The 144,179-nt window shown below is 40.3% G+C and overlaps 4 protein-coding genes, 1 long non-coding RNA gene and 1 pseudogene across 8 annotated transcripts; 2 read left to right on the top strand and 4 right to left on the bottom strand.

Moving 5' to 3' along the window:
- Positions 1-2,796: 2,796 nt before the first annotated feature.
- LOC131821011 (tRNA wybutosine-synthesizing protein 2 homolog) lies at positions 2,797-5,822 on the bottom strand (annotated as a pseudogene).
- A 44-nt stretch (positions 5,823-5,866) lies between these two features.
- Positions 5,867-7,984, top strand: LOC131820810 (coiled-coil domain-containing protein 62-like). The gene is given in 4 exon segments (XM_059156570.1): positions 5,867-6,266; positions 6,397-6,808; positions 6,811-7,132; positions 7,134-7,984. Coding segments are annotated over 4 exon segments (1,587 nt in total). The 5' UTR covers positions 5,867-5,975; the 3' UTR covers positions 7,696-7,984.
- Positions 7,985-9,103: 1,119 nt separating this feature from the next.
- Positions 9,104-20,714, bottom strand: LOC131820811 (uncharacterized). The gene is made up of 4 exons (XR_009349792.1): positions 20,401-20,714; positions 16,242-16,366; positions 10,155-10,276; positions 9,104-9,207 (listed from the first exon to the last, which is right to left on the bottom strand). It is a non-coding gene; the product is annotated as an uncharacterized LOC131820811 (long non-coding RNA).
- Positions 20,715-20,753: 39 nt separating this feature from the next.
- CSTF2 (cleavage stimulation factor subunit 2) lies at positions 20,754-44,186 on the top strand. 2 transcript variants are annotated; one of them, XM_059156566.1, is made up of 15 exons: positions 20,754-20,910; positions 22,211-22,289; positions 22,832-23,001; positions 23,712-23,848; positions 24,320-24,439; positions 24,551-24,688; positions 26,230-26,353; positions 30,975-31,037; positions 33,361-33,420; positions 34,064-34,205; positions 35,021-35,196; positions 35,765-36,072; positions 39,546-39,656; positions 40,577-40,702; positions 43,976-44,186. In XM_059156566.1, exons 1-14 carry the CDS (start codon positions 20,853-20,855, stop codon positions 40,697-40,699), a joined length of 1,809 nt encoding a protein of 602 aa, XP_059012549.1. In that variant the 5' UTR covers positions 20,754-20,852; the 3' UTR covers positions 40,700-40,702; positions 43,976-44,186. The 2 variants fall into 2 exon arrangements, with proteins under 2 accessions (XP_059012549.1, XP_059012550.1); XM_059156567.1 differs by lacking the exon at positions 33,361-33,420.
- NOX1 (NADPH oxidase 1) lies at positions 43,994-72,881 on the bottom strand. Its single transcript, XM_059156569.1, has 13 exons — positions 72,749-72,881; positions 67,262-67,357; positions 62,247-62,357; positions 61,922-62,006; positions 61,125-61,276; positions 60,839-61,020; positions 60,618-60,750; positions 54,098-54,190; positions 52,766-53,001; positions 52,386-52,548; positions 51,846-51,992; positions 51,525-51,649; positions 43,994-47,276 (listed from the first exon to the last, which is right to left on the bottom strand). The coding sequence occupies exons 1-13, from the start codon at positions 72,791-72,793 to the stop codon at positions 47,150-47,152; spliced, it is 1,695 nt and encodes a 564-aa protein (XP_059012552.1). The 5' UTR covers positions 72,794-72,881; the 3' UTR covers positions 43,994-47,149.
- A 29,685-nt stretch (positions 72,882-102,566) lies between these two features.
- Positions 102,567-121,059, bottom strand: XKRX (XK related X-linked). Of its 3 annotated transcripts, none has more exons than XR_009349790.1 (4): positions 119,452-121,059; positions 115,168-115,436; positions 108,203-109,031; positions 102,567-105,153 (listed from the first exon to the last, which is right to left on the bottom strand). XR_009349790.1 is itself a non-coding variant. In XM_059156568.1 (3 exons), exons 1-3 carry the CDS (start codon positions 119,784-119,786, stop codon positions 108,286-108,288), a joined length of 1,350 nt encoding a protein of 449 aa, XP_059012551.1. In that variant the 5' UTR covers positions 119,787-121,059; the 3' UTR covers positions 102,567-108,285. The 3 variants fall into 3 exon arrangements, 1 of the variants encoding a protein (XP_059012551.1); XR_009349791.1 differs by having other exon boundaries at positions 102,567-104,967; positions 105,056-109,031; XM_059156568.1 differs by having other exon boundaries at positions 102,567-109,031.
- Positions 121,060-144,179: the final 23,120 nt, after the last annotated feature.

A 144,179-nucleotide genomic window follows, 5' to 3' on the forward strand; every position in this document is an offset into this window, starting at 1 on the left:
TGATCTCACTTACATGTTGAATCTGGGGGGGAGGGGGTGGAAACAAACTCACAGAGAACAGATTGGTGGTTGTCAGAGGTGGAGGTGGGCAGCGGGCTAAATGGGTGAAGGGGGTCAAAAGGTACAAACTTTCAGTTTTAAAATAAATAAGTCATTGGATATAATGTATAGCATGGTGACTACAGCTAATAATACTGTACCGTATATTTGAGAATTGCTAAGAGAGTAGATCTTAAAAATTCTCACAAGAAAAAAATATAATTATATGTAGTGATAGACATTAATTAGATTTAGTGCGGTGGTCATTCTGCAACTTATACAATTTAAGTGCTTATGTTGTACATTTGAAACTAGTAATATGTCAGTTACACCTCAATAAAGAAAAAAGAAATGGGTAGAAGTAGCCAAAGGCCACCAAAAATACTTAGAAAAGAAACATTTGATAAGGATTTTAACCCTGATCAAACGACAGGACAGAGACCTAAGAGACAGACACCTCACCAAAGACACACATACAGCACATGAGCATATGAAAGAAGGTCCACATCATATGTCGCCAGGGAATTGCAAATTAAACCAACAAATATATACCACTTCATAACTATTAGAATGGCCAAATTCTAGAGCAGTGAGTGACAACACCAAATGGTGGTGAGAATGTGGAGCAGCAAGAACTCTCTCATTTACTGCCAATGAGAATGTAAAATGGTATTTAGCCTCTTAGAAACAGTTTAGTGGTTTCTTACAAAACCATATATGTTTTTAACCATACAATCTAGCAATCACATTCCTTGGTATTTACCTAAAGATGAAAACTTACGTTCATGCAAAAACCCGCACACAGATATTCTAGGAGCTTTATTCATAACTGCCGAAACTTTGGAAGCAATAAAATGTCCTTCAGTAAGTGAATGGATAAACAAACTGTGGTACATCTAAATAACATAGTATTATTCATTGCTAAAAAGAAATGGGCTATCAAGCCATGAAGAGACATGGACATGGAGGAACTTTAAATGCTTATTACTGAGCAAAAGAAGTTAATCTGAAAAGGCTACATGTTGTGTGACTCCAACTAGATGACATTCTAGAGAAGGCAAAACTATGAAAACAATTAAAAAAGAGATCAGTTAGGGGTTGCAAGCAGGGGTACTGAGCAGACATTATTTTTAAGGCAGCAGAAATACTCTGTATGATACTATAATGATGGACATGTATAATTCCATATGTTTCCAAACCCAAAGAATTTACACAAGAATGAACTCTAAGGACACCTGGGAGGCTCAGTGGGTTAAGCCTCTGCCTTCATGACCTCAGGGTCCTGGGATCTAGCCCCGAATGGGGCTCGCTGCTCAGCAGGAAGCCTGCTTCCCCCTCTCTCTGCCTGCCTCTCTGCCTACTTGTGATTTCTCTCCCCATCAAATAAATACATAAAACCTTAAAAAAAAAGAATGACCTCTAAGGTAGACTATGAGGTTTGGGTGATTATAGTGTGTCAATGTAGATACATCAGTTGCAACCGAAGTACCACTACGGCAGGAGATGTTGAAAATGCAGGAGGCTTTTTAAGGGTGGAGGCAAGGTGTATATAAGAAATCTCTGCACCTTTCTCTCAATTTTGCTGTGAAGCTACAACTACTCTAAAAAATCTAAGTCTTGGGGTGCCTGGATGGCTCAGTGGGTTAAAGCCTCTGCCTTCAGCTTGGATCATGATCCTAGGATCCTGGGATCGAGCCCTGCATCAGGCTCTCTACTCAGCGGGGAGCCTGCTTCTCTCTCTCTCTCAGCCTGCTTTTCTACCTACTTGTGACCTCTGTCAAATAAATAAATAAAATAAAATAAAGTATTTTAAAAAACCCACAGGATAGAAGAAAATAATAGCAAATAAGGGTCAAAAAACCCACAGGATAGAAGACAATAATAGCAAATAAGAGTCTAATATCTAGAATATATAAAGAATTCTTATAATTCAACAACAAAATGACAACCCAGGGGCACCTGAGTGGCTCTATCAGTTAAGTGTCTGACTCCTGATTTCAGCTCAGGTTGTGAGCCATTTGGTGTTGTCACTCACTGCTCACAACCTCAGGGTTGTGAGATCAAGCCCCATATCAGGCTCCACACCAAGCCTGCTTAAGATTCTCTCCCTCTTCTTCTATCCCTCCCACCCAGATCACACTCTCTCAGAAAAAAAAAAAAAAATGACAACCCAATTAACAAATGGACAAAGGACTTACATATTTTTCAGTGAAGAATTACATTATCTCCAGTAAGCACATGAAAAGGTGCTCAACAGCATTATTAGAGAAATGCAAAATAAAATCACAAGATATCACTTTACAGCCACTAAGCTGCCAAAAATTAAAAAAAAAACAAACCCAGAAATGAGTATTGGTGAAGATGTAGAGAAAATGGAACCTTTGTATACTGTTTGTGGGAATGTAAAATGGTGCAGCCACTTTTGAAAGTTTGAGACTTTGTTAAAAATTGAAACACAGAATTACCATATCACCCAGCAATTTCACCCCTAGGTATATACATAAAAGAACTGAAAACAGGAGTTCTAAAATGATCTAAAATGACTAAAAATTGCATGTGTCTGTGATTATAGTAAATATTATTGAGTAGTTTACTATTTTTTTTAAAGATTTACTTCTTTCTTTTGGAGAGACAGAGCCACTCAGGCACCCCTGAATTATTTTGTGTGAATTATACAGGGATAATATCTGAAGATAGCTGCTATACTCACACACACACTCTCACACATAAATACAGAATGAAATACTGACATATGCTACATCAATGAACCTTGAAATCATTATGTTCATTCAGTTAAAGAAGCCAGTCACAAAAGACCACATTACATGATTCAATTTATATAAAAATTCCTTAATAGTCAAATATACAGAAATGAAATATACATTATTGGTTACCCAGGTCATGACAGAATGGGGAATTGGGGTGATTAGAGCTAAAAATTACAGTTTCCTTGTGATGTGATAAAAATACTTTAAAACTGATGGTGGTGATAGTTCCAGAGTTCTGTGAATATACCAAAAACAACTGAATTATATACTTCAAATGGGAATTATATGATAATAAATGGGTTTTTCTGTAAAAGAGAAAAAAAGAACTGAAGCAGATTACTGAGATAAGGGGCTCAGAACTTACACTGAGATAACAAGTTAAAGGCATCAACTACGGAAGCTCATTCACACATGGAACCCTTGTGCACAGATTTACCTCCTCTAGTCAACTAATGGACAGGGATAATCTGCTCATACAGTTCGGATCCAGGACTATGTGATCTTACATGGATAGCACAGGATTTTACCACCTGAATATGCAGGATCTGCATCTTCCATAGTTTAGTGTGCACTCGGATGAAGAATGGCAAAGTGAGTTTCTTCAGATCAAACCCACCTTTGCCACTGTAGCTTGGCTACTGCCAGATTTCCTCACAGAAACGCTGGTAGGCTTGTATTTCCGGTGGTCATTAATAATTTGCTAAGGATAATGACAGTGTTTCTCCATCTCTATTTCCCTGCTTCCATGAAGATGGAGATCCTTCCTCAGGAAAGATCCCACAATTTGGTGGACATGCAAAATGCCCCCACTTCTGATACAACCTTTAACAGGCAATGAACCAACCTTCTTCAAAGTGAAGGACCAGCCCCAGAATTACCCTATCAGTGATGTGCAACAGTTTCAGCTACAAGAGGCATAAAGAAATGAAATGAGGAACAACAGCTGTACTATCAAGTGGGACAACAGCCATAGCAAAGCAAAAGAAAACAATGACTACCTAGATTTTCCCAATTCTCTTTATCAGTTGTGTATACTGAAGAAGAAAAATAAATTCCTCCACATTTTATTCTGTAGGAAATGATGACTCATCCTTTTTAAAAGATTTTATTTATTTATTTGACAAGAGAGAGAGAGATCACAAGTAGGCAGAGAGAGAGAGGAGAAAGCAGGCTCCCTGCTGAGCAGAGAGCCCAATGCAGGGTTCGATCCCAGGACCCCAAGATCATGACCTGCGCCAAAGGCAGAGGCTTAACCCACTGAGCCACCCAGGTGCCCCAATGGTGACTCATCTTTCATGAGTTTTCACTTCGACTTATTACATTTCCCACATAATTTTCCTCTCTCATTTAAGGTAAGCAATACAAATCTTTAAACAGTTTTAAATTCCTAAAGTCCCATACTTTTATTTCTACCACTTTATTATCTTTCTGTATTGCTTCCAGACCTTGGCTTCCTACCACATCCCCTTCCCCCATCCAATTACATGCAAATAACTTCCTACGTTGTTATCACTGAAATTCTGAGTAAAATCACTCAATATAAGAGCAGTACTTTGTACAGTGAGATGATAAAGGCAAACAATAGAGGTGGTCTGGTTTTATTTTTGGAGAGAAGGATATTTTCTGACTTTACTGTAAAAAGTCACTCCTAATTATCAAAAGATGTATTTCCCCAGCACTCACCTGTTATTCTCAAAGTATATTTAGCACCAGTCTGCTACTCCATCTACCTCTAGATTTTTCTTCTCAGCATAGCTATGAGGATTCCAATCACAGCCATAAAAGGCAGCACAGCATGAACTGGGAATGGCAATGTAAAATAGTCAATCTCCACAGAAATATTAGACACTGCTTGGTATTATGGACCCCAAGTGGCCAACCATTAAAAAGGTTCCAAGTTCTAAGACACAAATAGCAATCTCCTTGAGGGAACACCTAGCTCTGGACTGAGTTGGAAGTTAATTTCCTATAATCACAGCCAAGGGATTAAAGAAGGCATAATGAAACCGACTACCTCAGATTTAAGTAGTTCCTTTATTCATATTTGTAGATGACTATATTTGAGAGCTACTAGAAAATGTTTATCTTCCTCCTGATTATCAATAAGCAGATACTTAGTACTATCTTGACTGGGGTATTTACGCACATGTTCTTTAGGAAGATGACAGCGTTAATACAAATATTTAGAAGATATGCAGGAACATAACCAAATGTTCAACACTTTGAGTATTTATACCATATACATATCAAGGGCCAGTACATTCTAGAGGATAAACAGCAGTGTTCAAAAGGCAGTAAACAGGGAGGTATTAGCACTCCTTTTATTACTATAGGTGGTGTTTGAAGTTATTTAAATCATAGTCTAATGAAGAAAATGATGAGAAAAGAACATGTCATGCACGAAAATCATGGGAGAAGGTTCACAGGTATAAAAAATATGGCAATCTTATGGGGATGCGAACACTCAGGAGGAAGATTTTGAACACTGCCCATAGTGAAAGAGGAAGGCTCTTTAGGAGAAGAATCACATGATCAAAAGGAAGATAATTTCTTCTTTAAGGACTGACTTAAAGAGCTCCCCTAACAAGAGTACACTAAATTTGCTAGGAAGATAATAAAAAAATTAATTCTATTAACAAAAAGAGATTGGGGGGGGTGCCTGCATAGCTCAGTCAGTTAAGCATCTGCCTTCAGCTCAGGTCACACTTCCGGGGTCCTGGAATCAAGCTCTGCATTGGGCTCCCTGCTCAGCAAGGGAGTCTGCTTCTCCCTCTCCTTTTCCTCCTCTCCCCACTTAAGTTTGCACTCTCTCTCTCTAATAAATAAATAAAATCTTTTTTAAAAGGAGATCTGAGGTTCCTCTGGGCGGGCGGTTTGGGTGCTTACTCGGACTGGCCGAGGGCGTGGGGCTCCGGGGTTCGGGACTTGCCCCCCGCTCCAGGCAGGAGCACCTATGGCGTTTGTAAGGTGACCTGCGCTCACCGACTTTCTCTGGGGGGCGGAGGAGGCACCCATGAACCCTTCAGCGACCTTCCTCGCCGGGCGACAGGTGAACTACATAAAAGAACTGAAATAATCAGGTCACTCACAAAGAAGGTAAAAACCCTTGAATCTAATCAAACTGAATGCCAGGCAGTTCTTCAGAAGACTCAGCTACAGCTTCAGGAAATGGCTCAAAAGGCAACCCATTCCTCTCCCCTCTCTGAGGACCTCGAGGCTAAAAATGAAAATCTCAGCAACACATTAGTGGCACTTTCTGCCCAGGCAGGACAATTACAAGCTCGAAAACAGGCTCTCACTACAATGATAAAGCTAAAGGACAAAGATATTATCGAGGCCGTCAACCACATTGCAGACTGCTCGGGAAAATTTAAACTGTTAGAGCATACCTTGCATGATGCGAAGATGGTGGAGACATGTATCGTGAAAGAAAAGCAAGATTACAAGCAGAAAAGGTATGTGCTATGGTGAGTGCTGTGAAATGTGTAAACCTGGTGATTCACATACCTGTACCCCGGGGGATAAAAATATATTATATGTTTATAAAAAAATAAAAAATCATTAAAAATTTTAAAAAATTAAAAAAAAGAAATTGAAGACACTTGAAGTTGAAGTCAATAAACTGAAAGCAGAGAGAGAAAAAAGGAAAGATGAGTTACTTGATATTGCAAAGTCAAAGCAAGAGCACACAAACACAGAACTCCATAATCTGAGACAGATTTATGTAAAACAACAGAGTGATCTGCAGTTTCTTAATTTTAATGTGGAAAATTATCAGGAATTAATACAGATTTATGACTCAAAGATGGAGGAATCAAAGGTTCTGGAGTCCAGCAGAGACATGTGTTTGTCAGACCTTGAGAATCACTGCCTGAAAGTCGACATCAAGAAGGAGAAAAATCAGAGGTCATCGGTTAAAGATGCAAAATTTGAGACCATGTTCCCACAAAATTAGTCAGACAGGAGCCCCTGTGATGTGTGCAAAGAGAAGAAGCGACAGGTAATCCTTCATTTGGGGAAAAAAGTGTATTTGCTATCTCATCTCTGTTTACAAAAGACTTACTAGAGAAGCAAAAGTCTTGGTCTCTGGGAGGGAAAATGCAGATCGAACTGGAAAACCAAAGTAGATTGTGCAAGATCCATGCAAAGTCACCAAAAGGTAATGGGATTGGGATTCAGAATGAAGAGAAACAACTCTCTGAAACATCCACATCATCTGATAAGAGACAGTGGCATGATGTCAACGTGTACCTGGGCCTGGCCAGCTGTTCTGGTTCCAGACAACCAGAAAAGCCAGATGTTGAAAGTCAAGATGACATAGAAAGGTATGTGCTGTTGCCATAAAAATGAGACCTGTCTAGGGGAGAGTGATATGTATGAATCCAAGTGCTGCCACACGAGTAATTTCATCATTGAAGCCCCAAGCCCCATGTCTGACATGGAGTGGATGAGCATTTTCAAGCCTTCTAAAGTGCAAAGGACTGTTCGCCACAAATCTGTGTGTACTTTTTCGGAAAGTGCCAGTGGGAGGAACCACAACTCCGCCATGAGTGAGCTAATTGCCATCCAGCATTCCCACTGTTCGGGTTCTTCAAAATCTGCCCCTAGAGAGGATGAGAAATTGATAGAGACAGAGCCCTCTTCAGATGCAAAGAACTCACCTAAGATTTTCTTATTCAACAAAGAGGCACCATCGTCCAGTGACAAGGATGACTTTTTGCCCACAAGCAAGCTTCAGCGTTTGCTGGCAGAGTCTCGCCAGATGGTTACGGACCTGGAGCTGAGTACTCTGCTCCCCATCAGCTCTGAGAATCTCAGCAGCAGTGCCAGAAACAACTTAGAAGTCGCACAAGAGTCAGCTCAGAAAAATACCTTTCTTAGTAACTGAAGAACACAAAAGTCAACTTCACTGTTCATTGTGGTCGTAGAAGCCAATTTCTCATCTTTGGAAGGCAGAAAGCAGACATCAATACCTAATACTTAACCTTGAAAACAAAAAGGGGATTGTAGTCCTTTGTAAGCAACATTTAATACCAAAGGGAAGCAGAAACTGAAAGTTAATTTTTTAACATCTATAGTTTGTTTGTTTTCAAGTTGACTGTTTTCATGTTGAGGACTTTTTTTTTAATGTGTAAGAAATTAGACCTTACTGTGTATTCTCTATATACAAACTTGGAATTCTGCTCAGAGAGAAGAGGACTTCTCTGTAAAGATGCAGACTACAGTTAAATACCAGAGAAGCTCTTTAAAATTGTGGACATCAAATAGAGAACCCCTGCATGTAAAATGCTGTTTTAGGGTGCCTGGGTGGCTCAGTGGGTTAAGCCGCTGCCTTCGGCTCAGGTCAAGATCTCAGAGTCCTGGGATCGAGTCCCGCATCGGGCTCTCTGCTCAGCAGAGAGCCTGCTTCCCTCTCTCTCTCTGCCTGCCTCTCCATCTACTTGTGATTTCTCTCTGTCAAATAAATAAATAAAATCTTTAAAAATAAAATAAAATAAAATAAAATGCTGTTTTAACTATCTGCTTTTTAAAAAAACCTGTGCAGTGGGAATATGGACATTTGGGAGGGTATGTGCTTTGGTGAGTGCTGTGAAGTGTGTAAACGTGGTGATTCACAGACCTGTACCCCTGGGGATAAAAATATATGTTTATAAAAAATTAAAAAAATTAAATTAAATTTTAAAAAAAACCTGTGCATACATTTAAATTATAACCAACAGCTTATCAGAGTCAGCTGCAAATCTATGAGAAGTAGTATTCTCTTCACTGGTGGCTTTACCCCTGGATTTTGCTGTGTAGAATAGACATAAAATGATAATATGATACAAAATATTTTTAACTGGAAAGTATCTCCTCAGTTACTGACAATTGAGGTCCTTCTGTCAAAGCTGAACAGAGCCCCATCTCATCTGGGTCTGTAGTGGTCCCATCTACTTACACAAACAAAAGCTTGTTGGAAGATCAGGTTTTATATGCATTTTTTTTTTTATCATTAGAGACTAAAACACTTCCATTTTAACTTATAATTTAATTTTTTAAAGAATATACTGTGTGCATTTCTGTCCCTTATAAGAGAATTGATCAGCTTCATTCAATAAAAAATATTTTTAATAATAAAAAAAGAGATCTGATGTTCAGTTCACATTAATATGAATATTTTATATCCGAACAACACAATTTTGTACGGTCTTGAAGAAAAACATTGATAAAAACTCAAGAGTGAACTGAACCTGAATATGGATCTGAGGAAGAGATAACTAGTTAAAGTAAAAGGTCCCTAGAACTGTTATCTACATACAGACCCACACGTGCTTCTCCAGTACGAGGCAGTGATGCCACTTGCAACTTCTCTGCGGTGATCTCAAAGGAAAACACACACTGGGTCACATCAAAAGTATTCCTAGGGAAAGAAATAAAACAAGAGGGAGCAGAGTAACAGAGGCATCAAACAAAAATGGTGAGGGTTCATAGTTGTTCATGACATTAAAATCGCTAGTTCAGAGGAGTAAAGAAATGAGACTAGTAACAATAACTAACATATGAATGCTTACTGCATGCCAGGCACAGCAAAGCATGTGCTTTATATTATTTAATCAAATTACAGATGAGGAAATTGAGGTTCACAGACACACAATTAAAAATGTCAGAATTGGCATTTAAACCTAAGGCTTCTGACTCTTAGTTTATGCTGTTAAATTACCTCCAATTGTAAACTATCATTCAGGAGAAAATTAGATTATGACCCTTCTGGCTTTCTCTTCTTCTTTGGTCTTGTTAACCACCTCCTATACATATATACCCTTCCAAATGAGTTTTCATTGGCTACTACAATCTATTAGACCTTTCACATATTCTGGAAGACATCTTGATTTACTAAAAGGAACTACAGCTCTTTGGAGAAATGACTGATTCTCCAGTGGCTGAGGCAAGGAATATACAAAATAGGCATCCTGTAGTATAAGAAAGTAAGGAAAGTGCACAAAAAACACAACAGTGAGGGCATGCCAAAGGAACATAGGGACCAACATGAAAGAGCTTCCAATGGACAAAGCTGAAACAATTGGAGAAACAAAATAAATAACCTACAGAAGAATGCTAAATAATTTATGTAGTCTCTCCCCCTCCAAGAAGTCGAGCTTAATTTTCCCCAATCCTTCTTAATTATGGTATATGAAGTAGAAAAAGTAATTTTACGGAGCAGAAACCTGTCCAACACTACCTTGGCCTGCTGATCAAGGCCTTGACATGACACAATAAGAATGGTCTTCCTCCCAAACACCCATAATGCAGTCTAATCATGAGAAAAGCCATCAGACAAATTCAAATGAAGCATAATCTACAAAATACCTGAGTAGTATTCCTCAATACTGTCAAGGTCATCGAAACAAAGAAATTCTGTGAAACTACCACAGTCAACAGAAGCCAAAGGATCCATAACAAGAACGTAACATGGTATCCTAGACTGGGTCCTATAATGGAAAAAAAAAATAGATTAAAAGTAAGAAAATCTGAATAAAGTATGGACTTTAATTAACAATAACATACCAGTATTGGTTGATTAATTGTAACAAACAGAGCATACTAAACAAACATGTTGATAAAAGGAACAACTGTGGAGGTCAGAGGGTGGGTGGATATGGGAACTCTGTACTATCTTTGCAACTTTCTGGAAAATCTAAAATTATTCTAAAATACAAAGTTTATTTTTCAAAAAAAATCAAAAAGCCTGGAAAAAGAAATATAGTCAAATCCCAGCCTTTATCCTTATTAACTGCATAACCCTGTTCAAGTCATTATCTGAGCTTTGGTATCCCTATTTATAAAATAGATACTCTTTTTAGGGGACATCTGCAAGTTAGCAGACTAGGAAGGTCTGTCCAGGCCTTCCAGCCCCCACCCACACTGACATTTAAAAAATAAACAACTAGAGGAGACAAGGAAGATGACAGAGTTGGAGGATCCTGGGCTCACCTCCTCCCACAGACACACTAAGGCAATAACTTCATGTAGTGCAGTGCACTCTGAAAACTACCTGAACACAGGCAGAAAAGACCCTCTCAAAGCCAATGACATTTAAAAAAAAGGGGGAGAGGCTATATTGAGAAGAGTAGAAGGGGCAGAGACATAGCCAGCAATCAAATGCCTGACACTGTGACCCACAAGCAGAAGGTGTATTACAGGCATGGAGGGATCTACTGGAACTTTTTCCAGGAAAGGGAATGCTAGTGGGCAGCACCATTTTTCTTGCCCTCCTTTAGTCTAGCTGGCCCAGCACTGGCAGACACCAGTTCTGATACTCTCCATCTACCTTGCTAGCACTCTCTGCCCTGCCTCAGTGTTCCCCTGCAAACCCACCCCTGTGGGAGCCCCTCCAAAGCAACTACTGCCTCATCATGCCTGGCAGGCAGCCCAGCCCAGGACAGGCACCCCTATAAAATGACTCCTGCCCTGGGGAGGGAGGTAAAATTCCTGCCCCATTTACAGCATACCCATAGCCATTGTGGCCAGCCAACTCAACCAGCTGTACCAAGAGATGGTTGCACCCACTAGCAAGCCACCAGCATCTATAGCCCTGCTTCTCAGCCAGCTACAATGGGAACTAATTCCACCTACCAGCACACCAAACAGCAGCTATAGATGGGACTCTCAACCAGCTGTGTTAGGAGCTACCCCACCCACCAGAAAGCCAGCAACAGCTATATCTGCACCACTCACCAAGGTGCACCAGGGTCCAGCTCAGCCTACCAGCATGCTCACAGCAGTCACACCTGGGTCACTGCTGACAACAGGGCTGATGGCCAGCCAGGCCAACAAGTGTACCAGCAGCAGTCATGGCCAAGTCACAAGAAGACATATGTCCCACAGAGTGGACACTCCCACAGTGGCTTGTTCTGTTGACCATGAAGACTGTACTACTGAACACCACAAGGTGCCTTTTCATAAGGCCACTACTTTCAGGACAAGAAAACATAGATGATCTACCTAATTCAAAGAAACAAACACAGAGACTCGGACAAAATGAGACAAATATATTCTAAACAAAAGAACAATAAAAAGCTTAAGAAAAAGAACTAAATGAAATGGAGATGAGCAATCTATCTGATAAGGACTTCAGAGTAATGGTCATAAAGATATTCATCAGACTTGACAAAAGAGTGGATGAACTAAGTGAAAACAGCAACAAAGAGACAGAAAAATATGAAAAAGAACCAAATAGAACAGAAGGATAAAATAACTGAAGTGAAAAATATGCTAGAGAGAATCAGGAGCAGATTTTTAAAAATGTAGAAAAACAATGAAGCAATCTGGAAGACAGGGTAGCGGAAAGCATCCAAGCTGAAGAACAAAAAGGAAAAACACTTTTTTTTTAAAGATTTATTTATTTATTTGACAGACAGAGAACACAAGTAGGCAGAGAGGCAGACAGAGAGAGAGGAGGAAGCAGGCTCCCTGCTGAGCAGAGAGCCCGATGTGGGGCTCGATCCCAGGACCCTGGGATCATGACCTGAACCGAAAGCAGAGGCTTTAACCCACTGAGCCACCCAGGCGCCCCGGAAAATCACTTTTTAAAAATGGGGATAGGTTAAGGGACCTCTGAGACAATATCAAGCATACTAACATTCACATTAGAGAGGTCCCAGAAAGAGAAGACAGAGGGAAGGGGGCAGAAAACTTATTTGAAAAAATAATAGCTAAAATTTCCCTAACATGGGGAAAGAAAAAGACATCCAGGTCCAGCAAGCTCAGAGAGCCCCGAACAAGATGAACCCAAGGAGGTCCACATCAAGACATACATTAATTAAAATATCCAAAAAAATTAAAAATAAAAGGAGAATCCTTAGAGGCACTTGGGTGGCTGAGTCAGTTGGGTATCCACCTCTCTATCTCAGCTCAGGTCATGATCTCAAGGTTGTAAGATCAAGCCCTGTGTCAGGCTCTGTGCTCAGGTGGAGTCTGCTCAGGATTCTCCCTCTCCCTTTCCCTCAAATAAGTAAATAAAGAGAATCTTTTAAAAACAAGAAAAAAGCAAATAGTACAAAGGAAATACCATAACCTATAAGCTGATACATTAGTAGAAAATCTGCAGGCCAGAAAAGAGTGGCATGTTATATTCAAAGTACTGAAAGGAAAATACCTGCCACCAAGAATATTCAACCCACAAGGTTATCATTCAGAATTAAGGGAGAGATAGTTTCCCAGAAACAAAAGATACTAGTACATCACCACTAAAACTGCCTTACAAGAAGTGTCAAAGGGAATTCTGAAGTGGAAGAGAGAAAGCCACAACTAGAAGAAAATTATGAAAGGAAAAAATTTCACTGGTAAAAGCAAACCAAATAAAGGTAGTAAATCAGCCACTTATAAAGCTAATATGAGGGTTAAAAGACAAAAGCAGTAAAACAATTATATCTACAAAAGTTGGCTAAGAGATGCACAAAATAGACATAAAATATGACATATAATACATACAATGTGGAGTGCGGGAAGTAAAAATGTAGTGTCTTTAGAATGTATTTGAACTTAAGTGACCATCAACAAGACAGATTGCTATATATATGCCACATATACATATATATGTATATATATATGATGTTACATGTGAACCCCATGATAACCACAAAAAAAAACCTGTAATAGATACACAAAAAGTAGAGAGAGGAATCCAAGCATAATACTAAAATCATCAAATCACAAGTGAACAGAACAAGATGAAAGGAAAAGAACTATAAACACAACCAGAAAACAAAAATGGCAATAAGTACACACCTGTCAATAATTACTTTGAGTGTTAATGGTCTAAATGCTCCAACCAAAGAAACAGGGTGAATTAATAGATTTTAAAAAGCCCATCTATATGCTGCCTATAAGAGATTCACTTCAAACCTAAAGATACATAAAGACTAAAAGTGAAGAATAGAAAAAGATCCTCCACGTAAACGGAGACGAAAAAAATAAAAAATAAAAAAGCTAGGGTAGCAATACTGAGATCAGACAAAACAGACTTCAAAGACCATGACCATGACGAGAGACAAAAAAGAGCATTACACAATAAAGGATCAATCCGACAACAGGATATAACAATTGGGTACAGGATATATGTACCCAATAGAGGGGCACCTAAACATATAAAGCAAGTATTAACAGACCTAAAGGGAAGGATTAACAGTAATTCAATAAGAGCAGGGGTCACCCACATACATCAGTGGATCACCCAGAGAGAAAATCAATAAGGAAACCATGGTTTTGAACAACCCACCAGACCAGCTGTACTTAACAGATATATACATAACATTCCACCCAAAAATAGCAAAATACACATTCATGTGCCCACGGAAAATTCCCCAGCATAAATAACATGTTAGGCAACAAAAAAAGTCTCAATAAATTTATGAAGGCTGAAATCATATCAAGTATCTTTTCAGACCACAGTGGTATGAAACTAGAAAACAATTACCAAAAAAAAAAAAAAAAAAAGAATGGGAAAAACACAAACACGTGGAGGCTACACATGCTACTAACCAACCAACAGGTCAACTACAAAATCAAAGAGGAAATCAAACATACATGGAGACAAATGAAAATGGAAACACAGCTGTTCAAAATCTTTGGTACACAGCCCAAGCAGCTTTAAAAGGGTCGTTTACAGGGTACCTTGGTGGCTCAGTCATTAAGTGTCTGGCTTTGGCTCAGGTCATGATCCCAGGGTCCTAGGATTGAGCCCTGCATCCAGCTCCCTGCTCAGCAGGGAGCCTGCTTCTCCCTCTCCCTGTGCCCCTGCTTGTGTTCCCTCTGTCACTGTTTCTCTGTCAAATAAATAAATAAAATCTTTTTTAAAAAAGAGAGAGGGAGAGACGTTTACAGCAATACAGGACTACCTCAGTATGAAAAATCTCCAACAATCTAACTTTACACCTAACAGAACTATAAAAAGAACAAAAAAAAGTCCAAAGTTAGTAGAAAGGAGGGGGGAAAAAAAGATCAGAGCAAAAAATAGAGTTGATCCTTCAACAGCATGGATTTGAACTATGCAGGGCCACCTACACACTGTGTTTTGTATGTGTGTGTGTGTATGTTTTAAGATTTTTTATTTATTTGACAGGGAAAGAGAGAGAGAGAACAAGCTGGGGGAGCAGCAGGCAGAGGGAGAGAGAGAAGCAGGCTCCACACTGAGCAGGGAGCTCAATGTGGGGTTTGACACCAGGACCCTGAGATCATGACCTGAGCTGAAGGCAGACAATTGACAGACTAAGTCACCCAGGTGCCCCCAGATTTTGTTTTATAAAGTATAGTACTGTAAATGTCTTTTCTCTTCCTCACAATCATCTTTTTTTTTAAGATTTTATTTATTCATTTGAAAGGGACAGAGACAGAGGGAAAGGCAGAGGCAGAGGGAGAAGCAGGCTCCCCGCTGACCTCAGCCGAAGTCAGATGACTAACCATCTGAGCCACCCAGGCGCCCCTTCCTTACAATTTTCTTAATAACATTTTCTCTTTAGCACACCTAATTATAAGACTAGAATACATACATATTAAATATGCGTCAATCAATTGTTTATATTCTCAGTAAGGCTTCCAGTCAAGAATAGGCTATCAGTAAAGCTATGCAGGAGTAAAAGTTGTATGCAGATTTTCGACTCTGCAGGAGTTGGGGCTCCTAGCCCCCACAATGGTCAAGACTCAACTGTAAATGATAGGGTGCCTGGGTGGCCCAGTGGGTTAATGCCTCTGCCTTTGGCTCAGGTGGTGATCCCAGGCTCCTGGGATGGAGCCCCGGGTCCCCCCCACCCCCGCTCAGCAGGGAGCCTGCTTCCCCCTCTCTGCCTGCTGCTCTGCCTACTTGTGATCTCTCTTCTGCATTAAATAAATAAAATCTTTGAAAAAATAAATAAAATTTAAAAATTTTTTTAAAAATAATCAACTGTAAATGAAATAGAGCCCCCAAAACAATCAAAAATATAATGAAACCCAATGCTGGTTTTTGCATTTTTTTTAATTTAATTTAATTTTTTTAAATATTTTTATTTTTATTTTTTAAGATATTTTTTATTTATTTGACAGAGAGAGAGAGAGAGAGAGAGAAGTCACAAGTAGGCAGAGAGGCAGGCAGAGAGAGAGGGGGAAGCAGGCTCCCCGCTGAGCAGAGAGAGAGAGATGCGGGGCCTGATCCCAGGACCCGGGGATCATGACCTGAGCCGAAGGCAGAGGCTTTAACCCACTGAGCCACCCAGGTGCCCCAATTTAATTTTATTTTTTTTCAGTGTTCCAAAATTCATTGTTTATGCACCACACCCAGTGCTCCATGCAATATGTGCCCTCCTTAATACCCACCACCAGGTTCACCCAGACCCCTACTCCCATCCCCTCCAAGTTTGTTTCTCAGAGTCCACAATCTTTCATGGTTTGTCTCCCCCCCTCTGATTTCCCCCAACTCACTTCTCCTCTCCATCTCTCAATGTCCTCCGTGTTACTCCTTTTGCTCCACAAATAAGTGAAACCATATGATACTTGACTCTCTCTGCTTGACTTACTTCACTCAGCATAATCTCAGCACTGGTTTTCTGAAGAGATAAGTGATAAACCTTTAGCCAGACTCATCAAGAAAAAGATAAAGAAAACTCAAATAAAATCAGAAATTAAAGTTACAACCAACACCAAAGAAATACAAATGATTTTAAGAGGCTACTACAAAAAATTATATGCCAATAACTGGACAACCACAAGAAATAGAAAAGTTCTTAGAAATATACAATCTTCCAAAACTGAATCAAGAAATGGTAGAAAATGTGAACAAACCAATTACTAATAACAATATTCAATCAATAATCAAATCCCAGCAAAAAAAGTCTACAACCACATGCTTCACAGGTGAATTCTACCAAACATTTACAGGAGAGTTAATCACTATCCTTTTCAGGGGCACTTGGGTGGCTCGGTCAGTTAAGCATCTGCCTTTGGCTCAGGTCATGATCCCAGGGTCCTGTGATCGAGCCCCATGTCAGGCTCCCTGCTCAGTGTTCTCTGGCCCTCTCAAATAAGTAAATAACATCTTTTTTTAAAAAAACACAATGGAATACCACTTCACACCCATTAACGTGGCTATTACTCCAAAAATAAAAATGTAAATAACAAATGCTGGTAAAGATGAAATGAGAATTCCCAAGCACTACTGATGGGAATGTAAAATGATGCAGCCACTGTGGAAAATGGTATGGCAGTTTCTCAAAAAATTATACACAGAATTACCACATGATCTAGCAATTACACTTTTGGATACATACACAAAAGAATTCAAAGCAGGAACTCAAACAGGTATTTGTACTCCTATGTTCATCACATTATTCACAATAGCCAAAAGGTAGAAGTAACGTAATTGTCCTTTAATGGATGAGTGGCTAAACAAATTTTCATGTGTACCTACAATGGAATATTATTCAACCTTAGAAAAGCAGGAAATTCTAACACATGCTACAACACAGATGAGCCTTGAAGGCACTACACTAAGTGAAATACACCAGTTACAAAGTAAAAACAGTGTTAAGATTCCACTTATATGAGGTACCTAAAGTAGTCAAATTCATAGACAGAGAGAGTAGCATGGTGGTTGCCAGGGGCTGGTGGGAGGGGATAATGGGGGATTAATATTTAATGGATATGGAGTTTCCGTTTGGGGAAATAAAGAAGTTCTGCAGATGGATAGTGATGATGGTTGCACAATGTGAATACACTTAATGCCACTGAACTATACACTTGAAAATGGTTAAAATGGTAAATTTGGGGGCATCTGGGTGGCTCAGAGGGTTAAAGCCTCTACCTTCAGCTCAGGTCATGATCCCAGGGTCCTGGGATGGAGCTACACATTGGGCTCTCTGCTCAGGGGGAGCCTGCTTCCTCCTCTCTCTCTCTGCCTGCCTCTCTGCCTATTTGAGATCTCTGTCAAATAAATAAATAAATAAAATCTTTTAAAGAAATGGTAAATTTTGTCATGCATACTTTGCTATAATAAAAGAATACATACAGCACACTAAAACAATCCCCCAGGTTTTGTGAGACTGAAGATCTATGTAGAAAAGTTTTGTAATCTATATAGCCCTTCACAAATACCAGCTCTTTTTGATCATTATCACCCTGTTTACTCCAACCTGATACCATTACCCGCATGATCTGTCCAGCCCTGTTCACCCAGCAGCACACTGTTGGAGTTTTAGTGTGGTACAAGTGATATCCACCCTTGTTTTGCTAAACCCTGCATTCCACACATCACTGCAATAGTCTCCCAGAGTTCTGGTTCTGAAACAGAACAAGGCCCCCCAAAAGATATAAGTTTTAGACAAGCCTGATCAGATTCTAGGGGGAAAAAAAACTCAGAGACTTCCTCCTCTTACCCAGTTCTCCCCAATACTTGGTTTGGAAGCAGTCCTCATTTAGCAGCAAGAGGTCACCATGCCATTGCCAAGAACAAGGAAAATCTTCCTCCAATTCAGCTAACCAGCTAACTCCCTGGCCTACTACCAAACAATGTATCTCATAAGGCAGCCCTTGAGCAGGTGAACAATCAGGAAACTTCAGGGTTCTAGGAAACGAATATAGGAAATGTATTCATTGAGTTTGAACTAAGAATGAAAGTAGTTAGATAAGAAATAAAAAAATAAGTTTGCCTGGGTGGCTCAGTTGGTTAGTGTCTGCCTTTGGCTCAGGTCATGATTCCAGGATCCTGGGATGGAGCCCCTTGTCAGTCTCCTTGCTCAGAGGGGAGTCTGCTTGTCCCTCTTCATCTGCCCCTGCTCTCTCTCTCGCTCACTTTCTCTCAAATAAATAAAATCTTTTTTTAAAAGAAATTAAAAATGAAAATGCTAAAATCAAAAGACCAGAACAACCACCTTTGATGGACTGCACAATTCTCTATACTGTAGCCTCAGAGCTGAACCCTCAAAAACTCACAGAAAGTATAAATATTACTGCAGAACAGGTGTGATAATACAGTAGTGCAAAACGTAGGAATAATGTTTCTTTCTAGAAAGCAAGCCAATTGGAACCTACACCCAGATACTGACCAGAATCTGTGTGACCCTTCAGGTGCTCTCTGAGCGCCCCAAGTTTCCTTAGCTATTACAGGTGCTGGTCCTTGAGAATTTCTCCTAACATAAGTAATGCTACAGTGCCATCTGGAATCTTTTTCATGTAATGATGTTTATCCAGGAGTTCCTGCCTTTGCAGATATTCCCGGGAGACCAAAGAGGGATTTTATTCCATGGCTCCGAGGAACTTAAATGTCAGTCAAACACGAAGTAGTACTTATCACAGCCTTTTAAGTTTTACTTCTATGGCCAAGTGTGCCCTCACAATCTTGAATGTCTTCACTTGCTTCACTTTTACGTTGGCCAAGATTCTTGGTATCGTCAACAAGACTAAATATGAACTTGGGACTTTTCCATGAAACTTTCTGCCAATGCCCCACAAATCTTGAATTTGGTTTTCCAAATTCAAATCCCCAAAATAACACTTATTCTAAGTATAGTCCCACTTTTGTAGAAATGCATTTTTCCTAGATCCCCCTCACACACCTCTTCATACTGCATCGATATTGTTAACTGAGGTTCAGTCATGACACCTACAAAAGCACCATGAGACCCCCTACCTTCTGCCTTCATTTTGTTATAACCTATAGGCTAAAGATATGTATCGCTCTGAGAGTGTTGCAGTCAAGGAAAACAACTCTGAGGGACAACAGGCACTGAGGCAAGAATCACTAGCACAGGGCCTATAAATTAAACCCAAATATACAAAAGCAAAAGCTTAGGAACCATCCCCTGCACACACCTCCTCTTTTATAACCAGTGGATTAAGGTTGATGAAGAGAGACCAACAATCCATTCTCTACAAATGACTGATGACAGCTCAAGTCCCTGGTTATAGGTGCCTCAACCTATTCTTGAATGGTTCGTTGTTATGAGCCACCAACCCAGTATCACCAAGTCAAATGCTCTAAGTTCTCTTCCAAAAATGGTAATAAAATATGCTGAGTCGCTCATATTCCCGCAGTTATACTGGGAGACAACAGCTACAGGGGTTAAACATTCAGTCCCCGAACCAAAGCAATCTGAGTCCAAATCCTACTTTAGCCGCTTGCTGCGTACCCCAATCAATGATCTTTTCTGATACCCCGCCGGCCTATGCCCTCCGCCAGCTCGCTCCTTCACCACCACCAAACATATGGAGCCGAGGGGGGGGGCTACACAAGAGCAGACAGAAGTCTGTTCTCCCTTTACCACACCATCTCCTTGGCTATGGTGACGCCTTGAATTTGAGCGCTCCTCATTCTCTCATTCACTAGACTGCCGCGACTCTTTCCTCATATTGCTTGGTACACTCCAGCATTTTTTTTTAATATTTTATTTATTTATTTGACAGACAGAGATCATAGATAGGCAGAGAGACAGGCATAGAGAGAAGGGGGAAACAGGCTCCCTGCTGAGCAGAGAGCCTGACGTGAGGCTTGATCCCAGGACCCTGAGATCATGACCTGAGTGAAGGCAGAGGCTTAACCCACTGAGCCACCCAGGATCCCGGTACACTCCAGCTTTTACAAACTCACCGGCACGCTGCTGGGGCGGGACCAAGCACTTCCCTTCCCTCATAGGGAGGAACTAAAATATAAGAGTCAAGGTTTTTAGCAAATGACTTCCCCGTTACCACGGTAAAGCGGCTACCGCCATCTTTAGTGTGGCCGATGATTCTTCGTGTTGGTCTAAGAAAAAATGAATAATAAGGAACTCTACAGACTAAAATCCTGCAGGTTAGTCTAGGACCGCACAAGCCTAAATCGGAACCGAGTTATATTCCGGTCGCAACCCAGCCCTGAGTCGTTAGCTCTTGGGGATGGAGGGCGCGCCAGCTGCTGACGCAATGACGCCAGGGGAGGGGCCATGTGCGCGCCCTGCCCAGGTGCTTCCGGGTAACGCGCCCGTACTGAAGCGTGTTTAGCGCAGAGCTCAGGCGCCGTAAGGAAGTGTGCTCTGGCGCACCGGAAGCTGCCGGAAGAGAGCGATGGCGGGTTTGACTGTGAGAGACCCTGCGGTGGATCGTTCTCTGCGTTCGGTGTTCGGTAAGAGGAATTCGTGGAGCCAAGCGTGGGGGAGGGATAGAAAGAGACAAGGAGCAGCAAGGAATACCCCCTGCACCTAATGAATTCCTGCAGGAGCTGGTGATGGGTCGGGCTTGCAGCTCTACCTGCCCGTCTTGTGGAACGGCCGCTCTAGTGGACTCGCGAGCAAAGTGATGCTCCCTTCCCCTGAGGTCTCACAGCCTTTTCAAGATGTGGCTGAGGAAGTTAAACTAGCGTTCAGTTTCTACGCGTTTCTCCTTTCATGAGCTTCTATTATTATCTAGAATCGAGGGTACCTGGCAACTGTCCCGTACTGCTCACTCCCTGTCCCAGAATACAGATTATATGATGAGTGTATAGAACCCTGTGTCCACTTCCCGCCCTCTCGTAAGGACTTTCAGCCTCTGTTTTTTATTTGTAACATTTTGATTCGATACTGGTAGTGGCCACCTGGAGTCTTAAAGTGGATTGTAAATGAATGAATGAACGAATAGATCTCGTCGAAGAAATTTTAAAGAGGATCAGGTCCATTCTGAGTAATCTTTTCAGATGAAATAAGGTTTTTTTATTTTTTTAAAGATTTTATTTATTTATTTGACAAATCACAAGTAGGCAGAGAGGGAGGGGGGAGGGGGGAAGCAGGCTCCCTGCTGAGCAGAGAGCCCGATGGGGGACCTGATCCCGGGACCCTGAGATGACCTGATCCGACCTGATCGGAAGGCAGAGGCTTAACCCACTTAGCCACCCAGGTGCCTGGAAATAAGTTGTTTGTTTGTTTTAAATCAGTGTGGTGATTTTAAAGCACCTTTTGGAATGGCCATAACAAAACAGTTCAGAATAATTTTGAAACATCCTCCACTACATTCATGGTTATTCTTTGAGTTTGTATGTATGTGTGGAAATACAGAAATAATATGCCAGTTTTTAAAATATCAAATACATTGGTATTTTTAGCAGTTGTCAATAAGACTTGCAGATCTTCAAGTAAATACCAATGCCAAAGTATTTTATTTTCACCGAAGGTAAGGAAAATCATAATACTTGTAAGATAAGTCTGAGAACTGATATTTCGAAGTGCCTGTGCCTTTTATGTTTAATCTTAGTAGTTTGTTTTGTAATTAAAGTCAGCAGACAACATTGAAATGTTGTCTGAAATACCATGGAACTAGCAGTGTGGGAACACTATTTTGAGGTAGTTGTTACATTTTCAGTGATGTAAGTACTGATTCATTTTACTTTCTCACAGGGGAAATAGGTTACAAACTCAGAGTTTTAATCTGTTGTCTATTTTCTTCCATAGTGGGGAACATTCCATATGAGGCTACTGAAGAGCAATTAAAGGACATCTTTTCTGAGGTTGGACCCGTTGTTAGTTTCAGGTGAGATTCTCCTTTGATTACTTGGGGTTTTCTTTAAAATCACAAATTTGGCCTTTAGCAATAATAGCAAGGTTTTTACTGGTGACTTTTCACATGCATCCTTCTGTTCGTAACAGCTTTATTCCAGTAAAATTCACATACCATACAATTCACATTTATTTTTACTAAAAGGTACATTTTTTTAAACTTTATTTATTTATTTGAGAGAGAGAATGAAAGAGAGAGAACATAAGAGTCGGTGGGTCAGAGGGAGAAGGAGACCAGACTCTCTGCTGAGCAGGTAGCCTGAAGTGGGACTTGATCCCAGGACTCCAGAATCATGACCTGAGCCAAAGGCAGTCGCTTAACCAACTGAGCCACCCAGGCGCCCTTACTAAAAGATACATTTTTTCATTTAAAAATGTTTAAATCATATTTCAGTGAAATAGTCAAAGTGATAAAGTTATTTGTCTTAGAGTGGACCAAATTAGAACTTGCCCATGTTAGCAAGAGCCCTATGTATATGTAACATTTGTGCCCGATACTTGGTTCTGCTCCTCCAGGTTGGTATATGATAGGGAGACAGGAAAGCCAAAGGGTTATGGCTTCTGTGAATACCAAGACCAGGAGACAGCACTTAGTGCCATGCGAAACCTGAATGGGCGTGAATTCAGTGGGAGAGCACTTCGAGTGGACAATGCTGCCAGTGAAAAGAACAAAGAAGAGCTGAAGAGTGAGTATAAACCTGATTTGTATGCAACATGAATTAGTAAAGATGTAACAATGAAGATTTTTCCATTTGTGATATGTTTTAGCACCTGTTAAAATGGTTAGCCACTTAGCTTCTTGACGCCCTTGAGGCTCCTGCATTAGGGAAGTATATATCTTTGAGAAACAAGGTAAAGTTGACTTTAGAAGTCCTTTAGTTACAAAGGAGTTGATTTACAGTTGAAGATGAGTTCAGGCTCACCAAGCCATTACTTGCACGAACTATGTCATTATGTAACCGCTGCTATAACTGTTTGTCAGATCTGTAATTGGTGGGATTACTAAGGCATCCTGGCTTTTTTCATGAGGTACCAGATCAGGAATTCCATTCTTAATTAGCATCTTTTTCTGTTATTTTCTTTTAAGATTAGCATCTTTATCTCTTGTTTCGATTCTAATGACTTGTCAAAAGGAAATCATTATGCCTCATCCCTAATTTAGGTTAACATTGTCTACCTATGTGATCCTAGTCCCAGCTTTCTTCTGAGAACAGAAAATACTTTCTGTCACTTTCCTATACAGAAATAAGAGACTTGCAGTTCACTTACTTCTCAGTTCCAGATAATTTAAAGTTACAACAGGTCCTGGAAAGGAAGCAGCCCTGGAAATTAGATATTTGAAAGATTTAGCTCATAATTTTGCCTCCTTAACTTTTTGTACTTTCTTCCCAATCAGGCCTTGGCACTGGTGCCCCTGTCATTGAGTCACCTTATGGAGAGACCATCAGTCCTGAGGATGCCCCTGAGTCCATTAGCAAAGCAGTTGCCAGTCTTCCACCAGAGCAGATGTTTGAGCTGATGAAACAAATGAAGGTGGGAGGAGGCATTAGGTTAAGAACAAATCTAATCACATCAAATTTTTGAGGAGTTATTCAAGTGAATGGAAATGATTCCCTGAACTCAAATATAAGGTGTGCCTGTTTACCACCATCTCTTGCACCTTCGATATGCCATATGTGCACAGCATATTTTACATTTTGTGCAAAGAGCTTTCCATTTTTTATACACAAACACAACTATACAATCTGGCTTTTTGTGGCCCATAGATATCAGATGTAGATCATCAAACGTGGCTTTTCTCCTAAATGGTGGTATTATGGTATTTGAAATGCCTCTTCCTTCTCTTGCCTATCATGACCGAAATTTTGTGTGCTATGCAAAAACTGATGATAGCTTAAAAAGCTTCTTGAGTATTATATTTCTCAGATGAGAATGGCTCTAAATCACTATTAATTTCTAAGTACTAAGTATTGAACCTGATGATGAATCTCTTTATCTTCCCAGCTTTGTGTCCAGAATAGTCCCCAGGAAGCACGGAACATGTTGCTTCAGAACCCTCAGCTGGCTTATGCTTTGCTACAAGCACAGGTAGTGATGAGAATTGTGGATCCAGAGATTGCTCTGGTGAGTGCTTATTTGTTTATGGAAACACCACAGCACACCTTGAGTGGGGTAGGAACTGCCTGATTGCCTTGTTAAACAGACAACTCATAGATTTGTCTTTTCATTTTTTAGAAAATTCTGCATCGCCAGACAAATATCCCAACACTGATTGCAGGCAACCCTCAGCCAGTCCACAGTGCTGGGCCTGGCTCAGGATCCACTGTGTCAATGAACCAGCAGAATCCTCAGGCCCCTCAAGCGCAGGCTTTGGTAGGGCTTTATCTCCTATAACGTTTCTTTTACATGTTTTGAATGCCATTTTCATGTTAGGAAGATATACTGAAAGAAGAACAGTCAGGAGCTGAAAATGATAATTTCAGTTCCCAGGCATAAAAGCAGTTTTCATTTTTGCAGACTACATGGCATCTGAATGAATGTAGATTTGGTGCCAAGTTTGTGAAACAAAGTGATCCTTCATGTGTGTCCTTTTATTTTTTTTTTTTAAGATTTTACTTACTTATTTGATAGACAGAGATCACAAGTAGGCAGAGAGGCAGGCGGGGGCCGGTGGCGGGGAGAGCAGGCTCTGCTGAGCAGAGAGCCCAATGCAGGGCTCGATCCCAGGACCTTGGAATCATGACCTGAGCCGAAAGCAGAAGCTTTAACCCACTGAACCACCCAGGCGCCCCTGTCCTTTTATGTATAGGCTAATTTTGGTATTTATGTGCATGTGTGGTACTATGGTTGGCACTTTGTTATTCTACATCCATTATCTCATCTAGGACTTAGAGTAATTGTATGAGGTTGGCATTCTTACGTCTCCTTACCAATGGAAAAAAGTAAAGCTTGCTTGCCAAGCATGACACAAAACTGAAGCCATAGAAAATTAGTACATTTGAAAACTGAAAAATTTCTGTATAGAGAAATAGAAATAAACCCCAAGACAAATTCAAATTGGGAAAAAGTATATGCCACACACATGACAGACAACTGGCCGATTACGAGTCCTTGGTCATGTTCAAGAATGTTTATTGCCACATTGTAATTGTGAAAGGTTAAAACATCCTAAATGTACATCAGTGGAATAATGGGGAAAATGTTGTATATTATCCAGTGAAAGACTCTATAGCAGTTAAATAAATTACACCTGTCGCCATGAATGACTTTCAAAAACCTAATTCCATATAGTAGTAAAGAGGAACTAGGATACATGGTGTAACACATATAACTCAAAAGTTACAGAAGTGAAAATGAGTGAATGTAGAAGACTTTCCAAAATATGGCATATTTGTTTTTGCACATATCCCCCAAAAATGTTGAATGAGTTGCAAATATATTTAGTACGTAATGATTTACATACAACTTTTAAATGTCTGTAAAAATTCTTAAGTGGTTGTCTTAAGAAGGGAAAACAGGATGCAGTTAGGGAAGACCAGAGGGCAGATTTCAAGTACATATAGTATATTTATTTCCTAAACTGCATGATTATTTTCCTTTCTATACGATTTATATATCTGGAGCTTTTCATAATAAAAGTGTTCAACCTCAGGGTAAACATAAACAGAAAACAATAATCTACCATTTTTACCATTCAGATTGGTAGAGGTAAACAACTTTAAGTCAACCATAGGTGCCACATATGGCCTCACAACACAGGTCAGACGGGTCAGTGTCTGCTTTTAGAGAACATGGTCCATCTTAATTGTGTTCTATATAACCAGGCTCATGTGTATTGTCCAAAGGCATATACATACCGTTTTTATTTTTTTTATTTTTTTATTTTTCTTATTTTTGTTTTTATTTTTGTTCAGGGTGGAATGCATGTCAATGGTGCACCTCCTCTGATGCAAGCTTCTATGCAGGCTGGAGTTCCAGCACCAGGACAGATACCAGCGGCTGTAACAGGGCCTGGTCCTGGTTCCTTAGCTCCTGGAGGTATGTTTCCTTTACAGTCTCCACCACTTTGGTATTTTGCTAAAGTTTTGTTGTAGCAAATGGTATAATGTCACCAAATTATTATGTGGTAATGAGATCTTTTTTTTTTTTTTTTTTTGGTAATGAGATCTTGATATAAAATTACATAGCTAGAAAGCACATATCCTAGATGGATGGAATAGTTGGTCTCTTATACACAGAGAGAAGGGAAAAGGACCACAAAATGGAAAAGTGAGGTAAAACTTCCAAATTAGCAAGGGGGAAATGGAATGAATGGAAACTAGCCAACAAAGCCAGAAAATAGAGGGAAAAGAAAACAACATTGTGAAGTAAGTAATAATAAACGTAGAGTAAGGAGAAAGGAATAAAGTTTCATGTAGTCGTTATTCTGCTAAATGTAAATGGACTGAATTTTCCCACCAAAAGCCAGAGACTTAGATTGGGTTGAAAGGCACATTTTTAAAAAAAGACACAAAATACATAGTGACATTTGTTTTATTATATTTAATGTATATGAAATTGCATTTCATTAAATATAATCAGACCAAACAACACAAAAGGAAAAAAGAATTTTTGAAACTGTACATTTTGATTACAATTAAGTATGTAGAAATTAATAATGAGTATTGCTATTATGCTTTTGGTCTTTGTCATTCAGCAATCATAACTAAGAGTTACTGAGTGAAATAGTGGTTCCCTATATGAAACTCCTATATGAACACATGATAGATATCAATATTTTAAGTTTTTATGCAACATACTTGCCTCTTGTTAATTTATCTAATCTTGGTTAGATTGACTACAACACTACACAGTGTTGAATCGCAATTGTTATGTTTTGTAGAGAAACTGGTCTACAGAGCTAAGTTGACAAGGAATAGAGGAAGGGATTTTAAAAGAAATTTCAGCAAATTCATGATTTTTATTTACCTATAGAGTAAATATCTTTCAATGAAAGAAATGGATTTTGTATTTTATACATTTTTGAGTTAAGGGTGCCTAACTTAAAAACCTTAAGATAAGGGTGCCTTGGTGGCTCAGTTGGTTAAGCGACTGCCTTCGGCTCAGATCATGATCCTGAAGTTCCAGGATCAAGTTCCAGGATCGAGTCCTGCATCGGTCTCCCAGCTCCGTGGGGAGTCTGCTTCTCCCTCTGACCTTCTACCCTCTCATGCTCTCTCTTACTCGTGCTCTCTCTCTCAAATAAATAAATTCTTTTTTTAAGGATTTTATTTATGTATATGACAGAGATCACAAGTAGGCAGAGAGGCAGGTGGGGGGCGGTGGGGGGGAAGCTGACTCCCTGCTGAGCAGAGCCTGATGTGGGGCTCGATCCCAGGACCCTTAAATCATGACCTGAGCTGAAGGCAGAGGCTTAACCCACTGAGCCACCCAGGTACCCCAATAAATTAAATCTTTAAAAAAAAAACACCTTAAAATATCACAAGTCGAAATGTGGCCCTACTACACATGACAAGTATGCAACCCATGACATAGGCAGCTCATAATGTGAGCTGAAAAACACCCAAGTCCTCTGTATTCTGGTCAGTGACACAGGTGCTCTGATCATGCAATGAGATGTCACAGAAACATCAAACTGCTGTAAAAGTTTCTAAGTGCTCTCCATTTCTGTACTTACAGTGTCATGAATTGTTAACATACAGTGTGTGGATCAACATTTCTATGGACCACACTTTGAATACCTTTGTACTAATAGATAAAAAATAAGTAAAAGATAATGAATAAAGTAGTGGAACCAGTAAGCATGACTTATTATGGGAGATTTAGGTCTTTTGACTAAAGAATACACTTTTGCCCCCAAAAACCTTGGAACAGTTAAAAAACACATACTTGGGCATAAAATAAAAACAAGTTTAAAACGTAGGGATTTTACAGGCCATGTTTTCTTATTATAAATCAGTAAAATTAGAAGTAATTACAATGTAACTGAAAATAACATTTACTTGGAAAAATAAGGGACATAACACTAGGTAATCCTTGAATTAAAGGGGAAATAAAGGAGAGATTTATAAATTATCCAGAAGGCAACAAAAAGTATACAAAAAGTATGGGAAACAGTGCTTAAAATGAATACCTTCAAATGCCTGCATTATTAAAGAATAAAGGAATTCTAAGTACTAGTTTTAAAAGAACTAGGAAAATACTTTTTATAAAGAAACAAGATACCAAAAACAGGAAATTAATAAATATAGAAGTTGAAAGTAGGTGTGAAAGGAACTTAAAGTGATATTTTTATAAGTCTGTAGCATTTCTATTTCTGAAGTTATTAGAACATCAGTCAGATGTTTGAAATACCCTGTACAAAACTCATTGACAATTGGTGAGAAAGGGAAACAGCCTAGTAGCAAAGAAGGCAAAGAAAATGAGTAGGCGCTTCGTAGAAGAGCAAATCCAAATGGCAACAAAGACAAATGCATTTGTAGTCATGGAATTACAAATTAAATTACAGGATTTCACTTTACTTAAACCCATCAATCTGGCAAAAGTTTCAAAGAGAGCTATTAGTTGGGGATGTGGTATCATAACTTGTTACTGGAAATGTGAAATGTTTTAGCCTTTTAAGAAAGTAGTCTCACATTTAAAATCCATGTACAAAAAAAAAAAATCCATGTACACTTTTACCCACCAGTTCCACTTCTGGGAAGCTGAAAGTGAAAGTGCCATTGTGTGATAGTGTATAATATGAGAAATTATGCCCATATGTCCTGCCACCACTTTCCTCAGATCCTAAATCTTTACATTGTTTTGGCGAACTGTCTGAATAAATCATAGAACCGTTTGTGATTAGAAGAGACCTTTGAAATTCTGTAGACCAGCAGATCTCAAACTTGAATGACCACCTGAGGAGCTTATTAAAGTGCAGATGCTGGTCCCCACCGCCAGACTTTGTAATGCAGCAGGTCTGAGGTCAGGCCCTGGAATTTGCAGTTCTAACAATTTTTGGTGACACTGACACTTCTGGTCTGAGCAGCACATTCTGAGAACCACTGGTTTAAACCAGCTCATTCACTTTACAGATGAGTAAGCATGGGCAAATGTTAACTTTATCAAATCACTTGTTCAAAATCACAGTTACTTAGTAGGGATGGGGCTGGCACAGGTTCAGGTTCTTAATCCATGGCTCTTCGGTACCTGGCATATTAAATGGACTAAGAGAATATAATGTGGGGGCGCCTAGGTGGCTCAGTCAGTTAAGCATCAGCCTTCAGCTCAGGTCATGATTTCAGGGTCCTGGGATTGAGCCCCATGAGCCCTGCATGGGCTTCCCTGCTCAGCAGGGAGTCTGCTTCTCTCTCTCCCTCTGCCCCTCCCCACCATTCACACATGCTCACTGTCTCCCAAATAAATAAATAAAATCTTAGAGAGAATATGATGTGTACTTGAGCTTTTAGTTAAGTATTAATGAACTGCAAACAGCAGCTCGTCTTTTCTTGTTACATACAACATATATAGTTCCTTTGAGGAAAAGAGAATTATTGCTATATAGAAAGGATGAGACAAGGACTTGTGGTACGTAATTATTCTTTGTATAGCAAAGAATACTATCCCAACTGGTTAGGGTAGAGCAGTGGTTCTCAACCCTGTTAGACCCTGCAGGCTCTTTTCATAACATATTTCATAATGACTTTTTACTATCCTGGAATGAAATACACAGATATAACCTACTTAACATGAGTCCCCCCAAAAATATAATGCCCTTACTATAATATAAAGGAGAAATAAAAGGAAATTAACCTATAATAAAGAATATTTTTAATATGCATGTGTTCAGGCACAACTAGACAAGAAACCAAAAGGTAGCAGTCAGATGTTTGCTCCTATGCCATCAGTGTAAAAGCTACAGATGCAGACAGATACAGGTATGGTGTTTTCGCAACTCATATACCAGAGGGACTGTTGACATTAGTGTTATGATTTTCTCAAGTGGTGGAAACTTTTGGTAAAGTTCTTAATGAAACAAAATGCAATACCTGTAATTGACTCAGTAATTGTATTTCTGGAAAATTCAGTTTATATGTGTACAGATGTAAATAGGGAAAACGAGCTTTTTTGTTTACAAGTACAGCAGACTTAGGTTCTAAGTTCAGATGAATGTAAACAGATTTTCATTTGTGCTAATGTTCACCAAGACATCTGAAAATTTTGCAAGATAAGATAATTCTGGATTATGGAGGACTATCTCAGACATTGGATTGCATCTAGTATCCCTGTTGGCTTCTCATGAAATGCCAGCCATGCCCCAAATATCTTTTCACAACAAAAACCCACAAATTTACAAAATACCTTGGGAACAATATTGCCTCTTCTGAGAGGAGTTATGTTGGCAAGTGCCATTGTTCTATATCACAGAATTTCTGCCAAGGTTTTAGTAACCAGGGTGATTAAATATTCTCATTTAACTCACTTTTCTATCACTGAACCCTAGAGTTTACTAACAAACTTTACCTTCTGTATAACTGCATTGTTTAGTGCAAGTTATGATCTTTTTTTGTAGTTTTCTGCCTGTGAGGCAGAAGGGAATTTGTTAACTCAGCCACTGTCCTAATTTTTTCTCCAGTGTCCTAATTTGTGTTTTTCTTTCCTTCTCTTTATCTTCTAGGAGCAATGCAAGCCCAGGTTGGAATGCCAGGAAGTGGACCAGTGTCCATTGATCGAGGCCAAGGTAAATAAGTACTAGTATCTGGTTAATGTGGACTAGACCTGGAAATGTTGTATATCTGCACTGTTTTAATATGGCAGCCACTAACCATATGTGGCTGTTTGAATATTAAATTCGTTGAAATTAGGTAGAACTTAAAATTCAGTTCCTCGTTCCCACTAGCCACATTGCAAGTGCTCAGTGGCACATGTGGTTATGGCACCACATACTGGATATGGCAGATAGATAATATTTCCCTCATTGCAGAGTATTTTGTTGCACAGTGTTAGTCTAGACTTTCCATCTAGTGGCTCAGAGCCCAGCTCTACAAGAATCAATAAAGCAGATGGACCTTTTGTTTCTATTTATGTCACCTTTTCATAATAATCTAATGACACTGTTGACATGTCCTCTCTCACTTCTGTGGATATCTGTTGACTAATTAAGGAATTTTAATAATGAGCATATAACATGTAGAAGCCTAATCTAAACCACAGAGAAGACTGGGAGGGGATCAGAGGTCTGTGAAGCCTACTTGGTAAGGGTATGTTACACTGTGGCTGTAACACTGGCTGCCACAACAATGGCCACTCCAGAATCTCCAAATTATTTCCTCTTTTGCTAGAGTTTGAAGAAACAGAAAAATGCAGTGGTCTGGTTGAAAACATTAGGAGAGAGTGAGAAAACAGAAGGAATTAACAGTAAAATTGAGCACATGCTATAGGCCAGGCACTTTAATTTTCATCAACAACAGTGTGAGTTAGGGGGCAGCACCTCAGTATTCAGGTAAAGAGATGGAAGCTCAGAGTTTTAAGTTATTTCTTCCTGGGCACATGGTAAGTAAATACTGCTGAGTAATGTGGACAGGACTTGGAGCACTCATCTCTCCCAGCTAGTAAGTGGCAGAGCAAGGTGCTGAAGTCTCTGACTAAAATCTTACTCTTTCTGAAAATCCTCACCACCTCTATTAACTTCCACAAACAGTCTTCAGTGTCTTCTGTTCTCAGTCATGTTGTCATCATGATGAGAAAGAACAGCTTTGGGCAGCATAGAGAAGCTTAAGTTACTTCTTAGCACATGGCCTATAAATGAAACCCATTTTTTAAAAACAAAATATTAAGATAAAGGCCTCTGTACTATATTTTCTTGTCTACAGTTTGTTCACTAAGGTTGAGTGCTAAAGTGACAGAATGGATCATCTGATCAGATGTTTGACAGTGGAACAAACTCTTGACCAAATGCCTCATCTAAGTAGCCTGTGGTTTTGTGCTATTGTGCCCCAATGCCCTTGACCACTCTCAGTAGATTGTACGTGTACCCAGAGTATTGCTGCATTAGGGAGAAGGCATTGGGGTTCCAGTCATATTTTTCTTCTTCCCAAGCCATCGGTCAATCAAACTTGAGCTGTTTAATATGTATTTCCAAAAGACCTCTTCTCTCCTGCTGTAGTTCTTATCACCTCTCTGGGTCCAAAGTTAGCAAAGGGAAATAACTAGAGTTTTGAAGGTATATCAGCTGTGTCTTCTCAAAGAGATAAAGGAGATGAGTGTTCTTTTATAGTTTTTGTTCAGTACTCAGCAGAGGAAGCAAAAATCTTCCCACTTGTACCCAGTTTTCTTTCTTTTCCTGGAATCCATGCTTCTTATGCACATTCGTAATGGTAAAAGGAGACAGGGAGATTAGTTTAAGAAGATACTTCTTTCCTTCTGCCACCTCTCTGTAGTGTTAGCTGTCTTTTCATCTCATTAGTCTTTGTCTGCTGTTGTCATGGTGTTTGCTTATCATCAGAGACTCACAGTGGCAGAATATTTTTTGAGGAGTGATGTTCTCTTTCTTTGTCTAAAGATCATTCACTGCATTTCCCACAGAGATTTTTGTGCAATAAACTACAGCAAAAACAGTCCGCTTCTGTGAGGGACCTTTTCAGAATAAATCTTGCCTTCCAGATTCAGTACAGTGTCTTTCATGTTTTGCTTATGAAAATATGTCTGTGTTCTTTGCCTAACTAGAGATTCAGAACTGCCTTCTTTCTTGTAACAGTATAAGGAAATTTAGATGGACTCGTAGTAGCAGAGGTGGAAATTCAAAGTGGCTGAATAAAATCAGTGGCCCACCTGTTTCACTTTAGGAGGCAGTCTCATTATAGCAGAACAGTTTCAGATCCCAAAGAAGCTACTATGGTTTAGGAAGACTTTGTAGCACTCTTGGCTTTTTAACTTACGTGTGTAAATCTCAGACGTCTATATGTGTATGATTCTGTGTGTGGGTGTGGGTGTGTGCATGCTTGTGTGCGTGCAAGCTATTTAAGTGTCTGCTCTTTCTCCTTTTGAACTTACTGCTCACCTAGGAACCCTACAGCACTCGCCCGTGGGACCCGCCGGGCCTACATCAATTGAGCGAGTTCAAGGTACCCATTGTATCTACGGGTTTCCTTTTGCTTGTGGTGTTCAGGGTGGGACGTTGAGAGGACAAGGGCTGCTTGGCAGTCATCCTCACGTTCGGAACCCAGAAGGGTAGTGTTTTGGGCTTTTGTTTTTAAATTTTTTTCCTGTTGGGGCCACAAGCCTAAGATTGACCTCTTCACACAGGGCAGAGAACATGGATATGGGCATCTGTCCGAGGCTGTACTCCCTCCCTACTGGTGTCAGGAGGCTTGGATGGAATAGCAGTCTGTAAGGAGACAGCAGGTTCTTGCAGAGCCATGGCAGTGTTCCCATATGCCAAGACCCTACCTCTCTTTTGTGACTCTGGTCCTTGAACTAAGATTGATTTTAAGGAAAATCAGGAACATAAGGTTCTTCAGGTTGCAGTGCTAGTCCTCGGCAGGTTGCTCCCCACTTTGTTCGTTATATAATTCCATCCATACCTCTGACATGGCACAGATGCTGCCTACACCCTGCTTCTGTTCTTGAGCTGCAAGAGGAGTCTGCTGTGGTGAGGTTTCACCCACTCTCAGGTGTCTGAATTATGTTGTCAGTGGTATATAGAGTCATTTCTTGTTTCCTGATGTGTCCTTCACAACAGTAACTTCCTGTTTGTTTCCCTGTCAGTGCCGATGCAGGACCCCAGAGCCGCTATGCAGCGTGGGCCCTTGCCTGCCAACGTCCCAACTCCTCGAGGTCTATTAGGAGACGCCCCAAATGACCCACGTGGAGGCACTTTACTTTCTGTAACTGGAGAGGTAGAGCCTAGGTGAGCATTAACAAAGAAGGAAAAGACTGGGGGAATCCAAATTTTCCCTTGGTCTGAGAACACCATCTTTCTGTACCTCTTTGCCTACTTCAGCAGATAAATAAATATTCATGGCCACTATCTAAGACTAAGGAAGCACTTCTCCTTGGACAGAACTGTATCTGTTGAGTTTGTCATTTTGAATGAATGAACCATGGTTACCCAAGTTATCTTTAGAAACTGGAAATTCTAGCACATATCTAAACAGGAAAAACTTATATTGCTTACCAGTAGTGGCAGTATCAACAGTAGCAGCAATAAGATGATGATGACTGATAGGAATGGGGATTATGCCTCTGACTCTGCTGTGAGTACTTTACTTAGCTCATCTCATTAAATCCACACAACAGCCCTGTGAGAGTGACACTAATATCGGTCCTGTTTTATAGATGAAGAAACCGAGGCATAGAGAAGTAAATGTGCCCAAGATCACACAGCTAATAAGTGATAAAGCCTAGATTTGAACCCATGCAGTAACCCACATTCTTAAGCGCTGTACTACATACTCGTTCTATACAATGGAATATTTGTTATCTTCTCCTTAATTATGAGTGCCCTGAGCAAATATGAAATTCTTGAATACATGGATTTGTATCTCCATAGCTTTTTTTTTTTTTTGCCTACTCAGTTCATTCTCTTAGCATTTATAGACTGATGTTTGCATCGGTTCTTTTTTTTTTTTTTTTTTTTTTTTTTTAAACTTACTGATCTTCTGCTTGGCATTTCTTTTATTGTTTTGGTCTGTTTTAAAATATTACATTTTTCTCCATCTCTAGAGGTTACCTGGGACCACCTCACCAGGGTCCACCCATGCACCATGTCCCTGGCCATGACAGCCGTGGCCCACCCCCACATGAGATGAGGGGAGGGCCATTAGCTGAGCCCAGACCTCTAATGGCAGAGCCAAGAGGACCCATGCTAGATCAGAGGGGTCCACCCTTGGATGGCAGAGGTAAGGGGAGACCATGTCACAAGGCCGCCTGGTAGTTGTGGCCTGATAATAAACCCAGCTGTCTTAGGTTCTAATCTGGGATAAAGAAGGCTGGGGCAGTGGGGTTGGCAAACATTTTTAAGGTTTATCTGCAAACCTGTAAGACTGGGAAGGAGAAAGCAAAAGCAGTCTTGTTTACAGTTGATCCTTGAACAATACATTTGAACTGCATAGGTTCACTTAGACATTGATTATTTGTTATAAACATAGTGCAGTACTAAATGTATTTTCTCTTCCTTAACATTCTCTTTTTTCTAGCTTACTTTGTTATTAGAATGCAGAACATAATACATACAACATACAAAACAGGTTTCCATCAACTGTTTTATTATTGGTGAGGCTTCCAATCAGCAGTAGGCTGTGAGTAGTTAGGTTTTGGGGGAGTACTCCAATCCTCATCTTGTTCAAGGGTCACCTGTAGTTGGGGGGAGATGTGACTGAGGGAATAGATTTCTTTCTTCGATCTTTGGTTCTTTTCGCTGTGAAGATGAGCAGCTACACAATGGTTTTCTTACAACTTTCTTTACAGGCGGAAGAGATCCCCGAGGCATAGACACACGAGGAATGGAGGCACGAGCCATGGAGGCTAGAGGATTAGATGCCAGAGGATTGGAGGCCCGAGCAATGGAAGCCCGTGCAATGGAGGCCCGCGCGATGGAGGCCCGTGCGATGGAGGCCCGCGCGATGGAGGCCCGCGCGATGGAAGTCAGAGGGATAGAGGCCAGAAGTATGGATGCAAGGGGCCCGGTCCCTGGCCCTAGAGGCCCTATGCCTACTGGAATCCAGGGTCCCAGTCCAATTAACATGGGGGCAGTTGGCCCCCAGGGATCCAGACAGGTATGTGCAATACTCACTTCTTGCTTCTACTTGAAATCTTGATCTATTCAGGAATTGGCCATTGAGCCTGACTGTGAGTGCTTTCTGATTTGGGCTATTTCTCAGCTTGTTAGAACAGGAAGATCTCCCTTTTTCTTGTTTGTCCCTTAAGATGGTTATTTTCTGGCCGCCAGGATTGTAGCAATCTTATCCCACAATTTAAGGAGTTGTTCCATTTAGAGCAGAGCCCCTGCAGATTTAGGAGGCAATGTGTATCACTAGAATCTAGGCATGGATAATTTGAAAACCTCCCCCAAGTGATTCTAATGTACAACCGTAGGAACTGCTTTAGAGCATATGAAGAACTATTAGCAGTCATTTCAATAATCTTAGATTTGCAGAAACCTATTTTAATTTACTTTCATCATGTAGCCTAAGTTAACGGTGGAACATGAAAGGAACATGAAAGGCAGCTTTTACTAACGTTCACCTTAAAACCTGTGCAACTGAATTCTTATCTTTTCTTTCTCCTTATTTGGCTCTCTCCAGCTACGTGTATATGTCAATCTGTAATCATCTCTGTGTTGTCATCTCCTCCCTCTTCACACACAAATGTTTGTGGGGAGATGGTATGTGTGTCTCTTCCCTGAATTTGTATGTGCTGGCACCTTCGTCTCCCTCTTGCTCCTCCTTCCTCTATGTACTACTTCTATCTCTCTTCCCTCTTCCATATGTTTATGTGTCTTGCTCTCATTTGTGTGTGTGTGTGTATGCGTGAGAGGGAGAGTGTCACTGGAATGGAACACATTAGTCATCCAGTTCTCTCATTTTATAGGTTCGGAAACTGAGATCCAAGAATTCAGGTGACTTGTCCAAATTCATACAACTGAAAAGTGGCAGAGCAAGGAATAGAACCCACTGTTTTTTTCAGTGTACCACTCAGTCCTGTTATCTGCACATCATGTATGTGTATATGTGTATCTGCTTCCCCTTCTTTAATAGGAAATACAAATATGTTGTTTTCTGCTGTGTAAAGGAAAACTATTCTCTTTTTTTTCAAATTGTGCTTTTTTAAAAATGTGTCTGGGGGCCTTGATGTTTATTCTGCCCTCTAGGATCAGTAGCCTTAAAATAGAAACAGTTTTTATTCATTTATTTAGTCAGTCAGCAAATATTTATTGAGCACCTACTGTGTACCAAAGAGAGCTCTAGGTACTATAGATATTGCAGTGTGAAAAAAACAAAAGTCCCCGCCCCCATGGAGCTTGCATTCTAACTGGAGAGACTGACAACAAATAACTACATGATGTCGTTATATAATTCTATCAATAGTTTTGTGGAGAAAGACTTTGAAAATAAAGGTTGGAAGACCATTTCTGGATAATGTCTTGCTTTTTTGTCTCTGCTAGTGCTTGAACTCGTTACTCTGTAATATTAGGTTTATATAGTTTTCCTTCATAGATTGTATAAAGCGTATTAGATTTGAGTGAAAAAAATAAAAATTTTATCTTCAAATCTTTTTTATATTGTTTAAATTAATATGTTCACTCATATGTAGGAGATAGACAGTGGGAACCCTGCTTCTTCCCCTGTATCTGTCTCCCTTCTGATCCCATCCCCTATAGATCATAGCTTTTATTCAATTTTTGATGGATCTTTCTAACAAAGAAGAATATAAGAAAAAAATGCATCTATATTTCCTTTCTTTCACTGTTCTGTGCCGTGTTTGTTTTTAACTTTATAGTATATCCCTAATTTATAATTTTAAATCAGATTTTTAAAAATTAATCCCAGTATACCTAGTTGGAAACTTGTTAGTTAAAAGGCTTATTATGGGGCACCTGGGTGGCTTAGTCGTTAAGCGTCCGCCTTTGGCTCACATCATAATCCCAGAATCCTAGGATCGAGCCCTGCATTAGGCTCCCTGCTCAGCAGGAAGCCTGCTTTCCCTCTCCCATACCCCCTGTTCATGTTCCCTCTCTTGCTGTGTCTCTCCCTGTCAAATAAATAAATAAAGTCTTTAAAATAAAAATAAATAAATAAAAGGCTTATCATTACCTGGGTGATTATGTGACTTATCCAAACAGGGACATGTTTGCAAGTGAGAGTGCTATTAAATAGTTACTCTGGGGCAAAAGCATAAACTGGGACTATCTTGGGCAAACCGTGGCTGTGTGGTCACCTATATTGTGACTTGTCTGCCTAGAGCAGGCATTCCTGGAAATTTTAAATGGCCATTATTGAATGTTTAGCTCATAATATAATACTTTAAATTAGTATTAACTGTGAAGCTTCAAACTTATTATTTTCCTAATGTTCCAGATCTGTAACACAACATTAAGGTTCAGACTGGTCTCTGGTTTCAGTACTGATAAAGAACAGAAAGTGATAATAAAGTGTACTGTGCTTTCTTCCCTTTTTAAACAAGATAATGAAAAATGATTTTTTACCATTTTTGATTACTCAGGGTCATCATTGAATGCGCCTATTATATGTGGTATAATAGAAAGTGTAGTTATCTCCTATGTGGTTTCCAATCTCCTTCACTATCAGGCTGTCGCCTAGCTATTCACATTGCTGTCATGGCATCTGCTCTTAACAATGTATCCACATTTCTTTTTGTGCTTAGCTGCTTCTGATCAGCTGGGGAAGCAGGTAACTAAGCTTGTTCACAATTTGTGTTTCATAATAGTACCTAAACTCTGGGTGAATGCCTGAGTGTGAACATAACAATATAAGGACCTTTAACAGTTATTCTCGGTGCTCTGAGGCCTTTTCTTTGGATTATGATAGTCTTCCCCAAGATCAAACTCACCAAAGATCATAAATAAGTATGATATAACTGCATTTTGTTCTTTTAACTTGGGTCAGTCCTATTTCTTGCTCTGTATTTAGCAGAAAGCATCTGCTGCATATTTTCTCTGGGAAGGTATAAAAAGCAAATGTTGGGCTAATAGCATTCTTTTCCCCAGAGGCCTTCCCCTCTCCTTCTGCCACTGCCATTATGATCATCTCTGCCTTACTTGGGGGATAGGGCTCTTTGGGATGAACTGCCTATGTCTGATTGAACTAGAGGTAGGCAGTATCTCTGTGAATGTCGCTTCCCCAGTGGACCAGCATACATTATCTCTAGAATCTGCTGGCTTTCATTGCTGTTTCCACTGAGCACTAGTTTCTAGGATGCTCTCAGTTTTCTCTCTGCTCATGCAGCTGGATTTTCTTTGATTTGATGGTACCTGATTGAGCTATATGATATTTGTTGATGATGCTAGAGCTACTATAAGCAAATGTGTCTAACTCCCAAGTTGATCTCTTGCTAAACCCTGTCTTCTGCCATTGCTGATGGTAGAAAGTGATCTTCAGAGTCATTAATTTGCTTTTTTTTAAAAAACTCCTATCCATAATCAAACCATATCTTTCACATTGCTGCTATTGGATTCTGAATACTATATGAGAAGTTCTGAAAACTCTCTCCTCTCTTTTTGTGCACATAGGTCCCAGTCATGCAGGGAGCAGGCATGCAAGGAGCAAGCATTCAGGGTGGAGGTCAGCCTGGGGGCTTTAGTCCTGGCCAGAACCAAGTTACCCCACAGGACCATGAGAAGGTAAGCTGTCTGTCTCCATAGACACACATCTTCTGGATTCCTCTTTTCAGTTATGATGTGGAGGTCCTGTGTCTTTGGAGTTCCTTTGGAACTGATGTTTACTCTTACAACTTTTTATAATCTTGTTATCTGAAAATCTGTGGGCCTGGTCTTAAAATTCTTGAATGGATGTATATAAATGGCAGCTTATGTTACATTTCAGACTCATCAGGTGATAACGGTTGTTTTTTGCAGACTAGATTGACCTGAAAATCTGATTTCCTTTTTTCCCTCTCCCCTTTCTGCTTTATACCTAAAAACATAGCAGATTCCCCATGAGTACATCTGTTTATATATTTGACCATCGTGGGGAGCTCATATCTGATGGGAGGACTAAAACTTTTGAAAAAGAGATTTTTAAAAGGGGTGCCTGGGTGGCTCCATCCGTTAAGTGGTTAAGTATCTTTCTTCAGCTCAGGTCATGATTGCAGGGTCCTGCTGGGATCTAGCCCCGCATCAGCTTCGGGCTCCCTGCTCAGCGTAGAGTCTGCTTCACCCTCTGCCTCTGCCCTCCTCCACCCACTCACGCTCTTGCGCATGCTCTGTCTCTCTCAAATAAATAAAATTTTAAAAATCTTTAAAACAGGATTAAAAACTGAAGACTTCCAAGGTTCACAGATAGCATGTTAGTCTGTAAGAACTTTGGGTTTGTGCAGGCGTCTGACTGATTTGAGTCTCCTAATCCTCAGTATTATTGTACTTGAGCTTTTCATTGTGCCTTTTCTTGCCAGCTGGTTTGAGTTTGATTTGATTTGGGGTGGGGTTTTTTTGCCTATAGTATTCTCTCTTTGAAGTATCCTTTCTTTTTGGACGGAAGCTGGTGGTGGTTTCTTAGGTGCCATCATTAAAACTCATTCCCCTTTTTTTTCTTCTCTTCACAGGCTGCTTTGATCATGCAGGTCCTTCAGCTGACTGCGGACCAGATTGCCATGCTGCCTCCGGAGCAGAGGCAGAGTATCCTGATCTTAAAGGAACAAATACAGAAATCCACTGGAGCACCTTGAAAGGTGAGCAGACTTAACCCGCCTAAGTTGGATGATTTCCTTGTGCATTTGGGGTATTAGAGACTTTCAGCCTTAACCCATGACCCTCTCAGCTGATCTGTGAAGACTGTCCGAGGCCCACACTCCTCTTGGCTAAACTCTTCACCCTTCATTAGGTCAGCTTCTGTCAGGATGGGAAAGACAACAGGGTATCTGTTCAGTTGTTGAGTTGGTTGTAAACTTTTTTTTTTTTTTTTAATTTGTCAGAGAGAGAGGGAGAGAGAGCGAGCACAGGCGGACAGAATGGCAGACAGAGGCAGAGGGAGAAGCAGGCTCCCTGCCAAGCAAGGAGCCCGATGTGGGACTCGATCCCAGGACGCTGGGATCATGACCTGAGCCGAAGGCAGTGGCTTAACCCACTGAGCCACCCAGGCGTCCCGGTTGTAAACTTTTTTAACCTTTCTTTCCTAATGGCAAAAGTAACATCATTTTTACGAATTTAATCAAATACAGAAATGGAGAAAGATCTGAGTAGAAAGCTCTGCTTCCTTAATCTTCTTCCCAGGACAACCTCTAAATGTGGTTTGGTGTGTTAGGATCAGTGGTGTTATTTTATTCCAACTGTCCCATCAAAATGGTGAAAATACAAAGCATTTCAATAAAATATATAAATATTTTGGTTTCCGGTATTTATTTAATATTGACTCTTTTGATGTTAAATTGTTAGAGCACATATTTCAGGGTTGTGACCATCCACTATCACCACCAGTCCCTTTACATTTTAGAGGTTGCTATACACTGCTGCCCTTTCTTTTTCTTTCTTACCTGTCAGATAAAATGGATCGTAATCATGGAACCATCTGATTCCGTGTATTGGCCTTTCTTTTAAAAACCATTTTCCTGGGGCACCTGGGTGGCTCAGTGGGTTAAAGCCTTTGCCTTCGGCTCAGGTCCTGATCCCAGGGTCCTGGGATCGAGCCCCGCATCCAGCTTTCTGCTCAGCAGGGAGCCTGCTTCCCCCTCTCTCTCTGCCTGCTTCTCTGCCTACTTGTGATCTCTGTCTGTCAAATAAATAAATAAAATTTTAAAAAAGAGCTGTAGCTCTTTTAAAATCTTTTTAAAATCTTTAAAATTAAATAAATAAAAACCATTTTCCCCAACATCTTGTATTTCATAAATAATTTTTTCTTGGGGCATCTGGGTGGCTCAGTGGGTTAAGTGTCCACCTTCAGCTCAGGTCATGATCTCAGGGTCCTGGGATCGAGCCCTGCATTGGGCTCCCTGCTCCACAGGGAGTCTGCTTCTCCCTCGGCCTCTGCCACTCCTGCTGCTTGTGTGCACTCTCTGGCATGCGCGTGCGTGCTCTCTCTCTCAAATAATCTTTAAAAAATAAATAATTGGGGCGCCTGGGTGGCTCAGTGGGTTAAAGCCTCTGCCTTCAGCTCAGGTCATGATCCCAGGGTCCCGGGATCAAGCCCCGCATCGGGCTCTCTGCTCAGCAGGAAGCCTGCTTCCTCCTCTCTCTCTCTGCCTGTTTCTCTACCTACTTGTGATCTCCGTCTGTCAAATAAATAAATAAAATATTTTTTCAAATAAATAAATAAATAAGTGTTTTCATTTTTCCTTAAAGATTTCTTTAGTTTCAAGTAATCTCCACCCAGCTTGGGGCTCAAATTTACAATGGTGAGATCAAGAGTCATATACACTACCAACTGAGCCAGCCAGGCACCCCAATAATACTGTTTTCTAAAAACAACTTAAAATTTACATTGTCCCAATATCAGCTGGAATATTACCTTTTGAATTTTTACTTGTTACCCCATCTGTGTTATAATTCCCATCCATCTAATATCAGATAATAGTGAGCTCATTTGTACTAATTAGAAGTCTTTACAAAATATATTGTGTTTTAATCCATATTTGCAAAGTCATTAAAACATCCAAACTGGAAACATGCTTCATTTCTGTATTTAGACTTTTTTTTTTGGTAGTTGCTCGGGTTTATTTATTTATTTTATTAACATATAATGTATTATTAGCCCCAGGGGTACAGGTCTGTGAATCACCAGGTTTACACACTTCACAGCACTCACCATAGCACATACCCTCCCCAATGTCCATAATGCAACCACCCTCTCCATACCTCCCTCCCCCCGGCAACCCTCAGTTTGTTTTGTGAGATTAAGAATCTCATGGTTTGTCTCCCTCCCAATCCCATCTCATTTCATTTTTTCCTTCCCTACCCCCAAGTCCCCCACACTGCCTCTCAAATTCCTCATAGACTTTGTTTTTTTAATAATTTTTTAATTTTATTTATTAGAGAGAGAGCGAGCACGCACAAGCAGGTGGAGCTGCAGCCAGAGGGAGGGGGAGAAGCAGGCTCCTGCCGAGCAGAGAGCCCGACACAGGGCTCAATCCTAGGACCCTGAGATCATGACCTGAGCCAAAGATAGATTAACCAACTGAGCCACCAAGACATCCCTGTATTTAGACTTTAAATGATTGGACTATAATGAGAAGCTGTCATAGATGGATAGCTAGCCAGACTTTTGGTATGACCAATACTTTATCTTTTTAGTCCAGTTACCCAAAGACATTTTTTTTAGTAGAAGTATAGACTGTTATAGTCAGAGCAATAGATGAAAAACTACTCCCCTCTTTTACTTTTTCTAATTTGTTTATGTCAGAGAAGACATTCCCTACAATATGAGGAAATTACTATTTCTAGATAGTGAAGAGAGAGATGTTTCTGAAAGTTCTTTTGTTGTATATTCTAGCTTGTAAGATAATTCAAAGCCTTTCACATAAACCACAGGGCAAAGGTTTTTGTTTGTTTTATATTTTATTTTGAAATAATTATAAATTCACAGAAGGTTGGGAAAATAGTACAAAGAGCCTCAGGTACCTTTCCCCCAACTTCCCCCAGAGATAACATCTTGAGAAGCTGTTACGTAATACCTTTTTGATCTGTAGTACAAAACCAAGAAACTGACATTGATACATTACTGTATAATGTATAATGTATATCCTATAATCATAGGATATCTCCCCCCACCCCTGTGCGCATAATAAAGAGTTACTTGTCTCCAAATGTCAGTAGTGCTGAGGTTGAGAAACTCTGCTGTAACAGGTGATCCCTTTGGGGATCCTGGAGGCAGACACCTTAGGAATCTCTCCCTGGTGATTAGTTCGTTTGCATAGCCTCCCTCCCAATTTTAAATTGTTTTTTCCCCTGATGTTTGGGAAAGAGAACTTTGTCTCCATTTCTAATGGCTTTCTCCCAACTTTTCCTTACAGGTTTTCAAAAATACCTGGCAACAAATCGGGAAATCAATTCCATAACTTTGTTGAAATGTTGCAAAAAGATGACTTCTGCATCCTAACCCGTGAATGACCCAAATTGGTGCCAGGTGGAGGATTCCCATCACCTTCTCTCAGAACAAAATCAGTTTATTCTGTTGTCTTAGTTTGTATATTTTCTGTGACTTGAAATAAACTTTGAACACAATTTTAGTATACTGCAAATTGATATACACGACCTTTTTGCTTTTAAAAAGCTGAACACCAAGGTTGAAACCTTAGATGTGTTTTCAACCCTTACCGCAGTATTGTACTTTAATGTTATATTGCCATAGTTCTGTTTTTCCTTTGAGTTAACCACTTATTCTTCTTGGTGATATTTGAGAATTTCTCAGAAGCAGTGTTTTCTGGAACTTAGTTTTTGCTTTGTTTGCTTCCAGCAGGAATAATAAGATTTGCCCTTTGAGAACTTGCTAGAACTTCTGAGTTTACTGGGAGAAAATGGGCCCTGCTTAGAGCTATAAAATGGTCAAAAGGCCAACAAAGTAAAGAGCCTAGCAGAGCAGTGTATTTAGTTTAGAAAAATGCAATGATCAAAATGCATTTTTTTTTATCAATAACAGGTTTATTCACATGCACCGTTAAGAGCTAAGACAAGAATGTTGAATTGGCACTGGTTGGAGGGTGTCAGCAACACAGGAGACTGTTAACATTTACCTGTCTGTCCTAAAATTTTTCGGTCTCAGTAGTCAACCTTAAAAGTTAAAGAAGCCACTAATTTTTCACATGTTCAAGATGAAGTGAAAACTAAATAAAAATCAAAGAACAATATACATTTCACTCTGCCTTCTAGATAATCATAAACTTACAGCCTTCCCCCATAACCAAACTTATTCTGGGAAATTAAAACATAGAAAACCCTAAAACTTCTACATTCTTCTCATTTATTTTAAGAGGACCAAATGTAGATCACAAGCAGTCAGATTGCCCATTAGGCCTGCCCCTGCCTGCTTCCTTGCAGATACATGTGACAGTAATTAGTGCCACTCACTCTAACCTGTGGCTCTTCCTGCCTAGTATTCTCTCTCTCATAGTGGCATTTAGGAGGAACATGATTTCTCTCCCATCAGGCCAACCTCAAGAGGTTAAGAGATGCCTTAATAATTAGTAAAGTTCCACTGGAACTATTATTTGAGCCTATTTATATTCTCAGAATCCTACCCTCTGGGTGAGGATTACGGTCAAGTGAATTAAAAGCCTTCCATAGGCTTAGAGAATGTAATAGCATATTGCTTACATGTCAAGCAAAAGAATGCAATGATAATCGACTTTATGAGAGACATTGAAATTGAGGGATTTTCTATTCTGATATGTAAACATTTACTATGACAAAAATTTACTAAATAAGCTACTTCATATTATAACCTAGGAAGACAAACGTGCTCAAAATCGCTGAGGAGCTTTCTGGGTATTCTAATCATCCCCAGTTGAGGCTTGGGTGTTCATTATACCTAGGATTTATTATCAATACCTTTTCTACCTACTTCCATGAATATTCTAGGCCTTAATAGTTGATTTTTAGCAGCAGTCTTCTCTTGAAGTATCAATATAGGTAGACAATGAAACAGAGTGAAGCCTTTCTCATTAGGAACTCATTATGTAAGTTTCAGGGAACACTAAGATTCCAAATCAAAACAGTGAAGATCAAATTCTATGGTCAGCAATTATCTAAGAGGAACCACGTCATCCAGGTTCCATTGTGCATTTTCCTAAAGCCTTATTAAATTTTGTTTAGATCATTGAAATCCAGGAAATTGGCAACAGCTGGGATATTCCAATCTGTTCCTACAGAAATAATCCATTACTATTTTTTCCTGATGTCCAATTAATAAATGAAACGACTAGCTACCATGAGTTCCTGACACCTTTGTTTTGTTCAGACTAGTTACTGAAAATGGATCTTACTAATCCTTCAAGTCATATAGGTTTTTGGGTCATTAGAAACAACTGTCTATTCATTTTTGGTCACTTAATGGTAGAGAAATAGGTGCTATAATGCTTATTTAGTAAAAACATTCTTACAAATCTAATGAGTTGACTTGTTTTGGGGCACAGTGAAGTATGGGTTTTTTCCTCTCTCTTCAGGGCCCCCCAGTCTTTACTTCTACTGATCACTGTGACTGCTAACATCCCAGAGCCAGGTGGATGGAGGAAAAAAAGCATTTTGATAGGAGAAAAAGACATCTTGCTTATGTCATTAAGTGAATGATTCCTTAATAAATAGGGAAGAGCCCGAAAAATGGCATCAAAGTTTTAAATTTATCTTTTTGAGAAATGAAATTCATAAACCCCCTTAGTAAAAACGATGATAAAGAGCCCCTGTTGACTAAGTCATCTTAAGACGGAGTTCAAGTTTTTGCAATTATTTCCAACAGAACAATGTAAGCTAATGACAATTATCTGACTTTTAATTATAATATAATTTTACCTAAAATTAGCAGAGTTCCAGGATTTTCTTTCCCAAATGGAGAGCCTAGATTAAGTAATAAAATTTTCACTCATTAAGCAAAGAAAAAAATCCTTCATTTCTTGACAAGTAAAAATAAGTAAAGCAGAAATTGCTATTCACACTGGATAAGACCATGTTTAAAATAACAGTAAGAATATACATAGTGTTATATAGGGATGGGGTTCTTGGTGATTTTATGTTGTTTTATTATTTATGCTTATTATTATGTTTTGTCATTAATTATTCAATAAATTTTTTATTTTAAAAAAAAATCACCCTAATTACAAATCTTCTTTGGAGGTGAAAGGGAGGGGAAAATATGACCAAAGGCAACACCTGGAATCAACGGTATCACCTGGGATCAAGTTGTGTAGCTGTCAACCACCACTGCTCTCAGGCCTTGTTCCACTCATGGCATTCCAGAAAGATTTATATAGTTCTTTCCCCAAGAAAGGATCCATGGCCTTTGCCATTAGCATGACCTCATAAAAATCAGCGACATCCAAGTTGAATCCAATCAAAAAAGAGATGCCAGGGAGTCAGAGCCTGAGAGGCATGTTACCATCCTTTAAATGGCTGTGCCCAAACCTGATCAGACCAAGTAACTTGTTGGAGATTCAGGGGAGAGACTAAATGCAGATTAGCACCCTTGTTCCTATAGTTCAGAAGTTTTCTTTGTTGAAGTAGAATTGAACCTTCCTGGGATCCAGGCTGGAGTATTGGTGACAGCGTTTGCTCAGACTCTTTGCCAGAGTCTGAGGACCACATAGGAAGACTCCCACCACAGACCTGCAGGAATCAATCGAAAGGACTTGAATCCAGCAGAAGGGGCTAACGTCAGTGCAGATGGAGAAACTGCCTCTGCCAAGCCTCTACTACTGCCAACATCCTGCCTATTCAGCTGTTGACTCCCTCACATTATTCATGGTAGTTTTCTCACCTTTTCTGCCTGCAAGCCCCAAATGTGCTCTCAGCCCTTGTCACACTCTCAGCATGCAGCCTTGCCTAGACTGTCGAGAGAACAGAAACTCAGGAGATAGTGCAGGGTAGAGGCAAAGTGCTAGACCCTGGAGCCCTTGGAGCCGGCTATCTGGGTTGGAATTGCAGCTCCGACACTTAGCCCCGCTGGGTGACTTCAGGCAAGTCTCTTTAACCTCTCTGTTGCAGGTATCCCCCCTATAAGATGGGGATCGAAATAGTCCCCACCTCACAGGGTTGTTTTGAGGTTTAAATGAAAAATCTATGTAAAGCAATTTAAAAAATGCCTGGCACACAGCAAGTGGATATGTGTTTGCTGCCAGTAGAGCCATCCACTGTGCATCTGTCCCCACACCACAACTTCTCACACTGCAGAGGTGATGTGCCTTCCTGCCAAGGATAATCTTCCTAACTGTGCTCACCCTCACCTTCCCTCTCTCATGCCTTCCTCTCCCTTCTTTTTCACTTAATTCAGATATAATTCACATGTCATAACATTCAACTTTTTAAAGTGTACAGTTAGTGCCTTTTTATAGAGAACAGGGAAGGGGAGAAGAAGAGAAAGAAACCTAAGTAGGCTCCACATTTAGCATGAAGCCCAGCACGGGGCTCGATCTCAGAACCCTGAGATCATGACCTGAGCCAAAATCAAGTCAGACCCTAAACCTACAGAGTGACCTGGGCACCCCTACAGTTAGTGCTTTTTCATATAGCCACAAAGTTGTGTACCCATCACCACTATCTAATCCAAGAACATTTTCATCATCCCCAAAAGAAACCTCATACACATTAGGAGTCAGTCAGCCCCCATTTCCTCCCAACCACCTTCACCCAGCCCTAGACAATCAAATCTACTTTATATCTCTAGATTTGCCTGTTCTGAACATTTCACATAAATGTAATCATACAAAGGTGCCTGGGTGGCTCAGTTGGTTAAACATCTGCCTTCAGCTCAGGTCATGATTCCAGGGTCCTGGTACCGTGCTCCGGCAGCAGGCTCCTTGCTAGGCGGGAAGGCTGCTTCTCCCTCTCCCACTCCCCCTGCTTGTGTTCCCTCTCTTGCTGTGCTTCTCTCTGTCAGATAAATAAATAAATAAATAAATAAATAAATAAATAAATCTTTTTTGAAAATGGAAAGCTACATACATATCCAGGGCAAGATGTGTGCTCAGGAAAGACCTGAGAAGAAACTAGTCTCCCTCCCCTGGCTGATCTCTAGATTCAGTGCTAGCAGTAAGTGAAGGCTGAGGAGTAGAAAGAAAAAAGAATGAAGAATGATGAACAGAGCCTAAGAGATCTGTGGGACAACATCAAGTGGACAACATACACATATGAAAGTCCCAGAAAGAGAAGAAGAGAAAGGTGCAGAAAGAATATTTTAGGGAATAATGGATGAAAATTTCCCAGATTTGATGAAAATACATGAATCTACATATTCAAGAATCCCAATGAGCTCCAAATATGATACTCAAAGAGATCTACCCTGAGGTATAATGAGTCCCATGTGTCAAACTGTTAAAAACCAAAGACAAAGAGAGACTCTTAAAAGCCACAAGAAAGAAGTGATACAACACATAAAAAGAATCTTCAGTAAGATTTTTTTTAAAATATTTTATTTATTTATTTGACAGACAGAGATCATAAGTAGGCAGAGAGGCAGGCAGAGAGAGAGAGGAGGAAGCAGGCTCCCCGCTGAGCAGAGAGCCCGATGTGGGGCTCGATCCCAGGACCCTGGGATCATGACCTGAGCTGAAGGCAGAGGCTTTAACCCACTGAGCCACCCAGGTGCCCCTTCAGTAAGATTTTTAGCTAATTTCTCATTGGAAACATTGCAGGCAAGAAGTGAAATGACATATTTAAAGTGCTGGCGGGGCACCTGGGTGGCTCGATCAGTTAAGCATCTGCCTTGGGCTTGAGTCATGATCCCAGGGTCCTGGGATCAAGTGCTGCATGGTTGGGGGGGTGTCCCTGCTCAGTGGGGAGTCTGCTTTTCCCTCTTCCTCTGCTGCTCCCCCTGCTTGTGCACTCTTGTGCTCTCTGTCAAATAAATTAAATCTTTAAAAAATGAAATAAAATAAGTGGAACCATACACTATGTGGCCTTTGGGGTCTGGTTCTTACGCTTAACATGCTATTTTCAAGGTTCGTCCATGTTATAGCATGTGTCAGTACTTTGTTCCTTTTTTTACAGCTTAATAAGATCCCACCGTGTGGACATACCATATGTTGTTTATCCCTTATTCTGTTGATAGATAACTTGACTTATTTTCACTTTTTGGCTATTCTACATGCATTCATGTGTAAGTTGTTGTGTGGCTAGCAAAGGCTGTTTTCAATTCTCCTGGGTATATACTTAGGAGCAAAATTGATTGCTGGGTCATGTTGCTACTGTTTATCATTTTGTGGAAATGCCAGAGTTTTCCCAAAGTGCCTCACCATTTCACATTCCCACAATCAATGTGGGAGGAACTCTCCTATACTTTCTCCACCTCTTCACCTACTCTTATTGCCCATCTTTTTTTTTTTTTTTTTAGGTTTGTTTGTTTGAGAGAGAGAGAGCGAGTGAGAGAGCACAAGCGGGGTGAGGGGTAGAGGGAGAAGCAGACTCCCCGCTGAACAGGGAGCCCAATGCAGGGCTCAATCCCAGGACCCTGAGACCATGACCTGAGCCAAAGTTGGATGCTGAACTGACAGAGCCACCAAGGATGGGCCCCTTATTCCTCACCTTTTATTATGGCCACCCTAGCCCTCTCTCCATTTTGGCATATTTACTTTATTCTTCTCTAGTGGCTCCTGTTCTGTCTGTAAGTATGCTTAGATCATCATTAAGTTAAATAAGCATTTCCTGAACCCTGCCACACCTCCAACACTGTTGACCACACTTCTCTAATATTTCCTTCCTTGGCTTCTGAGACACCATTTCTCCACATTCTCCTACTTCTTCCATGGCTCATCTTTCACCCTTCCCACATGATGTGAGCATTCCTTACTCTGTCCTCAGCCACCCACTCTCCTGGCAATCTCATCCATTCTCACAGCTTCAGCTATGGTCAGCTCAATAATTTTCATAATCACTTACGTTTAAATGCTGCTTTACTGTTTACATAGCATTTTTCATGTCTGTGTTGTTTAATGTTTACAAGTCTGCAAGTGAGTCGAGAGGGCGTTTACTAACATAACCCCCGTTTCATAGATAAGAAATCAGAAGATCAGAGGACTTTCTAGCTCGAGTTCCCAGAAATGGAAAGTGTCAGAACTAGTGTTAGGACCAAAGATCATCTGAATCCGAGTGACTAAGTGTTCTGACCATTGCCTCGTGAAGCCTGTCCTGGTCACCCCATGTGGGCATAGACTTTCCTTCCCTCCATGTCCATGTACTTGTTTCATGGAGTGCATCATTCTGTTTTGAGTAGATTGTATGCACCTCTTATTAAAATGTGTGCTTCTTAAAGGTGAGAACTATATTCCATTTCTCTTTCAACCTCTAGAATAGTGAGTGTTGAGCTTATAGAAGGTAACCAATAATGCCTGTGGAATTGAATTGATCTTCGGCTGCCAGATTGTTCCAGGAACTTATCTAATGATCAGCTCAATCTCCTTCCCCTTGAAATGACTGATTTCATGGCACAAGATTTTCCTATATGCTCTAACATATCTCAAGACTCTTCCAGAAATACAGAGGTCAGGTCATCATTTAATTAGATAATACACTCCAAACCTTTCTTACTTTAACCAGGGATTATTAAGGCCCAAAACAATGCATTTGAATTTTTCCAGTTTTCCATTTTATTTGGTAATACTGATCGGAACTGAATCCCCTTGCCTCACTGTTTGAATGGAGGACTTGTAGGGGCAGAAAACATCTTCTCATTCATTACAAGGTCATACCCTTATTTGGCTAAAACCCCAGATGAAATTTTGTTCAGCTTGAAGTGAGAATCTGAGAGTGGTGCAAACAGTTTCTGCCCCAGAGACCTTTTCCCAAAGAGTGTTCAACATGCTATATTTTTCCTAAACCTTAACTCTGCAGACTCAGCTAACTAGAGAAGAATATACTTACCTGGGGTGGGCATTAGCTATTGTAGAAAACTCATTGTCCCACATGGGTCTCCCAAAAGAGGTTTTCTGTTTCAGACCTGTCAGGATGTCAGTGGCCTTGTCAAAGTTTAATGCGGCATGACCGGCCTGAAGGCAAAGAAATAAAAGTTACAAAAAGCAGGTCCTGACAGATGTCTCTTCCTTCAGCCACTTTTAAACTTGGGGGTGGGGGTTAGGGCAGGTAAGAAATCCTAAGAAATAATTATTTCCAATGAGCATGCACGACCTTGTCTGACATTGATCTTGCATCTAACATGAGAATTAGTGTGTTCTCTGAACTCACAATGTTGCTGTCCCATCCGGTAAGGAAGAGACGGTAGTTTAGAAAATCCGCTTTGCCTAATTCCTCCATCTCACGCTCCAGAGACGCCAACAGGTTATTGAACCAGGCAAAGGCACCTGTCTCCCTGCAGATCCAGTAGAAATAGATCTGGAATCAGCAAGAGAGAACATAACCTTATTCAAGTGTCTTTAAGATGTCCATTTGGTGACATGACTATTATATATACTCTCTATTTGTTGGTCACATCTGTGAGTGATCTGAAAAATCAGTTGTACAAAAGCAGCATAAAGGTCCAGAGTTCTTATGACATCCCTTAAGGAAAAAGACTTCCAACATCATCTTTGGTTCTAGGTGATTTTAAACTCCAAACTGAAAATGAAGACCCCGGTCCTATGATAAATCTATGGAAATGGATGCCTTGGCAGAGAGAAGAGATCACTCATTCTCATAGCTCCAGGGACCAGTTGTAAAGAAGTTAAGCCATGAAAGCAATGGACCAGTCAGGCCTAGACCAGATGAAAAGAAGTATGAGGGAGTTACCATTTGTGTTTTAAGGTTGTGATCTGCATGCCGAAATTTGTACCAGATAGATTTTAAGATGGAAGCAAAGGGGGTGACCCCAATTCCTGCGCCGACCAACACAGCCACTTCATACTGGAATACATCTTCACTGACAGTGCCAAAGGGACCATCCACTTCAATCCTGGTGGCAGACAGAAGACAATGGGCAAGTGAAGTCTTGCCTCCACTCCCCACCTCAAACATCCCTCCCAGGACATAGCTGCTCCCATGGTTCATGCAGTGCCTATTTATTTTAATCATATTTCGATTGCACCAGCCTTAAAGTACAACAAGGAATTGCTTTCTCTTTTCTGCCTGTCTGCATCTGCTGTGGGTCTCGGCTGCTCTCCAGGACCTACCTGGGAATTGGTGACGGCTGCTGCTCAAAAGCCCTGATGAGATTTTCTGTCCAGTCACCTGCTGCTCTGATATGAATGGAGAAGAAGTCTTCCTCTGGAGCAGAGGTCAGAGTAAAGGGATGCCACTCCAAGTAAGAGATGGAGGGACAATTAACAAAAATATACTGTCCCACTTCCATACTGAAGCCACGCTTGTTCATCTGCAATTCCAGGACTTTGGATGGATGCATGACAACCTATGAATGAAGCATAGAGGCCAAAGGAGGCAAACTCAAATGGTGACAAGAGCAGGCAGATGAAATAAGTCAGTAAAGCAAGAGGGCTGGCAATGGTGGTGAAATGTGAGCAGTCCTTTCGAAAGAGGGCAGCGGTGACTGTCCAGACAGTGGGGGCACTGTAGAACCCACTGTTCCACATGGAACTCAGCATTATTGGGTTGTCTGATTCTTCAGTAGAAGACAGAAGGGCCATTTTTCTTTTATTGTGAAAGCCTCTCTCTGGATGTTTAAATGTCAGCAACCAATTCAACTTTCCAAACAGTCAGTGTGCAGGCCAACTGGAGGATGTCTGTGGGCTGGTCCAGGCTACCTGTTTGTGGCCTCTGACGAAGACCCATGCTGATGATCTTGGCCAAACCCTTTTCCCCAAAGTTCTGTCCAGCACTGGGGGAACTAAAGTGTGTTGCCCCAGTTCCTTCTTATTCCCTCCAGGGTGAAAACATGGCAATCTATTCCTATAATCAGGAAGAAAAGAACTCTTATCACAGCTAGGGGAAAGTGCATATTCTTTTTTAAAAAACTTTTTTAAAGATATATTCATTTATTTTAGGAGAGGAGGGGTAAAAGGAGAGGGAGAGAGACTCCCAAGCAGACTCTGCACTGAGTTTGGAGCCCAGCATAGGGCTCCATCCCACAACTCTGACTCAGATCAGGACCTGTGCTGAAACCAGGAGTGGGACGCTTAACTGACTATGTCATTCATGTGCCCCAAGTACATATTCTTTTTTTAAAGTTTTTTTTTAAATACTCTCTACACCCCATGTGGGATTTGAACTCATGACCCTGGCAGCAAGAGTCACACTCTCCTCCCACTGAGTCAGCCAGGTGCCCCGGAAAAGACATAATTTTTTTTTAAGATTTTTATTTATTTGACAGAGAGAGATCACAAGTAGGCGGAGAGGCAGGCGGGGGTGGCGGGGGGTGGTCGGAAGCAGGCTCCCCACTGAGCAGAGAGCCTGATGCGGGGCTCTATCCCAGGACCCTGGGACCATGACCTGAGATGAAGGCAGAGGCTTAATCCACTGAGCCACCCAGATGCGTACATATTCTTTACCTTGGTAATCACAACCTTCTGCTGTGAGCGGTAAAATCGAAGAATCCTTTCAAAGATATAAAGAACTCCTGGTGCAAGGATCCACTTCCAAGACTGCAGAAAGAGAGAGAGAATAAAGAATGGGTTACATATTAATCTTCTGTTGAGGATTTATATGGGTAGCAGTTCATTTCTTCATTCAATAATATTTATCAAGTTCTCTGATGTGTATCATTATCAAGCCACTAATTTCATCAAATCTTACAGATGGAAATGGAAATGAAAAAATTATAACAGTTTTGTTTGCTAATATGTGACTCATAATGCAGGATCATTTCCTGAAGTTTTACAAGTCTCACTAGGAAGCAAAAGAAAAGCACAGAAATAAAATATGTGGTAATTATACATATAATATATATTATATATATTCTTTTTTTTAAGATTTTATTTATTTGACATTCAGAGATCACAAGTAGGCAGAGAGGCAGGCAGAGAGAGAGGAGGAAGCAGGCTCCCTGCTGAGCAGAGCCTGATGCAGGGCTCTATCCCAGGACCCTGGGATTATGACCTGAGCTGAAGGCAGAGGCTTTAACCCACTGAGCCACTCAGGCGCTCCTATATATATTCTTAAATTACATATAAATGTTAATTTTAAGACTCCAAGACAGTCTTCCAATACAATTTGTCCAACCTGAAAAACCAACAGAGAAGCAGATGATTAAAAACAAAACAAACTAACAAGGGAAAGCATGTGGCTGACACCATTTGTACCACTACATAAAACTTGGTATTTACCTGTCACCTCTTTTCTCAGGTGCTCAAAACACCTAACATAGTAACATACTTTTAATCTTCTCTACATATTTTTTAAAAGCAACCTTTCTACCCCCCCGAGATTCTCCCAAAGGTAGCAGGTTGCTTCCTATGCACAGGAACTACTAAAAATGTATTTCCTAGCAATGCTAAGTCATGATCTTTCTCACACAACTGCTTCAGCATGAAACATCAGAACTGTGTGGAATGAGGTTTTTTTTTTAAGATTTTATTTATTTATTTGAAAGAGAAACAGCACAAGTAGGCAGACAGGCAGAGAGAGAGGGGGAAGCAGGCTCCCTGCTGAGCACAGAGCCTAAATGCAGGGCTTGATCCCAGGGCCCTGAGATTGTGACCTGAGCCAAAGGCAGGGGCTTAACCCACTGAGCCACCCAGGTGCACCTGGAATGAGGTTTCTTATGCTGTTTCAGGCAAACAACTTCCTTGGGTATCTCCAGGGAGGAAAGAGGCAGAGATGTGGCAGGTGAACTTGAGAGTGGGTATTATATAATTTTGATGCTACTCCTTATTTGGAAAAAAAAAACCATTCTCCATGTCTTCAGAGAAAACACACAAAAAATACACTTAGGAAGTGGCTAATAACAACATGGCAAAAAAAAAAAAAATTTGACCTCAGAAATATTCATAGAAGTGAATTTTAAACCAAAATAGCACTTTAGTCTCTCAGGTTGGAAAACAACATCAAACAATAATGCCCACTATTAACTGGGATGCAGGGACATGGACACATTCACATGTGCAATCAGTGGAGGGACAAATAAGTAACATCTTCCCAGAGAACAATTTGGCGATACATCCCAACAGTCTTAAAAGCATTCCTTCTATTTGACCCAGAAATATCACTTCTAGGAAATGGAGCATAAAGATATAATTAAGGTGTGCACAAAGTATACGAGTATAGGAATGGCTCTATTATTTACTAAGAAAAAAAATGACAAAAATGGTATACCACACAGATTTTTTTTTTTTTGCTAATACCCAACTGTCTTTTTCCATTTTTATTTTTATTTCATTTTTTTGTATTGAGATATAACCAACATATACCATTACATTAGTTTCAGGTGTACACCATAATGATTCAATATTTGTATATATTACAAAATGATCACAATAAGTATAGTTAATATCCATCACTATACATCATTGCAAAAATTTTTTTCTTGTGCTGAGAACTTTTAACATCTACTCTCTTAGCGAATTTCAAATATGCAATACAGTATTATTAACTAGAGTCGCCATGCTGTACATGACATACCCATGACTTATTTATTTTATAATTGGAATTCTGTATCTTTGGCCACCTTCACTCATTTTGCTCACTCCCCCACCCCCTATGTCTGGAAACCACCAATCCGTTCCCTGTACCTGTGAGTTAGGTTCATTAAAGTAAGATTCCACATACAGTGAGATCATACAGTATTTGGCATTTTTCCATCTGACTTATTTCACTTTGCATAATGCCCTCAAGGTCATTAAAAATGGTCACATAAGGATCCCTGGGTAACTTAGTGGGTTGAGCCTCTGCCTACGGCCCAGGTCATGGTTCCAGGGTCCTGGGGTTGAGGCCCACATCAGGCTCTCTGCTCAGCGGGAATCCTGCTTCCCCCTCTCTCTCTGCCTGCCTCTCTGGCTACTTGTGATCTCTCTCTCTGTCAAATAAGTAAATAAAATCTTTTTTTTAAAAATCACATAAAAATGACAAAATGGTATACACATAGAGCTTTTTAAAAACAAATATTTCAGTGAAACAGCAGAAAGAGAAATTAAGAAAGCAACACCATTTACCATTACACCAAAAATAATAAAATACCTAAGAATAAATTTAACCAAAGAGGTGAAAGACCTATACTCTGAAAACCACAAAGCACTGATGAAAGAAATTAAAGATGATACAAAGAAATGGAAAGATATTCCATGGTCATGGATTGGAAGATAAATACTGTTAAAAAGTGTGTCCTGGGGCACCTGGATGGCTCAGTCATTAAGCATCTGCCTTCAGCTAGGGCCATGGTCCCAGGGTCCTGGGATCAAGCCTGCATCAGGCTCCCTGCTCAATGGGTAGGCTGCTTCTCCCTCTGCCTCTGCCCCTGCTTGTGTTCCCTCTCTCACAGTGTCTCTGTCAAATAAATAAATAAAATATTTAAAATAAATGTGTGTACTACCCATAGAAATCTGCAGATTTAATGTGATCCTTATCAAAATATCAACAGCATTTTTCACAGAACTAGAACAAACAATCCTACAATTTATGTGGAACTACAGAAGACCCCAAATAGCCAAAGCAATTTTGATAAAGAAAAACAAAACTGGAGGCATCACAATCCCAGACTTCAAGTTATATTACAAAGCTGTAGTAATCAAAACAGTATGGTACTGGCACAAAAAAGACACATAGGACAAGGGAACAGAATAGAAAACTCAGAAATGAGCCCACAACTGTATCATCAATTAATCTTCAACAAAGGAGGAAAGAATATCTAATGGGAAAAAGTCTCTTCAACAAATGGTATTGGGAAAATTGGTCAACAACATGCCAAAGAATGAAACTGGACCACTTTCTTATATCATCCACAGAAATAAACTCAAAAATGGATTAAAGACCAAAATGAAACCACACAAATTCTAAAACAGAGCACAGGCAGTAATTTCTCTGACATCAGCTATAGCAACATTTCTCTAGTTATGTCTTCTGAGGTAAGGGAAATAAAAGCAAAAATAAACTACTGGGACCACATCAAAATAAAAAGTTTCTGCACAGCAAAGGAAGCAATCATCAAAACTGAAAGGCAACTTCCAGAATGGGAGAAGATATTTTCCAATGACATACCTGATGAAGGATTAGTATCCAAAGTATATTAAGAACTGATCAAACTCAGCACCCATAAACCATTTTTTAAATAATGCAGTTAAAAAAATGAGCAGAAGACACGAGTTGACATTTTTCCAAAGAAGACATACAGAGTGCCAACAGACACATGAAAAGTTGCTCAACATCACTCAACAGGGAAATGTAAATCAAAACTATAATAAGATATCACCTTAGACAAGTTAGAATGGCTGAAATGAACAACACAGGAAACAATAGATGTTGGCAAAGATGCAAAGAACAGAGAACCTTCTTGCACTGTTGGTGGGAATGCAAACTGGTGAGGTCACTCTGGAAAACAATACAGAGGTTCCTCAAAAAGTTAAAAATAAAACTACCCTATGACCCAGTAGTTACACTATTAGCTATTTACCCAAAGGATATAGAAATAATAATTCAAAGGGATATGTGCACTGAGATGTTTATAACAGCATCATCCACAATAGTCAAGTTATGGGAAGAGCCCAAATGTTCATCGACTGATGAATGGATAAAGAACAGGTGGTAAGTGTGTGTGTGTGTGTGTGTGTGTGTGTGTGTGTGTAATGGAATATTACTCAACCATAAAAAGAATGAAATATAAAAAAAAGAATGAAATCTTGCCATTTGCAATGACATGGATGGACCTAGAGAGCATTATGCTAAGAGAAATAAGTCAGTCAGAGAAAGACAAATGCCATATTATTTCACTCATACGTAGAATATAAGAAACAAAGCAAATGAGTATAGGGAAAGGAAGAGAGAGAGGCAAACCAAGAAGCAGACTCTTAAACATAGCAACAGAATGATGGTTACCAGAGGGAAAGTGTGTGGGGGGATAGGTGAAATAGGTGATGGGGATTAAGGAGTGCACTTGTGATGAGCACTGAGTGTTGTATGGAAGTGCTATATCACTAAATTGTACACCTGAAACTAATATTACACTGTATGTTAACTAACTGGAATTTAAATTAAAACTTAAAATTTACGTATAATACATTTTAATATATATTTATTTAAATTTATTCTATTTTATTTTCTGACTTCAAGATCTTTCTTTTTTAATTTTTTTAATGATTTTAATTATTTGACAGACAAGAGATCACAAGTAGACAGAGAGGCAGGCAGAGAGAGAGGGGAAAGCAGGCTCCCTGCCTAGCAGAGAGCCTGATGCGGGGATCAATCCCAGGACCCTGAGATCATGACCCAAGCCGAAGGCAGAGGCTTAACCCACTGAGCCACTCAGGCACCCCTTCAAGGTCTTTTTAAAGCTTATTAAGGGAACACGTTTTGCAATCCTCCAGTATTAGAAAAAAAAAATTCCCAGGTGGTCTTAGGATTCTTTTATAATTTCTTTCCTTTCTTTAACATTTAAATCCTTGATCCATGCATTCTTGATTCATATTTTAGTATAAAGTGTAAAATAAAGATTCAGCTTTTCTTCCTGGATGGATAACCTATTGTCCTAAAAAAATTGTTGAATGATATATATTTTTCCCAACTGATTTTAAATGCCAACTTTAGGGGATTTTTAAAAGATATTATTCTCATTTTTGATGAAGACCAAGATATTGCTCTTAATTCTACAACTGATTTAAAGACTTTAATCACCCTCAGAGCACTTTGAGACACCACAAATCAACCTTTTCCTTCCATTTATTCCTCCATCTCACATATTTTATGAGCATGCAAAGGTAAACCATGATATCCACAATAATTTTCCCAAGGCATACCTTGAGTTCCCTGGAAACCAATTTCTTGATTGTCCACTATTTAATAATTTCCAAGCAGGTTCTTATATCACCAAAGAAAGCTGACTTTGAGAGTGCTTTTTATAAAAAGTTGAACTCCTAGAAACAGAGACTAGGAAGGTAGGTAACCAGGGCCTGAGACAGGAGGTGGGAGAGTGATGGAAAATGCTGGTCAAAAGGAATGTGACTTCAGTCATAAGATGAATAAGCTCTGGGAATCTAATGTAAAGCATGGTGACTACAGTTGATAATACTCTATAGCATACTTGAAATTTGTTGAAAGAGTAGATCTTAAGCGTTCTCACCACACATGCACAAAATAGAAACTATGTGAGGTGATGGATGTGTTTATTAATCTCATTACAGTGATCATTTCACCGTATGCATGTATCACTTCCCCCAAGAAAACTGATTGGATTTCAGTGGTCAAGAGCACAATCTTTGGAATCTGGAAAGCCTGGGCTTGAATTCCAATTCCACTAGTTACTTACTGTGAGAACTTGACAGTTGAATCTTCTTGAATCCTCGTCCTATTGTCTCACAACGGAGACCAAAAAAATACCTACCTCATCGATTATTGTTTTGCATAAATGAGATAATCCATATTACACAGCAAACCTGTCCCGTGGTAAACACTACTAATAATGTGAGGTATCAGCATGCCTGGGTGGCTCAGTTGGTTAAGCAGCTGCCTTCAGCTCAAGTCATGATCCCAGCATCCTGGGATCGAGTCCCACATCCGGCTCCTTGCTCAGCAGGGAGCCTGCTTCTCCCTCTGCCTCTGCCTGCCACTCTGTCTGCCTGCGCTCACTCTCTCTGACAAACAAATAAATAAAATCTTTTAAAAAATAATGTGATGTATCATTTTGGAGAGGGTCTCACAACATGCAATAACCATTAGTCCTTCCTCTTCAGGATCCCCTGTTGATGGTAATTCCCCAGGCTGTTGTCAGTGATACTGGAGTCCCTTGATGGTAGGAACCTTGTGAATATATCCTCCATAGGACTCAGCACAGTGCTGAACTAATAACAGTAACAATAGTAAGAGTAATAATAACCACAACAAAAACAGCTTCCAGCAAGAGTCTACCCTTGCCTATGGGGCTCTTACCTCAGCAGGGAGCCCTTCAAATTGGGGATGCTTGCAGTGGGACTCCTGATCATCCCAGTGCTTGAAAGATTCTGCACACCTGTGAGGATGACTCTCATTCAGGCTCTCTTCTGTTTGACTCCGGACAAGTCCACTGAGACAGAAAAAGAAGGACAGTTTGGGGCAAAGAATTATGCAAGGCCAGGGGCTGGGGCATGAGAATGAGGGTTTGAGGACCTTACCCAATGCCGTGAATCCCTAAACCAATTATATAGATGATAAAAATATGGTGTGTGTACCAGAAGACCTCAAAATAACTCCTCCGGATAAACTCCATAGCTGATGTCACCATGAGAACCAGAGCTACTGTGATGATCAGACCAGTGAGACCAGCAATGCTGGTAAATGTCACATACTCCACTGTCTACAAAAGGAGAAATTTCAGCCTGACACAACAGGTGCCAATCATGCCATGCCCTTCCATACGTGTGACCAGATCGCAGATGCTTTGCCATCGAGTCAACTCACCATGTTTGGAGACTGGAGAGGATTTAGCCAAGAATCTTCCCCTTTCTTTTTATGAGATAGGGTGGAGAGAACAAAGGCAAGGGACCCATCTCTGGCCTGTCGGCTTCTGCTGTAGTGTTCAAAGTTGAACAGGTGTGCAATGATGTGAATGGCTAAATGGAAAGATGACGGTGAATTGAAAATTGTCTCAGAAACATCACTGCAGGCATGCCCCACTAGCAAAGGAGAATCCTATAGATAGTGTCTAGCAGAATGCGGAGTCCATGGGAAGTGCCAGATAAATCTTGACTGCAGCAAGAACGAAGATCTTTTGTATTCTCATTCTGTTCCCCCAAAGAATCAAATATAAGTTCCATGAAAATAGGCATACAAGGGCACCTGGGTGACTCTGTTAAGTGTCTGCCTCCACTAAGGTCATGATCCCAGGGTCCTAGGATCCAGCTCTGCATCAGGCTCCTTGATCAAACTGCTCAGTGGGGAGCCTGCTTCTCCCTCCACTACTCCCTCTGCTTGTGCTCTTGTTTTCTCTGTCAAATAAATAAATAAAATCTCGAAAGAAAGAGAGAAAGGAAGAAAGGAAGGAAGGAAGAGAGAGAGAAGGAAGGAAAGAAAGAAAGAGGAAGGGAGGGGTGGAGGAAGGAGGGAAGGAAGGAAGGAAACACGGACTGCCTACAGCAGTGCCTGGTAAATAGTGCCAGGTGTTTGAGAAATACTTTCCGAATGTCTAAATGTGGAGATGAATGAAACTATACTCTGAATGCTCACGAGCTTGCAGATTTGTGGTTTGCATCAGTTACCTGTGAGTAGGCAGATCATATATGCTACCAGCTTGTGGAAGGTGAGGCTATGACCCAATTGCTTTCTCAGGGTACGCCTGCAAAACTACAAATGGAAAGTGATCAAGGTCAGGTGTCTCCAAGCAGTTTATAAAATTCAGTAACCCATAACCAACATGTCTTAAAGCATACCAATACCCACCCACCCTTGCCTACCCACTTGGCTACCAAAGGAGACCCCTGGTTTCCCTTCCTAGGAGATTGAAGGTATTGGGTTGCCCCACTGAGGAGTTCAGGGTCTCTTGTCTTTAATGTGAAAGTTGACCTAGGAATGGTTGGGACTCACTGAGCAGGTGCTCCTCAGGAAGGACAGCAGATTTCGACACACAGGAAGCAGGATCAACATGCTGTTAAAATTCAGGCAGCGAGCAGAGGCTCGGGCCCAGGCCAACGCCGACTAGAGCAGAGGAGAGAAGAGATCATCAGCTGCTTCATCCCGTCATCTAGGAAGTGAGAACAGCCCAGTCCACCTGGAAAAGGGCAACATCTTCTTCACCCCTTTCTCAGTAGCCAGCACACTAGGTCTAGGCTCTCTGTTTGCAAATGACAGAACATTTGCTTAACTTAACAGCAAATTGAGAAATTCTCATGACAAGTTGCTTGGAGATATTTGACTATACATCTAACAATACAAAAGAGAATAAGATTCAATAATTCCACATTAACATATACATCCTATTGATGTAATACTTTGTAATGAGTATCTTTGCTTAATACACTCAATTATTGGTGTGCCTGGGTGGCTCAGTTGGTTAAGCGTCTGCCTTCTGCCTTTGGTTTGGGTCATGATCTCAGGGTCCTGGGATGGAGCCCCTGTGTCATCGGGCTTCCTGCTCATCAGGGAGTCTGCTTCTCCCTCTGCCTCTGCCCCTCACCCCTGCTCAGGCTCTCTCTCATTATCTCTCTCTCAAATAAATAAATAAAATATTGAAAAAAAAACACACACTAGGGTGCCCGGGTGGCTCAGTCAGTTAAGCGGCTGCCTTCAGCTTGGATCATGATCCCAGGGTCCTGGGATTGAGCCCTGCATCAGGCTCCCTGCTCAGCGGAGAGCCTGCTTCTCCCTCACCATCTGCCTGTTGCTCTGCCTACTTGTGCTCTCTCTCTCTCTGTCAAATAAATAAAATCTTTGAAAAAATACACTCAATTATTATTTTACTGTCATTTGCAAAACAATCTTGAAGATTGTATATATTTTTATTTGCATTTTAAATAAAGCTTATATATTTAGAAGTATAATTACAGACGGTGACTAGTTTTTCTCTTTTCTGTACTTTCTAATGTTGCCATTATAAGCATGTACTCATCATGTAAACAACAAAAAATTTAACCATTTATATTTAAGTCACCTTTAATGATTGAATACAGCTTAGGCAAAACTAGTGAACCCCTCAGAGCAAACATTTTAAACTCAGGCCAAGATTTGAGAAAGGAGAGCTTCTGAAAACAGAATTTCAAACTGATTTCCTTGGGTGGCCACGCAGCATACATCAAGATCAGTCTGCTGCAGCAGTATAAGTTGCCAGAAAAAGAGACAAGGAAGCCGTGCTTCAAGCCAAGTACTTAGGCCCCAAACAGGCTTGATTAGGTATCAGTTAGACAGAATATGCTCAACTCCATGGTGGTCAAGTCCAACTTCCCTCCTTGACTCTGTGCAACTGGTCTCTGAGTCAGCTCCCTGTACCTGGGGCTGCAAGCTATAGACTATACCAATGTCATAACGACCAGCCTTACACGTGTGCCAATCAGCGACTCACCAAAAGGAAGAATATGGGTCAGAGTGAACGATTTCTTCTTTTTTTCCTCTCTTTTCCCCCCTAAATTTTTCTAATATTTTTAGCACAAAAGCTCGTTTTCCATGAGACACCTAAACCCAGGGCAAGGTGACATCAAGCCAAGCCAAGATCTGCCTGACGTCCATAATGGCTTACCACATTCGGCAGCACAGTGAACAGGAGCTGCCCTACTATTTTCCATTTCTGGCTCTTCCATATGACCTGTGTTTTCTCCCTCTGCTGAGTCACACTCCGACTGTTTTTCAGCAAGACATTCTGTTCCGTTTCTGAGTAAATTTTCTCTGCTCATCTTAAAGATCCTGCCTTTCCACATTGGTTTGCGCAGCTTGCTTATTTGAGACACAGAGGTTTCTTAAAGCTAAAATCAGCAAGTGAGTGGAAAATACAGGACTACACTTTCACAGTTCCATATTCTGGAGGGGCTATCTGTATGGGATGAATTCTTTTTAGAGGAAATCTTCTTTCCCCATTGCAGTGCACCAAAATATCCTGATTTATGTGCACTTCTCAATATCAACACCACCTGATGTTCCAGTTCAGCTACTGCTGTCATTAATGTCTTACTGACTATGAATTTAAACTGCTTCTCCTGTTACCTATTTGCTCTGCTTCATAATGAATCAAATAACTCTCTGGATTTTCCTAGAGAAAGCACAAATTCAAGAAATAACTACAGAATGATTAAATAAATTATGGCACATCAATGCCATGGATGGTTAGGGCCTTCAAAGGATGAGAGCTATATGCAGGGGAGTAGGAGTGGTAAATGTTTAAGAACCAGTTTTCCAGGGAAGAGCGGAGATCTTGATTTCCAGCCTTTGCCAATTTACGTGATGTCAATACCCCTGTCATGGCAGATTTCAAGATACCAATTTGCTGTAACTGAACACCATGAATACAGGGCTGGGAAGAGATGTACGCAGAGGCTATTGCAAGCTGGTAGGAGCTAGTTCCAGCATACCACTAGATACATACCCACATGGAAAGCTATCTGAACTACATTAAGTATAAGAAGCAATTTCCAGGGGGGAGGGGGTTGGGGAGAAGGGGGTGGGATTATGGACATTGGGGAGGGTGTGTGCTTTGGTGAGTGCTGTGAAGTGTGTAAACCTGGTGATACACAGACCTGTACCCCTGGGGATAAAAATATATGTTTATAAAAAATAAAAAATTTAAAAAAAAAGAAGCAATTTCCAGCCAATATCAACAATACAATCCCTTTCTTGGTGAAAACAAAACAAAAAACCCTCAAACACACCAAAAAAACAAACAAACAAAAAGACCTCTTTGCTATAGTGTATGTGTTTTTCTAAATTCATAGAATGGTACATACACCCAAAAAAAAAGGCAAATTTCACTCTAGGCAGGAAATTAAAAAGTGAATAAGGATAGTACCCACCTCAAAAATAAAACTTGTGTGTCTGATGCATCTGTGAACTTACATCAGTGTATCTGTATAGACACACACAGAAACTATTAACAGTGGTTATCTCTGAGGAATGGAATGGGAGGGCAATTTTCACATTTTTACTTACACATTTCTGTATCATTTGCTGTCACAGAAAGTAGCATTATTTATAATTAAATGTTTTTAATAGAGAAGATTTTAATAAATGAAGTGAATGAAATGTCCACAGGATATCAGCATGATTCATTTTTCTGCTGCAGACTTTTTGGTCATAAGCTAATTAAGCTCTTAATAACTAGTCACATCTATTGCATCACTCTCTTACTAAAAAGCTATTTTTAAAATAAATTAACACTTCCTTTAGAGTTGTGGTTTCCAAGGAAGGATCAAGGAACAACATTTAAAATAGAAAACAGCAGGGTGAAATAAGCCATGAACAGAACATTCAAATTGGTTGTGATCGCAACATGGATCCTTTGATCATAGAGAGAAAAGAAGTATTTTTTAGGACAAACTCTTTAAACATGTACCTTGGACAGGTCTTTGTGGAAAGCCAATGATCTAATCAAGATGAAAGTGATTTAACCAAATCCCTTACCTGCTACTGAAAAACTCACTAGAGTTAGCAGTCAAATTTGCTTTTCTAAGACTGATAAGCCTATGAGACAATCAGTCTCACCTCCATGCTTCTCTCTGGTCACCTCCACATCGACGTGCCCTATCCACTCCACACCCTCCCTCTTCTAGTCCTCACCTACCACTTCCACAGCCTTCTCCATCCTGTTATTCTCACCCGACCCCTGCCTTTCTTCAGGTCTTGAGTTCTGCCATGCTACTCACCCCACAGATGCCCTATGTATCCGTCTTTTTAAATGGAGAGGTGTTTTTCCATGAGATCAGTCCACAGCAGTGGCTTTCAAGCTGTTTATTTACTTGTTTTAAACCAAACTCTTTCTGGAAATCATAAGCAGGAGTCCATAAGACAAATAAAGGCTGAGGGGCGCCTGGGTGGTTCAGTTGGTGAAGCCTCTGCCTTTGGCTCAGGTTGTGATCCTGGGGTCCTGGGATCGAGTCCCAAGTGGGGCTCCCTGCTCAGTGGGGAGCCTACTTCTCCCACCCCTTTCCTCCCACTCATGTGGTGTGTGCTCTCTCTCTCTCACACACACACATAAAAATGAATAAACAAATCTTAAGGGCGCCTGGGTGGCTCAGTGGGTTAAGCCGCTGCCTTCAGCTCAGGTCATGATCTCAGAGTCCTGGGATCGAGTCCCGCATCGGGCTCTCTGCTCAGCAGAGAGTCTGCTTCCTTCTCGCTCTCTCTGCCTGCCTCTCCATCTACTTGTGATTTCTCTCTGTCAAATAAATAAATAAAATCTTTAAAAAAAAAAAACAAATCTTAAAAAAAAAAAAGGCAGGTAAAGGCTGCTTTGAATGAAGTAGGGGCAGGGGCAGGAGGTCTACTCAGCTTTCCCCTCATACCCCATGGTAGTACTTGAGTCATTTTTAAATGACTGCTTAATAGTTTTCTTTACTGTGTGTTTTTATCATGAGGTCTGGGGAGTGTGCCTTACATAGAGCTGTCAGATTTAGTGAACAAAAGTACCAGATGCCCAGCTAAATCTGAACTTCAGATTTTAAAAAGTGAGTAATTTTTTTTAGCATACCTATGTCCCAAGCAATACTCAAAATATAGTTATACCAAAAAATGATTTATTTTTCTGGAATTCAAATTTAACTGGGAGAGGGGGGCACCTAGGTGGCTCAGTCGTTTAAGCACCTGCCTTCAGGTCAGGTCATGATCCTGAAGTCCCGGGATCCAACCTCCCCACACCCCCTCGGGCTCCCTCTTCCTCTGCTCTTCACCCAGATCATGCTCTCTCTCTGGGTATCCTGTATTTTTTTTTTCTGGGTGCCCTAACCCTAGCGGAAATTGGGGCATTTGGGTCTCAAAGGAGCCAAGGTGACAAATAACAAAAAAAAAAAAAAAAAAAAAAAGAAAAAAAGAAAAAAAAAAGAAAAGAAAAAACAAAACAAAAATAAAAACAAACAAACAAAAAAATCCCTAGAGATTCTCCATATCAAAAGTGTGATACTCACCCCCAAGATTTCTCTTGTATAGTAGTACTTATCGGCTTTTTCGTATGACTGGAAGGCATGCACAAAGAGGAAAATATTCAGCCCCAACCAAGTAGCCTGGAGGAAGAAAAAAACAAGCAAAGAACCAAGTAAAATTTGGATATGGGAAGGAATAGATAAGGGATAGAAAACAGTGTCACCATTTTGGCTCTTTTATGTTTATCTCTTTTTTTTAAGATTTTTTATTTATTTATTTGACAGAGAGATCACAAGTAGGCAGAGAGGCAGGCAGAGAGAGAGAAAGGAGGAAGCAGGCTTCCTGCCGAGCAGAGAGCCCGATGTGGGACTTGATCCCAGGACCCGAGATCATTACCCGAGCCGAAGGCAGCGGCTTAACCCACTGAGCTACCCAGGTGCCCATATCTCTTTTCATTGTAAATGAATACAATCCCTCTAGTATCCAGCTTACTTTCAGAGAGAGTTAGCACTTCAAGATATGCATTTGTCAGATGCTAATGACCAGGATCAGCAAACCAAGGCCCATGGGCCAAATCTAGCTCACCATTTATCTTGTACAGCCTGCAAATTAAGAATGGTTTTTACTTTTTTTGTTTGTTTTCACATATTTATTTTTTAAATATTTTATTTATTTCTTAGAGAGAGAGAGAGAGAGAGAGAGCGAGTGCACAAGCAGGGGGAGCAGCAGGAAGAGGGAGAGGGAGAGGGAGAAGCAGGCTCCCCACCAAGCAGGGAGCCCAATGCGGGGCTTGATCTCAGGACCCCAGGATCATGACCCAAGCTGAAGGCAGACGTCTAACCAACTAAGCCACCCAGGTGTCCCTGTTTCCCCACATTTAAATGGTTGGAAAAATCAAAAGAAGAATAACATTTCATGATGTGACAATTACATGAAATTCTAATTTCAGTGTCCATAAATAAAGTGGTACTGGAACCTAGCAACACCTACTTACTCTTATATTGTTTATAGCTGCTTTCATCATTCAGTGGAAGCAGTGAGTAGCTGCGAAAGAGACCATAGGGCCTAGCAAAGCCTAAAATACATTCTACCTGGCCCTTTGCAGAAAACATTTGCCAACTTCTGGACTGGAAGCATTCCAACCATTGTAACTAAAAGATGGCAATAAGTGAATAAATGGATTTTTAAAGAAACAAAGAATAAATTTAACATCTATAACAATACCAATATGGAAGGACAAAATGATTCCTGATGGGCCTGCCTCTCTAATTACTCCCTGACACACATTTTCCTGTTTTTAGATTGTGAGTCTCTTCAAATTAACCTATCATTGCTCTGGACTCATCTGAGCTCTTAAGACTGCTTTTGTCTATTCCAGGCTCTGTCGCTGCACTGGCAAAGGGGAATTTGGAACCCACTGCCCCATTGCCTTGGAGACCAACCAAGGCAGCTCTGGACCAAGATTTGAAGTGCTACTTTGTAACTAAGCAGAACTCTAGGGCACTGGGAGGCCCTTAATATATATTGTTGGCCCCAGGATGGATCAGAACCATCTCAGTCTGACAAGTAGAGAGCCTTTAGCTTAGGGCATAACTTGTTCAGATTCCCTAGATCTGGACCACTCACTCACACACCTCCATCAGCATAAGCATAGTGATTTAAAGTGATATTGGAGGGCGCCAGGTGTTTCAGTCATTAGGCATCTGCCTTTGGCTCAGGTGGAGATCCTGGAGTCCTGGGATGCAGTCCCACATTGAGCTCCTTGCTCAGCAGGAAAACTGCTTCTCCCACTTCCCTACCCCCCCTCCCCCACTCATGATGCTTGCCCTTATCCTCTGCTTTTTCTCTCTCTCCCTCAAATAAATAAATAAATAAATAAATAAATAAATAAAATCTTAAAAAAATAAAGTGATAGTGGAGTCAAACTCCTTGGGCTCAAATTCTAGCTTCACCACTTTCTAGCTCTGTAATTTTAGACAGATACGTTATTTAACTTCTCTAAATCTTAGTGTATTCCATAAAGTGAAGAGAATAATGATATCTACCCTCAGAGCAATGCTGTGAGTCTTACATGAAATAATTATGCAGAGTGATTAATACAACAGTCGGTGCATAGTAGGAGCTCAATAAATGCTAACTCCAGATCTAGGTTATTACCAGTCTTCACTAATCCATTTCTTCCTTCATCCTTTGCTCAGACTCCATTTCCAGTACTGTCTTTCAGAGATTCTTGATCCTAATAGAAAAAGAGCAGTGACAGCCACAGACACCTCAAGAGTTCCAAAGACAGAGAGAGCAGAACAATTTCAGGATCTGAGAGTTCTTTGCCTCTGTGTCAGACCATCACCAACTGTAGGCAAGGTGAATACAGTGACATCTGGGAGTAAGGCATTCTATTTCCCACCTTCACTATCATGTCCTCCATTATGGGTGGAAAGTGAGGTAGAAGACTTGGCCAAAAGGGTAGAGGTAAGAATGGTTTTTTAATAATTTATTTTTTTTATTTTAAAAAAATAGTGCCAGGGGTGCCTAGGTGATGCAGTCTGTTAAGTGCTTGACTCTTGGTTTTAGCTCAGGTCATGATCTTGGAGTCTTGAGATCAAACCCGAGACCAGCTTCCTGCTCAGCTTGGAGTCTGCTAGAATCAATCAATCAATCAATCAATCTCTCTCTCTCTCTCTCTTTCTCTCCCTCTCTCTCTGCCCTGCCCCCCTGAATGCTCCCTCTCTCTCAAATTAAATGAATAATTTTTTTTTAATAGTGCGGGGCATCTGGGTGGCTCAGCTGGTTGAGCATCTGCCTTTGGCTCAGGTCATGATTCCAGGTTCCTGGGATTGAGCCCCAAGTTGGGCTCTCCACTTAGTGGAAAGTCTGCTTCTCCCTCTCCCTCTGCCCCTTCACCTCCCCTGATCATGCTTTCTCGCTCTCACTCTTGCTCTCTCTCTCTCTCTCTCAAATAAATAAATAAAATCTCTAAAAAATAATGCATAAGTGTATATGTCAGAGATAGCAGGAAGTCTGAGCCTGCCAGCAAGATCAGTAGGGGGTGGAAATTCAAAGCTACATAGTTAAATGTGAGTCACTATAATGGGTGATGAACTCTCCGAGCAAAAACTGAGAGATACAAAATGCAGAGGATTTTAGAACTAGAAGCAAACTTATATTTGTATCTAATCTAGTTATTTAATTTATCGCACGCACACACACAGATGACCCAAAGTCTAGAGAGAATAAATAATTTGATCAAAATCCCTCAATTAACACCAGAAATGAAACTCATTACCAGGTTCCCTGTCTCTTCAACTAGTGCAAACGGAATTAAATATACAGGATCGAGTGTTGAAAATATAAAGCATAGGGTAACCTGCCAAAATAAGCACTGGGCCTTTTGTTGAATGCAAAACAACCAACCTTCCAGGGGAATATGATTGCTCTTCACACCTTTTTTCCCTCAAGCACCTGGGCCATCATAGGGGACCCAAAGGAAAAAGATGGAAGAAAAGAGATTACCCCAGAAGGGGATGACACGAAGATCTAGGAAAATGAGAAAGGACAAAGGGAGTTTCAAGCTCGGGGGTGGCTCAGAAATGGAAGAAAGAGTGGGGAGAGGTGTGTGTGTGTGTGTGTGTGTGAGTGTGTAAGGAGAAGGAGGTTGTGCATATGTGGCATGCAGGGTAAAGAATTTCTGGCCTGAACACTGGGAAGGTGGGTTTGAGTGATCGTTCTGCAATCCATTCACAGTGTGACATATGGGTCTTACTTTCCTTGTGAAAAATAAAGGAGCTGCTTTATAGCTGCACTAGGCAATGCCATAGCCACTACCCACATGTGATCACTGGAAATGTGGCTAGTCCTAATGCAGATACACTGTAAGTGCAAAATACATATCAGGTTTCGAAAACTTAGGAAAAATAAAATACATTAAATGATCTCATTATTATTTTCTTTTGTCTTTTTTTAAATATTTTTTTGAGTAGAAAGTTTATTGGAAATTATGTGTCAAGCATAATTTACTATATGTTGGCTAACTGAACATTAAAAAAAGATGAAAATTACTTAAAACAAATTAAAAACATCTATAAACGTTCAGGACATTTCGGTATTTAAAGATAAAACTAGGAAAGTTATAGTATCATGGTTAAGAAAATAATATTTATGAGAAGCTATACATTTTTTAATTATTGAAAACAAATATCTAACAAAATGTCTTGCCATTGCTCTGGGGGAGAAGATGAGGACAAATATTTTGTATTTCATTTATATATTTGTTAAAAGATTTCCCATATGACATTTCAAATAGTCCCATTTCCCTTGTATTTTGGTATAATACATGAATTCACACAAAGGAGATGGAATAAATAAAATTACAAATGTGGTAGAAAAGTAAACCACAGCACACCCAAATATGCTGTGAATTACTGCAAAATTCATAACCCAAGCATGTAAGACATATTAGTTTTAGGAAAAGAGCACTGCCCACCCCCATCTTGTTAATATTTTCAATATTGATTACATGTTGAAAGGATAACATTTTTAAAAGATTTCTAATCTATTCATTTGTCAAGAGAGAAAGAGCACAAGCAGAGGGAGAATGAGGCAGAAGGAGAAGAAAGATCCCCTCTGAACAGGGATCCCGACACTGGACGCGATCCCAGGACCCTGGGATCCTGACCTGAGCTGAAGGCAGCTGCTTAACCAACTGAGCCACCCAGGCACCCCAAATGGATAACATTTTTGATATATTGGGTTAGACTAAATAAACTACTGGACATTAATATCACCTACTTCTTCTTACCTTTTTCAACCTAAGTACTAGAAAAATTTTTAACTACATATGTAGCTTACAGTCCATTTCTAAAATGGAGAGCACTGGGCCATTATGACCAAGAATATTTCTATCTCAAACATTCAATGATTTTATGAAATCTTGCTGTTGGTAGTACAGAAAGGATGAAGAGAAACAAAGGCTACATGGCAGTAGTTAGAAGTGACATGGAGGAGAAAAAAGATGGAAAATGAAAACACTGAGATTCCAAATACTTGAGGTTTATATCATTTGTCTCTTTACCAACCAATTTCTGGAGTTGGATTTTTTTTCCCTTTTCTAAAATGGTGAAATACATCATATACACAAGATTTTATAAAACATGTGTACTCTCAGAGTTGGGCTTTTAATGGATAACTGGCCTCAATGGGCCCCATATTGGCATAGAATATTTCCATTTCAGATAACTTTAGAAATATTAACAAACAGGCGCGTTTGGCTGGCTCAGTTGGTTAAGCATCTGCCTTCAGCTCAGGTCAGGATCCTGGATACCCAGCATTGAGCCCTGTGTTGGCTTCCCACTCACCAGGAAGTCTGCTTCTCCCTCTGCCCTTCACCCGACTCGTGCTCTCTCTCTCTCTCTCTCTCTCTCTCTCTCAAATAACTAAATGAAGTCTTAAAAAAAAGAAATATCAACAAATTACTATTTACAAATTACTCAAATTACTCTCTTAAGAATAATTCATAGATAGGAAACATTACTTACCAGAAACAAAACTGAGAACCAATGGTTAACCACCCAGTTGCCCATTGTCAAGAGCTGGTTTGGAGTCTCTCTAAGCAGCAGGGAAAATTCAGCAACCTGGATTCTGGTGAAGTTCTTCAGGGTTGGGACCTCTGTCTAGCTCAGAGTATGTGAGTCTTTAAGAAATGAAAGATAAACAATTACCCAGAAAGCTTGAAGGAGTGAAATAAGTGCATTTTGCCTTCCTCCTCTGGACGGAACTCTGTTATCAGCTTGAGGAGACCAGCCCTACCTATGACAACTGTAGGGGTTTTCCCTGGTGGGGTTTTATCCCTTCAGGAAATAGCAATCTTCTTGAGTGAGAATATTCTCTCTTTGTCTTATCAATATGACCTAATGTGAGGCATTGCTTGCCTTGATAAGCTATTTGCAAAGGTTTCTCACTAAAGGCTGGGGCTATAAGCAGATGGCCTCAGGAGAAACAGGGCAGGAAGCAAGCTCGTTAAGCTTTAAGGTGGGCTTTCAGAACAGCTGCCACAGCTGCCCACTGCAATTTGGATCTCAGCCGGGCTAGCTCAGAAATGCTGCTATATACGTTCTCCTGAAGGATGATCTGGCTCTGGGGAGAGCTTGACTGACTGGGAGGACAAGGGGGAAAATGGCTAAATAAATAAGAGAAAATTTCAAAGATATAAAGGCACACCTCAGTTCAAAAGAAACAGAGACAGAGGAGCACCTGGGTGGCTCAATCAGGCAAGTGTCCAACTCTTTATTTCGGCTCAGGTGGTGATCTCAGGGTTCTGGGATCCAGCCTGCTTCAGGCTCCACACTCAGCAGGGAGTCTGCTTGAGGATTCTCTCTCCCTCTGCCCCTCCCCCTGTGCCTGCATGCCCATGGGCGTGCTCTCTCTCCCCCCCCCTCTCAAAATAAATACATACATTTTTTTTTTAAAAACAGACGGAATACTCAAAATGAGAGAGGTGATAGTTTTCCAGTATGGATTAACTAGAATTGTGTGTTCAGTTCTGGGCAGTTTTTTTTTTTCCTTTTCTAAAATGGTGAAATATATCATATATAAAAGCAGCATAAAACATTTATATATACTTTAAAGAATAATTTTAAGGAATGACTATGTATGTACTCACTACCCAGGTTTAAAAAAATAAAATATTTATTTCTTAAAACCCTCTGTGCGACCCTCCTTGATTACAATTCCCTCCCACATCAGATGTAACTGCTATCAGCTGGGGGTCTGCTTCTCCCTCTCCTTCTGTCCCTCCAACTGCCTTTTCTCTTTCTCTCTGTCGAATAAATAAATAAAATCTTTAAAAAATAAAAAGATTTTAAAAATAACACTTTCATTAGCTTTCTAACACACCTGCAACTTAGTGTCATAATGCTCCATGAAATTAGCACAGTAGGTCTTAAGGGTATTCCTGGAAGCCATTCCTACACTAAGATAGCTAGCAATCAGTCTATATATATATACCACATGATATATATTCTCCAAACCAAACTAAATATACCACCAACACAACTTCCCCTTAGCTTTACCCAGAAATGCTCATGGCCTCTCCAGTGTGGCTCGATATGAGGGGAACTATGGCAGAGGGGAAGAAAGAACAGAAAGTGACCATCATCTTAACCATGTGTGATAAAAATATCTTGATTTTGCAAATTTTACAAAAGCACTTGACCATGCCCAAGTCTACACCTTAAAAGAGAAATGAAAACCTGTCCTTGGGAGGGTAACCAGAATGATGTAATGATTTGAAACCATTTTATATTAAGAGGCGTTAAAGGATTTAGGGAATTTGGCTTGGAAAAGAGGTTTGTCCAGAGCATGAGCTTATCAACGTTTGGGTGTTGGGGTTTTTTTTTTGGGGGGGGGTTATTTTTATTTTTATTTTTACTGAGATTTAGTTTGTCTTATATGTGGTCCCAAGAGGTCAACCTAAGACTGAGGGCTCTAAGGTAGTAACACATTTTTGTTCAATATAAAGCAGAATTTTCTAACAAAGGTGTTCAGAGAAGTGAAGAGGTAATGAGTTTCCTGTTATTTGAGATGCTTAAGGAAGAATGAATGACTCCTTGCCAACTATTTTATAGGGGGAATTTCAGCACCAGATGGGTGGTTAATTAAATGTCTTTGAAGTATCCTCCAATGTTGAGATCCTGTGATTCATAAGAGAATGATTTATAATCTAGGTGACAATTGATGTATTATCTAAACGATTATACATACAACACTGAATGGAGCCTTGTGTCTGTGGTGAGGGGCCCCTATTCCCAATATAAGAGTATTAAGAAGTCATTTAATAAATTGGCAGGCATAAAATCTGGGCAAAGAGAGTCTGATGATCTTAATGGAATATTATTAAACCACAACAGCAGGATCAGTTGGGCTCTTTCAGAATCAGACTATATTAATCCAAATAAAATATTCATGCCCTGAATCTGAGGCTCCTCTTTCTTGGGCAATCCTGGACACACTAAAAAGATTCTTACTGTCAACCTCCTTTTTTTGGTGAATTACCTAAGAATTGCTTTCCTTTTTCTGGCTGTAGACCTTATAATACCTCACCTCCCTTCTCTTTTACCAGACTGTCTTAATGTTTGCATTTCCCAGGTTTATAGATTTTCAAGTTTGATGTTGGCTGCTTCCTGGAAACCTCTAAGGAGTACTTAAGTGTCATCAGTAACTTATCCGCGGTTACACTATAGGCTGCAGTCTTTTGGAAAGACTTCCTGTAGACAGTTGATCCCACCCATGGTAGGTAGATGTTTGTAAATTGCAAACAGAGCCCCTCCCTGACTTGATTGCTCCATCTTCTTCCCTGATCCCTTGCCTCTGTCACTGTATGTTCCAAACTTACTTTTACAATTGTAACTTTTATACAGTCTTTCCAGTAATTAATACATAACAGTAACAGTCAGTATTGAATTGCTTAACAGTTGAAACATGTACCTTGGACATCCAGAAAAATGCTTTTGAGAATTCTTTTAAGACTTTGATTGTTGAGGGGAGGGATACCTGGCTGGCTCAGGTGGTAATATTACCATAATATGGTGCCATATTACCATTAATAATTATCATTACGTTGGTTGTAGAGAGGACTTAAAAATATAAATATCTTTTAAAAAAAGAATTTGATTGTTGGTTTCCAAAAAGAAAAATTTAAATGGTTACGATGAAAAAAAAGATATTTATATTTATTTTACCATTTATAACTATAATTGTTATTAACTGTTTCTCATTTAAATCCACAGAGGATGGTTTGGGGAAGACAGCCTTCTCTTTTTTAGAACTTAGAGCCTCTAAAGGTATTAATCTGGCCTGATCACAGTGTCTAAAAATAAAACATCCCATACTGATAACATGTTATTGTTTGAAATAAATTGTTTTTATTTATTCTTCTCCTAAATTCTTTTCCCTATGATGGATCAGAACCAGACCTCACAAAGTGGCCTCTATTAAAGACAATATGGTGTGATGAAGCTGGATTTAACTACCAGCTCCTACTCACCAACAATGTTGCCTTGGAAAAGCCTTACTTTTCTCAGCCTCAGTTCCTTCCTCTGTAACTTAGTGTGTTGGTTCTTCATAGCAAAAGTGTCCAAGTAGTAGTCTTATATTAATAGGCAGAAGGTGAGGTGATGTTAGGGAAGAGGCAGTGATGCACCAGCGTGGTATAGTTGTTAGAAACACAGATTTCAGAGCCAGTCTACCGGGATTTAAAGTCTGCCTCATTTGATTTATCCATAAAATGGGTTGGTGTAAGAATTAAATGAGTTAAAATATGTAAAGCAATTAGAACAAGGCACTCTATAGTTGCTTGCTGCTGTGATGATGATGATCCCTAAGAAAATAGAAGCAGAGGGCCTGAACCTAATGGTATTTTCTTTTACCACTGGAAAAGAAAGCAGAAATCATTAGAAGCCAACATTATATAAACTTTGTAAGATTATGGAACATTTTCCACTCCCGTGTGTCTATTAGCTTTATCTCTTGTTTCTCCAGAGTGGTTAGCAGATAAATCTTAAAATAAAATGAGCCTGGGGGCACCTGGTTGGCTCAATTGGTTAAGCATCTGCCTGCGGCTCAGGTCGGGTCCTGGGATGGAGCTCCACATTGGACTCCCTACTCAGTCGGAATCTGCTTCTCCTTCTCTCCCTCCCCCTGCTTGTGATCCCTCTTCCGAGGTCTCTCTCTCTAATAAATAAATAGAATCTTTAAAAAAATTAAATGAGCCTGTATGCTTGGCTTCACATGCAGCAAGGAAGTGGGGGAGGTAGAGAGACTGTGTCTCATTCTGCATTTAGGCTTAGAGAGACTGCTACCAAAAGGAGAGAAAACAGGGGTGTCCCTGTGGCTCCAAGGAAGAAGGAACACAGGGAACAGACCTAGACCTGGAAAGGGGCTTGGGGACTCAGTGATGGCAAGGTTCATGTGCTTCCCTGCCCTCCCTTCATCCCTCATTGGGACTGTGGTAAGCATCAAATGAGCTTCTGACAGTGCCTTTTAAGCGGATAAGTGTTACAGAGACATCATGTTAAATTGCAGTGACTACGTTCATTTTACAACTATTGCATTGGAAAGCTGACCTCAAAACTGTGTTGTTAAAAGATAAACTGAGGCATGTTAAAAATATTGACAATTTATGTGAGCAAAGATCAATTCTCATCAGGCAGTACCAAACCAGAAGTGGTTAGGAGCCCTCCTCTGGCAGGAGCTAGGGGAATAACTCCCGTAGAGAAGGTACAGAAGCAAAGAAAGGAAATTATTGGATGGACTATAGTTTAAAGCCTAGTTGGCTATTTGTGATTGGTTGTCCTCAGGTTTCTATTTCTTAACCTTGAGGCATTTATAGGCAGAGGTTTGAGTTTGTTCATATAGGCCACCAAAGCGTTACAGCCTTCTCAGTCTAATGGCCTCTTCATTTAATTAAATAGTACGTAAGACCTGTTCAACTGGGGCGCCTGGGTGGCTCAGTCATTAAGTGTCTGCCTTCGGCTCAGGTCATGATCCCAGGGTTCTGGAATCCAGTGCGGTGTCCAGCTCCCTGCTCAGAGGGAAGCCTGCTTCTCCTTCTCGCGCTCCCCCTGCTTGTGTTCCCTCTCTTGCCGTCTCTCTCTCTGTCGAATAAACAAATAAAATCTTAAAAAAATTTTTAAAAACCTGTTCAACTCCTTAAACTCAGCTCAGTGTTTCAGTATTGTTGGGACCACAGTTAAACTTCCTTTAAGACTGACTGAACAAGTTCTGCCTAGTGCAGGAAGCCTTCTCTGACCACATCAAAAATCACACCACACCTTCTTCTAATTTTCATAGGAGTTCCTCTTAACTTCCTGCAGCTGCTGAAACCTTCTATTGTGATTTTTACCTTGCTCTGAATGAGTCCTGTCTCATCCAGATGGCCCCCTAAGGCAGAGAAGAAAGCTTTCTATTCATAGGTGCTCAAAAAATAGTTGTCAAGGGATGGTATATGGTAGGCAGTATAAATGGCCCCCCAAAGACGTCCACATCCTGATCCCTGGAACCTGTGAATATGTCACCTTATATAGCAAAGGGGAATGAAGGTTGCAGGTAGAATTAAGGATGCTAATCAGGTCACCTTAAAACAGGGAGATTATTCTAGATTATGCAGATGAGCCTGATGTGATCTCAAGGACCCTTAGAAGTGGAAGGAGGAAGAATGGGTCAGAGTTACGTAATATAAGAACATGAGCCTCTGTTGATGGCTTGGAAGATGGATGGAAGGGGCCAAGAGCCAAGGATCGTGGGCAGCCTCTAGAAGCTGGAAAAGGAAGGACATGGGTTCTCCCCCAGAGCCTACAGAAAGGAATGCAACCCTGACAATACCTTGCTTTTTGCTTAGTGAGACCCACTGCAGATTTCTAATATCCAACATGGTAAGCCACCAAGTTTGTAGTACTTTGTTTCAGCAGCAGAGGGAAACTAAGGCAGATGGCAAGAAATGACTTTTCTGTGACTGTATTCAGTGGCCCTGAACTTCCTAGTCAGCCTAAGCCTCAAGTTTTCAGGGCTCAAGGTTGAGAGTCTATAGTTCCTATTATTAACATAACCTGTGCTATGGGGGAAATGAGAACTATTTTGAAGCAAAGCAAGATACAAATAATAGATCTTTTTAATAAGGAAAGGTAACTGCTTAAAACAAAGTTTCCCCCCCAAAAAAAAGTTTTCCTTGGTTGTATTAGAAACATTTAGCTCATTCTGGGGGTAAGGGAACTCTCCCAAAACAGGATGCAAAAATTTGCCCTCCCTTCCAGAAAGCACGAGATGAGATTACCTAAGTTTTGAAAACTGAGCTTTTCTTGCTGTCAGGAAAAGGATTTTTGATTGTTAAAAGTTGGACTCTGGTTACAGGCTCTTCACCATGGGTTATCAGAAAACAAACCTTGGTTTTCTTGGTAAAGAAAAGAGAACTGGGGGCACCTGTGGCTCAGTCGGTTGGGTGTCTGCCTTCAGCTCAGGTCATGAGCCTGCTTCTCCCTCTCCTCCCCACTCTTACTATCTCTGTATCTATCTCTCAAATAAATAAATAAAATCTTAAAAAAGGAAAAAAAAATAGAACTGAGTATGGGATAGAAAGGAGGCATCTTGAAACCCAGGGAGAGGGCACCTGGGTGACTCAGTTGGTTAAGTGTCTGCCTTCGGCTCAGGTCATGATCCCGGAGTCCTGGGATTGAGCCCCACATGAAGCTCCCTGCTCAGTAGGGAATCTGATTTTCCCTGTGACCCTCCCCCTTCTCGTGTGCTCTCTCTCTCTCTCAAATAAATAAATAAAACCTTTAAAAAAAACAGATAAGGAGGAGAACTGCTGGGTATGTTAGGGAAAGTAGCCCAAATGCTCTGGGGCTCAGTCCTAGAAAGATGTCCCCCCACCTATAGCCAATCAAGTGCACTAAGAGCCATAGCAAAAGGCAAAACCTGTACCCAGAACCCGTGCCCACTGGTATTCCAGTCTGCATGTGAGTAGGAACATGATTCCGTTCTGCCCAGGGATTTACCAGCCAACCATTCTGTGGGAGGAAGCAATGCCTGGAACTCCGTAAGATTTTTTTAAATAGTGGCGAAATACACCTAACCTAAAATTCACCATTTTAACCATTTTTAAATGTACAGCTTAGTGGCATGTATTACATTCACAACATTGTACAACCATTACCAGTCTCTGCCATCATTTCACAATGTATACAAGTATCAAATCATCATCATGTGTACACCTAAAAGGAATCTGTTATATGTCAATTATACCTCAGTTGAAAAAAAAAAAAAAAGATTTCTCTATCAACCAACCACTTTTCCAGGCGAATATCTCCCCACAGTACCCACAAACACCACTTGTTGGAGCTCCTCATCCAAGAATCTCTTATGTTCCTACAAATCTTGCTGGTTATGGCAAGAATGCAAAGTCCCAATCTGCTCTTTGCCCAAGCCATTTCTCAGAATTTTATTTGCAGTAAGCAGCCTTGAGAGATGAGGTAATATCTCCCCACAGATTAAAAAGTCAGCTTTCTTCTGCTTGCTATAAAGCAGCGAATCCCCCAAGCTGAGTGTTCCTTGGCCACAAAGCAAACCCATTCCATGCATAGCATCTGCCTGCCCTACCCTAACCTGTTTACACCTCCCCTGTATGACTTGAGAGGCATGAGGAACCCACACAAACCCACAAGAAGCTTGTGCTACTTGCTGTGCTGTGGGTAATAAAGTCTAATGTCTCTGACCCAGGAGTCTTGGGTCTTTGCCAGCATCCATGATACCTGCCATCTCACTTATTAGCCTATAAAAAAGAAAAATCCTGGACTCTTCAGTTCTTTTTTTTAAAGATTTATTTATTTGAGAGAGAGAGATAGAGCATGAGTGGGGGTCAGAGGCAGAGGGAGAGGCAGACTCCCAACTGAGCAGGGAGCCCAATGTGGGGCTCGATCCCAGGACCCAGAGATCATGACCTGAGCTGAAGGCAGACGCTTAACTGACGCCACTGAGGCATCCCGTCGACCATTCCATTCTTGACACCTATAAGCCTTAGATATCTATTAGAGTAGTAAGGATGAGCATACACATCTCTTCTGGGATGGAATGTGAACAGAGCAAACTTAAACCCTAGGGCTGGAACACAACATTTGGTATTTTAAAATGTCTCTCTATGAAATACTATTTAACCATTGAAGTCTTGCATATTTTTCTGTGTCTTCTTAAAAATTTATTTATTATTGCCTGACAAGTTGATCTTTTAGATTTCACTTTTATCTGTTTGTCATCTATATAGGATTCAAATGATATATTTATTTTGTATACAAGAACCTATCTCAATTTTTCGAAATTTTAATATCTAATCTGAACATTCTTTGGATGTTACAATGTGAAAGTTAATGAAGTTTGTGGCCACCTTATAAAAAAATTATTATTGAGGTGCCTGGGTAGCTCAGTTGGTCAAGCCTCTGACTCTTGATTTCAGCTCAGGTCATGATCTTAGGGTCACGAGATCAAGCTCTGTGTTGGGTTCCATCCTGAGCACAGAGTCTGCTTGAGATTTTCTCTTCCTCTGTCTCTTGTTCTCACTCTCCCTCTGCCCCTACCGCCGCCTGCATGCACTCAATGTGCTCTCTTGTGCACTCTCTCTAAAATAAATAAAAACTTTTTACTTATTTTTTTAAAGATTTTATTTATTAGAGAGATAGAGAGAAAGCATGAGCAGGAACAGGGGAGAAGTAGGCTCCCCACTGAGCAGGGAGCCCGATGCAGGGTTTGTTCCCAAGACATTGGGATCATGATCTGAGCCAAGGGGAGCCACCCAGGAACCCCTATTTTCAGGTGTATTTTCTCTGTTATTTTTATGGATTACTTTCCTTCTCATCTCTATGATGTCTCTGTTCTCTCACCAATGTTCTTGAGAATAGAATTTGATTGAGACTTTCTTACACTATATGCCAGATGTGTGTGGTTGCTGGGCATTCTGTTTGGATGGATTGCCTACCCTTGGGTTATGTTATCATCCAATCAGTAAATGTAACTATTAGTGCAGGACATGGCCACTAAAGCAGGAGGAGCATATGAAAACACTACAGATATGGCATAAGTAGAACAGACAATCACTTACCTCTCTAATATGCAATTTATCTCTCGAGGAGCCCATTTCTATTCCTATAAATGGACATGAGAATAAGCCAAATAGAGGCACCTGGGTAGCTCAATATGTTAAGTGTCTACCTTCCACCCACGTCATGATCTCAGACTCCTGAGATCGAGCCCTAGTTTAGACTTTCTACTCAGTGGGAAGTCTGATTCTCCCTCTGCACTCTCTCTCTCTCTCTCTGTCAAATAAATAAATAAATAAAATCTTTTACATTTGTTTTTAAAAGAGAGAATAAGCCATGTAAAATACTCTGTGCTGTAAGTTGAAGGCTAAATCAATCGTTTTTAAATAGTTTTAATTCTACCAAAATGAAGAAATTTAAGAAAAACTATTGGGTGCAATACTGGGTAAACAGTATCAGGATTCTTTTTTTTTTCCCCCTCACTGTTAACCAAAACGCTTTAATTACTTTACAACTTTCATGTATGATATGAAGTCTGTAATTGCTTGAAATTCTCACCTGCTTCTTTTAACAAATGCAGGCTACACTTTGAGTCTTCATCATCAGAAAGGATACTTAGTTATTCATTGGCCCACTGGGAAGGATCTGAATATGGAAAGTGACCCAGCACAGGATCCGAGTCATCCGCAAAATGCAAGGGAGTCCAAAACCACATGATTGTACTGAAGAACTCTACCGGGGTCACCTGGGGTCTGGTCAGCAGGGGAAACTGTGTCTATCACGGCTCGATATGCCCACCACTGTCAGCAAGACTGACTCCACCGCCTTCTGCTGCCATGGAGCCAATCTCTCAAGAAAAGGCCTCCAAAGTGAATGAAAGATGCCGACATGTTGGGATGCCTGGGTGGCTCAGTTGGTTAAGCAGCTGCCTTCGGATCGGGTCATGATCCCAGCGTCCTGGAATCGAGTCCCGCATCAGGCTCCTTGCTCAGCAGGGAGCCTGCTTCTCCCTCAGCCTCTGCCTGCCATTCTGTCTGCCTGTGCTCGCTCTCTCTCCCTCTCTCTCTGAAGAATAAATAAAATCTTTTAAAAAAAAAAAAAAAAAGATGCCGACATGTCAGCCTGCATCCCCACCACAGTCCCCAGGCCGCCAATATCAGGATTCTTTAAGTTTCAGTAAATATCAAGCAACATACTATCATGTGTAGGGAAACCTTCACCTAGCTCTTTTGCTTCTCTTGCTTTGGAATTGCAACTCCTTTGTATATAAACAGGAAATAGCTCGTCATTTGACAGTTTCATGGTTCCACTTCTAAAATAAGACAATGTTGTTTTTAATGAGACCAGCACAGATGAGACGTAGAATAGAAAATATAAGTATAGGTCAGGTAGGCAGTCTCCTATGGTGTATAATATTTTGAGAAATTCAAAATTATAGTGCTCCTCGCCACCCCACTAAAAAAATAGCATTTTAATTAGTCTGTTACAGGGAAGGAAATTCTTACCATTGCTTAAATTGCATTGTTACCTTGTGCTGGTGGGGGAGTGGGTGGGGTTGGTCTTCTGCTCAAGAGAGAGAGAAAAAGGTAACTAATCAAGCCACTATCACCAGCTATTCACTATATTTTCACAGAGGGCAGGTTCCAGAGAGAAAAGCACCTAAGACAGGTAAATTTGAAGGCAAGGTCGAAACAGAAAGATCTGTAACTGGGGCTTCTGGCAAAAAAAAGAGGGGGGCTGGTAGTTAAAATAGTGTATGGTAGCAGAGAGTTTTAGAAAATGGGTACCTTTGGTGTTTGGAGGTGGGCTGAGCCATAAGTGAGTGCCTAACAGGGGAAGCTTGAAGACTCACTTGATCTACTTTATAATGCCCTCTCCAGATCTGCTGAATCAGAATTTTCATTTTAATAGGATCACCAGGTGATTCATGTGCACATTAAATTTAAGAAGCATTGCTTTAAGGGGTCTGCAGCCCACGAGGGCTCAAACAACCATTGACTTAAGCAGTTTGGGGGAAAAAAAATGAAATGGGAAAAAGCTGGAAATTGCTCTCACAAAATTGTCTAATTAAATTCCTTCTCCCTTTATTTGAGAAATTTGTCTTTTAAGAAATAGTTCAGAAACTAAATCTCCTTTGCCTCTGCTTGAATCTTCCCAGATCACAAACCACAAACGATCCCCTTTTTTATTACAGAAGTATAAGTTTAGGTGAATAAACATCAAAGATTCCGGTTAGAGTCCTCTTATGACCGTTAAGGAAATATGAAAACAAACAATAGACAAAAGCCCCCAAGAGACTTCGTTTAACTATCACTTTATCTTAGCACCTGTCATAGCTCATACAGCCCAGAGTGGGGTGGCAGGTGGGAGGTCATTAGTTTCAACCTTTGCAAGTCAGAACTCAAAATGTACAATTTTTATAAAAAGCTTTGGAGAACAAAATACGGCCATTGCTTTGACTTAAGGCTCTAGCATTTAGGTATCTCAATTAGAAGTCAGCTTGGTTCCTTGGTCTTTTCTGAGCAAGTTGATCTAATGAAAGGGATCCCCTTTTTTTCCTAATAAGCAGCCCAGCCGCACCCATAAATGTGTGCCTGCTGGACCTGAAAATAACTAGCTAGGCTGGAGAGAGAGCAGGAAGTGGACAATCTTTGAGGAAAGATTGAAAAGGTGCCTCTGCCTTGGAGCTGACCTTTCTTTAGTCTGTATTTTTGCTACCCTCAGGTTATTTCCTGGTAGTCCAAGCAGAGGGAAAACCGGTAACTCTGGGACAGGTGAGTAATATTATTTTATTGTTTTATAATTGATTTCTTACAGAAGATTAGTTCATTCCAAAGTGGGGGTTGTATGTGAATATCTTGAGGATTATCTTGGGATAAGTTCCATTTTCTTAGGGAAAACTTGATTCTACTGGGCTTTCCAGAGACTACATCAGACAATCTCAAAGTGAGCATTTGCCGATTCAATGTTCATGCAACAAAAATTTCTTATATATTTACTTTCTAACAGTGTTATGTGTTGATGATATAGCAGTAAATAAGATGAACAAGCTCTTTGTCCTCATGGAACTTATATTCTGGTGGGAGGGAGAGATTTTTTTTAAAAAGAAAAATAAATCTAATAAATCTGTTTCAGGTAGAGATGGGTGCTACAACAAAAACTGAAAGAGGTAAGGGAATAGAGAATGGTGTGTGTGTGTGTGTGTGTGTGTGTGTGTGTGTGTGATGGAGAGGATATTTTAGATAAGTGATCAGGGAAAGCTTTTTTGAAGGGACAACATATGAGATGACACTTGTATGCTGAAAAGGGAACAGTCGTGTTTCTTTGGGGTTCTAGACAGAAGGACTAATATGTATAAAGTACCCGAGATGGAAACGAACTTGGTATGCAGATGAACAGAAAGAAGGCCAATATTATGAGTTGAGTTGTGTCTCAAAAAATTCATATGTTGAAGGCATAACCCCCAGTTAACCCACATGTGACCTTATTTAATGTAGTTAAGATGAAGTGGTCCTGGAGTACAGTGGGCTTTAAATACCATGTGACTGCTGTCCTAATAAAAAAGGAGAAATTCAAACCCAGACATGCACACACAGAGAACACCATATAAAGATGAAGGCAGAGATCAGGGCAATGCTTCTAGAAGCCAAGGAATACCCAAGATCACCCCTTCCCTCCCAAGATCCCAGGAGCTAGGGGGACAGGAATGGAACAGATTCTTTTTCATAGCTCTCAGAAGGAGCAAACCCTGCCAATATCTTGATCTCAAACTTGTAGCCTACTGAAGTGTATGACAACACATTTCTGCTGGTTAAGCCACTCATCACACTTGGTTTTGGCAGCCCTAGCAAACTGATATAGCCAGAGCTGCTGAGAAAAATCGGGAATAGGTATTAAGAGTGGAGGTCCAAGAGGTAAATAAAAGTCCGATTATCTAGGGCCTTGCAGGCCTTTGCAAATGTGTTGTGAATGGACCTAAACCTAGTGTTTTGAATATATTGAGGTAACCTCTGAAGATTTGAGGTAGGTGAGGGCTGTAGATAACCTCCCATACAACCTCCTTACTCCTGTATATTATAAGGAAGGTAACTGTCAGGTGGAATTCTATGACATATACAGTTACTAGCAATTAGGGACTGAAACAGTCAGTACTTTGTTTCTGACCTTTAGGAACTCCAGCAAGTTCCTTCCATGAAGGAGTTACTGAAACAAATAGCTTCATCAAATGATAGGTAACAGGATCTGCCTATCTTCTGGGTGAAGCAGGAAAATCTTCTCTTGAGTGGTATATATTAGTTATCTATTGCTGTGCTACAAACTTACCCCCCAAAATTTAGTGCCTTAAATCAACAAACATTTATTATTCCACATAGTTTCTAGGTATCATGAATCTGGAAGCATCTTAGTTGGGTGATTCTGACTGACAGTCTCTCATAAGGTTTGGAGTCAAGATGGTAGTCATCTGAAGGCTTGAATGGGCTAGGGTATATCCTTCTAAGGTGGTTCACTCATATGCCTAAAAAGTTAGTGTTAGCATTGGCAGATCTCAGTTCCTTACCACATGTTATAAGAACATGAAAGTTCAGGGCAATGATCCAAGATAGGGTAAGACAGAAGCTGCAATATCTTTTCTAACCTAGCCTTAGAAGTCACACTCTGGCATTTCCATAATATTTTAGTGGTTACACAGTTGTCTCTACTCTGTGTGTGAAGGAACTACTCAAGGAAGGAAGCACCGTGGACCATCCAGCCAGCCAGCTACTACATAGCAGGATAGAGAACTCCACAGAGTCTAAGGCAAAGACCTCCACTCTGAAGAGTGTGGAGGTGTTGGGCAGACTTGCCAGATTGTTAGACTCTCTTCATACAAGGGTGGTAGGACCTAGACATTATATCTAGACACTCCATATATTTTGAACACAATTCATTTCACCAATTTTTATATCTCTTACACTTATTAATGGAGTCTATGGTGCAAGATTTCCTCGGGTCCTGTGGATAGAATTCAGGGGGACTGTGGACTTTGATGGGAAAAATTATGCCTTTTTTAAAAAATTTATTTGACAGAGAGAGAGAGATCACAAGTAGGCAGAGAGGGAGGGGGAAGCAGGCTCCCTGCTGAGCAAAGAGCCCAATGTGGGACTCGACCCCAGGACCCTGAGATCATGACCTGGGCCAAAGGCAGAGGCTTAACCCACTGAGCCACCCAGGCACCCCTATGCCTTTATTTTTATCGATTTCTAACTGAATATAGTCAACAAACCACAGTCTTATTAGCAATATCTGAGACTTTGTCATCAATACATATCAAAATGTTTTCACATCGCATTACAGTTGTTGCACATATCTCAGAAGTTCATTTATGTTCATCACTATTTCAAAACTATGGTAATTATTAGAGCTACAGCTAGCTCTTGTTATTTGCTGGTTTAGCAAACAAGCATATGTATTAATATGTCAAAATTATATCTTTAATATTTTGACAATTGCTTTACAACACAATTGGTCTTATTTATAATCTTATGTGTTTTATCTTGTGCATTACAAACACGTCTCTCATTTCTCCAAAGAAGACATACAAATGGCCAACAGACGCATGAAAAAATGCTCAACATCACTTGGCATCAGGGAAATACAAATCAAAACCACAATGAGATACCACCTTGTACCAGTCCAAATGGCTACAATTAACAAGTCCGGAAATGACAGATGTTGGCAAGGATGTAGAGAAAGGGAACCCTCCTACACTGTTGGTGGGAATGCAAGCTGGTACAGCCTCTCTGGAAAACAGTATAGAGGTTCCTCAGTACATTAAAAATAGAGCTACCCTTCAACCCCGCAACTGCACTACTAGGTATTTACCTCAAAGATACAAATGTAGTGATCTCAAGGGGCACCTGCACCCCAGTGTTTATAGCAGCAATGTCCACAATAGTTAAACTATGGGAAGATCCCAGGTTTCCATCAACAGATGAATGGATAGAGAAGATGTAGTATATATATATGTATGTACACACACACACACACGATGGAATATTATGCAGCCATCAAAACGAATGAAATCTTGGGGCGCCTGGGTGGCTCAGTGGGTTAAGCCGCTGCCTTCGGCTCAGGTCATGATCTCGGGGTCCTGGGATCGAGTCCCACGTCAGGCTCTCTGCTCAGCAGGGAGCCTGCTTCCTCCTCTCTCTCTCTCTCTCTCTCTCTGCCTGCCTCTCCATCTACCTGGGATTTCTCTCTGTCAAATAAATAAATAAAATCTTTAAAAATAATAATAATAATAATAAAAATAAATAAAGAATGAAATCTTGCCATTTGCAATGACGTGGATGGAAGTAGAGGGTATTATGCTAAGTGAAATAAGTCAATCAGAAAAAGATAATTATCATATGATTTCATTCATATGTGGAATTTGAGAAAACAGGATCGCAGGGGAAGAGAGGCCTGAGAAGGATGAAACCAGAGAAGGAGACAAACCATTAGAGAGACTCTTAATCATAGGAAACAAAGTGAGGGTTGCTAGAGGGGAGGGAGTCGGGGGAATGGGGTAACTGACTGATGGACATTAAGGAAGGCATGTGATGTAATGAGCACTGGGTATTGTATAAGACTGATGAATCACAGGCCTGTACCTCTGAAACCAATAATACATTACATGTTAATTAGTTGAATTTAAATTTAAAAAGTAAAAATAAAATAAAAAGATGTCTCTGGAAAGGGTTCACCAGTTGGCCAAAGGCCCATGGCACAAAGGAAGTTTAAATACTCCTGCTTTACCAAAAATTCAGATAGGAAAAGATGAACATCTGGGTGTAGCTGCCATTGGGTTAAGGATACCTGAGTAGGGTCTTTTATCTTTTTTAAAGATTTTATTTGTCAGAGAGATCACAAGCAGGGAAAGTGGCAGGCAGAGGGAGAAGCAGGCTCCCCTCTCAGCAAGGAGCCTGATGTGGGACGATTCCAAAACCTTGGGATTCACGACGTGAGCAGAAGGCACACGGGTAACAGACAGAGTCACTCAGGTTGCCCCACCCATCCCCAGTAGAATCTTTTAAGTGCTAACTAAACATTCCTGAGTGTCTCTCCCTGAATAGGATAATTCAAATGTTAATTAATCACCCCCCAGAGTGTAGATTAAAACTAATTTACAATGAGTTCTGTAAATTGTTTATAAGTATGAAAAATGTTGCCTGTTTCTCCTCCGCTCCAAAATATATATTAACATGTTTACCTGGAATGTATTTTAGTTATTTTTGTATATTGTAAGCTAAAGCCTGCACATTCTGTACCTTGTGCTTTCTCTTTCGTAGGACATATGCAGTGTGATCCAGTTGTTTTCCAGCATTTGTTTGTGTGACCTAGGAACGTTGGTCATATCAAACATTGAATGTTAAAATGTCTGCTCTTTTAATTAAAATCAACTTTTTAAAAAAGATGTATTTATTTATTTGGCAGAGAGCACAAGCAGGCAGAGCGGCAGGCAAAGGGAAAGGGAGCCTGATAAGGGGCTGGATCCCAGGACCCCAGGACCATGACTGGAGCCAGACACAGACACTTAATCCACTGAGCCACCCAAGTGCCTCCAATTAAAATTAATTTTTAAATGTTTATAGGAATATGTGCTATAAGGTAATCTGAAATTTGTAGTATTTTTGTCATGAGCTGTACTGTTCCTGATTACTGGAATGTAATAAAAATAGTTATGGTGACTATGATAGTGTGTTTAAAAAAAAAACCCAATATATATATTAAATCCACCCCTTCTTCCTACCTCCTCTGCCCCCACTCAGATCAGTATTTCAAAAGGTCATTTTATAGCTTGATATCCCACTTCATTAAATCATTGATTCTATGAATCCACGACATCATAGATTGCAAGATCCATCATTCTTTTGTGCACCAAGAAAGAAATACTGCTTTCATTTAAGCTATGTCATGCCATTAATACTACATTCACCCCAATTTTAGAGGTGATAAAACCTGAAAAAAATGTATCTTCAAATAAATAAGGTATATTGCACAGCTGATACTGAAGTGTTTTGAAGTAAATCATAGACAATAGAAAACATTGCACATACACAATATAACACAGAAAGGAGTTTGAATTTTATTTTAAATGTGATAGAAAGCAATTTTGAGCAGGGAAGTGTTAGGATCTGTTTTCCATTATTTAATAAGTACACTCTGGTACTGATGCAAAGGACAAATTTTGAGAGAGGGTGGTGTGACCAGAGTGGATTGGTTTAGGGTCAAGACAGTGGAGGCAGGAAGAAAGGGTAGAGTCAGGACATATTTTGAACAGAAGGAACCAGCAATGTTTATTCACACCGATAAATAATTTATACAACTCACTAAGCAAAAACAAAACATTGCTACAATATCTTAATAATTCCCAGAGTTGTTAATGGTTGTTTTGGCATTTTTTTAAGGTTTGATTTATTTGAGAGAGAAATAGCGAGAGAGAGGACAACAAGCCGGGGCTGCAGGGAGGGGGGTGGTGGGCGGCAGGGAGAGGGAGAAACAGGCTCTCCCCATGGAGCAGGGAGCCCCAGGAGCCCTGGGAAGCACAGCTCAATCCCAGGACACGGGAATCACAATCCCAGCCAAAGGGAGATGCTCAACCCAATGAGCCACCCAGGTACCGCTGTTTTGGCATTTATTTTTTTTAAGATTTTATCTATTTATTTGAGAGAGGTGAGGGAGAGGCAGGGGCAGACTACCCGATGAACAGGGAGTACCACCCTGGACTTGATCTCAGGACCCCAGGATCATGACCTAAGCTGAATGACGTGAGCTGAAGGCAGACGCTTAACTGACTGAGCCACCCAGGTGCTCCTATTTTGACATTTATTAACTCGGTACTGTGGGGTGTCTGTGACTTCCAGAAGCTCTGCCAATCCCTAATTAGCTGCAGCTAGTTTGACCTCCAGGTGCCAGGACTTCACTTCATTGTAAAGAAAGCAGCATATCAAACTAAGTAATCTTGGGACATGAGTGTCTGGCAACAGCAGCCCCTTGTGTTAGTCTTCCCCAGGAACGTCAACATTCTGGCATGGGTGTTTTGGTTTTTTATGGTTTTATTTAAATTGCACTTAGTGAGCAGACAGTGTAATATATTAGTTTCAGCTGTAAATAGAGTGAGTCCACACTTCCATAGAACATCTTGTGCTCCTCACAAGTAGGCTCCTTTAATCTGCATTAAAATAAAAAGTAAGTTTGTGTTTCAGTCTGCATGGGCTGCCTTCACAAAACAACACAGACTGGGTGGCTTAAACAACAGAAATTTCTCTTCTCACAGTTCTGGAGGCTGGAAGTCCACGATTAAGGTGCCCTCAGGATTGGTTTCTGATGAGAGCTCTCTGCCTGGCTTGCAGAGAGATGCCTTCTCCCTCTATCATCCTCATGTGGCCTTTCCTCTTTGCACACAGAAACAGGAAGTGAGAAAGAGAGCGAGAGGAGGGAAAGAGGGAAAGAGGGGGGGAAGACAGGGAGAGAGAGAACTGGGGTGTCTCTTCCTCCTTTTTTTAGCTTTTTATTTATTTATTCGAAAGAGAGCGAGAGAGAAAGGTGTGCGCGCGCGCGCGCACACACACACACACACACACACACACACACACACACACACACACACGAGTGGGGGAGGGGCAGGGGAGAGGCAGACTCCCCGCTGAGCAGGGACCACCACCACCACCACCACCACCCCCCCCCCCCCCCGCAAATGCGGGCTTGATTCCAGGACCCTGGGATCATGACCTGAGCTGAAGGCAGACACTTAACCGACTGAGTCATCCAGTGCCCCTCTCTTCCTCCTCTTTTAAGGACACCAGCCCTACTGGATTAAGGTCCCATTCATATAATCTCACTTAATGTTCTTTACCTCCTTATAGGCCATGTCTTAAATACAATTGCATTGGGGGAGCGATTAGGGCTACAACGTAGGATTCAGTTCATAATATCACTCTTCAGAATATGTACTAGGGAAATAATGTGAAGTACAGAAAAAAGTTTATGAATCAAGAGGTCCATTGTTCATTGAAACATTAGCTAAAGGAAACAGTCTAAATGCTCAATAGCAGAAAATAGTCAATTATAATATACTACACAGTGGAACATTACAGAGCTCTTTCAAAGAATGTAACAGGAAAATGTATATGTTATAAGTTAATGGAGGAAAAAAACAAGTTACAGTGTAATTACTGTTATGTAAAATTTGGCATGTAAAGACACCTGAAAGGAAACATAGCAACATATTAAGTGTGGCTATCGATAAGTGAGTTTCTTCATGATTTTATTTTTATTCTTCTGAAGTTGCTAAAATTTTATAATGAGCATGCATTGCCTTTTTGTTTTATTTTTATCAAAGTTCTACATTATAATTTATAGAGTTAAATAGTTCTGTGAGTTTTGTTATGAAAACAGTGCTCTCTTTTTCCTTCCCCATAATTTCCCTTTTCTCACAGGGGCAAAAGCTTTCAACTCTTTTAGCTGATTCTTTCAGTATTTACCTTGGTTCTCTAAATAACATTATTTTATTGCTACTTCTTTAAGTTTCTGACATTGTCTATTGACCTGCCTACCCATACACCCTGCTTCCCACAACACCCAAAGACTGGTCCTCTCCCAATATTCTTCCAATATGGGCATGTCGTAATTTGGTTGGACCACTATTCAGTGTTTATAGTTGGTCCAGTAAACATTATTCACAACTGAGCCATGAAGTATCACAAATAACTTTTCTTTACTCACACAACTTAGTGCTTTTTCCTGGAGCTAATATATTTTTTTTCTTTAAATAGTTTTCTATTTACTTAGCAGAAATTCAGTTTTAAACTCCTCATCAGTTACTTCCATCTCCTGAATGTGTTCAGGGGTATCAGATATCACAGATATCTCTTCTGATCCTTTGTGACCTGAATGAGCTTGTCACCCTCTATTTCTTCCTGATGTGCAGTTGTCATCCTCAAACCTCCCTTCACCATAATTCTGGAGCTTCTTTTTTGGCTCTTTCTTATGCTGGATCCTTTCCCCAGTAAACCAAACCTTTCCTCTTTCTTGGTTTTAAAATCTTGTTTTTTTTTTTTTTTAAAGATTTTATTTATTTATTTGACAGAGAGAAATCACAAGTAGATGGAGAGGCAGGCAGAGAGAGAGAGAGAGGGAAGCAGGCTCCCTGCTGAGCAGAGAGCCCGACGCGGGACTCGATCCCAGCACCCTGAGATCATGACCTGAGCCGAAGGCAGCGGCTTAACCCACTGAGCCACCTAGGCGCCCTAAAATCTTGTTTTAACCAAGAGGTGCATGAGGATTAAATTTTTGCTAAACTTTGCTTGTCTGCAAAAGTCTTTATTCTATCCTTACACTTGATTGACAGCTTGACTGGTATAAAACTCAAGGTTGAAAGTAATTATTCTTCAAAATTTTGAAGACACTTTTAATTATGTCCTAGTATACATTGTTAATATTACAAAATCCAAAGCCATTCTGATTCTTTTTTTTTTTTTTTTTTTTTTTTAAAGATTTTATTTATTTATTTGACAGAGAGAAATCACAAGTAGAGAGAGGCAGGCAGAGAGAGAGAGAGGGAAGCAGGCTCCCTGCTGAGCAGAGAGCCCGACGCGGGACTCGATCCCAGCACCCTGAGATCATGACCTGAGCCGAAGGCAGCGGCTTAACCCACTGAGCCACCTAGGCGCCCTAAAATCTTGTTTTAACCAAGAGGTGCATGAGGATTAAATTTTTGCTAAACTTTGCTTGTCTGCAAAAGTCTTTATTCTATCCTTACACTTGATTGACAGCTTGACTGGTATAAAACTCAAGGTTGAAAGTAATTATTCTTCAAAATTTTGAAGACACTTTTAATTATGTCCTAGTATACATTGTTAATATTACAAAATCCAAAGCCATTCTGATTCTTGATCCATTATATGTGACCTGTTTTTACCATTAGGAGCTTGTAGACTCTCCCTTTTAACCCACTGTGGACACATTTTATGAAGGTGTGTCTTGGTGTGGGTCCATTTTCTTTGCTCATGGGATCTTTCAACCTAGAAATTCATGACCTTCAGTTTTGAGGAAAATTTCTGGAATTAATATATTAAAAACTTTATTCCCTTCATTTTGTCTTCTTCTCTCTGACTAGAACACCTATTATTCAGATATGGGACTTCTTTTTTTTCCTATATGATTAAAATGCAAATGCATAAAACAATTATAAATCTACCTTAAGCAAAACAAAATGTATAGAGATAATTTGTGACAATGACACCATAAAGAGGGGATGATGGGGTTGCATAGGAGCAGAGTTTTTGTAGACTATTGAAACTCACTTAGTATTAATTCAAACTTATTTGTTATAAATTTAAGATGACAATTGTAATCCCCAGGATAACTACTATAAGAAAAAAACTAAAAAACAAAATACAGAAAAAGAAATGAGAAGAGAATCAGATAGGTATACTATAAAATATCAAACACAGTATCCATAAAGTAAATGGAATGAACTCACCACTTAAAAGGTAGGGATTGGCAGAGTGGATTTAAAAAAAAAAAAAACAAAAAACCATGGTCCAACTATATGTTGTTTACAAGCGACTCACTTTATTTGTTTTTCCAAGTAGGCTCCACACTCAGCACAGAGTCTAACATGGGGCCTGAATTCACAAACCTGAGAACTCACATGACCTGAGCCAAGATCAAGAGTCGGATACTCAACCAACTGAGCCACCCAGGCACCCCACAAGAGACTCACTTTAAGTTAGAAAACACAAATAGGTTGAAATAAAAAGGATGGAAAAATATTTCCCTCTAATAATTACAAAATGAGAGCTGGGAAGGCTAGACTAATATTAGACTAAAAAGACTTTAAGATCAACAATTGCTACAAATCACAAAGAACATTATATATTAACAAAGTGGTTGTCCCATCTAGAAGATATAAAACTTATAAACCTTTATGCACTAACAACAGAGCCCTCAAAATATATGAAACGAAAACTAACATAATGGAAGGGAAAAATAGATAGTTCTACAATAATAGTTGGAAACTTCACCTGGCGCCTCCTGACAGGGCACTGGAGAAGAATGAGGCAAAAACAAGTCAGCTGCAAGAGAAAGGGAGCCAGGATGACAGTGGAAAAGACTGTCGCCCCGAACAACTCCTCAGTCTCATATTTATTAGGAAGTGAGTAACAACCAACAAAGAAGCTGGAGTGGATTACACATTGACCATGAGTCGTGTAGATATGTAAGAAGAAAGGCAAAATATGTCTGGTCACGTAGTACATGACCTACAGTAAACAAGCCCAAACTAAAGGATTGTCTAACTGCTGATGCTTTGGGGAAGGGGAGATAACAGTAAAATGAAGCAGGCAGCATTCCACCCTAAGTGAGCCGGGCATCTCCAGCAGCTCAGCTTCAAAGACGTATATTTTCCTCTTCCCCAGAGGCCTGTTTCCAGTACCTGTTTTTCTTAAGGCTATATCTAAGCATGCTTGGTAACTAGTATAATTTCTCCTGGGTTATATTTTAAGCAGTACGTTGTTCTGAGGGATGGTTACATTCAATACCCCACTTTTAATAATGGGGAGAACAACTAGACAGGAGATCAGTAAAGAAACAGAGGACTTAAACAACATTATAAACCACCTAAACCTCTGAGAAATATATAGAACATCCACTCAACAACAATAGAATACACATTCTTCAGAAGTACACATTTTTCAGAATAGGTCATTTGTTAGGCCACAAAACAAGTCTCAATAAATTTTAAATTATCAAAATCATACAAAGTATTTTATCTAATTAGATGTGGAAACTAGAAGCTATAAAAAAAGGAAAACTGGAAAATTGATAAATATTTGGAAATTAAACAACACACTCTTAAACAACCAATAGGTCAAAGAGAAATTATAAGTGAAATTAGAAAACACTTTGAGACAAATGAAAATTAAAATATAATCTACCCAGACTTATGGAATGCAGGAAATACAATGCAAAGAGGGAAAATTAAAGCTGTAAATAATTATATTTAAAAAAAGAAGATTCTGGGGTGCCTGAGTGGCTCAGTCATTAAACATCTGCCTTCCACTCAGGTCATGATCCCAGGGTCCTGGGATCAAGCCCTGCATCAGGCTCCCTGCTCAGCAGGAGGCCTGCTTCTCCCTCTCCCACTCCACCTGTTTGTGTTCCCTCTCTCTTAGTCTCTGTCAAATAAATAAATAAAATCTTGAAAAAAAAGATTCTAAATCAATAACCTTAGCTTTACACCTTAAGGAACTATAAAAAGAAGAGCAAGTTAAACCTAAAATTAATAGAAGGAAGGAAATAATAAATATTAGAGTGAAAACAAACAAAATAGAGAACAGAGAAAAAATGAAGGGTATTGACAAGATCAAAAGTTGGTTCTTTTAAAACAAAAAAATTGTTGGGACGCCTGGGTGGCTCAGTTGGTTGGGCAGCTGCCTTCGGCTCGGGTCGTGATCCCGGGGTCCTGGGATCAAGTCCCACATCGGGCTCCTTGCTCGGCGGGGAGCCTGCTTCTCCCTCTGCCTCTGCCTGCCTCTTTGTCTGCCTGTGCTCGCTCACTCTCTCTCCCTCTGTCTCTGGCAAAATAAATAAATAAATAAATAGTTGCCAAGCCTTCAGGCTAGACTGACAAAAAAAAAAAAAGCTAAGAGAGAGGGTTCAAATCACTAAAATCACAAGTTAAAGTGGGGACATTACAACCAACTATATAGAAAATTGAAAGAATTGTAAGAGTATTCAATGAACAATTGTATGCAACAAATTAAGTGACATAGATGAAATGGACAAGTTCCTAGAAACACACAAACTACCAAAACTGACTCAAAATGCTATAGGAAATATGAACATACCTATAACAAGTAAAGATATTGAATCAGTAATCAAAATCCTCCCAAGAAAGAAAAGACCTGGACCAAACTGTCATAAACCTGAGAATGCTAAGGGAGATGTGAAGTTAAATGTTATGTGGTATCCTGGGTGGGATCCTGGGACAGTAAAGGGCATTAGGAAAAAGCTACTGAAATCTGAATAAACTATGGAGTTTAATTATTAACAGTGTACCAATATTGGTTTCTTAGTTTTGAAAAATATATCATAGCACTGTAAGATATTAAGAAGACAGGAAAATAAGTGAGGGGTATATGAGAACTCTGTATTATCTTTGCAATTTTTTGTAAGTCTAAAATTGGTCTAAAATAAAATCTTTCTCGAAAAATGACCGCATTGGATTGAAGCATATCAAACATATAAAAATATATGAGTGCATAATGATGCTAAGGGCAAGAAACCTTTGTTGATCATTACTGGAGATTGCTAAGGCATCTGCTTACTACTCAGAACACTGATAAAGAGGGGAAAAAATGCAGCATTTATCCTACCTTTCCTGTATGAATTGTGTCTCAAAGTAAGCAACAGCTGATGAGAGGGAATTCTTATTTATAGAATAATTCCAGCTAATAAACATGGAAGAAACATTAGCATTAGAAAAATCATTTTGCGATTCCATAATAAAATAATGGATCCAGGTGATGATTATTAGGTAACAGTTTGATGGAAATCTTTAGAATGGGGAGATAAGCTGGCATCATCTGAACTCTACTGACCAATTTTAGCATCAGTCAAAATGAGATATGCAGACATAATGCACTTCATGGGATGCAGGAGGAATGAAATAGCACCATCCATCAGGTATCATGTCTAAAAATTGACACTGATTCTACTCAAACCTCTCAATCTATTGGTTCATAGGAAATACAGGGGACAGAGGAGCAAGTTAAACAATATCATAAGGAAACAGTTGGCTAAATGCAGAGTGCAGGACAGTCTACAGAAAAAATGACCCAGTTTCTTCAACAACTCAGTGACAAAAAAGGAGGGAGGGTAGCAGACGATTATAAAATAAGAGACTTTAAAAATCGATTAACCAAGTGCAGTGGGTGGATCTTGTTCAGATCCTGATCTGAGTAAGTCAGCTGTAGAAAGACATCTTGAAAACAATTGAGAAAATTTGAATATGAACTACGAATTAAGAAATTAGGGGTGCCTGGGTGGCTCAGTCAGTTCACCATCTGCCTTCTGCCCAGGTCATGATCCCAGGGTCCTGGGACTGAATTCCACCTCGGGCTCCTTGCTCGATGGGGAACCTGCTTCTCCCTCTCCCTCTGCTTGCCTCTCCCCTTGCTTGTTCTCTCTCGCTCTCTCTGCCAAATACATAAATAAAATATTTTTTAAAAGGAATTAAGAAATTAGTATCCATCTTGTTGAATATGATGATAGCATAGTGATTCTGTGTATTTCTTGATGTCCTTTCCAGTTATAGATTGCATGCCAAAGTAAGTATTGTAAAATTTTCCTTAAAATCCTCCAGCCAAATTGGTGCAGCCACTGTGAAAAACTGTATGGAGGTTGCTCAGAAAATTAAAAATAGAATTATGGGGGCACCTGGGTGGCTCAATGGGTTAAAGCCTCTGCCTTCGGCTCAGGTCATGGTCTCAGGGTTCTGGGATCGAGCCCCGCATCAGGCTCTCTGCTCAGCAGGGAGCCTGCTTCCCCTTCTCTCACTGCCTGCCTCTCTGCCTACTTGTGATCTGTCTGTCAAATAAATAAATAAAATCTTTTAAAAAATAAAGTAAAATAAAATAAAAATAGAATTATGATATGATCCCACTACTGGGTATTTACCCAAAGAAAACAGAAACACTGATTCAAGAAGATATATGCACTCCAATGTTTATTGCAGCATTACTTACAATAGCCAACATATGGAAGTAACCCAAGTGTCCAATCATAGATGAGTGGATAAAGATGTACACATATGTAGATGTGGTATATATCTCTACATGTATACCTGTAGATGTGGTATATATACATACCAATATATGTAGTACACACACATACATGGAATATTACTCAACCATAAAAAGATGACATCTTGCCATTTGCAACAACATGGTTGGATCCAGAGGGTATAATGCTAAGTGAAATAAGTTAGACAGAGAAAGACAAATACCATATGCTTTTTATATGTGGAATTTAAGAAAATAAAACATATGAACAAAGGGAAAAAAAGACAAATTTCAGACTCTTAAATACAGAGAACAAATTGGTGGTTGTCAGAGGGGAGATGGGTGAGGAAAGGGGTAAAATAGATAAAGGCGATTAAGAGCTGTAATATAGAGAAATGTTGAATCATTATATTGTACACCTGAAACTCATAGAACACTTTATATTAATTATACCTCAATAAAAAATAATAATCAAAAAAACAAAATACAGTCCTCCAGCCAGTTGAAAAAAGACTGGGGGCTAGCTAAAATAAGAATGGCAAAATGATAATTGTTGAAGCTGGGTAATGGTACATGGTACATGGTTTGAACATTTTCATAAAAGAGAGGTGTGTTGTTGTTGTTGTTGTTTAAATCTGAAGTAGGGGTATGAACCCTGGCTTCCATTCTGATTTGCACTTAATTATCTATGTTATCCTGGCCAAGTCACTTCATTATAGTACTCAACTCTCCTATAATACAGAAAAAATACGGCACCTGGGTGGTTCAGTGGGTTAAGCCACTGCCTTCGGCTTAGATCATGATCTCAGGGTCCTGGGATCGAGTCCCGCATCGGACTCTCTGCTTGGCAGGGAGCCGGCTTCCTCCTCTCTCTCTCTGCCTGCTTCTCTGCCTACTTGTAATCTCTCTCTGTCAAATAAATAAATAAAATCTTAAAAAAAATAACTGATTAAAATGTATCATGTCTGCCACATGCCAGAATTATTCCGAGTAGTACAAATGAACAAAAAACCCCTATATCTATCCTACCTATTCTCAAGGCATCAGGGTAGGGGAAGAGGAGAAGGAGGAGAGGAAACAGGGCTTTGGAAATGTAGGATATTCTAAAGAAAATCGTCACCTCTAATTCCACCATGCAGAAATAACAAATTAAGGCCTTAGTGTATATTTGACACCTTCTAGACATTTTTGTCTGAAAATGGATCCATGTCTTTAAAAAAAAAGACATTTGAACAATACTACATGTGTTCTTTCATGGCTTGTTTTTGTATTGTTCGGTTTGTTTGTCTTTGTGTGTGTGTGTACCATTATATCCTTTGGGTAATCATACTAAAATACATCAAAACATTGTAGATATAAAACATGACCTAGTTTAGTGCCCTTTTCTTCCCACAGCTGTGTCATTAACCACAATCAGCCTTTTAATGAATATGTACCACATGTGCCGAAGGAATGGTCATTTCTGGTTTGAACTCTTGCAGCTGGTTTCCTGGCTTCTAGTTTTTTTTTTTTTTTCTTTTTTAAAAACTTTATTTATTTGGCAGAGAAAGATCACAAGTAGGCAGAAAGGCAGGCAGAGAGAGAGAGAGGGAAGCAGGCTCCTTGCTGAGCGGAGAGCCCGATGCAGGACTCGATCCCAGGACCCTGAGATCATGACCTGAGCCGAAGGCAGCGGCTTAACCCACTGAGCCACCCAGGTGCCCCTCCTGGCTTCTAGTTTTACCCTACTCTAATCCATCCTTCACACAAACACCGAACTGATCTTCCTGAAATACGTCTACATCACTACAATGCTCAAAAACCTTCTAGACGTTGTGTTCCCTATGATTCCATTTATATGACAGCCTCAAAAGACAAAACTATAGGGACAGAGAACAGATCAGTGGTTGCCAGGGGTTGGGGGTGTTGGGAGGGTGTGACTGCTGTTCAGTGAACATATATGTCCATGTGAACCTTGATACTTGTGTGTCTTTGCTTGTAATGTTCCCTCTGCTAAAATGCATCCCCATCCACCACCAATGGCGACCCTACTTGTCCTTCAATGCTTAGTTCAAATCTCCCATCCTCTGCAGACCTTTCTTCAGCTCCTCAATCAGAACTGAATATCTCTTTCCTCAGTGTTCCCACAGCGCTTTGCTTAGATCTCATAGCCTGACACCACCAGGTATTACAGGGAAAGTCCAAGCAGAAGCAGACTCCAGTGAGTAGGCAATAAAACCCCAAACCTCACGCAGCAGTATTCACTTAGCATCAAGCATATGCATTCCTTCATATGCCCAATGACTCACTGGTTTCCAGGCCCGGCTACACCTGTAGATTTTAGATGTGCCCTGTTATTTACTTCCTCATCCCTAAAATTCCCATCTTCAACTTCATTCTCAAATACTCTTTTCTTCTCTGGCACTGAATTCCTGGCCCCAAGCACATGATTCTTCCATGCCACTCCCAGGGATAGCCTAGTTTTCTGACCTATGCCTGTTCAATCCTACTCTCCTGGCTGGAAGACAAGGGAGCTTGCCTAACAGGTGTGGGTACCTAGGGCTGAGGCTGGTGAGAGCAATGTCTCATCGGCAAGCAAGCCAATCCAATGGGGAAGAGCAAATTGGAGAGCCAGTTGAGGCAGGCAGAGGTTGAGTAAACCAGAAAATCAGAGCCAAACAAATTATGTCAAGAAAGCCAGGAGGGACTAGAGCCTAAAGCCAAGAATATGAGCACTTATGGATGGCTGGGAACTATATTAGAGCAAGCTAAGCCATAGGCTAGTTGGGTAAATATTAGAGATAGGGGACCTTTGCCTGTTTCCTACTGTTATATGTGAATGCACCTGCCCCACTTAAAGAGCCAAAAAAAAAAAAGAGTATAAATACCCACCTTCTTCAGTCATACCCAGTCCAGACCATGCGACCCAACATCTATGGGAGGCAGTGTGGTAGACTGGAAAGAATATAAGCTTTGGAATCAGAAAGACCAGAGATTAAATTCTGGCTCTTTCCCCTTATTGGTTGTGTGACCTTGGGTAGTCATTCGGCTTCAGTTTCTTCATCTGAAAAATGGGGATAGCATCTACCTCAGAGGATCATGATGATGATGAAATGAAATTATGTAAATGAACCACTATAGACCTTCATATGTAATAAGCACTCAAGAAGCCTATGTCTTTCAAGGGCACCTATCATAATTTGCCTCATATTTCTAGTTAGTTGTATGCAATACATGTCTCTCTGTCCAATCAGATCTTAAATTTGAAGGCAGACACTGTGTATGAATCATTTTTTACATGTATTTGCTTTTTAAATATATTTTCTGATTGCAAATACCATGTAAACTCGTACAAAATTTAAGTATTGCAAACTATCTAACATTGAAGAAATCCCCCTCAAACTACAACCCCCCAACCAGAGTGCTGCTGTAAAGAATTTGGAACATTTTTCTCTGGCTCCCCCAACTACCATATTGTTTGTTTTGTTTTTACAAAAATAGGATCACTGTTAAAATATGATTCTCAGAATGTGTTTTTTTTTTAAGTTTCATCCAAATAGAGAGTGAGCATGTGTCAAATTTTAATTTTAACTCACAAAGGAGGAAACCAGCAAGATGGTAAAGTTAATCTAAAGAGGATATGAGGACTGGTATTTTATAGTCAATTAAAAAAAAAGAAACGTTAAAATAATATTAAAATCATATTGCTAAGTTAGAATTAAAGCTGGTTAATGTCCTACAAGGCACTAAGAACCAACATCATGCTTCAGGTGGATAGAAAATCTTGTTGCATTTTGTCAGTTTTATAGATTTGTAAAATGACTGAACCCTAATCACTTGTGCCAAATTATAATTCTCTAGATGTAGAGAGGTAGATGACCCTTAGGCCTGTTAGAAAATGCTCTTAAGGTGACATTAAAGCATCAAGTAATCATCTTTTCCCTTTGTATTAGTTTCTTAGTGCTGTTATAATAAATCATCACAAACTGTTGTGGCTTAAAAAACACTTATTTATTTTCTCACAGCTCTGGAGGTCAGAAGTCCAAAATCAGTTCCACTGGGCTGAAATCAAGGTGTTGGCAGGGACCTGCTCCTTCTGGACACTCTCCAGGAGAATCTGTTTCCTTGTGTTTTACAGCTTCTAGAGATGCATTTGTCTGTGGCCCCTTCCTCCATCTTTAAAACCAACAATGTGACATCTTCAATTATCCCTCTCTCCACCTTCACATCAACTTCTCTCTCATGAGGACCTTTATGATTACATCCAGCACACCCACATAATTCAGGGTAATCTCTCCATCTCAAGGTCAACTGATTAACAACCTCAATTCCCTATTTAATTCTCCCTTACCAAGGAACATAACACATTCACAAATTCTAAGGATTAGACGTGGAGATCTAGAGGGTGACACTATTCTTCCTATGACACTCTTGTTCCCAGGTTTTCAATAATTCTTCATAATCTCATCCTATACATTTTGTTTTTCAACTTACTTTTTTTTTAACCAGTCTTTTCACTTAGAACATACTGTATACATCTACCCTATTTTTTTAGTAGATACACAATGTTACATTAGTTTCAGGTGTACAATATTATGCTTTGTTCACAAGTGTAGAATCCATCTGTCATCATACATCACTATTACAATATTATGGACCCTATGCTGTACCTCTTATTCCATGACCTTCATTCTGTAACTGGAAGTCTGTATCTCCTTTTCCCTTTCATCCTTTGGCCCAATCCCCCACTTCCTTCCCTTCTGGCAACCATTAGGGTTCTTTTTTTTCATTATTTATAGGTCTGATTTTGCATTCTGCTTATGCATTTTTAAGATTCCACTTATGAGTGGAATCATATGGTATTTTTCTTAGTCTGATTTATTTCACTCAGCATAATACCCTCTAGGCCCATGTTGTTGCAAATGGCATGATCTCATCCTTTTTATGGCCACATAATATTCCATTATACACACACACACACACACACCCTCCTTATCAATTCATCCATTGATGGATAACTAGGTTGCTTACATATTTTGGCTATTGTAAATAATGCTATAATAAACATAGGGGTACATATATCTTTTTAATGGATGGACAGTATTCCAATGATAGAAATACCAGAATTTAACCATTTCCTTGTAAGTGGAAATTTAAGTTGTTACCAACTTTTCACTGTTACAAACTGTGCTATAATAAACATTCTTGTGCACATCTCTTTGCATAAGTGTATCTATGTTGCCATAGGAAAAATTCCTAGAGGTTAAAATTCTGAGACAAAAAGTATGTCCATTTAATTTTGACAAAACTGACAATGCCTTCCAAAAACGTGCTCCAATATTTTGCTCTCATACCAGTGATGACAACCAGTGGCTATTTATCTCCAATATCACTGAAACTCAATATTTGGGATTTTCTTTTGAGTCTTTCAGCATCTATAAAGCACTCTGAAATATCCATGTAGGTTTCCCTGGCACAAAATGAGTTTAATAATTGTTTAATAAATTAAAGGTTAGAACATTGCAAATTCATATGTACAGCTCAGAGGGCTTGTCCCAACAATGATACAATGGTAACAGAGCTAGTATGTATCGATGCTCTTCGCACATAGTACAGTGCTATTCAGATGTTATTTTCTCTATACATGAAAGTATATCATTTTCACACTTAGTTCCCATAGCTCACACAGGTTGGCCTTGCTACTTCCCGGTTTCACATGGTGTGTGCTTTGTTGCCAAGGCTCATATCATACTTTCACTTTGCACCCCAGAGGCTCTAAGACCTAAAGTATATGACTAATGGTGCTGGTTCTTCAAGAGGAAAGGCATAAGATTCTGCACATATGTGTTCCCTGAAGATAGTAATGAAACCCAATAGCATAAGTTTCATAGAATGAGGATCCCCACTCTTGGGTAGGTAAATATTTTGGAGGGTCCAAAGTCCTCTGCTTGTATACTAAAGGACTTTTCAGAAATGGAACACCACAAGGGTTTGGGTTTTGTTTGTTTAACATTTTCTTTTTAAGTAATCTCTACAACCAACAAGGGGCTCAAATTCACATCCCCAAGATCAAGAACTGCAGGCTCCATGGACTGAGCCAGCCAGGCACCCTCGAACTCCCCAGGTTTAGATGGAATGTCCTGGTGAATGTTCTACCCTTCAACTGCTCACACCACCCTTACCCTGGAAGTAGCAATCAACTCTGAATGCTGAGGACCATGACCTAGAGAGGTGCAGGCAGGAGCAGGCTAGCTGAAAGAGCACTGAATGTTGACTTAGGCTCTCAGGACTGTGACAGTTGGGGGAAGGTCATTATTCTTCCACATCCTTATCCTGTGGCCTGCTTTAGAATCAGGAATCAGCTTCTCAAGAGTAGTAAGGGCAGTGTTGCTAAGAGGAAGTATAAGAGAGTCAGCTTCAGCACTCCTTTGCTGTGATTGGTTGTTTGGGGAGTTGGTGGGGGAAGATTCATACAAACCTGGGTAGTAATTGCTCCCTCCAGTTTTATTCCCATGAATAGGATCCATGAATAGGAAGCTGTGTGTTCAAGAACACACAGGAGACAAAATCCTGAAACTAGAAAGGAAATGTGTCTACCACTCTCCCCTGCCTTATCCCCCCATCAGTACATGTAAACATTAAATATAAGTACATGTGAACATTAAGTAACATCAGCCTATAAGTACAGGTGAACACATACTCCATTTTCATCCCAGTCCTTTTAGGACTTGACCTTTTTCTCTCGAGTAAACCCAGTGATGCCCCTTGATTACAGCCCAGAAAAGATTCCTGGAATCACTAACATATTAAACTAACTCCACAAAGGACCTAAGAGGATTTAGAGGCTTGTGTCATGATGAAGAGTGTGAGCTCTGGAGCCTGAGCGCCTAAGACTGAATCCTGGCGCTGATAACTAGCTGGTTTTGGGCAGGTCATATGCCTTAGAATCTTTATCTGTAAAATGAGGGATAATAGTACCTACTTCATAAGGGATTGTTTTGAGAACTGAATGAAATAGTGCATATAAAGCACCATGCCAGGCATATAGTAAATGCTTATAAATATCAACTATTATTTAATTCTCCTAGAGTGCTTCCCAGTTCTGGGCCCCAAAGTCTTTAAACATTTGTGGAACAAATGAAATTGACAACTATGAGTTTATTTGATACATTTCCTTAACATGTTCATTTCCAGGTACTTAGCTGGTCAGGGGGGCGGTGGGGGGGACTGTGGCTACAACAGCCTCTCTTTACCCCCACACTTCATGGTTCTGCCTTCCTTTTCTAAGACCCATTTCCTGGCCCCATCTCTGCCTCCTCTTCCAGGAAGGCTGGCCCCTACACAACTACCCTGTGTCACTTTAAGATTTCAAAGGGTAAAAAGAAAGTAGTCAATTAAAAAGGTGTTTGCGGAGGGGAGCACTTCCCTTGCCCATCCACCATATTTTGAAATTTCTCTTTTTTCTGTGTATCTAGAAGACTGCTGTGGAACAGAAAGGCCACCACATATAGGACGTTCTGAGAGTTCATTAGCATAAGGTATCACTAGACTCTGTTCTCCTTAGGTAAGGGCAGCAGGTTTTTCAGGTCTGAAAGCTGTCCCACACCCCTCATCCTGAACTCCCTACATTCCAGAGATATTAAGTCACAGAGGCTGGGGAGGGTGCATGGGAAAAAATATGCCTGGTCTACTACCAAGGCACATGTTTCTGCCCTGTGTATCTCTGCTCTAGCTCTAATTGGCCTACTTGGCTTAGTGTGTGCCTTAAGTAGCTGACTCACATGGCTTTTATGAGCCAAATTACAGTTCCACACTGCTTCTGATTTTAATAGAAGGGAATATTAACCAGTAGAGAGAAATTGTTGTTTGAATTCCAAAGAGACAGCGTGTTCTTCTGGAGGCCTAATAGATTCTTTCAAATTCACCTTAAATAACATAGAAGATAGGTGTGAGCGTTTTCAGACACCAACCTAAGTCTCTCCATCAAAGATAAAATGAGGGAGTTGGATTGACGAAGAAAGTCTTCACTGCTCCAAAGCAAGTCACTTGACTCTCCTCCCCAATTAACGATTCAATCCTTTTGGCCCCCAAACAGTGGTTGAAGATGGGAAACCACACTAGACATGCCAGGAAATAGGACTATTCTGGCTAACAGCCCTGCTACCTGAAAGAGGGAGCTCTTCCACCATAAACTCCTGACACTGGATAAGAGGAAGGGATAAGGCTAAAGATAAACTCTTCACATGATCTCATGAGTAAAACTGGATAGGGACTTTAGGTCAGATCCTTCACAATTTCTCAAAACATTGTGGCAGCAACAATTAGTACATACTGCTAGTAATTCTCTACTTTCCTCGTCTGTAAGGGGTAAGGATTAGGTAAATGCTGGGATACTAGGTCCCAATAGGCAGTGGCCATACTAACCTCAATTCCTTGGTTACCTTAGAGGCATCTGAGCTGACATCCCCATCAAAATACCCACGGATATGAGATTCATGAGAAAGGGAGATATGCATTCATTCATTGGGAGTGTGGGAATGAGCAGAAGATTGATAAACATTTCCTTATTAGAAAATAAAGCCCGGTGGTCAAAAACCAGTACCAATGATGAGTTAATATGATCCGGTTTCCCTTCTCTGTCTTCACTCTACCTTGGAGTATTAGCTGCCCCGCAAACCCCAAACAGGAGGAAGGTAATAATCCAACTATCATTACCTTTTCTCTCCCCTAGGGGGGAAAAAAAAACCAAGCCAGCAAAATACTCGGAAGAGTAGGAGACACAAAGCAATCTTCATTTCTTCCATACATTAGAAACATCCTCAATTACAGCTCCGCTTCTCTGAAATCTATCTCAAGTAGTAAACTGCCATGAGCACAGAAAAACCAGTTTGGAGGGAATTCCTGATAACGAGGCAGGAAGTGAGAGATTTTACTCAACCACTCCATTCCACAGGCTGGATGCCCCTGCAGGTCCCTGAGAAAGTGTCATTCTGGCTTATGCCCCGTAGGAATCCTACTCCGCACTCCCTCCTGGGAGTGTGCCTAGGAAGGGTTGCTTGAAAAGAGAGGTCTTTGATCACTATGATCACTACTAAAATCCCAATGCTAAGCTAACTTATTTGGGGAGCAGCTCTTTTAATAGTGGGGGTTTTCTTCTTAAACTAGAGTTTCTCAGTGGAATTAAGAAAAATAAAACCCAGCCATGCTTACAGTTATAATTCCACATTAATCATCCAGTTTTCCTGGGAGGTACCCATAATCAACAAATTGTCATATCTCTGATCAGTCAGTATATATTCTGGTGGAATTCTGGGCATTCATCCCAGCCCTAGGAAAAAGCTCAGTAATGCCCTGGAGCAAATGAGCAGAGTAACAAGATCACACTGAGAGAGAGATTAAGGTGCTTGGAGGTAAATTATCCCCTTGGACAGCCAAAGAGCTGCCCTGGGTGGGAGGGGAGCCGTTCACAGTATCTCTGAACCTTCTTGGTAAGCTAACCTTCTTAGCTACCCTGGGTTTCCAAACATAGCAGTCAGTCTTAAAGAAATAAAACCTATTTGGGAGTTGTTCTTTCTTCTTAGAGGCTTACCAGAAATTTCAAGAAAATGTCCCGGTGGGTACTCACCTATGAGCCTCATCCTCTCCTTCAATTTCAAAGTTGCTCTTGGCCACCCCCAGCCTATCCCGAAGGACCCAGAAGATAGAATCTCAGACAATGCTTTGCCTTGCTTGGGCATCACAGGGTAGCTCTGAGTTCTCAATCCTGCCCCGAAGGTGCCGACGGCAGCAGACACAATGGAGGTAGTCCACTACGTTGTGGGTAAAGAGTGAGCGTAATGGGTGCAAGTATTGGAAGAAAAGGAGCATGAAGCCAATGGAAATCAGATAAGCAATGATGAGCTGCAAAGCAATCAAGGAATGACAGTAATCCAGCAAGACTTTCACTCCAAAGAAGTTAAAAACTAAAACCATGACCACGTTCTCTACGAACCTCACACTATAGTGCAGGCCCATATGCCCCCAGTTCTGGCCTTTGTCAACAAGGTCCCTGTCTGCCAATTTCAGCTGCAAAGCTGACCAGCAAGAGAAGTTGATGCCCGCATAGAGAACGGTGATGGAGATCAGTACCACCAGGGTGCCGACTCGGCTGAAATTTTTCTCAATATTATTGGGCATCTGGGCACCACTCCTCCAGAACTTAACCCAGGGCTCAAAGAGGATGATCAGGAAGTTAAGCAGTAAGAATGGCACAGCTTTCAGTTTCAAGGTAGCTGAGAAGAGCACCAGAATCACGAGGCGGGAAGTGATTTCCAATGTCCGCCAAATGGTGATGCAGAGGACTTCTAATGGCCCGAGGCGAATCTTGTATTCATCATACTTGATCTGGATAGCCAACATATTGCAGAGGGTTGCCCCATAGGTGACAGAGATCAGGGAAAAAACCATTAGCACAACTGTAAGAAAAAAAATAACAGAAAAAATAGACAATCAGACTGTGTTAACAAAGCCTGAACTCAGACCCGGAGGTCCAGAGAGATGATTAAGTGAGGCTTGAGGGCCCAGCTAAGAACAAATTCACGTATGAACATAGCTATGTTGGCACAGCACACAGCACGCAAAGGAAAAAAATGGAAAGAAATAACCTAAAATATACTTTTTGTGGTGAGGACTATATCAATTTTTAAAATCTTTTTTTCTATATTTCTCTATTTTCTAAGTTTCCCACAAGGAACATACATTGTAATACTTCAATAATCATATAAACACACAAAATGAACTTTTTAAGAAGAGTGGACCTCAGAACTAGCACTGAGAGGTCACTAACACAAGAAGAGCACTTATAAAGGGATAGGGGAGCACCCACTGCATGAAATAGGCTTCTGAGCAAACAATGAAGGAGGCAGAAGGAATTCTGAAAAAATCCAGTCCTAGGAAATTCATAGGTAATGCCTCTGGTTACAGAAGCCTCTTCTTTGACATGTATCTTCTTTAAAGAACAAATCTTGTATGTACTTCTAGAATGTGTCAGCATGTATTCTGGAAATTCCATGAAGGCAAAAAGGACCATGTCTATTTTGTTCCATACTGTATCCCTGGAGCCTAAGACACTGCCTGGGAGATAGTAGGTGCTCAATAAATGTTTGTGGCATTAATGAGGCATTCTGAATTTAGAGAGGCAGCATGAAATATTTATAATTAGAAGCCCTTGATTCAGTTCTGTGAAAGTCACTGAATATCTATGTGCCTTGGTTCCCCAATTCAGTGAGATACTCTAGAATTGCTTACATAAATCACTAACAATATAAATTTATCACCCATGTGCTTTGCTATATTTTAGGAATTTCCAAACTTCAACCAGAATGATTTACAAATTTTTTAAAACCCCACCTCATAGCCCATAACATCCACGCTGCTGTATAGAGTTGGGGCCCTGAAGGGTCAGGCTGCTCTGTAATCAGCTATGGTAAATCTCAACTATAGATCGCATGGTGTCGCTTTTCTTTTATCCCTTTATATCAAAGGATACCAATCACTAAGAAAAATCTACCACGCTCAAGAAGAGTGAGAGGCCTGAGGGGAACTCATCCAGAAAAAAAAAAAAAGGCTGGAACTTTCAGTTCCCATGAAAATATTAGATCCCAGGGAACTGGAGCCACAGAGATGTCAGCTTAATTTGCAAGAAAAGCGAAGACTTCCCCCATGGAAACCCAAAAAGAAGCACAAGTTTGTTTCCAAGATCCTTTTCAGCTCTAAGTGAAGTGCTAGAATCTCAAAGACTAGAGAGACTCTCTTGAAGTGTCTACAATTGGCCTTATTTTTATTTATTATTTTTCCATGTTTGTTGAAATATAATTGATATATAATATTGTATTAGTTTAAGGTGTACAATAAAATGATTTGATGTACTCTTAGCTTTATAAACCACTCGTAGTCCCATCCTTAAGATTTGATGCTCCTAGTTAGGAGCACCAGAGTGTATATACATCTAGACAAGTGTAGTGATGCTGTCCCTTAAATTAGAACTCATTTATTGATAGTAGTGAAATAAAGGAAAGCCTGATGTTTCCAATAAATGTAAAAACACCTTCCATCTGTCTCCCTACAAATAGACTCATGCCATAAGAGATCATAACACTGTTAGTGAATTTGCTCATCTATGCTGATCCAGATGGCCTCCAAGAGAAAAAGAGATTAGAAAAAGCAAGGAGAAGGCAGAAGAATGGATGAAAATGAGGAAACCTAACCCCAAAAACTGTTTACCAAACTTGAAGAGATGGTACCGGCAGAAAGTTTCTAATAGGAGAAATCACCAAAGAGTTGAAAACAAGGTCTTGAAGAACGTTTCCCTTACATCCTTTGTATAGTGATATAGTTAGAAACATGGCTCTGCAGGTAGGCATCCTGGATTCCAATCCCATCCTTGCCAATTATTACTTATGAAAGCATTGGGGAATTTGCTTAACCTCTCAGTGCCTCTGTTTCCTCATTTGTTAAAATGGGGGTAGTGGGCGCCTGGGTGGCTCAGTTGGTTAAGAGACTGCCTTCAGCTCAGGTCATGATCCTGGAGTCCCAGGATCGAGTCCTGCATCCGGCTCCCTGCCAAGCAGGGAGTCTGCTTCTCCCGCTGACCTCTCTCCTCTCATGCTCTCTCTCTCAAATAAATAAATAAAATCTTTTTAAAAATGGGGGTAACAATTATATCACAGGGTTGTTGTAAAGACTAAATGAAATCATTACAAGTAAGAGGCTTAGAGAAATACTCAGGACATAGTAGATGCTATCTGCTAGTTCCTATCATCATCATCATCATTCACCGTTTCCAAAAGAGTAGTAGTACATGCATTTCCCCTACTTAGGTACTACGCTGACACTTAGGAAATCAGGTGACTTAAAAACTAGTACCTAGGGGTGCCTGGGTGGCTCAGTGGGTTAAACCTCTGCCTTTGGCTCAGGTCAAGATCTCAGGGTCCTGGGATCGAGTGAGTCCTATGTCAGACTCCCAGTTCAGTTGGGAGTCTGCTTCCGACTCTACCTCTGCCTGCCTCTCTGCTTAATTGTGATCTCTATGTCAAATAAAAAAAAAAAAACCCTAATACCTAGAAATGTGCAAAACCAATAGCAAGAAAACTATAAACTTTATCAAAGTACATTTCACTAAATATTTTTTTAATGTACTTCGATAAAGTTGTATGGTTTTCCTGCTCCAGGCTTTGCACATTTATGGCATAGATTTTAGGGATATTTCCTGGATGTATACTTACTTCCAGACTCATCAAGTTGGATGTGTTAAATAGGTAGAGGTTTTTGTTAATCATACCTCAATAAAGTGATGTGAAAATACTTAACGAAATGGAGACATACATCTCTTCTAATATGAAACTGATTGATCCTGTAAATATGTAAATTCCCTCCAAAACAACCCAAATGATTTAATGCAATCCCAATACACAGTCTCAATGAAATTTCTTTTTCTTTTGTTGTTACTCTCCTGCTTTGTTTTGTGTTTTGGTAGGGGAATTGACAAACTGAATGTGGAAATTCATCTATTTGGAAGATTAGGCTAAGTTGCTTATCAGATAAGAATTGTGAAAGGCCTTTGTGAGAAGTGTGCAAGATCTAAAGCAATAAAGAATTTAAATGATAAAAATTTAATACTTAAGAAAGCCAGGAGACCATTTAAAATGTGTGTATGTACACACATGCAAAACACGCAAATGTATACATGCACACTTATCTACAGCAGAGAAAGGATTAATATCAGAATAAGAAAACAGCTCCTGCAAATTAATAAGAAAAAGACAAACTACTAAAAATCAGCAATTTAAAGAACACAATAACCAAACATGAAAAGATGCTCAGCTGGCTTCATAATTAAAAGCAAATTATTTATGTAATCAGTTATTTTATAATTATAGAACTAAATGATATTTAGCTTAATATATAAAGAAAAAGCACATTCATAAGCTACAGGTAGGAATATAAATTCAAACAACCTTCTGGGAGGGCTATTTGGCAGTACTGATAAGATTCCAAACATGTATATCCTTTCACCCAGCACTTCCATTGCTAAGAATTTATTCTATGAAGTCTCTTTCTGGGACACAGATACTTAGAAAGATGTTCACTGGAGTATAGTTTGTGATTAGAAAACATTTCTTTTTTTTTTTTTTAAAGATTTTATTTATTTATTTGACAGAGAAAGATCACGAATAGGCAGAGAGGCAGGCAGAGAGAGAGGAGGAAGCAGGCTCCCCGCTGCGCAGAAAGCCCAACGCGGGCTGGATCCCAGGACCCTGAGATCATGACCTGAGCGGAAGACAGAGGCTTTAACCCCTGAGCCACCCAGGCGCCCCTAGAAAACATTTCTTGAATGCAAACATCAGAAACAAACTTTAATCCTACCAAGAGAAGATCAGAGAAATAACAAAGAATGATCCAGTTCACATAAGAAAAACATATATTATGTATTTATCATTTATTATATATATATAAATAACCATTAAAGAAAGATATACTGGCAAAAGGCATTGAACAGAATGTTTAATACAGCGCTTTTTGTCAAAAATACGTATATAACTTATGTATTTACATATTAAAAAAAGGATATATACTGAATGGTTAACAGAGATTACTTTTGGGAAGTAAAATTACATCTCCTGCTTGATATATGTTCTTTGTGGTTCTGATTCTTTACCATAACCCTATCTGATTTTTATAATTAAAAAAATAAGGACCAAAAATAGTAACACATGGTCATAGCAAAAATTTTAAATCATATAAATTTCAAACCATACAGAAGGATATAAAGTAAAAGGTAAAAGTTGACGACTTCTCATTTTTCCTCCCCAGAGGTAAATGATTTCTGCCATATCTTTCCAGAAATTTTCTACACATATACGATTACTCGTGGGTATATATATATGTGTGTGTATGTATTGCTTTTGTAAAGTATACATGTTTTAATTAGGTGATTTGATGACCTTCAAATTTCTCAGGAAGAAAATCATCATCATTTCCTTTTCTCTTCACACTACTGTCAATCGTAGGTACGTAAAAAGCGTAAAGACCAACAATTTCATGAACAATTCCTGGTGGAGGAAAGGAGAAAAGGAGACAAATGCCCTCCTTACATTCAGTTGCGCCATGGGGTTTGGCAAGCAGGATCACCATTTAACAAGAAGGAAATGGTTCAAAGTTGTACCCACAGCTCTACCAGCTCCAGCCCAACTAGATGAAGCTAATGTTGAGCTGTTAAAACTCATTAACAGTACTTTATTTTGACTTTGAAAACATGACTCACATTTCCTCCTCTCCTAGAGGTCTTACTCATCTAAGGATCCATCTTTTACAAGTGGGAAATTAAGACTGTGACCTCTTAGGTAACTTCCTCCAAAAATCACACAGAAGGTCAGAACTGGGACCAAGCCTCATTCTCATATGTATTCGTTCCAACCTATATTTCTTTCTCCCCACCGGAGTGGAGAGAAGTAATTAAATCAGTGGTTCCCAAATGTGGCTGATCAGACTCAGCTGGGGCATTTTTTTTAAAGATTTTCTTTCTTTATTTGACAGACAGAGATCACAAGTAAGCAGAGAGGCAGGAAGAGAGAGAGAGGGAGAAGCAGGCTCCCTGAGGAGCAGAGAGTCTGATGCGGGGCTCCATCCCAGGACCCCAGGATCATGACCTGAGCGGAAGGCAGAAGCTTTAAACCACTGAACCACCCAGGCGCCCCTAGCTGGGGCATTTTTTAAAAAGTACAGATTCCTGGCCTCCCCACACTCAGATTGAGTCAGGTCTGAGGAGGAGATGTAATTTTTTTAAAAAAGATTGTGTTTACTTATTTGACAGAGAGAGAGAGAGCACGCTCGAGAGAGGGAACACAAGCAGGGGGAGTGGGAGAGGGAGATGCAGGCTTCCCGCTGAGCAGGGAGCCCGATGCGGGGGCTCCATCCCAGGACCCTGGGATCATGGGCTGAGCAGAAGGCAGACTGAGTGCCACGTCGGAGTGTTACTCTCAGTACCACTGAGAGTGGTCTCATGACTCACGACTGAGCCACCCAGGTATCCCATGAAGATGTAATTTTTTAAGAAGGAGTTTTTCACCCAGTAATGTGTTTTCTCATAATCAGTAATATTTGGGAATCTCTTCTTAAAAGATGGCCATCACTAAACCAAAACAAACAAACAAAAAACCCTCCGTATAATTTAAACACTCTGGGCTAGGGAAAATGTCCTACTAACTGCTGGTATTACCAGCTGATTCTGGGCCCAAAGAGGGCTTATCTGTGGCACTTTAAGGCTTAAATAGTTTACCCCCATTAAATAAATCTGGCAGGCCTAAGATGTCTGGCTCCCCAAGTTCTTTGACTATCTACCAGTGCTATCTAATACAGTAACCACTAAGCACACATGGCTACTGAACACTTGAAACGTGGCTAGTACGACTGAGGAAGTAAATTTTTATTTCATGTTTCATTTTACTATAAATAGCCCCTTGAAGCTGGTAGCCAGTGCATTGGACAGTTCAGGTCTGTATTTCTAAGACCCTTGATTTAAATGAAGCCCTCCCCTCGCCTGACCCTACTCACCTCTACCCATGGGGACCTCTGCAGAGATCAGGGTCACATAGAGCTGATAGGTCAGCTGGGGCACTGAGCCCAGGAAGGCTTGGATCTGTGACATACGTTTGTAGGCATTGCGGTGCATAGCCAGGGTCCGGATGGAGTGGCCCACCTCCCATTCTATCAGCACTTCCTCGCCATTTATTAGCATCTTCTTTCGGGTGAGGCTGACATAGGGCTCCTCCTGCCCCTCTTTCTTCCACAGTGTGAGGTACTTAATCATGGCCTCCAAACATCTGCAGAGGTAAAGCATCACGGGTACTTAACTAAAACTGTCCTGGGAAGAAAGGTTGTGGGGTGTGGGGGTGGGGTGGGGCAGTTAATAATACAATTCAGGGAGTTTGTGCTGCTTTTTGCCATTCCTTAATTCCCATTCTACTCATTCCTCATGAGCCAAAGAGTTGTCATTCCTTCCACAAGTTGAGTCTAAATCCTTTTTTGTTTGGCTGGTTATCTACTGACCTGAGAACACAATTTCAGTGTTTCTTTGAGAATTTAAGGAATTGCTTTGTCTCCTTAAGAATAGGCCTGTGGTAGAAAGGCACCTTGAACACAAAGATATGTAAATAATGTGCTGAGAGAAAATGATGAATGTTCTTAAAGGCCCTAGTTTTCATAACACCTCAAGTTCCTAAGGTAAAGCATTCTTTATGCAAAGCATTCAGCTTCATACTTGGGGCTTTTGAGTTCGGCTTTTTTCAAGACAAGGTCCACAACTATAATTGCCTTGCCAAAAAGTCTTGGAGGGGAGCTTGGAAAAAACCTCACATCTATACAGTAATGCCATTCAATCACCAAGGTACTTAAAGACTTGTCAACTCAGAACTGAATGTGCTACATACCCAGGGAACATCAAAAGATCTCTCTAAAGGTTATTTTTGGGGCCTCTTGATCAGTTTGGGGCCAAGAGTCTTTGAAACTTCCTTCTTTCTTTACAAAGAGGAAAACATCCTCTTAAGGATCGCAAGCCTACCAAACATGAAATAGTGATAAGACCCCATTTCTTGCTGTATCTCTCCCACATACATCAGAAGCCTGTAAACAGTTCTGATGTGGTGACTAGAAAAGAAGCAATCAGAACATTTTGTTTTGGAACACCTGAGTTACCACTTCCTCCACTACCCTTAAATGAATGGAAACTGTGGACTATTATAATAAGAAAGAAGAGTTGTGGTGAAAATGAAGCCATCTTTCCTGCCTGAGGGCATGGGTTGTATTCATCTTGGGTATTTGATAAATATTTTCTGCATAAATGAAAGAGTAAGAAGGAAGAAAAGATTATAGGGTCAGAAACGATGGGAGGAGAGGATAATAATAATGGCAATGTAATTTAATGGAAAAATAGGCTAAAGACAAGCTCAGAGGTTTCTGTGCTTTTTAGGCCTTTGGCTCCCAATAGGAAGGTTCGGACATGTGCTGGCTGCCATTCTCCACAGGATCCCTTGGAGACTAGGGCATAGGGGCCAGTCTGAAGCATGGCATTTCTCCCTAGAAAGTAGACATTTCAAACTCTAAAACTTGGGAGAGGAAAAGGTGGGAGGAGGAGAGAACAGGGAAGAAATAAAGCCAAGTGCATTTCCAATAAAAGATTTTAGATTTTAACCCAGGCCCATCAGTGCTATTGATGAAGATAATACTGGGAGAGGTAGTGGCAGGAAGCATTCTGTTTATGCTTCTAAAGGCTATTTACTGATTTAAGTAAGGGTGTTCGCTTTGGTTATAAACCTCAGTAAATTAGAGTACATTTTCATTTTCAGAAGTAGTTTGCATTTCATATAAGGGAGCCAGATCCTCCAAACACCTTCATATGCCTAATAGCACTAATCAAGTTCCTACCTGCCCATAAAGTAATTTGCCTTGAACATAAGCATATCAAGGATATAATATATGGGCTTTTAATTATTTCTTCCCTGCTGTCAGGCTATTAAAAATGCTTTCCAATCATTTCTAGTGGAAGATAAATAACAAAAATGAAATACAGTACTCAATACTCTATATGGTGGGGCCAAATTAAAGATGGCTTGGGAAGCCACAAAGCAAAGGAGGGAAGTCTAAACTCTGGACTGGGACAATACCTGCTGAAATTTGCACTTTGAGTGCACTTGATCTGTTAACTCAGTATATATCGCATTGGAAAAGGCTGATAAAAGAATGTTTACCTTGTACCTCTGGTGACATCTCTTAATTTGTGGGGTTTTCTCTTTTTTTAGAGAGAGAGCATGAGTGACAGCGTGTACATGCACGGGGCAGGGAGGGGGAGAGGGAAGGGAGAGAGAATCTTAAGCAGGCTCTACACCCAGCATGGAGTCCCACGTGGGCCCGATCTCAGGAACCTGAGATCATGACCTGAGCCGAAATCCAGACCAACTAAGCCATCCAGATGCCCCAACATCTCTAAATTTCTTGGTTCCAAGTTCAAGATGAGGTCTTTGTTTTACAGCTTAACTTCAAAGATTTAGAATTGGAAAGGAGCTATAGATTGCCTAAGTACAAAGGTTACATTTACATATAGGCCAGCTGAGTCACATCTGACCAACAGCTGTGGTTTGTTTGGTCCATACTGTGTTATTTCGTCAGTCAAGCTGCCAAGATTCAAACTGATATTTCATATAAAATCCTGTTCTGGAAGGTTCTCTTGAAAAGTTAGGGCATGTGGCAATATTGGGTCTGGATTCCAACAGTGAAACGATAGGGATGGAATTACAGAGTAGCTGCCTCTTCCAGGCAAATCGTGTAGACTTCAGCTTGCCACACTATTCACTATTCTCCATCATTCCTCTAACACTAAGACTTCATTTTCATTTATCATCACACACGAAGCTGCTGGTTTTCTTGTACTTGGCCTGCTTCACTCATATATGAGACCTGCCTGGCCTGTTTAAGCATTTGCATTTGAGACCAATGATCTAACCCAACCCATTTATCATGCAGATGAAGAAACTGGGGTCCAAGACATCTTCAGAGATTTCATCAGAGCCATGCAACTAGTCAATGACAGAGGGAGGACCAAACTCCAGGTCACTGGAATTTCAGGCTACTGTTTTCTCTAATGGAGCCTGACCAATCCCTCCTCATTTGAGCATGTATTGATTTAAAAAAAAAATTTTTTTAAGACAAGCGAGTTCCATCCTTAAACAGTTTCAGACTACGTTTAGTTCTCTAAGGATGAAACATCTTCCCTCTGCAATTACAACATCAACACTCTGACATATATTCTTCAGCTGATTGCAATCAAGACAAACTTGGTCCATTCTTTCCTCCTGACTTTGTTAAGTTTTGCAACATCTCCCTAACTTGAAAATCCCATAGTATCCAGATGAGACAGCCGACACAGATCCTGTCTCCCTAAGATAAGGCACGTTCTCATCCCTTCAAGGCAATCTGAATGGAAAGACTGTATACTACTACAATGAGTTACAGCATTCAGATGGAGAGATGACCCATCTTCCTTTGCCCCCTCTAACCATGTACCTTTATATCAGAAAGATACAAAGAGATAAGCAGGAGACTGATGAACCAACAGAAAAAAAAACAAACGACAATGGGTTGGGGTACTAGATGGCCACAAAGAGCTGAAAATATTTTCCAGATGTCAAATAACTGGAAAATTTGAAAGCGCCACAACCACCAGCTCAAGCAGCTCAGGATAAAGAAATTGAATGTGAGATACAGTTTAAAAAAAAAAAAGATTTATTTATTTATTTGACAGACAGAGATCACAAGTAGGCAGAGAGGCAGGCAGAGACGGGTGGGGAGAAGCAGGCTCTGCGCTGAGGAGAGAGCTTGATGTGAGGCTCGATCCCAGGATTCTGGGATCACGACCTGAGCTGAAGGCAGAAGTTTTAACCCACTGAGCCACCCAGGTTCCCACAGTGAGATACAGTTTATACAGTGTCTAAAAGGCAGAGTTAAAATAACACACTCTGAAGCTATGGCCTGTGTGCACAGGTTAACCACATCAGCTGGTCCCATACCAATTTTCACAACTCAAATCCAAATAGCAAACACTGTCTAATGAAGTCTTATCAATGGTACCATACATGGCTTTGGAACACAAGTACACGCCACATGGTCACTGTGGTGGCACTTAAGGTTTCAGATAAGATTTTTTGGATGGTAGGCAGGGCAAGGAAGCCCAGAGTGGGAGGGAATGGGAGAACTGATTAGAGGCACAGTACCAGTCTTGTAAATACTGGCTTCATCTTTCTCTGCCCAAACCCAGGGAGGGGGTAGAAATTAAAAATTGCTCACCTGATAACAGGTCCCAAGAGGATTAGATGCATAAATAATGATAATGGCTTGTCTTTGGCCAGATCTCTGTGAACAAAGATGAGGGTCAACTGGACCATAATGGATGAAAACATAAAGAAGGATAAAGTGTATGCCATCCAGTAGGTTTCGCTATTCTTTCGATAGATTCTAACCATGTACAAGGTAGATGCAGCCTCCCCACAGTACAAAAAGGTGGAGAAGAGGATGCCAAATGGGAAGGTAAATCGTGGGTTGGCCCCACGGATGACATCTTCCTCCAGAGATGAAATTGGATCCACGTTGGACTCCTCAGGAATTTCATAAACTCGGTCCATTGTGGAGGTTCTGAGTGTAGTAGTCTTGTCTTCAGAGCAAAGCAAGCCCCACCCCCGCTCAACAGAACCCTGGAGCCACTGCAGTCCAAGTATCTAAGAGAGCGGTCAAGGTCAATTCCAGAATGGAGATCTGCTAGTTAGACCAGAAGACCCCTCTCTCTAGTTTCATGTTACACTTGTTGGAGTATGGGATGGAGAAGCCAGGAGTACCACTTTGAACTTGACTCTTCATTGGCCCAGGCTTCCAATTGTCAACAGACATGCTATGAAACCTGGACAAGGGGGAAGCAAGCATTTTAGCGCCCAGTGCGGAGTCCAGTTCCAGGCACGTGAAAAACTTGGGGACAGCTGTCTCCTTGGCTCCTTCTCCTTTCGCAGCCCCGCAGGGAGTCGGGGTAGCCACTCTGTCGGGGCACGAACACTCAGCAGCACCTCTCGAGGAGTTCTGACCACCAATACGCCCTCTCAAACCTGCCGAGAACTGAACCAGGGCAGAAGAGGGGGTGCAGCCTGAGCGTCCCTTCGGGGGCTCATTTCAGTGCTTAGGTACCCTAAGCTATCCTTAGGCTGTGGCTATCAGCTCGCCCGCTCGCCGCTGCTCTCTCAGGACCCGCGCGGAATCCAAGGCTCTCCAGCTGGCTCCACAGATTTCCCAAGCTCCGCCCCCAAGGCAGCCGGCCGGGGCAGCGGGGTGCCGAGGGAGGGGGGCGGACGGGGGGTGGTAGCGGCTGGAGCAGGGGGCTGGAGCAAAGGTACCACCCCGGTCGGGAGCGCAGTCTCAGGGGGAGAGAAGCCGAGCGCGCGCGCGCTGCAGGATCCGAAGAAAGCTAAAGAGGCTTCTTTTCCACAGAGAAACTTTGCTAGCGAGAAGCACGACGTGCGGGGCGCCAGCCCAGGAGGGCACAGGCAGATGTCGTCAGACTCTTGGACGCCGTCGACTGCTGGGGTCCTCCCTGGCCTGCAGTTCCAGCTGCGGGAAGTCGTGGCTTCGGGAACTGAGGCACTGAAGGCGGGGGCGGGCGGAATGGGAGGGACCGTTGGGGCCAAACAAAACTAGCCTGCGAGTGCCAGGGCCGGCAACTCAAAGATGCTCCGGGTGGAGAGGCGCGACAGAAAAGGGGGCTTGGGCTAACCTTCGGAACCGCTTCTCACTACGACCCCCGGTTCCCAGAGGGAGTCAAAGCTTTCCTATTCCCCCAAAGCAGCAGACGCCCACTTCCACTCCGCCCTCGCGAACTAGCTAGCTCGCACACTTGCACAACCCACGCGGTTAGGCAGGTCTCTCTCTCTCTCTCTCTCTCTCTCTCTCAATCTCTCTCTCTCTCTCTCGGCCTCAGGGTTGAATTGCGCTAGGTCCTATTGCCCTCCAGATACCATCACGGTGGGGTGCGGGCGAAGGAGACCTGAGAGGTAACTGGGCTATAGCTTCCTTTCCAGACAAGACTGTGTGCAGGAGAGGTTAAGGTAGAAAGGGATGGGTGTGTGTGTGTCAAGACTCAAGGTCAGCATTAAAAATTCCTATTATATGCCTTGATATTCCCAGTTGCAAAATAAGGCTGGGATAGGGGCTTTAGAATGAACTTTCAGGTCTTTGGCTGGAAGGTTCTGAAGAGGTGCCAAATTCTAAATAGACTGGAGAGGAGCCAAGAGAGCTGTTAGTAAAAACTGAGAGGGGTGACTTAAAGAGCTCAGAAAATTGCCAGGATTCTTAAGCTCAATCCTCCCCCATCTCACTGAGCTTTTGTTTTCATGCCTTCATTTGCATAATTCTAAACCCCAGAGAAATAGAGAAAACATCTGCCTCCTGGTAATAATATAAATGTAGCAGAGCCTGTGCCAATCTCCTTTTGCTGCAGGAAGCCAGTAAAAAGAATATGTGAGGAGTGGCACTAGTTGCCACAAAAATGATGGCTTAGAGAAAAACTTGGTCTTGTCATTGTGTTGATTTTTTTTTTTTTTGTCATTGTGTTGATTTTTAAGATTCCTGCAATTGCTGCCTCCTTTCTCCAGGGCTGATTCAGGGACAAATGAACTTCTAAAGGTTGTTGCCTTTAAAGCAGGCAACAGGCAGGGGTCTGCACCCCTGCCCCTGCTGGTAGCTGGGTTAGCAGGCTGATCCTTCCTCATTTCCTTTGCACAAGACAGGACAACACTATCTAAAAACACTTCACACTTAGTGTTAATTGGTTGCGGCTTTCCAAGAGGCACAGTGTTCTCCACTGTGAACAACTTCTGAGGGCTTCTTAGGAACATGTTCTCAAGATGGATCTCAAGTAGGGCGACAAACTTCTCTGTTTGCTGAGATGGGATAAATTGGTCACCCTCACATGGGAGACTGAAGCTAGGAAGAATGTAAAAATCCCGATTCTTTTAGCCTTTCTTCCTTCCCTGTTGTCTGCAGCACACCCCAAATACACAAATCTACAAGGCCTTCCTACTTTGTTCCTAAATAGCTCCCTCTGTATGCCATTAAAGGCTTTCTGTAATCACCACACTACTTCCCTCATCAATATCATCAGCCATGTTACCCTACCACAAACCTTTTGCTCCAGTCCAGTAAATTTTCTCATTTAATTATACTTGCCTTGCTCACTTCCACCTCTGTATCTTGTTGAGGTCATTTACAGGGGCCTTCACTCTTTTCCCCATTAAGCCAAACCCTAACTTTTCCTTTAAGGGTCAGCTCAAGTACTACTTCCTCCAAGAAGCCTTCTTTCACCTCCCCAATCCTCACTTTTCCCTCTGTCTTTGTGCTATTGGCACACTCTGTCTTGCACTAGTCCTTCAACTCTTCCTGTGTTTGCCCTGCCTACCCAACAGAAGTGTAGACTCAGAGAGATCCCTCTCGATTAATGTTTATTGTGGTTCTTGGTAACGACAGTAATGATTTAAAAATGGTGATGATGATGAAGCTTCCTCCCCCCCACTTCCTCCAGGAAACTATGCAAGACTCAGGTACACTCATCTCTAGAAAAGCTATAGCCACTGTAGCTGGGGCATGAAAACCCGCTTTCTCAGTCAGCCATTCAGCTCACAGAGGATGCCAGCCTACATATGTCCTTTCTCCAAGTTCCTATAGCACTTTGTTTTGTCAACACCACGGCTTAACACCAAATTACAAATTATTTCTAGTGTATTATTTTTTATTCCACAACTACATTGCCATAAACTCCTTAAAGGCAGAGCCTCTACTGTTAGACTTTTTTTTTTTTTTTTACTCCTCCATGGCTGATACAGACCTCTAAGATTCCTGCCATCTGATCCCCCTCACCCACTAGCTTCTCTATGTTCAGCCCTAGGACTCTCTGGCACTTTAGGTCACTAAATCCTCTGGTCTCTTATTTCCTTGTTCATTTTGCCCTGCTGGGAGAAACTGAGAATTTGTCCTGTTTCTGTCCAACTCTCTTTCCTCTTTTCAGGCAATCTCTAGACTTCAGCCCTTTACTCTTCTTAAGAGTAGAGACACTGGAAATGTTGACAGGCATAAGACTACTGAGGACCTGGGAACCTCTACCCCATTAAAAGCACTCATCTCCCAGGGTGCCTAGGTAGCTCAGTTGGTCAAGCATCTGACTCTTAATTTCAGCTCAGGTCATGATCTCAGGGTCTTGAGATCAAGTTCTGAGTTGGGATCTGGGCTCAGCAGTACAGAATCTGCTTGAAATGATCTCCCTGTCCCTCCCCCCGGCCCCCCCTTTACCTCCTCCCCTGCTTGCTCACTCTCTTTCTCTCTAAATAAATAAATAAATAAATAAAATCGTAACAAACAAACAAACAAACAAAAGACAACTTATCTTTCAAAGAATGGTAAACTGTGATGATATCCCTAGGTTGTCCCTTGAATACTAGATAGCATTCAGGGCCCATTTCTTCTTCTTTCCTGCAGAACCAAAGTTCTGCAGGAAAGGGAGACCCAAGATTGGACTCTCCTCTGCAACACTTCCAACTCCAAACTCAGCAGCAACAGAGAATGAGTTTAAAAGCTCTTGGCATCTTTATTAGCATTTGGAACACCACTGAAGCATATAAGGCTCCGGAATAGGTTTAAGTTTTCAAAGCCGCTGCCGCCAGAGCTGACTTGTAAGAGGTAGCTGGTATGCATGAGGGAAGAGGAGAGGAAGGAGCAAGGTAGTGCAGCATGTGGCTGGTAGTCATCATGGAACACTAGCTGGTGGGAGGTGAAAGGCAAGGCCCAGAGAATCATTAGCTAGGATGGAAGAATGGCTTCCTTCTATGGAATGCTCAATTTGAACTGTTAGAATCGTTAAAAGATATCTAATGCAAAATCAGTTATGCAGCCTCTGGGCCTTCTCTTTTCACTGTAAAGCAACCTGAGGATGAAGAATTTTTCCTGTCCTCTTCTGAGCCACTCCCTCATCAGGATCATCCATAGGTGGGATAGGGGCCTGGAGTCAAAGCACAAGTGAGTTCTCTGCAACCCTTATCCCTAGCATTTTTGTTTTAAAAAATCTGGTTTAAATGATCATCTAAATTAGCATTGAAGGGCTATTGCAAAATGCAGAATGAAATTTGGGGATGATGGGTGTTGTCAGGAAGATGGCAAGCTCTACATACATTGCCCAGTAGAGGGAAGGGATAAGAGACAGATTTTTTTTTTAATCTTAAATCTTGTTAATTTTATTTATTTTATTTTATTTATTTTTTATCTTAAGTCTTGTTATTTTTAAAATAATGGCTATATTGAGATATAATTCACATACCATACAATTCACCCATTTAAAGGGTACAATTCAGTGTTTTTAGTACAAAGCTATGCAGCTATTACCATTACCTAATTCTAGAACATCTTCATCACCCCCCAAAAGAAACCACAGACACATTTAGCCCTCACTACCAATTCCTCTCCCCCATGGCCCCACCTGAGACCTAGTCAACCACTAATCCACTTTCAATCCCTCTGGATTTGTCTATTCTGGACATTTCGTATAAATGGAACCATACAATATATAGCTTTTTGTATGTCTGGCTTCTTTCACTTAAGCATAATGTTATCAAAATTCATCCACATTGTAGCATGTATTAGCATTTCATTTCTTTTTATGGTGAATAATATTCCATTGTGGGGATAGATCATATTTTGTTTACCCATTCATCAGTTTATGGACATCAGGGTTTGTATTAGGGTTCTCCAGAGAAACAGAACAAGGAGGGGAGGATAGGGAGGGGAGATAGTTTGAGGAATTGGCTCACACGATTATGAAGGCTGGTTTGCAGGGCAGGCCAATTCAGCAAAGAGCGATGTTGCAGTCTTGACTACAAAGACTGCACACAGGTAGAACTTTTTTAAATTAAGTTTTTCATTTTAATTCCAGTATTGTTAACATACAGTGTTATATTAGTTTCAGGTGTACAATATAGTGATTCAGCAATTCTATACATTACTCAGTGCTCATCATCATAAGTATACTCCTTAATCCCCATCACTTACTTCACCCATCCCCCCACCCACCTCCCCTCTGGTAACCATCAGTTTATTCTCTATAGTTAAGTTTCTTGGTTTGTCTCTCTCATTTTTTTCTTTCCTCATTTGTTGTTTTTTTAAATGCCACATTTGAGTGAAATCATGTATTTGTCTTTCTCTAACCTATTTCTTTTAGCATTATATTCCCTAGCTCCATCCATGTTGTTGCAAATGGCAAGACTTCATTCTTTTTCATGGCTGAATCATATTCCATTGTGTATGTATACCACATCTTCTTTATCCATTCATCTATTGATGGATATTTGGGCTGCTGCCATAATTTGGTTATAGTAAATAATGCTGCAATAAAAATATGGGTGCATGTATCCCTTTGAATTAGTGTCTTTGTATTTTGGGGGGGGTAAATACCTAGTAGTGTAACTGCTGGATCATAGGGTACTTCAGTTTTTAACATTTTGAGGAACCTCCATACTTTCTTCCACAGTGGACATACCAGTTTGCATTCCCACCAACAGCGCATGAGGGTTTCTATTTCTCCACATCTTTGCAAACACTTATTTCTTACATTTTTATTTTAGCCATTCTGACAAGTATACTTTGAAGTAATATCTCATTGTAGTTTTGGTTTGTATTTCCCTGATGATGAATGAGGCTGAGCATCTTTTCATGTCTGTTGGCCATCTTGATGTCTTCTTTGGAGAAATGTCTGTTCATGTCTTCCACTGATTTTTTGCTTTTTGGGTGTTAAGCTGTTATCAGTTCTTTTTATATTATTTTATTTCATAGATATTAACCCTTTATTGGATCTGACATTTGCAATTATCTTCTCCTATTCAATAGGATGCCTTTTAGTTTCGATTATTTCCTTCGCTGAGTAGAAGTTTCTACTTTGATGTAGTCCAATAGTTTATTTTTGCATTTATTTCCCTTGCCTCAGAAGACATATCTAGACAAAATTAGCTATAGCTGATGTTGGAGAAATTACTGCCAGTGCACTCTTCTGGGATTTTTATGGTTTCAGGTCTCACATTTAGGTCTTTAATCCATTTAGAGTTTATTTTTTTATATAGTGTAAGAAAGTGGGCCAGTTTCATTCTTTTGCATGTAGCTGTTCAGTTTTTGCAGGACCATTTGTTGAAGAGACTTCTTCCCATTGAATATTCTTTCCCCTTTGTCATAGATTAATTGGTCATATAAGTGTGGGTTTATCTCTTGGTTTTCTGTTCTCTTCTATTGATCTATGAGTCTTTTTTTGGCACCAGTACCATATTTTTTTTGGATCACCACAGCCTTGTAATAAACTTGAAGTCTGGAATTATGATGCCTCCAGTCTTCCTTTTCTTTTTCAAGGTTGCTTTGGGTATTCAGGGTCTTTTGTGGTTCTACACAAATTTTAGGATTATTGGTTCTACTTTTGTGGACAATGCTGTTGGTATTCTGATAAGGTTGCATTAAACCTGTAGATTATTTGGGTAGTGTAGACACTTTAACAATATTTGTCCTTCTAATCCATGAGCATGGAATGTCTTTCCATTTCTTTGTGTCATCTTCAATTTCTTTCATCAGTGTTTTATTGTTTTCAGAGTACAGGTCTTTCACCACTTTGGCTAGGTATTTTATTATTTTTGGTGCAATTTTAAATTGAATTGTTTTCTTAATTTCTCTTTCTGCTGTTTCATTGTCAATGGATAAGAATGCAACAAATTTTTGTACGTTGATTTTGTATTCTGCCACTTTATTGAATTCCTTTATCAGTTCTAGCAGTTTTGGGGTGGAGTCTTTTGGGTTTTCTATGTGTAGTATCATGTCATCTGCAAATAGTGAAAGTTTGACTTCTTCCTTACCAATTTGGATGACTTTTATTTCTTATCTTGTCTGATTATTGTGGCTAGGACTTCCAGCACTGTGTTGAATTGAAGTAGTGAGAATGGACATTCTTGACTTATTTCTGACCTTAGGGAGAAAGCTCTCAGTTTTTCTCCATTGAGGATGATGTTGGCTATGGGTTTTTCTATAAGGCCTTTATGATGTTGAGGTATATTCCCTCTAAACCTACTTTGTTGAGGTTTTTTTTTTTTTGTCATGAATGGATGTCATACTTTGTCAAATGCTTTTTCTGCATCTATTGAAAAGGTCATATGGTTTTTATCCTTTCTTGTATTGATATGATGCATCACATTGATTTATTTGCAAATATTGAATCACCCTTGCATCCCAGGAGTAAATTCCACTGGATTGTGGTGAATGGTTCTTTTAACATATTTTTGGATGCAGTTTGCTAGTATTATTGAGGGTTTTTGCATCTATCTTGATCAGAGATATTGGCCTATAGTTTTCTTTTTCTGTGGTATCTTTATCTGGTTTTGGTATCAGGGTAATGCTGGCTTCATAGAATGAATTTGGAAATTTTCCTTCCTCTTCTATTTTTTGGAATAGTTTGAAAAGAAAAGGTATTAACTCTTTTTTAAATGTTTAAATGTAGGGGCGCCTGGGTGGCTCAGTGGGTTAAGCCGCTGCCTTCGGCTCAGGTCATGATCTCAGGGTCCTGGGATCGAGTCCCGCATCGGGCTCTCTGCTCAGCAGGGAGCCTGCTTCCTCCTCTCTCTCTCTGCCTGCCTCTCTGCCTACTTGTAATCTCTCTCTGTCAAATAAATAAATAAATCTTTAAAAAAAAAAATAAAATAAAATAAAATAAAATAAAATAAAAAAAATAAATGTTTAAATGTAGAATTCACCTGTGAAGCCGTCTCCTCCTAGATTTTTATTTATTGGGAGATTTTCGATTACTGATTTAGTTTCATTGCTGATTATTGGTCTGTTCAAATTTTTTATTTCTTCCTGCTTCTGTTCTGGTAGATTATATGTTTCTAGGAATTTATACCTTTCTTCTAGGCTGTCCAATTTGTTGGCATATAATTTTTGGTAATTTTCTTACAATTATTTATATTTCTCTGGTTTCAGTTGGTTTTTTCTCCTCTTTCATTGGTGATTATGTTTATTTGAGTTCTCTCTCTCTATCTATCTCTATCTCTTCTGATGAGTCTGGCAAGAGTTTTACCAATTTTGTTGATCTTTTCAAAGAAACAGCTCCTGGTTTCATTGATCTGTTCTATTGTTTTTTTAGTTTCTATTTAATTTATTTCTGACCTAATCTTTATTATTTTCTTCCCTCTACTAGCTTTAGGTTTCATTTGTTGTTCTTTTTCTAGCTCCTTTAGGTGTAAGGTTGGGTTGTGTATTTGAGATTTTTCTTGCTTCTTGAGATAGGTCTGTATGGCTATAAACTTCACTCTTAGAAGTGCTTTTGCTACATCCCAAAGATTTTGGACCATTCTGTTTTCATTTTCATTTGTTTCCATGTAATTTTTTATTTCTTCTTTGATTTCTTGGTTGATCCCTTCATTGTTTAGTGGCATGTTCTTTAACCTCTACATATGTGTGGTCTTTCCAGATTTTTACTTGTGCTGGATTTCTTATTTTATAGCATTGTGGTCAGAAAAGATGCATGGTATGACTTCAGTATTTTTGAATTTGTTGAGTCTTGTTTTGTGACCTAATATGTGATCTACTCCAGAGAATGTTCTATATACCTAAAAAATATGTATTCTTCTGTATTAAGATGGAATATCTGTTAAATACATTTGGTCCAGTAGTCATTCAGAGAAACAGGTAGAATTTCTATGTTGCAGTCTGAAGGCAGATTCCTAAGGCCTTCAGGTGACTGGATGAGGCCCACACACCTTATGTAGGGTAATCTGTTTTAGTCAAGGTCTACTGGTTTAGACGTTAATCACATCAAAAAAAAAAAAATACCTTCACAGTACATCTAGATTGCTACTTGACCAAACAAATGGGCACCACATCCTAGCCAAGTTGACACATGAAACTAAACATCTTAGGGTTATTTTCACTTTTTGGCTAGTATGAATAATACAACTAGGAATATTCATATACATGTTTTTGCATAAATATATGTTTTCAATTCACATGGGGTACATAACTACAAGTAAAATGCTGGATCATGTGGTAACTAATGTAAACAAAATGTCACCTGTAGTTTGCTCCCTAGTACAATTTAGTAAGAATTAAACTACCTGCAGACACTTTTGTATTCTTTCTTACTGGGCATACTATGCACTTGTTGGACCTTGAAGTGTTCAACCTTATGATCAAGGGAAAGAGATATTGGAGCAGGGCCAAGAGGAGAAAGAGACTCCCTCTAGACTATGTATTGAGTCAATGGATGAGCTAAGAGTAGAAAGCAACAGTCAAGTTCATGAATCTTGTACCATTACCAGATCACCTCCCTGGCACTCCTGCTCTCCTACTTGACTTTACTACAAAGAGTCCCCAAACCATAAAAACTTTAGCTCTACTTAAAAGTTTTTATAAGTTGGAGTTATTATTAGTAGAAGAAGTCACAGCAGCAGGAAAAGTAAGGTTAATTAGGCTGGCAACCTCAGAGCCTGGAAAGAGAAATCAGGCAGAGACAGGCTCATGAGAACACAGTGGACCAGATAATGCATAGCCCTGCCTGTCAGGACAGAAGTCAGGCCATACCAAGTCTCTCTAATAGTGGTGTATAGTAAAAAGTGTTACAAGAGGGACTGGAGTAAAAAAAAAGAAAAAAAACTGTGGGTTTTCATTCTGGATCTGCTTCTAAATCTCTGTGTGATCTTGGCCCTCTCTGGGATTCCTAAGATCCCTTCTATCTTCATATCCTATGACAGCGGTGTAGTTAGGCATGGCTAGGCCTCCTAGGACCTCTGACTCCACACATAGTACTGTGGTGTACAGCCATCAAGCAACCAACAAGCCAAGGACCAAAGTGCTCTGACCAATTTATCCTAGTATACCTAGAGATATACTCTCACAGGTGAAATATAATATGTGTAAGCATGTTTTTAATAGGCAAAGACTGGGTGAAACCTAAATATCTACCAACAAAGGACAGCTTAAGTACATTCGGCTACATCTATAGTAAGTATGGAATACCACGTAGCCGTAGCCATACAGCGGTAAGAAGCTCTTTAAGTACTGATACGAAACAGTATTCTGTAGATTAAGTGAAAAAAAAATAGCAAGGTGCAGAATAGTACTTCTGATATGGTACAATCTGTATAAAAATTAAGGGTGTATGTGTACAGATACACATAGAGTGTCTCTGGGAGGACACACAAGAAATCTGGTAACAGTGACTGGCTCAAGGGAAGGAAATGGACAGCTGGGGAGATAGCAGGGGAAAATGGGTATTCATCTGTTCAAAACAGAAAAAGAAGAACCTGAGCCCTCTATGTCACAGACCCATCTTCTTCAACCAGCTAACAGAATTTACGTGAACAAAGTTAGGGTGACTTTGTTTCTGAAAACAGAAAGAAAAGTCTACGACAATTTTCTTGCTCAGACTGTCTCAGAAGTGTTTAGGTAACTACCACAGTCCATAGCTGTTTCCTTCCCTTTCTGCCCTCAAGACTTAAAGGTATATCTTGAGAGTAGCTTCAAGCAGCTAACTGTCAAAGGAAACTGGAGAGGCTTGGAGAAGTTTCGGTTCAGGTGAGGCCTGGAAGAAAAGTGAAGCCAGAAGTTCACAGTAGCCAGGAGTTCACAAACTACCAAGTTAGGCACGTAGGAGTTTCTCATTCCTTGAAAAAGCTGTTGCTATGTGCCATGATCCATCATGGGGTCACTAAGAGCAGGCCAGATGAGAAACTGAATTTTATTTTATTTATTTTTTAAAAGATTTTATTTATTTATTTGACAGAGAGAGAGAGAGAGAGAAAGAGAGAGAGAGAGAGAGAGAGTGTGTGTGTGTGTGTGTGTGTATACAAGCAGGGGGAGAAGCAGATGGAGGGACAGAAGCAGGCTCTCCACTGAGCAGGGAGCCTGATGCAGCACTCAATCCCAGGACCCCCGGAATCATGACCTGAGCTGAAGGCAGGTGCTTAACTGACTGAGCTACTCAGGCATCCCCTGAATTTTATTTTGATTATTGGTCCCCTAGAACAACAAGTAGAGGTTATTCCTTTTCTTAGATAAATATCATAAACAGCATTCATTGAAAGATAGCAACAATGTAAAAAGTACAAAGACTAAAAGGGTATAATTCATAGCCAGGAACTAACCATAGGTTAATACATTCAGTGAAAAGAACAATTTGTCCACTATTTAGATTTATTTTATGAAGGATAACCATATGTTAAATTAAGTGAGGAATTAAGCTTTGAAATAAGGCTCAATAAGCAAAGAGAGTAGCACTTGGTTTTAATATTGTAATTGGGCAAATTTAACACTTTTTCATGAAATGCATCTGCTTAACTTTAACTATTACAGTAATTAGAATAAACTAAAAGAGCTTTTTAGTTTAAATAGTATTAACACCAACATTGAGTGCTTACCATGTGCCAGGTACTATTTATTTATTTATTTATTTGTGAGAGAGAGAGAGAGAGAGAGCGAGCACAAGCAGGCAGAGTGGCAGGCAAAGACGGAGAGAGAAGCAGACTCCCTGCTGAGCAAGGAGGCTCATGCGGGGCAGATCCCAGGACCCTGGGATCATGAGCTGAGCTGAAGGCAGTGACTTAACCAACTGAGCCACCTAGGCATCCCTGTTGTAAGCTATTTATGATCTCATTTACTACTCACAGTGCCAGGGTGCCTGGGTGGCTCAGTTGGTTAAGCATCTGCCTTTGGCTCAGGTCATGATCCCATGGTCTTGGGATTGAGCCCTGCATCAGTCTCTCTGCTCAGTGGGGAAGCTGCTTCTCCCTCTGCCTGCCGCTCCCCCTGCTTGTACTCTCTCTGTCTGTCTAATAAATAGATAAAATCTTTAAAAAATACTCACAACGTCCTTATGAGATAGGCACTATGATCATCTCCAGCTTATGAATAAGGACACTGAAGCACAGACAAGCTAAGTAGCTACTCAAAGCTAAAACAGCTTAGGTAGTAGGGCTGGGGTTTGAACCCAGGAAGTCAGGCTCTGGTGTCTGGGCCCTAGTTATTTCAAACAGCAAACAAATAGTGTGGGAAATTCAAATATAGGAAATATTAGGAATCAATTTCACAATTCCAAGGACACCAGCCAGAAAGGACTGTATTTGTGAAATTCATATCTAAACTATTTTAACAGTCACCTGATTTCCTCACCTAGTTTCTATATGCTACACTTTCCCACCTTATCAGGCTTCCTGTGATACCTCCATCATCACGTCACTCCTTTGACCAAAAGCTTCAAAGGGCTCCCTTCTGCCTACCTAATAGATCTCAAACTTTGTGCAGCATACACACCTGGGTAGTTTGCTTAAAATACCAATTTCCTAAGCTGCAACCCCGAAAATGTGATTCAGTAGCTCAGGATAGGGCCTGGGAATCCGTGTTTTAAGCAAGCTTTTCAAAAATACTGGCCTATGTGGACAAGGCCCAAATACTTATTTATAGCATTCAAGGCTGTCCATGACCTCGCCCAAATCCACCTAACTCCTAATATAAAAGCTCTGTTCTAGAATGGCCATGGTCTTCAAACCTCATATAGGAGGCATTTCTAACTCTAAATCTCTGCTTAACTCTTCCAACCCATTTGGAATGACCTCCTGCCTTCTTTCCTACTATCCAAAGACTATATATCCTTCAAGGTCAAGACCAAGTTTCACCTGCTCTCTAAGACTCTCTTTAAATTCTCCATCCCAGAAAGTTATCATTCTTCTTCTGAATAATTAAGTCTCTACTCTCCGACTCCAATCCTTTTGGTATTGGAGTATATGCCTTGCTTCTTAAATGAGACTGAGGGTTGCCACTACCCACATGTGGCTATTTAAATTTGAACTAATTAAGATTAAATAAAGTTAAAATTTCAGTTCTTCAGTCACACTAGCCCCATTTCAAGTGCTCAATAGCCACAGTGAGCATTTCCACATCACAGAAAGTTCTTTATTTTAAAGATTTTATTTATTTATTTGACAGACAGAGATCACAAGTAGGCAGAGAGAGAGGCAGAATAAGGCTCCCTCCCAAGCAGAGAGCCAGATGCAGGGCTCGATCCCAGGACCCTGGGATCATGACCTGAGCTGAAGGCAGAGGCTTTAACCCACTGAGCCACCCAGGCGCCCCAACATCACAGAAAGTTCTAATGAACAGTGTGGCAAGAGTCTGCTGATGGCTGTGACAGGTGCCTTCTTATATATTCTCCCTATAAACATTGCCTGCTCTAAAGTTAAAGTACATATGTAACCAGACCACAAGAAGTGATAGATTTTCTTTTTAAACTGATTCCTATTTTCAGTAAAAGGAGTTCAGAAGATAAGTGCAAATATTCTGCATTTCTAATCAAGTCCCAAAATCCTTGGCTTTTCACAATTCTCTTTCTCTTTGACCTCTCTGCTGCATTTGACATTATATAGAGCAGATTTCCCCCTCCTACAAGAAATGTTCTATTCCTTTGCTTCCAGGATGCTGTAACAAGAATGATCATCATTACTTTATTGAACTCTTACCATGTGCCATGCTAAGCACTTTACATATTTCAACAACCATATTAAGTAAATAGTAGTATTATTTAATGCTATTTTATAGATGAGGCATCTGAAGTTCAAAGAAAATTAATTTGCTCAAGGGCACAAAGCTAGTAAGTGGTGGTGCTGGGACTATAATCCAAACATCTCTTTTAAGGCTCTTCCAAAGAGTCATTACTTGATCAAATACCCAAAAGAGGTGGGGCAGACCGTCAATTCCAACATCAAAGAATGGAAATAACTCACTCAAGAGTCTCCTCTTTTCTCTTTTCCCTGTCCTCCTAAAACTCTATCTTATTCTATCTCACATACCCCTCTGGTATATTTTCAAGGTCTTTACAGACTGGGGAATTTAAAGCCAATTAGTCAGTAATGGAGAAAAAAGTAACCACAGTAGGTCAGGGAGAACCTGGACCAGGTACGGCCTTTCGTTTTCAAGAATTTTGTTTTCTCCTAAATACCCTGTAGTCCCCTCACATTAAAACCTGTGTTGTTCAGGACTTACAATTTTGATTCCAGTGCTCTGTGAACAGTCCATTTTAATTACACTGGGAAGTATTTATGTTCGCTGGGTTGGGCCCTGTGTCTAGTAGCTGCTGTCAGAGCCAGTCAAAGAAGACAAATGGAGTGCTGGAGAAGTCCGGCTTAAGGTCAGAACAGTCACCTACTTATTAGTGTTTCACATTACACTGTTTACTGATACCCTTAAGCGGGTCAAATTCAGCATTCTTGGCCAGTAGACAGAGGGTCAGGATGCAGAAGAAAAAGCGCATAGCAAACTTGCCCCTTACCTTCATGGATAAGAGACTGTCAACCCTGTCCATCTCCCAAAATCTCCAGGGTCCCATAACATTGTCTCAGCAACACAAGGCCCAACACTGGAGACAGGGAGCCTAAGTTAATGACTGTGTGGATCCGTTGCAGTTGGAGGCCTCCATTACTTAGGTCAAAGAAGAATAAGGATTATGGGAAATCTCTGTACCTTCTCCTCAATTTTACTGTGAACTTAAAAGTGCTCCAAAAAATGAAATCTTAATTAAAAAAAAAAAGAAGAACAAGAACAAGAACAAGAAGGAGGAGGAATACTGGCTTCTTGTCCTGCCCATACAACTAACTGGCTTTGTGTGTTGGCAGGAGCTGTACATGCAAATATTTAGTGAGAACTTCTTTTCTTTTATTAGTGTATACACCATAAACGTCAGAGGATATTGCTTTGTGTTTTTATATTTGACATAAATTTGATTATATGGAATTTGATACAAATTTTTTTGCAGCAGTATGCTTTTGAAACATTTTGCTCTAGTTCTGTGTCACTACATATAGTTATAATTCCTTTTAACTGCTTTATGGTATTCCATCAGATGAATACACCATAACTTATGTATTCATTCTGTTGATGGTCATTTAGTTTGTTTTCCTTTTTTCACTATCACGAATAAAATTCTTCGATGGACATCTGTATATGCATGAGCACATGTGGGAGTTTCTCTTGATTAAAAATCCATGAGTGAGGGAGCGCCTGGGTGGCTCAGTGGGTTAAAGCCTCTGCCTTCGGTTCAGGTCATGATCTCAGGGTCCTGGGATCGAGCCCCACGTCGGGCTCTCTGCTTAGCAGGGAGCCTGCTTCTTCCTCTCTCTCTGCCTGCCTCTCTGCCTACTTGTGATCTCTGCCTGTCAAATAAATAAATAAAATCTTAAAAAAAAAAATCCACGAGTGAGGGCATCATGGGTGGCTCAGTCAGCTAAGCACCTACCTTAGTTCAGGTCATTATCCCAGAATCCTGGAATCGAGTCCTGAATCAGGCTCCCTGTTGCGTGGGGAGTCTGCTTCTGCCTCTACCCTTCCCTCAACTCATTCTCCCAATCTCCCTCTCTCTTTTAAATAAATAAATAAAATCATTTAAAAGTTAAAAAAAAAATAAAAATCTATGGGTGAACCACAGGACTTTAGTTGATGACAATCTACATCAGTACTAAGGAAAGACCGTAAAATCTGGGGCGCCTAGGTGGCTCAGTGGGTTAAAGCCTCTGCCTTTGGCTCAGGTCACGGTCCCGGGGTCCTGGAATCGAGCCCCGTGTTGGGCTCTCTGCTCGGTGGTGAGGCTGCTCCCCCCACCCCGCCTGCCTCTCTGCCTACTTGTGATCTCTGTCTGTCAAATAAATAAATAAATAATCTTAAAAAAAAAAAAAGATGGTAAAATCCTTCATCTAGTTACTGTAACTAAAAATGTTTTAAAATATATCTAGGATTTTTTTTTAAGATGGTAAAGATTTTTAAAATAAAATATTTAACATTTTAAAAATCATAAATAAAGAAATAAAAATAAATCCATAAGTAGAATTACTCAGTCATAGGGCACTAATAAGTTCCGCTTTAGTAGATACTGCCAAATAGTTTTCCAAAGTAGTTGTACCAATTTTCATTACCACTGAGAGTGGACAAAAGTTCCAATCAATCTAAATCATCATTAATAAATGGCATTTTTAGTCTTTTCTCATTTTATACACTTTGTTGGGTGAGTAGTAATATCTTGTGGGCTCTTTTTAAAAAAAAATTATTTATTTGAGGGAGAGAGAGAGCGCATGAGGTGGGAGCGGCAGGCAGAGAGAGAAGCAGACTCTCTGCTGAGCAGGGAGCAAGACATGGGGCTGGATTCCAGGACCCTGAAATCATGACCCCAGCCCAAGGTAAACGCTTCACTGACCGAGCCACCCAGGTACGCTGTTTTGTGGTTTTAGTTTTAATTTCCTTGATATCTTGTGAGATAGAGCACATGTCACTGGTTTATCATCTGATACACTTTCTTAAAGCAGGGATAAGAAAGGGCTAAGAGAAAGGACATGGGGGTAGTGACTAAGGGCTGGGGGTGGAAAGCAAACACTGTAGAAAGGGGGAACCTAAGGGCATTAAATCAAACTTTCTGAGCAGACCAGTTTTTCTGAGGACTAGCCAAGTATACACAGATTCGGGAATCTCTTCAGAGCACAGCCACGGAGGCTGTAAAGGCACATATAAAGGTGTGGGTAATACATGTGTGAAGTCCAGCCATAAAAAAAAAAATCCTGGCAGCAACCACCATCCAAGCTCTGTTTTCTCCATCAGCAGCAGTTCCAGCTGCTTCCTGGCATCTCTAACCAGGTTAGGTTCCTGACTGGCTTTCAATGCCCTTGTCTCAAAAATGCCAGCGCTGGCTTTGCAGATTCCAGCTGGAAGGCCGTTCGATGCCAGTGCTAAAGAGCACAGAATGGGAAATATTCTTTTGTCTCTAGCTTTACTGAGGTATGATTGACAAAATAAAATTATATATATCCAAGGTGTACATCATGATGTTTATATATACGCACACAATGTGAAATTATTACTACGGCTAAGATAATTAACGTATCTGTCACTGCACACAGTTATTTGGAGGAGGTAAATATTCTTTTTACTCAGCACAAGTCAAATACAACTTTCTTCAATAGTCAGGCTGCAGAGCAACATGGTTTAGAGGGCTGCTTCTCAAATTTTCATGCGCATGTGAATCCCGCGGGGATCTTGTTAAAATGCAGACTCTGATTCCAGAGCTGTGAGGTAAAGCCTGAGATTCTGCATTTCTAACAAGCTCTCAGATGCCACTCCTCTGAGGACCACACTTTGAGTTTACAACATGAACCATGTCAAGCAGAGAAAGACAATTACCATATGGTTTCATTCACATGTGGAACATAAGGATAGCACAGAGGACCACAGGGGAAGGGAGGGAAAACTGAATGGGAAGAAATCGGAGAGGGAGACAAACCAGGAGAGACTCTGGACTCCTGGAAACAAACTGAGGGTTACAGAAGGGAGGGGGTCGGGGGAAAGGGTGACTGATGGGTATTAAGGAGGGCATGTGTTGGGAGGGATGAGCACTGTGTATTATATGTAACTAATGAATTGTTGAACACTACAACAAAAAGTTAATGATGTATGGGGCACCTGGGTGGATCAGTCGGCAAGCTTCTGCCTTCGGCTCAGGACAGGATCCCGGGGTCCTGGGATGGAACCCTGCATTGGGCTCCCTGCTCAGCGTGAAGCTTGTTTCTCCCCCTGCCTGTGTTCCCTCTCTCACTGTGTGTCTCTGTGTAAAATAAATAAATAAAATCTTAAAAAAAAAAAAAAACACCTTATGATTTACTGTATGTTGGCTAACTGAACATAATGGAAAATTTAAACTAATAATAACAATAAAAAGAAGATGGGCTATGGAGTCACACAGACCCGAGTTTACAGCTCACTGGGCTTTCTTAGCTGTAAAATTCCTTGCCTATAAAAAGATTTTTTAAAAAAGCATTACCCACTTCATAGGGTCACTAAGGAGGTTAAATGAAATAATGCATGTAAAATATGTTTAGCACAATGCATGGAAAGAATAAGTAAGAAGTGCCAGCTATTGTTAATACTCCATGAACTGGAAATTCTACACACCTATCATATTCTGTGGACTGATATTCAGAATGATTATCTGGAAGCACGGCAAGAGCCTAGATTAATCAGAGGAAGATAGATTGAATCATACTTAGTCATATTTTATGTTAGGCTTCTTTTATTGTAGTCTAAGTCTTTGAAAATTGAGACTTCATCTGTGTCAGTCAGGGTCTCAGCAGGGAACAGATGGCACATTCAAATTAGTAAAATTACTGAAAAATTTAACAAGAGGACCATCTACAAAGGTATACACCGAGTGTAGGAAAACGAAGAGGGATACAGAGTCCAGTAACTTGTAGCTGTTACCACCCATATGCCCAAAAAGGGATAAGGGGAGGGAACAGATACCAGGAAAAAGAAGAATGTGGCACAGAAGGGGTCCACTTGAGGGAAGCTGTGAGCTTTAAGTAAGAGAGAGCAGTCAGCCTATAGCAATTCTACAAGGCAGCTGCCAAGAATAAATACCCTAACCTTAGTTTCTTCCCTACTTTTGATGTCAGGCCAAGGATCTCCACTGCCCAAACCCTACCAGAAGCCAAGAAGGAATGGAAACTCATTGATCTAATCCATGTAGGTTAGTCTCCCAGGGCAGAGAGCAGGTGGAGATTGGATCTTGGGGGATAAGCAGAAGATATCTGCTTTTGACACATATACTCAACCAAAATACTATCCAAACCAGAACACTGTACTCCTTTGATCAAGCCAAGAGAAGAGACTACTGTTTGGGAATGCTGAACTCAATTAGTTTATCACCGAATGAGCATCAACAACTTTCAGGTTATTTCCCTCTTGGATGTCCTATAATCACCCAAAACTCGACAGATCTAAAACTGAAATTCATCTTCCTCTACCACCACAACTCAACTTTCCCATTGTCACGAATGGCAGTCTTTGATATGCCAATCTCTCAGCCTGAAACATTTTTCTATTTCCTCTCTGCATATTTAAATTGTACCTATTCTTTAAGGTCTAACTCAAATATTCCCTCCTCCAAGAGGTCTTTCTCCAACGAATTTAGCTTACACTGATTTCCCTCTTCTCTGAAGTGCCATTATCAGTAATTTATTTGCTATTGTCAGGTGCTGTATTTAACTGGTTTTGGTATACATACCATCATCCCAACTAAAAACTATACTTCTTGAAGACAGGAACTATGTCTTAACTTTCTTTTGTCCCCATTTGTCAAGACCAAGCATCTTGAGATTTGTTGAATGTAAGTGTACAATAAACACTAGAAGAACGAAGAATTGGGAAAGAATTGGGAAAGAATTTTCCCAATTCTTTCCCAAAAAGAGTTCTAGCTGGGGACCAAATTTCCAATCTCATTTTTCTATTAGAGCTTCTTGGAAGAAGCCTAACTCTCTGAGGACTTGCCTGGACTTGTGTAGAATTATGCAGGCATATAGGACAGCTCTGTCTCCCATCTATCCACTTGGCATTTTAAAAACACTTTTCTAAATACCCTTGGGTTAAATTCAGAATCAAAACAGAAATTTCCAACTGCTCAGGAATGAGTAACAGGGAGCTCAACACCCATCAAAACTCATGATATGCAGCTAAAATGGTAATCATAAGAAAGTTGTAGCACTAAGTGCATTTATTTATTCCAATATATTCAAATGTATTTCAACTGATCATATATAAACTATTTCAGCTGACAATAAGTGAACTAAACAGTCAACTCAAGAATACAAATAAATAACAACTAAATATATCCAATGAAGGCATAAGGAAAGAATAAATATTTTGTTCAAAATTAATGGCCCCTTTCTCACCAGTCCTCCCTCTTACAACAACAACAGCAAAACAGCAACAGCAAAACAACCCTGGACGAAATAACAATCAAGCATAAGAGAAAGTGGACTTCCTAGGGACTTTAAGATATAAGGAACACTACAATGGTAAGTTATCTGGGGACTCTTTTAGCCCCCTATCTATTGCAGATGGGGCACTGGAGAAGCCTGAAGCCTGAAACTGCCAATAAACCCAGTCAAAAAAGGCCCCAAAACAAATTTATTTCCTTTAGTTAAATAAAGAGGGAAAGGGTAACCTAGCAGAACAGAAAACCTTTTTGATATTACCCACTCAGAAAACCTTTTTGATAATATCCACTTCACTCTAGCCAAACATTGAAGGAAAAACTGTCCTTTCCCTGTGGTGTCAGTGGTATTAAATAGAGTCACCCGCAAAATAAGTCAATCGGAGAAAGACAACTATCATATGATCTCCCTGATATGAGGAAGTGGAGATGCAACGTGGGGGGTTTGGGGGTAGGAAAAGAATAAATGAAACAAGATGGGATCAGGAGGGAGACAAACCATGAAAGACTTTTAATCTCACAAAACAAACTGAGGGTTGCTGGGGGGAGGGGGGTTGGGAGAGGGGGTTGGGGTTATGGACATTGGGGAGGGTATGTGCTATGGTGAGGGCTGTGAAGTGTGTAAACCTGGTGATTCACAGACCTGTACCCCTGGGGCTAATAATACATTATGTATTTATTAAAAAATTATTTTAAAAAATAGAGTTACCTGTGGGAGGCCGCAATAAGGCTTGAGATGAGGACCAAACCAGGCCCTGACTTGTGCCTCCTTTAAAGTCCGAATAACCTAACAAAAGGTTTAGGACAGGAAAAGTTGAGTAGCACTGAGAAAGGGTCTGTGCTATGTGTTGTGCGCTCACACATGTGACTTCCCACACATGAGAACAATTCAGTTGGGGTCATAAGTTCGTGGTTGGTCCTTGCTGCCCTAGTACAGCCCATAAATTACTTTCAGGTTTGCTGTATCAATACAGAACAATTGTACTGGCATCGGCCATTTGGTGTCATGAGGTCTGCTTAGAGTTAAATGTGAAACTTATTATGGGAACTCGTCGTTGTTTAACTAGACACAGATGTATTGTTTCTCCTATTATCACTATATATATGGTCTTAATGCTTTGAATAAACTTAGCACTGTTGGACATCCTCCTCAGTGCTCCTCCTGCCCCCATCTCTCTGCTTCTCGAGTTCTTTTCTTCATCCTCTTACCCTCATGTTCTTGGTCGATTTGTCACGCTGGCCGTGACAGTTACCCATGGGTGGTCCTACATGACAACAGTTAGGGTGAGTTAGCTCTCTGTTTCCTCCACAGGGGTGGTGCCCACAGGACCAAACAAGGAACGGAACATCCCCCACCCCCTGCCACCTCCCAGGTAGCAAAGAGATGGAATGAGGCAATGCAAAGTGGTGCTAGTTAGCACTCCATTTTCCCCCTGGGGTAATATTAGTAGAGACTTCCCCACCTGACAGCAACGAGGTGGTAAGAGTCAAACTTCCATTGCCCATTTTTCCACCTGGTGTGAGAGGCACCTAGCAGGGAGCTGAACTCCCACCCCCTCCTAGCAGTAACTAGAAAGAAATGAACCAAGCATAAGGACTTGCTGGAAAATGAAAAAAGGACAGAACATTCATATTATGTGAGTTGTAGAAAAAGAGAAGGAAGACTATGGAGCTGAAGAAGTATTTAAAGAAATAATGCCTGAAACCTTCCCAAAGGCTAAGATGTGGACATTAATGAACTGTGATAGTTACTTATATATAATACAATAATTAGAGCAAGCACTAAAAAAAAATCTTCACAAAAAATATACTCAAGACCTGTATAGATTAACCAAAATGGAATTCTCAAAAAAGGTTCAAGTAACACACAGCAAAGCAGGAAAAATGAAGAGAAACCAAAAAAATAGAACAAACAGTAAACAACAACAACAAAAACCAGCAAATTTAAGCTTTAACATATTCACAATTACGTGAAATATAAAAGCCCAAGTAAACCAATTAGAAAATGAGATTGATGGGTGCCTGGGTAGTTCAGTTGATTAAGCATCTGCCTTCAACTGGGGTCATGATCTTGGGTTCCTGGGATCAAGTCCCTGGGATGGATCCCCAAGCCAGACTTCCTGCTCAGTGGGGAGTCTGCTTCTCCCTCTCCCTCTGCCCCTCCTCCCCCTCATGTGTGTGTGCGCGCGTGCACGTGCGCCCACCCTCTCTCTTTCTCTCTCAAATAAATAAATAAAATCTTTTTAAAAATAATATAATAAAAATGGGATTGACAGAGTGGTTAAAAAAACATGACCCAAACATGCTATCTATAAGAAATGCATATCAAACTAACGATATAGGTAGGTGGAAAATAAAAGAATATAAAAAGAGTGAAAAGGTAAGGTAGACTTTAGAACAAAGGACATTGCCAGAGACAGAGGAATACATTACATAATGATGAAAGGGTCAATCCCACAAGAAGACAGAGCAAATCTAAATGTGTAGACACCAAACAACACTGCTGCAAAATACGTTAAGCTAAAACTTCATAGAAATGAAAAAACAAACAAATCATCAACATCCCTTTCTCAACAATTGCTAGAACTATTAGAAAATCAACAAGGATATGGAGGAACTAAACAATATTACCAACCAGCATTTGCAAGACATTCCACCCACCAATAGTGACATACATTCTTTTTGAGGAGTGCATGGAACATTCACCAAGACAGACTATCTCCTGGGCCATAAAATAAACCTGAAAAATTTTTTAAAAACTACAATGATACAGAGTGTGTTCTCTGACCACCGTGAAATTAAGCTGGGAATCAATAACAGAAAACAACAGGAAAAACTCCAAATATTTAGAAGTTGAATAACTCATTAATAATTTGAGTCAAAGAAGTCACAACAGAAATAAAAAAAATACATTGAACTGAATGAAAATGAAAACATAATATATCGAAAGTTGTAGGATGCAGGTAAAAGCAGTGCTGAGAGGGAAATTTGTGGCACTAAATACTTAGAAAAGAAGAAAACTCAATCTAAGCTCATATACTACCCTAAGAAACTAGGAAAACAACAGCAAAATCCACTCAAAGCAAACAGAATGAAAGAAATAATAATGATAAGAGTAGAAATCAGTGAAATTGAAAACAGAAAAGCTGTACAAAAAATGAATGAAACAAAAATCTGGGTTCTTTGGGAAAAAAACTGATAAACTTCTAGAAAGACTGACAAAAAAGAGAGAAGACACAATTTACCAGTATCAGGAATGAAAGAGGAGATATTGTCACAGAACATGCATACATCAAAAGAATAAGAGAATATTATGAATCACTCTGCAGAGATAGATTAGACGACTTAGATGAAATGGACCACAATTCCTCAAAAACCACAAATTACCACATCTCTTCCAATATGAAATAATTTGAATAGTTCTATAACTATTCAGGAAATTAAATTCATAGTTCAAAAACTGCTGAAAGAAAAATCTCCAGGTCCATATGGTTTCACTAGAGAATTCTACCAAACAATTTAAAGAATTATTAACAACAATTCTACACAATCTCTTTCAGAAAAGATAAGGTAATTTCAGCTTACTTTATGAGGCCAATATCATCTTGACACCAAATCAGACAAAGCCAGTAGAAAAAGAGCTTATAGTACAATATCCCTCAGGAGCACAGAAGTAAAAATCCTCAACAAGATATAAACATATATAATCCATCAATGTATGAAAATAATTGTATACCACAACTAGGTGAAGTTTATTCCAGGAATACAAGGCTGGTTAAATATTTTTTTAAGATTTTATTTATTTATTTGACAGACAGATCACAAGTAGGCAGAGAGGCAGGCAGAGAGAGAGGAGGAAGCAGGATTCCCACTGAGCAGGGAGCCCGATATGGGGCTCGATCCCACGACCCTGGGATCATGACCTGGGCCGAAGGCAGAGGCTTAACCCACTGAACCACCCAGCTGCCCCAAGGCTGGTTAAATATTTAAAACCGAGTGTCATCCAACATCAACAGGCTAAAAAAGAAAAACCACATGATCATATCAAATAATGTAAAAAAAATTTTTTTTATTAAATTCAATATCCATTCATGATAAAAGCTCTCAGAAAGCTAGGACTACAAGATAACTTCATTAAGCTTGTAAAGAACATTCACAAAAACTAATATCATAC

Source organism: Mustela lutreola, chromosome X, assembly GCF_030435805.1.
Source record: "Mustela lutreola isolate mMusLut2 chromosome X, mMusLut2.pri, whole genome shotgun sequence".
NCBI classification, from domain to species: domain Eukaryota; kingdom Metazoa; phylum Chordata; class Mammalia; order Carnivora; family Mustelidae; genus Mustela; species Mustela lutreola.

Excerpts from the sequence above, each read along its gene's own strand:
- CSTF2 (XM_059156566.1), top strand. The coding sequence starts at position 20,853 with ATGGCGGGTTTGACTGTGAGAGACCCTGCGGTGGATCGTTCTCTGCGT. Across the intron at positions 20,911-22,210 it reads TTCTCTGCGTTCGGTGTTCG|TGGGGAACATTCCATATGAG; the intron begins GTAAGAGGAATT and ends TTTCTTCCATAG. Across the intron at positions 39,657-40,576 it reads CCCCACAGGACCATGAGAAG|GCTGCTTTGATCATGCAGGT; the intron begins GTAAGCTGTCTG and ends TTCTCTTCACAG.
- NOX1 (XM_059156569.1), bottom strand. The coding sequence starts at position 72,793 with ATGGGCAACTGGGTGGTTAACCATTGGTTCTCAGTTTTGTTTCTG. Across the intron at positions 60,751-60,838 it reads TTAGGGATTCACGGCATTGG|TGGACTTGTCCGGAGTCAAA; the intron begins GTAAGGTCCTCA and ends TTTCTGTCTCAG. Across the intron at positions 51,993-52,385 it reads ACAACCTTAAAACACAAATG|ATCTATTTCTACTGGATCTG; the intron begins GTAACTCCCTCA and ends TGCTGATTCCAG.
- XKRX (XM_059156568.1), bottom strand. The coding sequence starts at position 119,786 with ATGGACCGAGTTTATGAAATTCCTGAGGAGTCCAACGTGGATCCAATT. Across the intron at positions 115,437-119,451 it reads CTCTTGGGACCTGTTATCAG|ATGTTTGGAGGCCATGATTA; the intron begins GTGAGCAATTTT and ends TTACCTCTGCAG. Across the intron at positions 109,032-115,167 it reads AGAGGTCCCCATGGGTAGAG|TTGTGCTAATGGTTTTTTCC; the intron begins GTGAGTAGGGTC and ends TTTTTCTTACAG.